The sequence below is a fragment of the Coenobita brevimanus genome, chromosome 40 (genome assembly GCF_032717465.1).
Source record: "Coenobita brevimanus isolate Jiangsu-jjx chromosome 40, ASM3271746v2, whole genome shotgun sequence".
Classification (NCBI taxonomy): domain Eukaryota; kingdom Metazoa; phylum Arthropoda; class Malacostraca; order Decapoda; family Coenobitidae; genus Coenobita; species Coenobita brevimanus.
In genome coordinates, this window is record NC_136993.1 from 60,809,626 (window position 1) to 60,953,804 (window position 144,179).

General features: G+C 41.4%; 1 protein-coding gene across 2 annotated transcripts; it reads right to left on the reverse strand.

Moving 5' to 3' along the window:
• Positions 1 to 19,910: 19,910 nt before the first annotated feature.
• On the reverse strand, positions 19,911 to 85,294 carry LOC145397208 (uncharacterized). 2 transcript variants are annotated; one of them, XM_080270400.1, is made up of 4 exons: positions 85,254 to 85,294; positions 20,702 to 20,801; positions 20,245 to 20,374; positions 19,911 to 20,012 (listed from the first exon to the last, which is right to left on the reverse strand). In XM_080270400.1, the coding sequence occupies exons 1-4, from the start codon at positions 85,282 to 85,284 to the stop codon at positions 19,929 to 19,931; spliced, it is 345 nt and encodes a 114-aa protein (XP_080126526.1). In that variant the 5' UTR covers positions 85,285 to 85,294; the 3' UTR covers positions 19,911 to 19,928. The 2 variants fall into 2 exon arrangements, with proteins under 2 accessions (XP_080126526.1, XP_080126527.1); XM_080270401.1 differs by lacking the exon at positions 85,254 to 85,294 and adding an exon at positions 21,449 to 21,477.
• Positions 85,295 to 144,179: the final 58,885 nt, after the last annotated feature.

Consider the following 144,179-nt stretch of genomic DNA (forward strand, 5'->3'; position numbering starts at 1 on the left):
GACACACCACAGTACGTCAATCAACCCGTGAAGGACAACTCTATCACCACGTGCAACACTACTCACACCTTTCCCATCATGGTTAAAATTAGTGAGTTATATAGTTACTTCATTTATACAATACACAGTAATAGACACAGTGGTAGACAAAACCTTCTACACAAACATTAAATGCGCTGTATAGTTACAACTTAAGAACACATACCTACTTCAGTTATCTGCATAATTCAGTCACTAATTACTTGCACCAACAGTCATCATTATATACTGTATATATTAATTCATTTACTATACAATTCATTTATTATATCGTTCATTTATTCCCAACGAGTGTTACCATGTATACCTACATAAATTACGTGTTTCAGACGACTCTACATTATTACAACCAGTCAAACTGAAGTACTAAGGAAACCAGGAAAAGAAAAAAAAATGACCAACACAAATAACGTTAGCAAGAATGAACACCATCTTCCACACAATCGTGAAGACAAAGATTTCCACACAGTGCTGACACATATGTTGCCCATGACAGGTACAAATGAACAACAAGTGAGTGTATATAATTAATGTTGTATATAGTGTATATATTTTTAAAATAAAATAACAAAATATGGGGCTATATAATTTCATTTTCAATTATATATGTGCAATATAAACTAAACCTTAAAAAAGGATCCCGAATTAGCCAGCAATTATGAAACTTCCAACAACACCGAAAAAGCGCAGACAAACGAAGATAAACAAGCTATAAAAAATCAATATAGTGAAAAATAACTTTACAGTACGATCACATAACAAACAAACGAAAATAGGTGTAACTGTTAATACAAATATCGAACTACAGCATAAACTCCTTTTACAAGTGAAACAAAGAGCAAGTTCTTGTTCTCCACGAGCCACTGACAAGGCTTATCATCACTATCATCGACCGCAGCATGACTGGATTATCGATGTCAGGACCGCAGTTACTACAATATTACTGCAATTACTACAAGTATGTAATGACAAACAATTGCATCATGTTACAGTTGTTACAATTATTAACTACAAACACGATATGTAACAATTACAATACAGTTATGTACAATACAATTATTGTGTAACAATTCATACGTTGACTGCAATGTTACTATAATATTACTACAATGTTAATACAATTATTTTACAGTTGCTACAGTTATATAACAACTGTACGAACGATATGTAACAATAATATTATAATACAAATATGTACAATAACAATACAATTATGTAACAATTCATACAATGTTACTACAATTCTGTATTACCAGAATCATCATACAAGTTAGGTGAAATATTAGACATTACTAATGGGATAACTCCATATGTAATGTAATGACCTACCAGTATTACCATTGCACAATTATATACGTATGTCTGTTATACATACACATTTTACAATATGTTATACAATATTTTATAATCAATTTAACTAACATGCATTTGCTCCATTATGTATACAATTTGTTTAAAATGTATTATGTTTCTAGAATATTATTAGATCAGTACAATATTATCATGAATATTATGTCTATACAATATTATAATCATTATTATGTATTATTAAATTAGAGTGTGTCACTGATAATGCTGTCGGAGGATCGCCAGCTGGCGTGACCAAGCGATGTCAGGACTCAATATTATAATAATACAACTCATAGCATGATAGATAGAGTGTATAATAGATAGGAGCATCAGTCAAGGTGTGGGAATGGAAAGTGTGTGAGCGAGAGTTGACCAAAGGTAATATGTTTGCATCTCCGTAAGGAATGCCAGGCATGCACTGTCACTGGAAGTGCTACATGCACACAGACACACAGGCTTCTCAAACATTCACAGTCATGTGTCTTATACATGTGACACAAAGCTCTCCTAGACAGGGAAGGATGAGTTAGAGAGTCAGAAAGGGGTTGGTGATCGTAGCAAGAGGTTGTAGAGAGTGAGCGGTCTAACGAGAGGTAACAGCGGAACTCTATACTTCACTCGTGTGTGAGAGACTTTGTTAATATTTCCAAGACAAATAAAAATAGCCCTTTACTCATCTTTACCTCTCCTGTCATTACATGAAGAAAGAAACTGAGAATTATCTACTTACAAACCTACTCATGTATAACAACAGCTCATCCACGAGTCCAATGTACTGTATGTATAACGGATCTACAAAAACACATTACAAGAAGGTACGAAGTTCTGTTAAGACTACTACCACTACAAGAACTACTACCACTACTAATATTTTACTACTACTACATCTACTACTACTACTACTACATACTGTCTTCCAACACCATGTCTTTTATTTGTTCTTGTTTCCTTCAAGCGATTATTTCCACCATACCGAGGATGCACTTGGAATGAAGGGGAGAATGACACTCTGCTCTTCATTTTCTGGCTGCGATGCTCCTTTCATGAAAAAGAATTCTTGTAATTTTATTTCCCGTTCTTTCCATATGATTTTATTCAGCTTAGAAGAGACCCCTCGAACATGGTCATTTAGATTTAGATCCATATTTTCATCAGTTAAGGTGGCTATGTTGCATCTGATCAGGCTGGTTAATATCCTTTTATACCATATTTATGCAAAGTATGAGGGTATTAAAATGATTTAAGCAACAAGAAAAGTGGCAGTGACGAATAATGAGCAAAGTAAATCACTTGAGAAAAGATGATATGGAGCTTCCTTGAATGGCCACAATTCAGGCATAATATGGGTAGTAACGTGTAAGAAGCAAAACAGATCACATAGGGAGTGGTGTTAGGGAGGGTCCTTAACCGACAGGGATACGGGTCCTAGGCTTCCTTAACTCTCCCAACCCCATCTTCACATGAGAACATATTTCCTTTCCACTGACGGAATACCCACCACGGTCTCTTAATCTAGTTGAAATTAATAATACACTATTCACAGACTTTACACCAGATCCGAGACAATTTATTTGCCATACATAATTCTTCCAGTGTAATGCTTTTTCTTCTAAGAAAACACACTAATATCATGTACGTATGGCAACAAATGAGCTTGAACAGCATTAATGTGCAATAGAGGTCTGGCATTTGGTATAGTTGACAACCTTGACATAATCACTTGTTTCTTGGTGGCACTGACATGTCAAATATTAGTTGAAGTTACCAAAAAACTGTGATGCATGAACGTCGGAAATTGTAGCTAGGCCTCCACCTCACCCAGAAACTGACCAAGGTTCTTCGGTGACCTGCTGTACCTCATTCCTATGACAATCAATTTCTATTAAATGACAGGCAGATCAGCTAAACTATCCTTTATTGAGGTCCATTGGGTCCCTGGCTAGGGAAGTCAGGGGCCACTACAGGAGCAATAGGTAGAGAAGAATTAAACAATTTTTTGGTAAAAGAAGGGATTCGCTAAAGTTACGCACTATTGGGCTAAATTTAAGTACACTATGGACTTAGAGTGGAACATCTTGCATATGAAAATCCTCAGGGAGATAGTGAATGACTTTATTGGAGTTAGACTGCACAACCTTGCATGAGAAAATCCAGCATTAGAGTGCACCACCTTGCACGTGAAAATTCAGCGTTAAAGTGCACTACTTTCTGTGTAAAAATCCTGCATTAGATTACATCACCTTGTGTGTAAGAATCCTTCGTTTTAGTGCACCGCCTTCACTACCTTGCATGATAAAATCCGTAGGTATGACTGAATGGTCATGTCGTCCTAAGAATGCTTTCACATAAAAAAAAAAAAAAAAAATCGGAAAAACATAATATTATTATAACTTTGCATTATCTTTATTATTGACCAAAGTGGTCTAAAAAAGTAGATGATGTATATTCCAATTTCCACCCAGTCAACACCAGCGTGCCACAAGGATCAGTTCTGGCACCAACTCTATTCCAAGTTCATATTATTGGTCACTTATCTGTCACCCACAGTCCCATCCATTCATATGCAGATGACTCAACACTCCACAGTTCATTCACACTCAATATCCATTTACAAAGTTTTATATCTCTAATTCCTAGTTCAGTACAGCCACCTCCATAAATCAAGACTTATCTAAAATCAGTGAAATGGGACAAAATAACCTTGTTTCATTTAATGCTAGTAAAACCATATATAAATATATATATATATATATATATATATATATATATATATATATATATATATATATATATATATATATATATACCATTGGATCCCAGGGGTGCTGGGCGAGGCATGGCGCTGGGTGGGTACCAAGCGTACCACCCTCCGCCTATCGGCTCATAGTCACAAAGCTCATAGGTCCCTACCCGGGGGTTCCCTACTTTATAAAGACTTGAAAAATCACAGTTCTGTCCAATATTCCGGACACTGGGCTCCAATGAGTTAAAGAAACTGATAGGTTTGCCAGTCATTAACCAATTGGATCCCAGGGGTGCTGGGCAAGGCATGGTGCTGGGTGGGTACTAATCGGTAGAGAGGTGACCTACAGTCCTTACGAACCAAGGTTCAAATCCCGGCTGGGGCAGGGAACAGTTGAAGGATTTGATCTACCTGAAGACCCGCCGACATGTCGTAAAAATAACCCCGCTAATACCAATCCACCAGTCCTGTAGGTGACAGCCCTAGCATGTATTCAATATGGATGGTGGGTGTTAGCCCCGAAGTGGTGACATGTAGAGGTGTATGGTAGGTAGGACTGCTGGGCCTTGATAGCAGGCTGTGAAGCCTATGCCCAGAGTCGGACATATATATATATATATATATATATATATATATATATATATATATATATATATATATATATATATTACAAACAGACAGATATTGCCAGATTCGTATATTACCTTCAATGCTATTAATATTTCTGTCTCTAAAAGTATTGAAATTCTCAGTGTTTCACATCACTGAACCCTCAGCTGGATCTCTCATGTCAGATCAGTTGCTAAAACCGAGTCAAAGAAACTTGGATTATTGTACAGAGTCCGTAACTTCTTCACTGATGTGCAATTAGTTATAATTTATTAGAGTCATGTGCACTCTCAGCATGAATATTGCTCACCCTTGTGGAATGGATGTGGAGAGGGTGCACTAAAACAAGTCATAATTCAGAATAAAGCTGTTGGAATTATTAATAACCCTGCTATTATAAATAAAGTACCTCTCCTACAAGAAAGAAGAAATGTTGCCTCCCTTGCATTATTACACAGATGCTTTTAGGGTAAATGCTCAGATGAAGTTGCGTCCATTGAGCCACCTCTCCATGCCTTCTCTCATGCTACACGTGCATCAAGTAGCTCTCACGACTGGAATGTCACACACCCATATTGCAGAACTGCTGTCTACCAGAATTCTCTTATTCCCCAAACTGCATCTCTCTGAAACTTCCTTCACTGGAGTTGTTTCTCCCCAAACTTCAACCTACAGCTGTTCAACTCCAACTGTTAATGATATTTTATGAATGGAGGACGTCAGTAATCTGGTGTATAGATTATTTTTTTTTTCCTTCCTTTGTTCTGTTATTTAAAAAAAAGTCAGTCATTCTGAAACTTAAATTACTGCCTTTTATTTGGTCGTTTAGCTGATCAGTTATTACCACCCGCGTTGCAAAGTGAGTGGAATGGTAATGTTTTCAGTTATGAGGTTGGCTGGGTGGCTATGTTTGTGTGTGGGTAAACAAGATATGAAGGGCTTGAGTTATCAACATTACATTCGGGGTATGAAATTATGGTCAAACTCTTTGACAGGTTCAAAACTAGGCACTCAGGGATAAGCTCAAAGTCACCAAAAATGGCTGTCAAATGTCAACTTGTTGACCTTTTGTGACCTTGACCTTGACCCTGAGTGCCCATTTTCCAACTCGTCCAAGATTTTGGCCATATCTTGATACCCTGACAGTTTCATGTTGATAGCTCGTGCCGTTCATGAGACATCTGGTTTACCTATACTTAAATCCACTCAGCCAACCTCATAACTGAAAACATTACCAGTCTACTTGCTTATCACCCGCATTGTGACGCGAGCAGAGTGGTAATGTTTTTAGTTGTGAGGCTGGCTGGCTGGCGTGATCTGTGTGTGTTTTACATCATTAAATTGCATAAACTCAGAAATGGAGGTGCAAAATTATGTGCTGAGAAAAACTCATGCTATGCCGGTGGTGAAATCCCATCGCGCGCTGGCTTCTAATCTGAAAATGACATCGTATCACTGAATATCGAATTATTTGTAATTGTTAGATTCCAAATTTATGTTTCTTTTTTCCTGCAAAGTAAGCCACACTCTCTAGGTCAGATAGAAAATATTACTCGGGAATGTGTTTATTTTCATTTCAATATAAAACTTTCAGCACTAATATTGTACTGCTAGATGTTTTAGGGGTTGGCTTCCCGTCCCTCTAATGCCTAGTGTGTAGCTGGGCTTTCTTTCTAGACCGGAGCTTAAACAAATAGGAGGCAGGACACAAAAACCCAAGGCAACAAGCTTACACGTGTGTTACTAAGTTCTACAGTGAAACGGGTAGATGTCACGTATACAGATACTCTGGATAATTACAACTCTTATGCCTAGATATGGGTTATTAGTATTGTGCAGGATACTACTCGGGTCAAGATGAATAGCACTTAGGGCAGAGGTTTATATACTATTAGTGCAGGAAGTCTAAGTTTTATATATTCGTGGAGTGGATGGTACCGTTTCACTCTTGGCAAGTATTACTTTTACACTGGGGTCTGTGTACGGTTTTAGTATTATGCGGTGTTATCAGGTGGTAGCATATTCACTGTAATAGACCCGTATCTCACTGATTGGCCGTGTTCACGGTTGCACTGTCACTTTTATTCACTCCACCACTTTGATATTGTCACTGGTGCTTTTCTCACTGACTTCCTCAATGTGGTTAGTTCACTGCTCTGCCTTCATGTCACTGAGTCACGGACACTGTACTATCACTGTCACTCCTTCCTGGTCTGGGTGTCGTGGCGGTCAGGTACAAGGGTGGCGGAGGTGACACAGCCTCACTACTGACAGGGCTGGGTTCAGCAAGGGGCCCCTGCATCCAGACCCTACGGGATCACGCGCAGGGGCATCCTCTCTCGTCCAGGGCTCCTGGTGGCGAAGTGCCACGCACTTTCAGGGCTGGGTGCGGAAGAACGACCCTCAGGGCTGGGGCCGAACAACTGCCTGAACTTCTCACTCAGGAGCCTGACGGAGGACGAAGATCTCCGGCATCTGGGTGTAGGGAGGTCCCACCTGGAGGTCCTGGGGGCGGTCTGGGGGTCTCGAGGGCTGCAGCCCTCAGTAGTCAGTGGCGCTGTCAGGAAGGGGCTGCAGCACCGGCCTACATTGGAGTCCGTCAGGTGAGTCCTCTCCCGATCCAGCTGCAGGGAGAAGAGGCCAGGGGAAATCATGGGGCCTCTCCAGTACTCCTCTAGGCTGGGGACTTCCTCTGAGTTGTAGGTTGGTGAAAAGGAGTCAGCAACTGACGGAGGAGCAGCTATAGGCCATCTCCTGCCGTAGGGCCCGGCTACTGGCCGTGGCCCTCAAGGAGCGCAGATACAGGCCGTCACTAAGGCCCAGCTACTGGCCGTGGCCTGGGGAAGGGAGCAGCTACCAGCTGACTCAGGGGCACTTTCAGAGCGACTACAGGCCATCTCCTGACGAAGGCGGGAGCGGCTGCAGGCCGTCTCCTGATTTCCCTCAGAGCGACTACAGGCCATCTCCTTCAGGAGGGTTGAGCAGCTACAGGCCGTCTCAGGAAGGGCACCTTCAGAGTGGCTACAGGCCGTCTCAGGAAGGGCACCTTAAAACCGGCTACAGGCCGTCTCCTGACGAAGGTGGGAGCGGCTGCAGGCTGTCTCCTGACGAAGGTAGGAGTCGCTGCAGGCCATCTCCTTCAGGAGGGTTGAGCAGCTACAGGCCGTCTCGGGGAGGGCACCTTCAGAGCAGCTACAGGCTGTCTCCTGACGAAGGCTGGAGCAGCTGCAGGCTGTCTCCTGACGAAGGCTGGAGCAGCTGCAGGCTGTCTCCTGTTTTCCTTCAGAGCTGCTACAGGCCGTCTCCTTCAGGAGGGTTGAGCAGCTACAGGCCATCTCAGAAAGGGCACCTTCAGAGTGGCTACAGACCGTCTCCTGATTTCCCTCAGAGCAGCTACAGGCCATCTCCTTCAAGAGGGTTGAGCGGCTACAAGCCATCTCAGGGATGTTGACAGGAGCTGGAATAACAGCTACACCCCGATGTTGGTTGGGGAAGGCTCCCCCGGAAGGTAGTCTTGCATTCCTGCTATGGTGGCGGCGGGCGAGCTCTGGGTCATAGGGGCGCACGGCCCATGTGGACTTATGCCGTTGTTGCCCTGAGTCCCGGTGCGCTGTCATTGCTCCTCTATGGGCTCCTTCTGGGGGTGTCGAATCGCCCACTGTGGCACTATACTGCATTTTACTAATAATTAATGCAGGGTGATTATTCTGTGTAATATACAGTCATTTTTCATTAACTGTAGCCGAATATTAGTTTACATGCTGGTGAAACATTACAAACTTGTGAATGTGTGTGTGTGTGTGTGTGTGTGTGTGTGTGTGTGTTGAATCTTGAAACCTAACTTAACCTTATATCTGCTGCATGGTGTTTGTATTTGTAGGCACAAATGTTAGAAAAATTTGCCATTGCACAGGAGCATAAAGCGAATGCATATCCTTTGATATTCATATTACAGAAATAGTACGGTGTTGCTGGAGACTGGTAATGATACTGAGAAGAAGACGTGTTGTTTGACTTTGTTGCCAGTGAAGATCGCAAGTCTCCTTCCGACTGCCAGTGCTTCACCCACCTCTGCACAGTGGTGATGCTTGTTCCCATCCTCTCCGCTATCATTCGGAACGACAGCCCGCTCAGCCACAGCAGTATAAACATCTCTCGTTCAGCAATCACGGTTTTTCTATGGGTGCGGCGGTGTAGCATCCCCGTCTGTGTAAACCAAAGCACGTGCACTCGAATTCATTATTGAACAGATGACTCGGACGAAGAACTTATTTGTAAATGCGTACTGTATCAGGGTATCCCGTGGAAAGTGTAAGCTATCAAGCATGAACCAGTTTTCATCAGTCAATTTTGAATGAACTATATTGGTAATGTGACAGGTCATATGAGATTTGCTTCAGGACTATACCTGGTCAAAGGAAGAGTGGTAGCCAAAAGTTTTTCATTCCAAAGCTAGCCAAGTGAGAAAGGAGACTTGGTGTATATAGTGAGAATCATGCCTTTGGAAATTGATGCATTGGAATGGCTCTGTGTGTGTGTGTGTGTGTGTGTGTGTGTGTGTGTGTGTGTGTGTGTGTGTGTGTGTGTGTGTGTGTGTGTGTGTGTGTGTGTGTGTGATCAGTATGAAACAACAGATTGCGAACGAATACAAGCATGTGAAAACACAACTGCCACCACACACTTTTAATGATAGTAGTGGCTTCTGTTTCTAACCTTAGAGTCGATGTAGACGTAGAACGATAGAAACGCGCATCCACCACGATGTTGTGGCTACGAATTTTGAGTGATAAATGCTATATCAGTATGATTCCGACATTGTTATTAGGGAGCTACAGTTCCTGATTACATTATGGTCAAAAAAGTTCCTCATAATTCTCCAGTTCACTCATTAGGACAACAAGAACTGTAATTTCGTAAATGAATTACGTCAGTGTGTAAATGGCAAGGAAATCACCAGACAAAAATCACCTTCTGCAACACGAAAAACTGGTGTAAAAATTAATCACCTTTTTATTTCCAGGTTCTGACAGGGTAAAGTAACGAGGCTCTGCCGAAGGGAATGTTACTTTGGAGGAATCACTCACCAAAATTATTGCTATGCTTACTGCTAAGTCGGAATGAAGGCCGGGGTTAGAGGAAGAGTTAATTGGATAGGAAGTGAATTTCAGGAGAGAGGACGAGTGTCAGACCTTAACTCCACTTGTGTTGACAGCATTTTGTCGGTAAGGAGCATTTACACACAGTTACATAGTAGCGAGTGTGAAAAGGAATGCACTCAAAATCCATTCCCTCAGACTGCAATACACAAACGTTCATTTACAAATATATGTATCTTTTTCAGTTCTAAGTGTAAAGACCCTAGCGTAATGATAGCCAGCCCACTGGTCTCGTGGTAAACCGCGAAATCGTACTGGGGACCATTGTGTTACGGATCAGGGCCCATATTCTCACAGGTTTGAGGAAGCACTTTAACATCTTTAAATAAGCGTATGAATCTTTCGAATATCGTAATATTCTTCATAAATAACGTACCAAAGAATATTATCAAGCCATAACCAAAAGTAAGTCAGTGAGCAAGAGGTATTTGGAAGCTTCTTTAACTGTTAAGAATACAAACCCAGGTTTACTCCACACGAACGTTGCTGTTTCTTAGAAGGATAGTCCCAGATTTCAAGAAATAAGGAATGAATGAGGAGGCCAGGGGAAAAACTAGGTTTAGTACCCTTATATGCCTGTGCAGTATATTGTGGGTCAGGCACAAACACAACATAAACATGACTGACAAGGAAAACACCAAAACCATTCCCCACATTAACCCTTCGCTAGTCAGGTGGGGTGTTTTGGCACCCCATTTTTTTAAAAGCTTATTTCCTAGCCGGTAATTCGAATATTTCTCTCCTTTCCAGTACTCTCCTGATTCTGTGAGGGGAGGGTGCATGTTGATTGGTTTAGTCCTGCCTCTGCCTTAGTGAGAGAGAGGGGCACATTCCCCTCCCCCCTACGGTGTTCAGTCACCCAATCAAACTAACCATGGAGATCACATTGTGATATAGATTGTTTTTTAACTTGTTTTTGCATATTGTTTATCATTATACTGATTTTAAAAATCACAAAATGTATTTTCCTGTGCGTGTTTACCTGACAAATGATATATGAGTCCATTTGTTATATTTTCACTGATATTATAATTTATTGTATTTTAATATTGTAGATTAATAAACACCACCTGCAAGGCATTCAATCTTTTCATTAGTGATTGCAGAGATATGCTGAAGCGGCAGTATGAATATATTTTACATGTTAGTAACCCTACATGTATTTTTGTACTGGGGTGTTGTAACACCCCACCTGACTAACCACGTTTGAGTACCCCACAGCACGAACGAAGGGTTAAGACACGCAACCGGCTCTTTACATCCAGGTTCCTAATCCAGTTACAGATACAAAAGACTAGAATAAAGGCGACTCTGTCTAAAGGTCTCATGGTTCTCAGGGAATCGAACCTGGGACCTCTTTCCTGCCAATGAGAGTGGTTCTGATATCACAACCAACACTTCTCACTGTGTCCATGATATTTCGGTATTATGGTGATGATTCAGGTGAAATCCCTCTCATAATTCTTCCATAATGCCACCAGTAAAAGTAGCTCTTCTCATAAGTGGACCATCATGAGTTGATTGAATTTATTACACAAAAACAGCCCTGGAATAAGTTCCAAATACTTCTAAACTTTTTGTGAGACACTATATATTTTTCGATATTCATTAGTAATGCATAATATAATGACTATACCCATGTTATTCAAATTTGGCCTAAAATTACCCTCTCTCCATCTTGACTCTTCAGACATGGTAAGAGATGAACACAAGAAATCGGCGCGAGTCACAAAGAAGTACTCTGGAAAGAACACAGAGCCGTAATATTGTCTTTTTCGACTTTAGCTTTACGTGAATTAAACTGCAAAAGTACGAAAATCTGGGTTACAGTAAAAAAGAGTATATTGACAGTCCTCTAAGCTACTGTTAGTCAGCTTTGAATTACAAACAATTGTTTGTTCTGAGGAATAAAATTCTCTGTTCTGATGCTTGTATTAATACGCATCTGTAAAAATATGAAAAATTAATAACAAAAACAAATAATATTAAATTGCGCTTCAGATGTCTATCCATGTATTGCTAGAGGACCCAATCCCGCAGAGGGTAGCCACAAATGTATCACCTCCTCGTCGCCTGGTCCCTCGCTATTTCACTGCCTGGCTCCCAGCTCACACCGCTCTCTTTCATATACCTCTCCACTCCATCCCTCCATCTCATCCTTGTCCTCCCCCTCCCTCTACCTCCTTCCACCACATTCAGATACACTCCCCTCGTCAGTCTCTCGCTCTCCATCCCCTCCGCATGGCTAAGACACCTCAATAAGTTTCTGTTAATGCTTTCTATCACATCCACATCCACACCACGACGCTCCTTCACTTCCTCACTTGTTAGTCTGTCTCTATGTGACTCCACATGCTCCTCTTAATTAACTCATTTCCACTGCTCTCACTCTTGACTTGTGTCCCACCAACAAGGTCCAAGCTTCACTTCCATACTTTAGAATTGGTATCACAATACCGTCATTCAGTAACTCTTTCACTTCTATTCTCACTTCCCTGTTTCTTATCACTACTTTCAAGGAACCAGGAACCTTTAGTCCTTATTGTACCCTTTCAAGCACTTCACCCTCTAAACATCCATCCTTAATCATCACACTACCCAAGTACTTAAATGCAACCATATTTTCCATTTCCTCCTCATCCAGCCTCACTGTACATTCACTTCATTTTTCTCGAAGACCATAAGTTTACTCTACCCTACATTCACCGTAAGATTCCGTTCTTACAAACTCTCCCAAACTCATCCACCAAGCCTTGCAGCTCCCCTTCGTCTTCACTTTAAGACACAATATTATCTGCAAACAACAGCACAGGGAGATTCCTAATACTGCCCTCTCTCATTAGGACCGCTCAAACATCTACAGCCCTACATTGTATCTCTTATATAATCCCATGCATATACAGACTGAACAAACATTAAGAGATGACACATCCCTGTATCAATCCAACCTTCAAATAGAAAAATTCACTCGGTTAACTATCCACACACACTGCAGCCTAAGCACCCAAAAATCATACTCCTCACTGCATTCAACAGCTTTCCATCTACTCCATATGTTCTTAATACTTTCCACAATCCTTGTCTATCCACCCTGTCATATGCTTTCTCCAAATCCATGGAGGCTGCATACAACGTCTTTCCGTTCTCTACAAACTTTTCCAATAAAGACCTAAGAAAGAATATCTAATCTACAACACAACATCTTCCCTTCCAAAAAACCTCCTTGTTCTTCTCCAGCTAATTCCTCTGTTATTTCCCTAATTCAGTCAGTATGTATCCTACCACATACCTTTTCTTTTACACTAAGAAGACAAATGCTCCTATGATTACCACACATTTCATTTTCCTATTTTCCTTTGTACAGGGGAATAATTATATCTGAATTCCAATCCTCTGGGACTCTACCTTCCTCCCAGGCCAATCCGAACATCTTCCACATTCAATCTAATACTATCTCTCCCCTATGCTTCAGCATCCAAACGCTCCATCAGTTCCTGGGGCTTTCCCCATTTTGAACGAGATGTACAGTCTCCAGCAAAAATCGAGTGACCAGCTTGATGAGCAGGTTGGTATATGTGGCACCGCCGCAACCCCAGTTCCACCACCCCCCTTCCTCATTCCCATTCATTTTTCTACCTTCCATCCTCCCCACATCCTAGTGCAAGACTCGTATTGTCTCAACCACTCTTCCATCATCCATAATTTTGTCTTGGGAAATAATGGTTTTGTTATGATAACGAATAAAAACACATTACACAGTGCTTTAATCCTTAGTATAGTTTTTTATACAACACAATCTGAATGCAAGGTGATATAGTAATATAATCGTATGCTGGTGAGGTCTGTAATTTATCATTTTGACGGTTGTATCCAGTCAGTGTGAAACATTAAGCGGTCGGAAGCTATAAGTAGATGTTTGTAGTGGTCGGCGGTGTGCCCCTTCCCTTACTCGACGTAATCACTATTACTTTACAAACTCTAGTATAGGTCATTACCATTACTGTAGTTACTACTAATACCCAATGTGTGATAATAGCAAAGTGTTGCTGATAAGTAAAACACGTGATCAATATTATCTTGGTTATTGATGTCTTAATACATGATATCGGATAACGTTGGGCATCAGGAACTTGATGACAGCTTGTCTGGTGGTTAAGCCGAGGCCGTGACGTGGTTGCTGGCATTACCAAAGGTCAGTCAATATTTAGATGCCATTCATTGCAGCTGACAGTATTATAAGTATCAAGGTCAAAATCACACACAGGACAGCCAACAGTAGAGTGACCTGCGTGGTGTGCTGACCCCGCACACACCATACAACCAGGGTCGGATTACAAGGTATAGGCAAATTGGGCAACTGCCTGCAAGGCCACAGCTTGCCACAGGCCATCCAGACTTCCAGAGCAGAATAATTATATGCTTTGGGCGTCCAAATAAGTCCCATCGCCCATCGGGCCATCAAAAAATGCCATTATAGGTCATATCAACATTTCACTGGAAATAACAGAAAAAAAAGATCTGTATGTTGCAGGCCAACCGTCTCCATTGCCTGCCAGGCCACAGCATGGTTAATCCGGCGCTGCATACAACTAACCCCCTCCACCCCTTGCCTCAGCCACTTATAGCCACTCACTCCAGCAAGAGGCTCGCCACCACCTGATAACAATTTCAGGAATATAGCCTTGCCTTATATAGTTATAACTGCAATAGGGTGTAATTTGCGATTCACACGTTTGTAACAGAAGGTATTACGGAGAAGGTAACCAGTAACTAAATTGGATGAATGGATGATCTGCATAGTAACCAAACAAACTTGTCTCGATTGCAGCTTCCGCTAATCGACATTATCGTGCCATACAACAGATAATTCAGTTAATTCGTTTTCAGCGAGAACATTTTCAACAAAGGTGTGACGGATTACAGTTCACACTGGTCAATGTTGCTAATAGCAATGTAATAGACATAGCGGTCAGGTTAACCTTATGATTATTTGCTTTTCAACTTGTGTCCCATGTCTGTTACTACTTTCCTCTATCTCTGTGTGGCCATGGTTTTTCCCATTAACTATCGTCAGCCAAAACGTCAATTGCCACAGAGAGGGAAGGATGTTAAAATGGACAAACTGTTTTGGTTACGCAAATATTTAATAAGGAAGACTAACTGACTACCGGTATATTTAAGAAAATATTTTAAAATGATATGAAACAATGGGTCAGACATTGGATTTATATGATACTGGAATGTCGTGGGTAACTGGGGGAGTGACAAGGTAACCCTGTCAACACCGAGTAGGACCACCCGGCACCTTTTCTAGCGCCCTGTTCCAGTTGCCCTACAATAACATGTGGTATAATGACAATAGTGAATGTTTTACTAGAGATCCGGTGTTTTAGCCTGACTTAACCTGCAGAGTTAAAGGCTACATCCAAACTCTAATGTATTAAAATCCGCTATTGCACTGCATATCTGACAGAATAACATTTAGAAAATAAGGTCTTACTGTGTACTAATCATTAAATGCTTATTTGCCTTATCGTTAAACTATAAATATCAATATTATATTGTACAGTGGACAATATTGTAATGCACACTTCATGGTGATAATAAAGACGTGTTTATGAGCATTGGTGAAACACACACACACACACACACACACACACACACACATTATCCATTCCGGGCAGAGCCGTCGACCCCGGGCCCTTCTCCCTCTCCGCATGCCCCCACCACAACATGTGACAGCCAGCTACACCCCACACACCAATGACTACTACAAACATCTTCTTATAGCTTCCGACTGTTTATTGTTACACACTGACTGGATACAACCGTCAAAATAATAATTACAAACCGCACCAGCATACGAATATACAACTATAACACCCTGCATTCAGATCGTGTTGTATAAATAACTATACTAAGGATTAAAGCTCTGAGTAATGTGTTTTTATTCGTTATCATAACAAAACCATTATTTACCAAGACAAAATTATGGATGATGTAGGAGTGGTTGAGACAATGCGAGTCTTGCACTAGGATGTGGGGAGGGTGGAGGGTAGACGAATGAATGGGAACGAGGGGGGGGGGGTGGAACTGGGGGTGCGGTGGTGCCACATAAACAAACCTGCTCGTCGAGCCGGTCGCTCTATTTTTGCTGGAGACTGTACTTATGCTAAATGATATATCTTGACCACAGACATAATTTATAACTTAAATAATCCACAGATACTCCAAGCCTCATTTGTATTACATAAAAGCTTTTTCATACTAAAGCCACACGAGCGCCACATTAACACCGTCACCCACACCAACACCACACTAACACCGCCAGCCACACCAACACCACACTAACACCGCCAGCCACACCAACACCACACTAACACCGCCAACAACACTAGCGCCACACTAACACCATCAGCCACGCCAGCACCACACTAACACCGGCAGCCACAGTAGCACCACACTAACACTGTCAGCCACACCAGCACCACACTAACACCGGCAGCCACAGTAGCACCACACTAACACTGTCAGCCACACCAGCACCACACTAACACCGGCAGCCACAGTAGCACCACACTAACACTGTCAGCCACACCAGCACCACACTAACACCGTTAGCCACACCAGCAGCACCACACTAACACCATCAGCCACACCAGCACCACACTAACACCGGCAGCCACAGTAGCACCACACTAACACTGTCAGCCACACCAGCACCACACTAACACCGTTAGCCACACCAGCAGACCGCACTCTCAAGACTTACCAGAAGAGAGGCAATGGTCAGGCAGCGGCGGGTGAGGCAGTCGGCCGAGAACAGTGAGGGGGACAGGCCAGAGGCTCAGTATTTATCTGTGTCAGCACACCCACACTCCCCTACCACACAGCCAACACGCAGCAGTCAACAATGGATCAAAGTATATTGCAAAATTTTTCCTTTTCCTAAAAATCATACCTAAAAAAAAAAAAAAATCATTCTATGCTTTTTACATCGTTTTTATACTGATATACTATGCATCAGTGACGTACAAGAGGATAATGGGGCGTATGGTGCGGAACAAATCGCTGAGTATAACTTATTACGAAACCAACAATGTCACCTAGGCCAGTATTCTCATTGATTAAGGGAGCTTCCCAACACCTTCCTAAGCAATTTCTTTTGCCTATTACACTTTCAAATCCTATTCTGTGTTATATAAATCCTTCTAATATCGCTATACTCTGCATAAATTGCGTACAAAAGGATATTAACCAGCCATATCCAAAGATGAATAGTTAAGCAAGACGTGTTACGAAGCCTCCTTACCTGACGAGAATATGGACTCAGGTGACCCTGTTGGCTCAATACGGTAGTTCCTTTTTCATTGCGATTTGTTCCACACCTTACACCTCAGCATAATTTGTACGTCGTTGATGGATAGCATGTCGATTTTGACTGCGATATAACCGGCACAGAGAAGACTTTTGGGAAATAATAAGTCGAATAAATCGCTTAGGAAGAGGCGCTACGGTGCCTCTTGACTTACTACACGACCGTTAAACACCAACAGAAATACTTTTTCCTTATAGATTCAAACAAGCCTTGTACCAGATTGGCCTCCATAAAATGTATGCAGTTAGTAATATTACCTTTACACTATGTATAATGATCAGCTTAAGTTTTGTGTGACTTAAAGACATATTGAATAGCCTAGGATAGCAGTGGGATCAAGCCGTGTCTTAGGTTTTGCAATGTTTGCTGAATATATAAAAAGCTTAAATCTTTGCAAGACTACTTATAAACAAACTGATGCTCGATGAGAGGTTTATACTTGGAGTCATTGTTTCTGTTTGAAGAAGTCATGTTGTTAGAATTCTTTACCGTGATATCTATGTTCTATAACTTCATGACTAATGTATTATATCCTCTCTAGTAGTAGAGTACAGTCTATTACAAATGTTCGTTTGTGTGTGTGTGTGTGTGTGTGTGTGTCTATCTGTCTGTCTGTCTGTCTGTCTGTCTGTCTGTCTGTCTGTCTGTCTTTGTGTGTTCTTAGCTGCCAAATTGTTCTTACCTAATTGTATCTTTACAGGAATGAGTCCAGCTCGTACTGTCTCGTGCATTAAATCATTGTTATCATACATATCCTGAAATTTTTTGAATACTTTTGGCATACACTTCTTCATTCGGTAGTGCATGCCACTGATCAATTGCCCTATTTGGAAACTGAATTTCCTTACGTCTTTATCGCCTTGCTTTTTATGTAGTTTTTGCAGTGTCCTCATGCTGATGCTTCCCCATAGGTTATATATTCATTTATGTCTATCTTCTCTTCCCTTGATATGCATTTATATAGCATAATCATGTCTCCTCTTTTCCTTCTCTCCCGCAGTGTTGGTAGAATCATTTTTTATATATATATATTTCTTTGTAGCTTAGAACCCTTAAGCTTGGTACCCATCTTGTAGCTGCCCTTTGTACTGTTCAATCTTATCTTTTTTTGTGGGGGGGTGGGGGCGGGCGACGGGGGGATGAGGATTCCATACTACTGATGCATATTCCAGGGTTGGTATAATGAATGTTGTTATTACCTTCCTCAACATGTCTTCATATACATATATATATATATATATATATATATATATATATATATATATATATATATATATATATATATATGAATGCTGTTCTCATATTAGCAAGCAATGCATACATGTGTGTGTGTGTGTGTGTGTGTGTGTGTGTGTGTGTGTGTGTGTGTGTGTGTGTGTGTGTGTGTGTGTGTGTGTGTCAACTTTCTGAACCTATTAGTCAGAAATAATAACGGTATATACGATGAATCAACGCAAGAAAACATACAAAATCACTGAAAACATACAAAAGTAGTTACAGTATAACTTTCTTTTTCGCCAGAGCAAAGCAATCATGGTACCAGAGTCTTGAGTCTTCACTATGCGATTACCTTTCACAATTGATTTCTTCCCTCTCCAGACGCTTTCATGCAGCACAGCAAAGGTTTTCCTTGCTGGAGAGGAAAATACATTGAGTTTATAAGGAAATACAGTTCATGCCGATGAAGAATGAGAGACCCACTAGAAGAGTGTATGTGAGTGAAGTGGTTTGGGAGAGGAGGAGGGGAAGATCAGGGATGAGATGGGGGAATGAAGTGTAGAGATATATGAGAGAGGGAATTATTAGCTGGAAGGAGGACAGCCGGATGGCTGAGAACAGGGAGTTTGGGGGGTGATTTGTTTTGTGGTGAACCCTTAGGGGTTTGAGGCGTTTGGCAATAGATAGATAGATAAACAGATAGACAGACATATAGATAGACTGATCCTTGCCCTGTCGAGTCTGTTTTGTAAAGTTTAAGACAGTGTTCGTATGAAAGGGAATATGAAGAATCTCAACTCTCTTTTTCTTTATTAAGGAATGTTTTATCAAATGTTTGTTATTATCAGACGATTTTATTTAGCTTGGAGTATACAGCATTTCGTGTACTAAAGAATTTACAAACAACATCAATAAACATTTTAACCCTTTCAGTTCGGTGACATTTTATGTTTTATTCCTGCTATCACTAGATGATTTAATTCAGCTTCGGGGAGACGTGCCGAAGATAAAGTGGTAAAAGAAGGTCATGTAACCCGCTTCATTTCGAAAAGCTTGTTGTAAGGTCTGCAGCAAGGATGTAATATAAATTTGTTAAATACGATGATATCATTCCTATTTTTCATTTGCCATTTCAAAACGGCTTCCTTCAGTATAGCAGAGTTTCAGAATGTGTCCAGTCCAATTCGAGATCATCATCCTCTCTCAATAAAAGTTTGTTTAATAGCAAAAATGAAATATAAATGACGCCTGTTCTCAAGAAAAAGTTCTTTCCTATGTTTTCTTATAAACTCGATCTCGCAACATTAGTAATTTAGTCTGAAAAATATCTAGTACACAACCTGGTCAGTACTTGCAATGTGAAACCCCAAACGCCGGTGGTTAACTGATTCGACTCTGCCACACCAACAGTCTCACATCCTTCATCACGGACACATTACCGGAGGTGTGAGTAGATGAGCTCGAAGCAGAACACGTGAAAACTAATTGCCAGGCCAGCCACGTAAACCACCAGTGTTCCCTGCAATGTGAGAGAATATACTTTTAGGAAACTGCATCATATTTACTACAAGTATTACCGGGTCACTTAACATATATGAATAGATAGATAGGCAGATAGATAGATACGGAGAGAGAGAGAGAGAGAGAGAGAGAGAGGTTGATGGATTAATACGTTGGTTCGATCCCGACAGATAGATAGATGGATGGATGAGTAGAAAGTATGGCTCACTAAAGCACAGTGAGGAAGTTACCCATATATTGGAGAGGCTGAGTGAGGATCTGACGGCCATGGTTGTGGGTGGGTTGAGGCAGGTGGTCATGTTGGGGGTGTAGCTGTTGATCCAGTGGTCGTAGATACCTGCTTCTCTCACTGTTATGATCCTGCAAACAAACACGTGATTATGAATAAATTACCATAAACCTCTCAAATTATCTTGGCCCAGGTTTTGTCCTTTTGTAGCTTTGCTCACGTAACTACCCCCTCATGACCAGCACAATTCTAGTGATGAGCAACTATTACAATTCCACATTCAAAATACAGAGACGGTAATTTTAGACCAAGTTAAGGCAAAAACAGAATAGCCAGCTGATAGCCTACTCATCCAATTAAACTTATCAAATATTAATTTTGATAAAGCCGAATGATCTTAATCACCTTAGGAATAACTTAGCAGATCATGCAGATAAAACTGATGTATGGTAGCTGACCTGCGGCTGACAGCGTTGATGAGTGGGCTGTCTTTGGGCCCCGTCATGCCAGCCATTGAGTTTAGGAACTTCTCACGTGCTAGGTAGAAGTCACACTTTCCTGTTGACACCAAGAATATAGTTAAATATAGGCAAAATTAGTGCCATGAATACACTATATGACCTTTCCAGTATATCTGTCAGCGGTCTTACGATATGGGAAGTAATATTATCGTAAATCAATGGATGATTAAAAATATATATATAAAATCATGGTCTACAAAGTACAAGCCGGACTGGCGCTGAAACCACCAAACATTGTCTCGGAAAAACGCTGGCTTCAGTTCTTTTATTATAGGGTCCATTTTCTAATTCGCAAATAACAAAGGATCACAAGTATATTTTCAGGTCAAGGTCAACCTGAAGATTGCCTGACGTCTCCCAAAATATAATTAAAATAAAGAACATGCAAATGTTTTATCCTCCGGCAATTAGGTTGAGTAAGATGACCTTTTTTGTCGTTTGTTCTTGATACTGCTGAGCCATTTTTTGCAGTTTAGCTGAGTCCCTAGTTCATTGTGTGGGTGTTCTGAGGTAAAAGACACTCCCATCACCTCTCATAGATTTGTTAGTGTAAGGGCAAATTAATGACACACACACACACACACACACACACACACACACACACACACACACACACACACACACAATTTCACTCTCTCTCTCTCTCTCTCTCTCTCTCTCTCTCTCTCTCTCTCTCTAACTCACCTGTCACTGAAAAGTCCTGTGCCATCATCATCTTCGCCACATCCCCCAAGTTTATTAGGGTGTGGTCCCCCCTCCTCACTTTGACATCCAGGTTCTTCGTCAACTCAGAGGCCGCGAATGTTTGAAATCTACCTTCCTTCTGCAGATCATTTATGTCGCGGAAAACACCACTCTCAGCCGTCTGAAAGAAGGACAATGATTGTCTTAAAGGCTGTATTTATAGCGCCCCCCTATACTAGGCTGAACTGGACTTACTTTAACGTAAAGTGCTCGATCATGTATTTATGTCTTGGAAAGCACCAATATTAACCGTCTGTAAGTAACTGAATGAATGTCTTAAAGTGTAATTTAAATAGCCTTTCTTAATCACCCCAGAACCACACATACTTTGGCAGAAATTCATGAGCATTGTAACTTTATATTATAACTGGAAGAATAACCCGTATAATGTATTCTCGTTGTTGGCATATAGCTTCTCATTGTCCCCTGCAGTAAGTCTGCTATCGAGGAACGGCTTGTCCAGAACGTTACCTATTGATGCGGAGTATGTTTACGTTCCTATGTTTATCATGTTCTGCATGATCAGACAATTTACCTCAGAAGATGTCGAGTCTTGCCTTAGTCACAGCAGGTCCGTAAACTGAGAGAGCCAAGAAATACATTAATGCCCAATGTCTTTATGTGCTACTATACAACGCTTCATGGGATAAATACTAACCTGAACAGTGGAAGCCAAACTAGTTCCTTTCTGCACTAAAAATGTAATAGGATTATCGACCACATCCCTGAGAGACTGTATGGGCATTGGGATGTATCTGACGGCCAGGAGGGACACCAGGTTGCCTGTATAGCTACGTGTCAGCACCACAGTTGTCAGCATCCACACACCCAACACCACACGCTCCCATACCCACCATGTCCTGACAGAGCTGACATCTGAAATAAGCACATGAATTTATTCCAAATTAATTAATTACTGAGTTATTACTTCACTCTGAAAGTTCTCTCATGTAGTATCGTGTTTCGTTACTGTGTTTGCAATCATACTTAATAGGATTATTTTTGCCCCATATATACATCAAAATATTCTTTTGATTACGCTTCCTACGTACATTCTGTAGAGTGCTGGGATTTGTCATGAATGGCAAATAAAGAACCTAATGAAAATTGGTAATACTTGTATGTATATTCTTTGTGATGCAGTTCAGTCGTTAACAATCGGCATCAGACAAACCAACTTGATATGTCATTATTATGTAAGCAAATGATATCCAAGCTTCGGAAGTGCAACTGGAAATGTTTCCTTATGGGTATTCTACTACAAACTTTGTCATCAGTTTTGTCCCGCAACACTACTGAGTAGTAGATATAAATCAAGGCAGGTTTGCAACTCATTAAGGTGCCTTTCAGCACACCGACCAGTTTCTCTGTAATTTTGATCTCAGGACTCCATGCAGTGTGAATAACAGCTCCCAGTAGTACCTACGAAGCCATCCCGAGACTGTTTTCATGATTGAATTCTCTCATTCTCAGTAATATTATTTGGTGGTAGAAACAGTTTCTTAGAATATTTCATTACTGCATGCATATGAATGTAAACCATTATAGTTATTCATGATAAATCTTCTTATCCCTGCCACCACGCGATATCAAAACAAAACAAAATGCTGGGAATGAGATGTTATAATTAAGACACGGAAGTGGTACACCCTGATGCAATAGTGCAAGTAATGAGATATTGTTGTTAAGACTTTATTGCAAGGGACCAGGCGAATGCATCTAGATGCCTTGATCAATAGTGCAATATAACTATACGACCACACATGGTGGAAGGATGGCAATACTATCCTGAAAGTGACGACTTCCACCTTAACATATAGGACAAGCTGGAGGTCTTACCTTGTTGTAACAGCACTCGAACGCAGCTGGATGCCTTCACCATTAGCCCTGTACAATGACAAGTCTGGATTTGTAGACAGGAAGGAAATATAGTCATTACTGCAAGGAACCCCAACAAAGCCGTAAGAAGCGCTCCCCAAACACGAGCACCCAGGGGAAGTAGGAAGCTCCAGGGGTTCACCTCAGGCTTGCCACGACCCACGATCATCCTGTTGTACATAATGTCGACGGGGAAGGTAAAGTCCACTGCCCTGGCTCTCGCAGCAGTGAGGAGGAAGAGGCCAAGGCTGATGTCCACTTCCTGAAACGAACAGTAAATTAGAAATTGAAGTGCAATACTGTCAGGTACCTCCAAATCACACATATCTTCCTATCTACTTTTTTTTTTTATTCGGTCTATGTTGACTGTTTTGTGTCTGGTCATTTTATCTATCTATCAGTCCATCTTTCAGCCTGTCTATGCATCTCATATACCAGTTTAGTTAAGCTGACCTTCAATGAACTTGTTAAATGGCAAAATATAAATAAAATAACACGATTTAATCCACATCCAATACATAACGATGCAAGGCCGTAAAGGGACCTACTTCCCGCATTGACATTCCGATCATGCCGGTCCAGGACCCGTCAGGCTGTTCCACTCCCCACGCTCTGTCAGCGGGAGTCACATAGTCGTATCTGCAAAGTTTGTGACAGGGAACGAGTCTAACACCACTCCAACATTAATATCATAGTTATATACAGCCGTGGTCATAAATAGTCACCTATCCTCCAGTACCCCGTGCCTCAGGCTGCCTCATTTATGCGCAGCAAGTCACAGTGGAGCAAGAGGGTCTGAGAGGGAGGGGCCAGAGAGAGAAGGGAAGGTGGGGGGGGGGGAAGAGTTATGGTGCGGGGGTGGACTGAGGGAGGGCAGGTAGGGGAGGGAAAATGAATGCGAAGTGGTGCTCATACTTTTTGTCTATTTTCTTTCATTCAGGGCATGATATAAAAGAGTTAATATTCGGTAGATAATGATGCACTACACCTTATTACCGGCGTCAGATAAAGTTTTGATAGGTGGTGATATCAAGGGCTGGCTAGTGAGAGAAATATACTGAAGTCACAGATCAAATATTAATGTGGAGCCAGAAATTTCTGTTTATCAGTATATTTTGACTTTGGACGCAGAATGGAGTCTGGATGGCTTTGACTTCCGTAATGTTTAAGAAACGTCCTTTACCCTTACATGTAATTAATTTTGAAACTAATTATCATATGCAACTTGTGACACGGCTGTGTCCACAGTAAATATGATCATCCTCTCGGTATACATTCCCTCTTTATAGCCACCAGCATGTCAACTACTTTATGGCATCTCTATATGAAAAGGCTGTTTAAACTAATTGTGGATAAAAGGTAAACATTTGATGTCTGTGCACATGGGTGGATATAATAACGATATCTCTCATAAAATGTTAGAAGGAAAATGAAACAAAATCCTACCCAAGCTCCCAAAATATATTATCTATGTCAATGTTTAACGACACTGGTAAAGCCAAAGCATCCAAGAAGGGAAGGTGGGTGGGGGGGACTGAGTAATGGTGAAAGGGTGAAGTGAAGGAGGGTAGGTTGGGTAGGTAGGAGAGGGAGAATGCAATGCGAAGTGGTGGTCACATTATTTGTCTGTTTTCTTTCATTCATGGCATGATATACAGGAGTTAATATTCGGTAGATAATGCTGCATTACATCTTGCATAGCGGCGTAAGATAATAATCTTTAGACAGGTGGTAATATCAAGGACTGGCTTGTGAGAGAAATATACTGACGTGATAGATCAAACATCAGTGCAGGGCCATCGAGACTGTGTGGGCCCAGATTGTCAACGTGTGGGAGCCAGAGAACGAGTTGACAGGCCCGCCTCCCCCAGCACACCAAGGAGGAGTGGGAGCTGTTCACACGAAACCAGCAAACCATCGACAACATTGTTTCCTCGGTGCCGTGAGGAATGCAAGAGGTTTTTGTTTGAATTAATTTATTACGCCAAAGGTGTCAATCCAATGTACAATTCATCGACAAATTGACGTTAATAACATCAGAATCAAATAGTCAAAAGTAGTAATAAAAAAAAAGAAGTTAACAGTAACACATTAGAGGATTATGGCAAAGATATGTAGGTACAGTAAATAATGTGAGGCAGGACCAGCCAGCATGGCAGCATCCTCAGCACCCACCAAAACGTGGGTATCGAGCGAGAAGGTCAACCAAGTTGTCGCCCAACAGCAGATACCGACAGATATCCACCAGTGGGCGTCCTTGGGGCAGCAAACCTTCGACTTGAGGGCAGTGCAGACAGTAGTGTTCCAGCGTATTACTGTTGGGGGCGACACAGGAGGCACGAGGTGAAGTGGGGTGCATCCTCCAATGCTGCGACTTGCCACACTGGCCTGTAGCCAAGGCGTAACCTGGCAGCCACCACGTTGTGCCTCCTCACCCTGAGTCCCCGACGACGGTACTTGTAACGGTGGTGGCGGAACGCGTCATGATGTTGGATGGAGACGCTGTTGGCTCTCTGACGGTCTCTGTGATGGCTGATGGAATTGAAGGTATGAGCACGGAACCTGGATAGGTAGCAGGAGAGTGAGGGTGAAGGACCAGCACCTCGGGGAGGTAGTCTACAGGCAGCTTTTGCTAAGTTATCAACATTCTCACTGTGAATAATGCCTGTATGGGAGGGAATCCACAAAAACTTTACTGTCAGTGCATGTTGAAGGACTAGGGCCAAAAAGGGCAATATTCTATGCACAACAATATCTTTCAGTTTAGGGGAGGAAAGAGCCTGAAGGGCAGACTTAGAGTCATAAATCACCAAACCATTAAGACCACGTTGGCAGAGGAGACTGACTGCATCCAGTATGCCACACAACTCACAGTAAGTGGAACTGGTGGGGGCTGGGAGTCTGCAACCCACCCATTCCCCTGGTGGCAGAGCGACACCAGGGGAGAAGACAGCACACCCTGCTGAACCATCTGGCTGAAGGGACCCATCTGTGTAGAAGTGGTTCAGTGTGGGCTCCGAGGACGACGCCATAGCAATAGCCTCCAGCGCCAGCTGCCTTTGTAGAGCAGGCACAGCCGTCTTGGAGGTGGGGGTGTAGTGAACCGATGGGGCGGGAATCATCCACGGTGGGGGACAAGGAAAAACTTCAGCCTCTGGAATGTCGATGTTTAGCCTCTGAATGAGAGAAGAGACAGCCTTAATGAGGAAGAGGTACACGTGGGCGGGGCTGCAAGGCATTTCTAATTATAGTGGAATAGTGGGGGACAACTTGAGGGTAATGGAGACATTCAAGAGTGACACATGTAACTGTTGAATAAATTCTGTCGGTTATGGGTGGCAAATTCAGTTCAGTTTTCATATTGACAATCCTTGTAGACATTGGACAATCCAAAATTACTCTCATTATTTTATTTTGAAACATCTCAAGGGGTTGCAGGGATGACAGGGGAAGCTGAATTATGGCAGAGAGAGGTAATCTATAACAGAACAGATGAAGGTGATATAGATGGTTCTAGCCACAGAAATGGAGATTCCAGTAGTGTTGTTGAAAAGCCACTTGCGGGGAGAGAGTGGCGCTTTTGTAGCCTATGCAAAAGATCCTGAACGATGGGATGAGTGCGCTGTGCCCAAGTGGCGCGGGGAACGGAGACCAGTGCACCCAGGTAGAGGTACTGTCTGCAAAGAGGCACAATGCAGTCACCGACAGTGAACACTGGAAGCAGCCTCCGGTTCTGGAGTGTAAAGATTCTGCTTTTTTCTGTTGATATAATCAAGCCACAGTCATAGGCAGATGTAGAAAAGGAGGTGAGTAGCTGCTGGAGATTGTGTGGGGATGTAGATTGTATACACATGTCGTCAGCATAGCAGGTGATGATGGTACCAGAGATGTCGGGTAACCTTGAGAGTAGTCGATGCATTAAAACATTGAATAAGAAGGGACTAAGAATAGCACCCTGAGGAGTTCCTAAATTGAAGGCTTTTGTAGAGCTGTACGTACCCTTGAAAAGGACCCGGGAGGACGTGTTGATGAGATATCCTCTTACCCACTTCAATAGTCGTCCTCTGATGCCGAAGTTCACCAACTGATCGAGGATAATGTCCATATTGGCAACATCAAAGGCGTCTTCAGATCAATGAAGGCAACCACACTGTTTGGGGAGAGGCGGGAGTATAATTCTAGGAGGCAGTGGTGTGTGCAGCGCTGTGGGAGGAAGCCAAAGAGTCTGTGAGACAACACGGATTCTAGCCTGAACATGAGATGAGTGAGCAATATCCGCTCCATCATCGTGCTGAAACAAGAGGTTAGGGAAACTGGCCTAAACTCGTCTGAGCCAGGCTTGGGGATGGGTACAATGGTGCTGCAGGTCCAAGCGGTAGGCATGTGACCAAGTTTGTAGCAAAGGTTGAACAGGTGAAGTAAAGGGTCACCTGGTACTCGCTGAAGCTGTTGAACAGAGTATGTTATCCCGTCATCCCCTGGAGCAGTCGATTTACCCCAAGCAAGAGCCCGTCACAGTTCATCATGTGATGGGTGTGGTGTCCTCAACATCCTCCTCAAGCAGCGCCTTCATCAACCATAGTGCTCGATGACCTCCAACAGTGCCACTTGAACATGCCCGGGGAGATTGTCTACTTGCGACCGTCTGGCTCACTCATCAATTAAGCTTTGGGCATACACACCAGAGCTGTGGTGGAGGGCAGTGGCGGGCTTCCTTCTTGTTACAGTTCGTATCATCTGCCACATGGTCCCCACACTTGTTTGCTGGTTGATTTTGTCTGTGAAATATTGCCAAGACTCGGTCCTCACACAGCCCTGTATTTGTACTAGTTCATTCCTCAAGGCTTGGTATCGGTGAAGATGGTCAGCAGTACGGTCCACTTGAAAGAGAAGGCCAGCCTCCGATGCTGTCGTCTCTGCTTGCCGGATGCAGCGGTCGAGAGTCCATGAATACACACCCTCTCTGCGATGTATGTGTGGCCTGGAAACATATCTAGAATAGAAATCATATGTTGCAGAAACTAAAGAGGAGTACAATGCCTCAGGTGACACCAGATCAAAAGTACTGAAAAAGGTGGTCATGTAGGCAATGTAGTTAGGACAATACTTAGGAGGAATAGCAATGCGGACATGTGGATGAGTGGGAGGGTGTCTGTTTGGGAGTAAGTACTGGAAGCCGACAGCCACATGATCAGAGAAGAAAGCTGGGATGGAGTTACTCCTGATGTGTGCTGCAACCAGGCCGGCTGTGACGATATGGTCCAGCGTCCCTCCGTGAGAGTGAGTAGCCCCTCCCATGGTCTAGTGAGTAAGATGGTTGTGTTGAATGTATTGTAGAAGGTGGAGCCCATTTCGGTTCATCGTAGACAGGTCTCCCAGGTCTGGATGACGAGCGTTGAAATCCCCCACGTAGAGAATACTTTGGTCTGTTAGAGGAGGAAGGACATCCACACCTAACTTACCGGGGGCACAGTATACGTTGCATACCTGGATGCTGCTGCTGCCCACATTTGCCTCAAACAGCTGTTATGTGGTGTCTGGATCATCAGAGTTGTGGAGAAATCGGTGCTGCAAGGAAGAGTGAATGTAAGTAATGAGACCATTTCATACATGATTAACATAAGAAACATATCCTTTAAGCGTGGGGGGCGTCACGGTGTTGAAGGGGGCCAACAAAAGCTTCTTGAATGAGGACCACTAGAGGATGATGACTGTACACATATGACTGAAGTGAAGCAAGTTTGTCAAATGCCGTAATACCACAAGCATTCCATGACACGTTGTGTAATTGCTCGGCCATATCATTTGATGGGATGTTTCCTTGAAGTGTGTGAACTGGGTGTAGATGAACCTGCCAAACGAACTGGTTTATGAGAAGAGGGTGCTTGGTCACTTACTTCATCACAGCGTGAGGTGAAAATGTCATTTCTTTGTGACGTGACTGAGTCGATCATGGCTTGCTGTGTCTCCATGAGGGTGTTGAGGGTAGCCTCAGTGTTGGCCTGGCTGGCAGCCAAGCTAGCCATGCGGGCCTCAATGTTGTCAAGCCACGATTCAAGGGAGGCACACCTAGTTATAAGCTTGTCTACAGCGGTGCAAAGGTCTAGGACCTGTGGAGGAGATGCAGGAGTAGGTGACGATGACACAGTGATGCGTGGCTGAGGTGGTAGTGGCGGTGGCGAGGTGCGCAACAATGTAGAAGTGGCCTTACGTCTAGCACAACCATGCCAGACACTCACTCCCGGCTGCTGGCAACGAGGGCACCTCCAGTGTTTAGTGACCTCAGGTGGTGGTGAGGGCCTTGAGGTGGGGTCCTCTTCATCCGTGGGTGGGGGTGGTGGGGTGCGGTGGGGGCAGGTGCGGGAGTCATGACCCTCAGAACAAAATGCACACCTTTCCGGGGCTGAGCAGTAGCCGGGTATGTGTCGAATACCCCAGCACTTATAACACAATGGCTTGTCATTATCCAGCTGATGTACCTCACAGGGCGGGAGACACGGCAGGAAACTAAAAGCAAAAGATGATGGTGGTGGGTCCTGGAGAGTCCAAACCACTACTATCCTGTTAACCCCTTAACTGCGGGGTGTCACTTTCGTGATGCTTGGGAGCAGGGGATCATACTGCGGGGCGTCACTTTTGTGACTCTGTGTTATTTGAATATGCCCAGGCTTTCAAGTGGTGGCTTGTATCATCTATCAGTACTGCTATGTCCAACACTAGTCACCACTCCTAATCTCATCTGTACTCCCATCCATTGTTGACAATTTAGCCATTTCTCCCCGTTCTTGACTCCCCTCCCTACCTCCCCTTCATACCCTCTCCTCTCACCTGCCCGGCAGTGCTATGCTAAGTAAATCTTCCCTGGAATTTTCCACTGATTTCATCCATTGAAATAAGCCCTATGCCCTATTCTTATACCAAATAATATATACAAAAAAGAAATAAGGTAAGTGATAGTGCCATACACCTGGAATTGGCTAATTATCACCTGACAACACCTCACGTGCACTCGTTCGCTAATTTTCGCTGTTTATTTCCCCTTGAAATATGCCATATAATCTATTCTCGTAATAAAAATATATATAAGAAAGGAAGGGAGAAGCCTAAGTGATATTTACATTCACCTGGAACTACCTAATTCATTATGTATTGTCTAGATTTCCTGCCAATCATTTCATAGCGTATATATTAGCAGCTGTCACCAAGCTGACATTGGCAGCACTGCACTCCCCCTAGGCGGCTAGGCCACAACACTGTATTCAGTTTACTGTCGTCTTTCAAGGTGAAACCACGTCGGATTCGCGCCTGTCCAATTCTGCCGCTTTTTAGCCCCATGCAAAGGGCCCTGTGACCTCTACCCCCTACTAAACCTCGTGTGGAAAGAGGTAAAGGGCTAAGTGACTCCTGTGGAATGTCAACTGGGTAATTTGTCAATGAAAATGATAGACAGTGACTACGATCTTTCTGGTGAGTAAAACAGTGCAAGTGGAAATGTAAATAATGTGTAAACAGCAAGTGAATGCAATGAATGTAAATATAAGTGAACAGTGGAAAATAGTTTTATAAGTTAATGCAAGTGACAGTGCATAACACAGTGTAAATAAAATAGAAATGTAAATAATGTAAATATAAGAGAATGTAAATAGAAACGTAAATGAGTAGTAATGTAAGAATACGAGTATATATACTAGGAGTAATGAAAGTGAAAGTCACTCTAGCGTGTATGAATACTATGAGTTATGAAAGTGGAAGTGAAGGTGACAGATTCACTCTCAACGCTAGTATACATGACGAGAAAGTGAATGCTAGGTATTTTACTGAAAGAGAAATTGAATGCCTACAGTGACAATAAACTACTGTTACTGAAGGAAACTTATGGATAAAGACTGTAGATATATATAAGTGTTATATAGTAATAGAAATATAAAGTGTGAGTGTTTTTATGAATAATAAATGACAGAACACCAGCGGCGAACGATCACAAGTGGGAAGGTCATACGTGCTCATAATTTTCATTGCATTCAAAGTGTTTTTTTTTGGAGTATGGATTCCAAACTATTTGAGAATCATAGAATAGTGTTTCTAGTGATAATATCAGGCTGTGGTAATCATACTACAGGTTGTCGGGAAGTGTAAAGTGGAGACTTCGTTACCCAACTGCAGAGGTCTCCACAAGTCCTATGGTACTCGACGAAGGCTCAACAAACATCCCAGAAGAAAGCTGAAGGTATGTGCCATAAGCATATGTAATTTTAATAATCTAGAACTAATAACGGATTTTTGGCAAATATTTTTAGAGAGTCTGTCGGAGCGCGAATATGCCCGCGAGACACGCAAGTCAAGAAAAAACAGTCCTGCGGTTTACGGGTTAATGGGCTTACCGTCTTGAAAGAAGCAATGTGCAGAGTAAACACCATCCATTTCCTTACTGAGGGAGGGGTCAACTCCAACGGGGTAATGAGTAACAAGGTAGGTCGGTAGTTTGTGAGGCCTGTCAGGAGAGTCTTGCTGGGTAAGTTTAAGAGCAAGAAAATCACCACGCTCTGCACATTGCACAATGTCCAAACGCTTCCTGGAGACGTATACAAAACGAGAAGTCACTGCTGACATCTTGACCTCAGCCAGGGTGCGCTCAAGGTGGTATGCACGATTCACTTCCGCCAGCCATCGCAACTTGACATCAACCAATGGGTTGCTCTCAAACATGAGTTTGATGTACTCATTCCGGGGTGCGAAGGCTGGAAAGGAGGGAGGAGGGTGTGGAGGCAGTGGCCTGGGAGGGGGTGTGGTGTCACAGTAATCACTGCACTCAAAGTCCATATCTTTCCTCCGCCTTGAGACTTTAGAGATAGGCGATAAATGCTCCCCATTACTGTTGAGAGTCATCTATGGGTCTCTTGGAGGAGGAGGCAGCCTTAGGGACACAGCCGGGAGGTAGTATAGAGGGCGGGTCAGGAAGTACAGGAGTGGTTGATGGCCCCGTTGCAGTTGAATGAGGCAAAAGGGGCCAGTGGTTGTTGGCTGTGTCATCATCCTCATCACTCAGCACAAGGTCCTCCTCCAAATCAGAAAGGGAGGCTGGGCCCGAGTACTCCATAGTGCCTTGTACCCGTCACCAGCACCAGAAGTGAAGGGCAAGGCAAGGCAAGACAAGGTTTGTGCGAGAGGTGATCGGAGCCGTCCATTCGCCACCGTGGCTTGACCCGAACTGGATGCAAGAGGTTATTGAGGCAGTAGGCCACTGGACTATTTACTAAGGCTTTCCTCGTTGCTTTGGCTTTACCAATGTCGGTAAACATTGACATAGATATATTTTCAGAGTTTGGGTAGGATTTTGTTTCATTTTCCTTCTAATATTTTATGAGAGATATCGTTATTATATCCACCCATGTGCACAGACATCAAATTTATTTACCTGTTATGCACAGTTAGTTTAAACAGCCTTTTCATATAGAGATGCCATAAAATAGTTGACATGCTGGTGGCTATAAAGAGGGAATGTATACAGAGAGGATGATCATATTTACTGTGAACACAGCTATGTCACAAGTTCATATGATATTTAGTTTCAAAATTAATTACATGTAAGGGTAAAGGACGTTTCTTAAACATTACGGAAGTCAAAGCCATCCAGACTCCATTCTGCGTCCGAAGTCAAAATATACTGATAAACAGAAATTTCTGGCTCCACATTAATATTCGAACTGTGACGTCAGTATATTTCTCTCACTAGCCAGCCCTTGATATCACCACCTATCAAAACTTTGTTATCTGACGCCGGTAATAAGGTGTAGTGCATCATTATCTACCGAATATTAACTCTTTTATATCATGCCCTGAATGAAAGAAAATAGACAAAAAGTATGAGAACTACTTCGCATTCATTTTCCCTCCCCTACCTGCCCTCCCTCCCCTCCCTCAGTCCACCCCTGCACCATCACTCATCCCCTCCCCACCTTTCCTTCTTCCTCTGGCCCCTTCCTCTCAGACCCTCTTGCTCCACTGTGACCCGCCGCGCGTAAATGAGGCAGCCTGAGGCACGGGGTACGGGAGGATAGGTGATTATTTTTTACCAAGACTGTATATATATATATATATATATATATAAATATATATATATATAAAGAGAGAGAAAGAGAGAGGGAGGGAGAGAGAGTATGTTATGATATGTATTTTTAGGGCAGCTTCCCATCCTAACAACACATAGGGTATAGCTGGGTTCCCTTTCTAGACCGGAGCTTAGACACAGTGTGAGAGGAACAGGCCATAAAGACACAGGGCAACAACCTTACATGTATATTACCAAATTCTAGAGACAGGGAAGGCAAAAGCTGGAACTGGCAGGTATATATTACAGGTATCACGCAGGATGCTGACAGTCTTGGGAAGAGACGGACAGACACTGTACTTAAGTGGAGTTGAGGTTACACTTTGTTCTAGGGCTGCATGTACTTTATGATGATTATACACATGTCCCATGTTACATCTGAATGGAGTTGGGTGGTGGAACAGTGTTTATGTTTGTCTCACATTCAGTAGCGTTAAGGTAGTTAAACACTGTCACTGTGCTCTATACACTGATAGTCCCTTTTACAGCCACCTAATGAGCATGGAAGTCACAGTCACTGTAGGGAGGTGGGGCAAGGGAGCAGGCCAACTGAGCGGGGAGCCGGCGGCTCACAGGGGGTGGCCCAGTGTCGGCTGTGTCCCCTTAGGTGTCCTCTCATCTAGGGGACACGGGACTATTTGTGGGGGCATCGTTCACTAGAACGGGCTATGGTCAGGTGCGGTGAAGGGCCCCGCACTGGAGGGGCTGAGTACAGGGGTTTGGCCCTAGGGACTGAGGCCAAATATCTTCTGTAGGTGCTCCAGCAGGTGCCTGGTGCAGGAAGGCATCGCTTCTCCTCAGGACTGGAGAGGTCGCGCCCCGGGGTACTAGGGGCGACGTGGAGAGCCCATCTGCTGAGGTCTCACTGCCGCTGCTTCGCCGTCAGGGTAGGGCTGTGGCGTCACTGACAACAGGAATTAGACAGGTGCTGGTCTCCCTCTGGTGCTGGCTGGATAGAGTGCAGCCCCGGGGTTAGCAAGTCCTTTCCACCAATCCTCTATCGGAAAGTTCTCCTTCTGGTGGTTGCCTCGGTCTGGGGAGTTGGAGGTGTGACTTACCTTGCCACCGGTGAGGCGGCTCAAACAGGAGCCTTCCTCGGGTCGTGAAGTCACAGGGGACGAGGGGCTTTTGTGACGTCCCCCCCTGAAGTGGCCACCCATCACCAAGGTCCCTTGGGCAATGGGAGAAGGGTGGCTACCGACCGTCCCTTTTCCATCCATGCAGCGATCGGCCATCACCGGGGCCCGACTTCCTGACGGGACCGCAGACAAAGTGTGGCTACCTGCCATCACCTGTCCACGGGTGCGGCTACTGGCCATCGCTGAAGTCCCGTATGAGGGGCAACGTCTAGGCGAGGGGCTGCTACAGGCCGTCCCCTGTCTACTGGTGCGGTTGCCAGCCGTCATTGGTGTCATGCTCATTGAGGCAACTGCAGAAGGAGAGAGGGCGTACCATTCTCTCCCAGCGTGCAGCAACCGGCCATCAAGGGTTCTGCAAGGGGGGGAAAGACTATGAGTGGCTACTGGCAATCTCTTGCAGGTGCAGCTATCAGCCATCACTATTGCACAGTTACAGGCCATTGGTTTTGTTCTGCAGCTACCGGCCTTCACTGGGGTGCTGCCTGGAGCTAGCTTATTAGCTCCACCCTGATCCTGATGAAGGGTGGATCGGTTGAAGGGTAATGCACCTGGACTGAGATGCTCACGCTGGGTGCACTCTGTTGAATAGGGGCGTGTGGCCATATGGGACATATGCCCATATCGCACGGACATCGTGCGCACCCTATCTATCCCTCCATTGTCACATCCTGGGGGTGTTGTGATGCCCTCTGTTGCCACGGCTGCTATTTCATATAGATAGATATATAGATTGATAGACAGATAGATAGATAGGAACATAGACAGATAAATAGATAAAAATAATGACAGTGCAGATGCAAGCGTGAGTCCGTGTGTGTGTGTGTGTGTGTGTGTGTGTGTGTGTGTGTGTGTGTGTGTGTGTGTGTGTGTGTGTGTGTGTGCCAGTGAACTAATGTTACACTTAGGACACTGATTGGCAATTCATGATTTTGAGCTCGACACTAGATTCCTTACACAATAGCCTCTTAGGCAATAGGTAGAGGCACTCAGCAGTCACACACATGATAAGATCATAGGAGGAATGAACACCAAGAAGACGGTGCACTTTCCAAGCAAGAAAACGATGTAAGGAAGCTGAAAAAAAAACTAAGAAACTGACAAAGGATCAAACTGGATAGAAAAGTATATAAGAACAAACACTTCCCAAAGGTGTGGAATCACATTTTCAGTTTGGTTGTCATGGAAATGCTTATTTCACAGATGTCAACATTTAAAATGTCAACATTTAAAAGAAAGAGAACACACATGCCAACACGAAATGAAAGGCACTTTAATTTTCTTTGTTGAAGTTAAAGGTTTCTGAAATAGTTCGACCTGCTGATATGAGGATGTCTTCATGTACAACCATCTATAATATTTACGTATTTCTATTGGAATGAGATAATGGATTCAAGCCATTACTTTAACACACACACACACACACACACACACACACACACACACACACTCAGGCTCACGCCACATTCACGCCCATACTCACACTCAAACTCACAGCACAGATACAGTCACCGTCACACTCACACTCGCTCACACAAACTTGATTGCATGTCAGGTCTCCTACGTGAAGTTCATAGCCTCTGAAACAGTTTCGAGCAATGTGACTCTGGAGTTCATCGTGATGACCCGATTTCCCCCAGGCACATCAGGATCATCGACCACCTTTGTTTTGTACACCGGTGCTGGAACATGGGCCACCAGCAGACGTGGACCTGTTGCCAATCTGAAGGGGAAAACATATATTTTTTGACTGCACATGAGACATTAACCAGTACTGCACTGGACAAAAAAAAAAAATGTTATACCCCTCTCTGCTGGCGGATTTTGTTTTTTTTTGTTTTTTTTTAGGTAAATGGGCTTAATACATCAGTATAAGATCCCTGGCACTAATAAACGTAATCACTAAAGCTGAAAAGTTGGTTGAACTGAGTCAGGTTGGTGCCACTCTACCTCTCAAATTGTCGAGGTTACTGGGAGAGCAGAGTAGCCATGAACTCATGAACAATTACGGATTTTTTTTCTGGCTATATGGGCTTAATGCATCAATATAAGATCCCTGACACTAATGAAAGTAATCACTATCTATCTATCTATCTATATACCTAGGCTGCTTCCCCCAAGGAAAGGGAGGTAGCCGAGACAGGACGACAAACTCCCTATTTACTCATCCATTCAAACACATTCATTCGCATCTTAGTCCCAAGGGGAGAACGGACAGATCCTCACCACACCACACTGCACAAGGGTCAACTGCGCAATCCAATCAGTGACATCCGCAGCAGGGCCCGACAGCAGAGCTGGTTTACCTCTGCCACATCATAACAGACCCATCCCCTTACCCGCACCTGACCTGACTAGCTGATCAGACCAAATCCGGGAGAATATCTCCTCAGGGCTGCGTCATCACTTATTAATTCACAATTTCTCTCCATTTATTTCTGTCACCCCCAGCCACTCTTCCTTGCTCAACAGACATCCCTCTCACATCCAGTTCTCTCTTCACACTGTCCATCCATCCTATTCGTGGTCTTCCTCTCAGCCTTACACCTCTCACATCAGATCTAGTTATCTTTTTCACCAATCGCTCATTATCCATTCTCTCCATATGCCCAAACCATCGCAACACCCTCTGCTCAACTCTACCAGCCATCTCCCGAACAACTCCAGTTCTCCTTCGCACTTCATCATTTCGCACTCCATCCATACGCGTCACTCCACACATACTCCTCAGACACCTCATCTCCATTACATTCAAACTTTTCCTCTCTGCTACACCCATATTCCATGTTTCAGCCCCATATAACGCAGTCGGTACCACAACACCCTCATACAACCTTCTCTTTACATCCATTCTAAGCGAACGACATCTAAACACTTTTTTCATTCCTCCCAGCACCTTTCCTACTTGATTTATTCTAAACTTCACTTCTGCATCTATTCTTCCATCCACAGCAACATGTGACCCTAGATATTTAAAACACTCTACCTCCTCAAGCAACTCGCCATTCAAAGCTATATTCATCCCCCTACCATCTACCAACCTCGCACACTTCATCATTTTACTCTCATTCTCATTTACTTTCAATTTCCTCCTTTCAAACACCCTTCCAAACTCCTCTACCAACTGTCTCAATCTCTCCTCTGAATCAGCCACCAGTGCAGTATCATCTGCAAACAGCAGCTGCTTCAGATTCCACTCTCCACCATCAACATTCACCAGACTCAGACCTCCACCTAAAACTCTTGCATTCACCTCCCTTACAACACCATCCATGTAAATATTAAACAACCAAGGCGACATCACACATCCCTGTCGCAGCCCCACTCTCACAGGAAACCAGTCACTCACAGCATTTCCCACTCTTACACACGCTCTACTATTTACATAAAAACTTTTCACCCCTTTTAGTAACCTACCATCAAGTCCATACAATCTTAAAACAGTCCACAAAGCCTCCCTATCAATTCTATCATACGCTTTCTCTAAATCCATGAATGAAAGTAATCACCAAAGTCAGAAAGTCGGTTGAATTGAGTTAGGTTGGTGCTATGTCATAAAGACTTTGTAGTTACTTGTAGAGAAGTATATTTTAGACTTGTGGTCGAGCGGCTTTTATATCTTGTAGTAGTTTCCCCACCAGATGTCATGTAGTGACGGGAGAGGTAAAGAATAGTATGGGACTATTTTTATTTGTCTTGGAAATATTAAACAGGTATAATAGTATAAGTCCTGGGTAGCTACCTCCCTGTCTCGCTATCTCTCTCTCTCTTCCTGTTCTAAGGCTAATCTCCGTCTCGACCTCTCTCTAGGGTCGCTTGTCTCCTTCTAAACTCTCTTTCCTAAAATCTGGTGTAGTAAGGATGTGTCACGTATGTTCCTCATGGCAACCAGACCTTTCTCACGAGAGGACTGCTGACAGCTAACTGCATCATCTCCTTACTGGCCGCTGTTGTCAGCTTTCCTCCGTGTAAGCATGTTTAGCGCTGCTCGCTTCTCGCAAACACAACACCTTCTCATCATTTGACTTCCTGCTTCTATCTGTCTCTCTATCTATCTATTTATCTATCTATCTATTATGTAGTCCTATATTTGCTCGGCCGCGCGAAAATGGCGTACCATCGACATTTAATAGTTATAATATATTAATACATACTACATACACATTATAATGAACTTAGAAGCTAATTAAGTGAAATACATAATATTGTAAAGTAACATAATTGTATGAATATTGTATACATATATTATTCATAGTAAATAGTGATTATTCAGTAATATTACATTTTAAATAAGTTGAATACATATTGGAATAAATGCATTAAAGTAAATTATTTAACTGTAATACAGTATGTACTTGGGTTATTATAGTGAAATGCATACATGCAAGAATAAAAATAGTTTAAAATTAAGATTATTGTAAGAGTTATTAATATTTCATTCAAAGATAATGGTACTGGTTTGTCATATATGGGTCATTCTTCTTTGTGTTATTATTATTATTATTATTATTATTTTTTTTTTATATATATAATTAATACTATATACAAAATATATACACTTCATTCAGGGTGGTTAACTGTGATGTTAACTCTCCCCCCACTAAACAATGACTCCAAATTAGCAATTCTTGCATGCATTCTGTGCATGGCCAACAGCAATACTGCAACTACAATGCAGATAATTATAAAGACAGAAGGTGCTTGGCTATACACATAATATGGGTTGAACATACTCAAACTCAAATCTTCCCAGGGCTTCATTGTTTCATTGATTAGCTGCATAGTTTCAAACTTAGGTGAAGTCAGCTTAATACTTGTGCTCATGTTTAAGTTCATATCAGGCAGTGGGTGGAAATGTTTGTGTGTATGGTTGATAATGGCGTAGTGATTGATGGTGGAAAAAGTAGACATGGATGGTGTAAATACCGCACAGTAGTCTGGTGCTATGTATAATCCTGAGGCTGATGTATGAGATGGTGGTATATCTGGACAGACTATGTAAACTGATGTGTTATGAGGGAAATAAAAAAACTGCGAGTGTCCAATACGTTGATGGTGTACAAGTTTATCTGGAGCAAAAGTGAAGTTGCAATGATGATGAATATTGTTATTGCTGATGATAGCCATTTCACAAGGGACCGTATCAGTAGGCTGAAACGTGAAAATGTACGCAGGACAAAGATGAACAGCATGTAAGGATAAAGCACTTTCGCTCAATCGTTGACTCACTTGCGAAAGTGACAGTGTCTCGTCTCTTGGAGACCATGATGAGTTCGGTGTCTGTGTTGATGTTGATGATGACTAAAGTGTTGTTGTTTCTATAGGGAAGGGGTGTATTTGGTATACTGTGAACAGGTCTTCCGTGATGAATGGTACATGAACTATCACTGATGTTGGTGTTAGTGTTGCTTCCAAGTACGGGTAATATTGCATAAATTCCCTACTGCGGAACAATGGCTTCAATTTATGTTTATGTATGCCTTGACTAACTATCTGACGTAGCTCATGAACTGGGAGTAAGTCATTTGTGATCTTGCCATCACCAGCATTCAAAATTCCTTGCATAAGTGCCCTGAAATGATCTCTAGTGTTCTCTAATTGTAGTAGAATCGTGTCAATATGTTCTGTGATGATGGAGAAGTGCTGGAAAAGAGTAACGTTGCCCTCCAAGTCATTTATTTTATCTATACTCTCGAGAGCTACGTTTTCTGCTTGTTTCAGATTTTTCACAATTGTTTTCATTGCCGAGTTCTGTCCTATGATGAATTTATCTTGGTATGTTAGTACCTGAGCTATCTTATTAAATTTTTTGTTTATTTCTTTAAGGTCATCCTCTGTAGCCAATCCAAAGATGTTCCCAAGAATTGCGCCGCCCAGATCGAACAAACCGCGCTTTTGGCGAGTACGTGTGATGTTGTTCCTGTCACTCAGCACCTCTGTTCCATAAGATGGGAGATCTTGGATCATGACGAGCATAGTTGACTTCGCCTGTTCTAGTTTCCATTTCGCTAACTTCACCATTTCATCCACTTCCTTGGTGATATGTGATTGTGAAACATAATTCCCTATCTTGAAGTCCAGAGTTCGCATCGGCGTCGCAAGTCTTTCTATATAAGTAGGTAAGTCATACAAGTAATCTAGACTTATTTCAGTACTCATGACGTCCTTGACGATTGTAGTCGTGGCTGTTGGAGCTATGAGGCATCCTTGTCGTACTATATGCTTGGGGTCTAGGTGCACATATACTCTTACTATGTATAGGAGAATCCATAGCATAAGTCCCTTCATCGTAACCTACCGAAAAAAAAAAAATCTATTAATTTCCTATAAAGCTGTGGTTGATGATAGTGATGATGTGCGTTACGGTTGGCTGTTATTTCATTTATAGAAGGAGTTTAAATCGATATTTAATTCTCGTAAATGATGTACTGTAGATTTCATTGGAATAGTTGCACCTATGTTCGATTGTTTGGTATATGACCTTAATTTCTTTTTGTAATCATTGTTGTTTTCTTGCTTGGTTTCTTGAGGTACGTTCACCTGTTCGGTTGTATCCGAGGCTGAATAATTATGTGATAATTCCCTTGAAACTCGTTTTAAATGGTCAATATGAACTTGTTTTTCCTCGCCACTTGAAAGTGACTTAATTAAAACTTTGTTTGCCTTTATGTTAATTACTCTGTATGGGCCCTCAAATTTAGGGGATAATTTATTGTCTCTCGTATGAATGACTCCGTAAACAATGTCTCCTAAGCTGATAGGTGAATCTTTTGCCTTCCTGTTAAATGCCTCCGTCATTTCTTCCTTGGACATCGTTAATTGTTTTTGCACTCTTTTGTGAATGTCCTGGAATTCACGTAAACGGAGTTTAGAGTAATCATCGTAATTGTATATAGGCATGCTGTCACCTTCTAGGAGCTCATATGGTAATTTTTTATCTGTGCCATATATAATGAAATGTGGTGTGTCACCAATGGATTTATTTATAGACCCATTAATGGAGGCCTCTACTCTGGGAATCCAATCATCCCAGCTTGCATAATTTTCACTGAGAATGTGTCGTAGCACATCTAATACCTTTTTATTTTGTCTCTCTACCAACCCATTCGATGCTGGGTGATAGGCCAAAACGTTAACCTTTTAATGTTGTATTGTTTACATATTTCTTGTAAGATCTCAGAATTAAATTCTCCTCCATTATCACTTATTAATACCTTTGGGGTAGTAAAGCGACATATTACATTATCTGTTATTGCCTTTGCTACTGTCTCTGCTGTCTTATCTTTAATTGGAGCTAAAATGACATAACGGGAAAAATGATCCGTTGCTACGAATAAGTATAGGTTATTATTGTATGATAATGGCATCTTGAGTAAATCAACAGCGACAACGTCCCATGGTTGATGTGGTACTGGGTAATTACCCATCAGGTGCAGGTGTGATTGGGTATCCTTTGTGTTTCGTGCACATGATTCGCATCTGTCTATATGATTGTGTATATCTCTTCGTAATGAAGGCCAGTAATATAATAGCTGGGCTTGGTTGAATGTCTTATCCTTTCCAGGGTGTCCTGCATGTGGGCTGTCGTGTATCATTCGTAATACTTGGGGTATCATGTCATTAGGTACTACCAACTGGTTAGTATTTCTTTGGCGTTTTGGTTGTTTAGAGTTAATTTTGTATAATGTATTATTGACCATTGTGAATTGTTCAAGTGGGACATGCAGTTTGGGTAATTGTATGTCATCTCCACTTTCTAACTTGTATATTACTTTTGACCATACTGGGTCAAGTCTTTGTGCCTTTGCGATATCCTCGTGGTTTGGGATATTTCCTTTGAGATCTAACGCCGCGACCTGAATTGTGTTCGGGTTCCTAGATAATCGTCAGCTACTATATTCATTTTACCTTGTATATAATGTATTTGTACACTGTAGTTTTCAACTGTACATTTCCATCTTGCTCTCCTCCCAGAAAGGAGTTTTTCTTTAAACATACCCACCAGTGGTTTATGGTCGGTGAATAAGTGGATTTCGTAACCATATACCAAATCTCGAAACTTTTGTAATGCAAAAATCACTGCAAGTGCCTCTAAGTCTGTAGTGCTATAATTTTTCTCTGCACCTCTTGTCTGTCTGCTGGCAAATGCAATTGGTTGATTCTTTCCTCTTTTATCTTCCTCGCATCAGTACAGCCCTAATCCTTTAACTGATGCGTCTGTACAAATAAGAAATGATTTCGTGTAATTCGGATATGCTAAACAAGGTGCATTTGTTAGTTTAATTTTTAGATTGTTAAATGCCCTTTTTTGTTCTTCTTCCCATTGGAATACAGCATCTTTTTTGAGTAGTTGGAATAGAGGGAAGGCTATATGAGAGAACTGTGGTACGAAGGACCTATAGTACCCAGCCAGACCTAAAAATTGTCTAACTTCGTCAGTCGTAGTGGGTTCAGGAAAATCTCTCACTGCCTGTATTTTGTCATCAGTGGTGTGAATACCATCAGAACTTAATTTGTGGCCTAAGAAATTTATTTCCTTAAAGCAAAATTTGCATTTAGAAAGTTAAATTTTTAATCCAGCATCACTAAGCTTTTTGTAAGAGTAAGTCTAATTTCTGAGATGATCCTTAATACACTTCGTTGCGATAAGAATATCGTCAAGATCCACAACAATTCCTTGTCCTCAACTTCCGGACAATACGTAATTCATAAGACGCTGGAACATGTACCGGGGCTGTCCTCAGTCCCATTGGCATTCTTGTATATTGATAATGGCCTCTGTTTGTTGAAAAGGCAGTGTATTTACGTGACTCCTGAGATACCGGAATCTGATAGTATCCGTTTAGGAGATCGATGGTCGAGAATATATTATTCTCAGGACCAATATTCTGTAGAACATCACTTAGCAATGGCATGGGAAATCTGTCAGGGATTGTGTGATTATTTAGTTTACGGTAATCTACTACCGCACGCATTTCTCCATTTCTCTTGGGCACAAAGAAAGGGGCGTTCACGGAGAAACTGAAGGCTCAATAATTCCAAGCTTTAACATTTCATCGACATACTGATTTGCAAGTGTACGTTGGGAGTGTGGTATGCGATAAGCTGGTACGAAAATTGGTGGTGTTTCTGGGTGCACATTAATCATGTGATTAATCAAGTTAGTACACACAATTGTTCTCCGGGCAATGCTACGGTGTCCCTGTGTGTTTCCAGCATGGTTAACAAATCATATTCTTCGTCAAATTCACCTGAGTGAATTAAATTCTCTTTTATTCTTTCTCTATCCGTAGATTTGATCTCACTTGTTACTCCACCAATATTTATTTCCTTCACAGGGGCGAAACATTTTTCAATATTAACTATGCAAGTTCCCTTCTTCAACTGAACTTCCCCATTCATGTGATTAATAATGAATATCTGAGTTAGCCCTTCGTCGTTCGTATGACATAATGCGTTTTCTACTGACAATCCTTTTACTTTACATAATTCTTCTAAGACAAGAACAGTACTATTCCGTAATTTGCTCTTTATGGTAACCTTCATGTATGAATTAGGTGGTATAACCAAATCATTAGTGAGATGGGCTGGAAAAATTGATAAATCAGTACTGTTAGCTGGGTCACTAATTCTGGAGGATGGGGTTGCTGGTGTAAGTGGATCTATACACTCATCTGTTTGTGTATGTTTGTTAAAGCCTTTAATATTACCAATTCTTTTGGCTCTCTTCTACCAATCGGTGAGGGCTCTGAAAGTATTTCCTCTGTAAATTCATTATCAAAGTCTATTCCATTCATTTGTGGGAGTATAGTTATGTTCTCAGTTCTCATGGATCTTAAGCCCAGTAACATATGAGCTTTAATTGCTAAGTTTTCAACGATATAGAACAATGCAGAGAATGGTCTTGTAGTTTCTGTGAAACTGAGATTTAATCTTATCATACCTTTTACTGTAATCTCTTGACCATCTACTGTGTTTAATTCTAAATCAGCTTCATCCAGAAAAGTTACTTTCTTTTTATTTTTAAGAATTCTATTTAGTTCTTCATGTGTTATTAAGTTCACTGGAGAGCCTGTATCTAAAAATAAGGAAACGTTTTGATCCTCACATACAGCTGGTATCAAGATACACTCATTTCCCAACATGCCTCCTATGTGAAGTTTAACCTTGTTCTTCTTTACGTTTGTTCGTTTTTTGTCATGACTTGGTCTTCCCCGATTTGAACATAGACACAATTTTTCTACTGTTTTGCAATCACTAGTCCAGTGCCCTTGGTATCTATGATGCCTACAGTAAGGACCAAATCCTTGTGTCTTTTGATTATCCTCTTTTGCCTTGATAAAGCATTCATACCTTGTGTGTCCTGGTTTTGCACAGTAATGACACAGAATGGACCTATCCCTTGACTGTGACCTACGAGGTGATTTCCCATAAAAAGTGTTGTTTATGGCGCGAGACCTGCTCGGGCTGCGCGAAAACTTATGAAACTGCCTGTAGGAAGGCGTGTGGGAACGAGGTCTAGGCGTCTTTGTTTGTTTGGGCTGCCTCATTTCAGGTCGCGATCGATTTTGTTCTCTGTTTGGGGTCGGTGTTGATGTTTTCACAGCTGATACTGTCTCAGGTACCCTGATTCTACCAGAATGTGCATGTGTGTCGACCACACCTGCTTTACTGCACTGCATCTCTACCTCGTTCATTAAGTCTAGTAAGCACATTCCCGGGATGTACGCGATTGTTTTGGCGATCTTAAGGGTTCTATCAGGTAATTTACACAAGGCAGCTACATAACCAATGATGTCCACGACGAGGTCTGGGGACATCTTTCCATCATCTGTTATCCACTTAGAATTCTCCAGAGTAGCTAATAGGGTTCTCTTGATTGTGGAGACATCAGCAGTTATTTCACTGAGCACATGGTTTGTAGTGTGCTCCCTTACAAGATCTACAATTTTATGTAATTCTGGAATTATACCTGGCAAGAAGTTCATACCTCCAGAAAATTTCTTCAGAAATTCAGTTTTAAATTCATCATATGTCCTAGCACGATGTAGCTTATCGGAGCGCAATAAATTGCTTGCTGGACATCTTTCCTGGCTTATGCAAGATGAAAAAATAGCAATTTTCTCTTGTTCATCTAGTATGTGGCGCTTGATGAACATTTGTTCGCACTGACTGATTAATGAAATGACATCAATCCGATCCTTGTCTGTGCCAGAGAATTTTGGGGCAGTCTTATCCTCGTGATACACAAAAACGTGAGGTGTGGTTTTTAGATCAGCAGTATTTGGTTCTTGATTCATATTTAATGATTGCTCTGTTAATTCAACTTGTACGAGTTTATCGTTATGTGAGGGAATGGTAGAATATGTATGACCGGACCGGTGAACCCTGTTAAGTATATTGGCATACGTATTCAAGGCAGCCGCAAAGTCGATACTCTCAACGTCTGAAGGGGTTTTCCACTCATCATCCGAAACTCCCGTATTTGTTTCCTTATCTATAACTTGTGGTGTGGGTTGTACAATGGGTGGGCTGTCTCTTAATTGTGAGTCTGATGTTGTGGCAATTTGTGTGTCATCTGGTATTAACGTGGGTGGTGGCGAAAATATTCCTGTCATTAAGATATGATGTTATGAAATACGCCTCTTGTTTATTTATGTCCTAGCAAACTAGATGATTAAATAGGTTGAATATAGCTAATTTTAGCACTGAGAAGAAGTGAGCAAGTATAATTTTACCCACTTGATACAGATCGTAGAGGTGTGTCGATACAAAAGTCGATCTCGGAAGAAAATACAGGTTTGATTGAAGATCTCTTGATAATTCTAGTGGTGTGTTGATGGACGATATTACTCAGGAAACTCCATGGCCTGGTATTTGTAGTGGTTAACGGCTGTCCCAGGCAAACCTCAACATAGAACGTCGAATTTCCAACTTAACTGTGAAAATAAGTGAATATGAGTAGGAGCTATGTGAATAATGAGTAATGAGTAGTGGGTGAGAAGTGCCTGGTGTCAGTCACACGTTGCTTGGCATGGCAGACTCGCTGTGATGTCATCTCAGCACATGGTGACGTCGGCTTCCCACACTGGTAGCTGTGGTGAGTGAATGAGTAGCGATGAGTAACTTGAGTGAAGATGAGTTGTGAGTCGTGTCTCACTCTTCGTTTGTTTGTTCCCTTTATTCTATGTGGAAGTTTTCTCTTCCTTTTCTCTAGTGATTTATTCGTTGTGGGATGAAGACTGCCGCTACTTGTAGGTGCGTGTAGAAGATTATACAGACGACGTAGAGTTGTTAATTGTAGTTGATTGTAGATGGCTGTAGTTGATTGTAGATGGCTGTAGACTTTGTAGAACTGAAGCTAACCTTGTAGTCTCGGTTGCTTTTGTAGAAATTTGCTTTTAATTCGGAGACGATGTCCGCAGATTTGCTGGTTTGTCGTTAAGCTACTTGCAAGGCGTCGAGTGATCTCTTGACCTCTGCATCAGCGTAATGATCTGGGAGACGGAGGGGGCAGGAGCTGATATTGTTGGTTCTTTTCAATCTTGATATTTTGTAAGAATTTAATGTTGATTCGTAGACGAGGTTCGTATCCCACCGCTGCCACCAAATGTCATAAAGACTTTGTAGTTACTTGTAGAGAAGTATATTTTAGACTTGTGGTCGAGCGGCTTTTATATCTTGTAGTAGTTTCCCCACCAGATGTCATGTAGTGACGGGAGAGGTAAAGAATAGTATGGGACTATTTTTATTTGTCTTGGAAATATTAAACAGGTATAATAGTATAAGTCCTGGGTAGCTACCTCCCTGTCTCGCTATCTCTCTCTCTCTTCCTGTTCTAAGGCTAATCTCCGTCTCGACCTCTCTCTAGGGTCGCTTGTCTCCTTCTAAACTCTCTTTCCTAAAATCTGGTGTAGTAAGGATGTGTCACGTATGTTCCTCATGGCAACCAGACCTTTCTCACGAGAGGACTGCTGACAGCTAACTGCATCATCTCCTTACTGGCCGCTGTCGTCAGCTTTCCTCCGTGTAAGCATGTTTAGCGCTGCTTGCTTCTCGCAAACACAACACCTTCTCATCATTTGACTTCCTGCTTCTATCTGTCTCTCTATCTATCTATTTATCTATCTATCTATTATGTAGTCCTATAGCTACTCTACCTCTGAAATCTTCGATGTTACTGAGAAAGCAGAGTGTCTGTGAGCTTGTGAACCGATTTTGGATTTTTTCGTGGGGAAGTGGGCTTAATACACCAATATAAGATCCCTGACTCTAATAAAAGTAATCACCAAAGCCAGAAAGTAGGTTCAATTGAGTGAGGTTGGTCCCACCTGATCTCTGAAATCTTCAAGGTTACAAACAGAGCAGAGCGGCTGTGAGCCGCTGGATAGTCACTTGCCTCTCGGGCTCCTAAATCAGTTTTGTAAGCATAGCAGAGAATTGTCTGAAGTTAGCAAGATACGTTATTACCTTCCATTCACTTTGGTTCCTTGCATGACTTCTCATTGCTGCAGGACGTAGATCTATGTCACCAGCGTTTTTGAAGGGGACTTAGATCTACAGTATGTCACTAGTGTGGTATGGGTTAAAGAGAAGGATCAGTATTTGTCATGTCAAACCAAATGTTTCCAAGTCCTTATCTACCTTTAAAATCCAGTCACCAGTTTGATAAATATGCCTACAGGCTGGTTGCAAGAGCTACTAAGGGAGTCAGATTTTATTAATTTCTCACACAGTTCTGAACTAGTGACCTCCGACTGCACAAATAATTCTTCATAATTGGATTCATATTATTATACACAAGAGTTCTTCCCTACTCCATCTTTTCCACCACTTTGTCTTCCAGTTTGTTAAACACAGTACCAACACATCTCAAAGGCCTTAAAGAAGAAAAAGTCTGCTATATGTCTTTACTGACAGGTGTATGTATAATGGTCATTCCTTAATGATATTAGGTTTAACTGACTAAACCTCCTGGCCCCTTCGTTAAAACACGTTCACAATGGTGGCGTCTATTTGTATTTTATTCTTGCCATCTCTAGGCGGCTCAAAGCACAGAGCGGGTGAGGGATTGTACCGTCATTCATAGATGCTAGAAGATGATGCCTGTGGTATGGAATGGGAACGTTCTCCTTTCTGGAGGCACCCAAATTCCTTAGTAAGATTTAATGTTAGTGGTTTAAGTGTCTTACTTTTTTCCCTTTATCTTATGAAGATATCGACATTTATTCTTTATATTGTCGCCCTTTTCAAGATTATCTGCTACACAAGACCTTGGAAGTTTTGCCACCAGTTATTATTTAAGTTATTTACTTACTCACTCACCCTCATGTGTTTTTATCCTGTTTTGGAGAAAGTTGTTGGGTTCCTCATAGAAGGGTCAGTTATACCTCTTTCACTGGCCTCTTTACAGCAAAGTGGATCCCCTAAACTGAATAAATTTGCTGAAAGGTATAACAAAATAAAGACTTAAGTGTATTGAGAAGGTTTAGTTTGTTACTGAAATAAGCTGATATTAGTTTTTTCTCTAATATAGGTAAAAGCGTAACAGCGAAGAGAACGTGCTCAGTACGCTTACCTGTAGAACTTGTCGGGAAAAAGTGGGAGGAGGAAGGTGGGAGCAAGACCACGTGAGGGAGTCCACCAGGCAACCTTCTGTGGCTGTGAGTCTCCTGAGCTGTAGGGCAACTCCACCAACACGCGGCACCTTTGAAAGTAAAAACAAATAATTAATTCCTTTGCTGTGATGAGGTTCCTTAAGCTGAACAGAACTTTGCCTTCTTAGCTGGAGGGGGGGAGGGAAGGGATGGAACGGATAGTTAAATGAGAGGGATTTTTGAATTAGAGGGATGGCAGTTAAACGGAAAAGAAATGGCGAAGTGAAGGTGATTTGTTTCTGTTCATCCCTTGACATTAAGGTGTCTGGCAATAGAGAAGCAAAAGCTGCAAAAAATAATATATTTTTTATACTTTAGGATAAGAATCTTGATAGTTTTTTACGTTTTGGGTGTGTATATCTTTTCCGTGAGTATTGTTCAATCCTCTCACACTTTGCAGTTAAAGGGTGAACTGAAGACTATATCCTTTACGTATTTCGAATCTATCTTAATATTTTCCTCCATCCCATTCAAGATGTCCATTTAGTATACCGAGTAGACAGATATCAGAAAAGGAATATAGTCAGTAGTGAATAGTTAATCCATACGATGCTGTGGCGTCTTTTATACAGTGTTCTTCCTATAATACGACGATTTTCTTAATCTTAGGAAACCCTATATATGCTGTGTATCACCTAAGCAACCGTTTGGCGATAGTGTGGATATGCTAATGTAATACGTCACGGGATTCAAGAGGTTAACATGGAATGCCCTGCTCGTAGTCCATAACATCTTAGAGTATCCTAGGAACTTTTTACCATCACTCAAAGAATAGCCCACTATGTAAAGCTCCTTCTTGCACGCTTTCCAAATCAACTTAGCCCCAGAGACGCTGTTTAACTCATCTCGTGTTAGCTCCCATGGTCCACAAGTTTCACAAGCATCACAGTTATTAATCATATGTATTCTAATCATATAAAAGTAAAGTAGTGAATCTTCCCTCGTCCTATGAATTTGCCTACTCTTTTCCCACAGGAAGATCGATTGGCTTATGTAGCTATACAATGTGAGAGAATAAACACATAAAATTTGTCCTCTCCCCTAGTAAAAATTCGTTTTTTCCTCTAGGTTCACAGGGAAGTGCATTTAACATTTCGTTAGTCCTGTGGGGTATTCAAACGTGGTTAGCCCGGTGAGGTGTTACAACAGCCCAGTACAAAAATACCTGTACATGTGGTGTTAGTAACATGTCAAATATATTCATACTGCCGCTTCAGCATATCTCTGCAATCACTGATGAAAAGATTGAATGCCTCGTAGGTGGTGTTTATTATTTATAATAATAAAATACAATAAATTATATCAGTAAAAAAAAATAACAAATGGACTCATATCTCATTTGTCATGTAAGCACGCACAGGAAAATACATTTTGTGTTTTTTAAAATCAGTATAATGATAAACAATATGCAAAAATAAGATAAAACCCAATCTGTATCACAATATGATCTAAATGATTAGTTTGATGGGGTGACAGGACACCCCGGGGGGTGGGGGGAAGTGCCCCTCTCTATCGCTACTGCAGAGGCAGGACTAAACAAATCCACATGCTCCCTCCCCTCACTGAATCAGGAGTACGGGAACGGAGAGAAGTATTCGAAATACTGGCTAGGAAATATGAGCTTAAAAAAAAAAGAATGAGATGCCAAAACACCCCACCTGACTAGCGAAGGTTAAGAATTATAAGAAATAAGTCACGGGATCCTTAATGTTGTTCATTATTGTCTTTAATCACGTTCAGTCTTTTCGTTTCATGACACAGGTTGTGATGTTTGGTGCATTTATCTACCCCGATTTGTCACCTGTGTCTTAAGACATGAGGTACATGGAAGCTACGTGTTCTTAATTGTGTTGTTGGTGTGCTCCACCCTGTTTTCCCAACACCGTCATCCCAGTTCGTCGTTCATAATCTTTTCCACTCATACCACTTTTTACCACCCGCGTTGCTAAGTGAGTGGAGTGGTAATGTTCTCACTGGTGAGGTTGACTGACTCTCTTTGTCTGTGTGTGGGTAAACAAGACATCTCATGAACGGCTTGAGCTATCAACATGAAACATTCAGGGTGTCAAGAAATTGCCAAAACCTTGGAGAAGATTGAAAATGGGCACTTGGGGTCAAGGTCAAGGTTATCAAAAGGATGCCAAAGGTCAACTAGTTGACCTTTGGTGACATTCACCTTGACCCCGAGTGCCCATTTTCCAACTTGTCCAAGATTTTGGCAATATCTTGATACCCTGAAAGTTTCATGTTGACAGCTCAAGCCGTTCATGAGATATCTTATTTACCCATACACAAAGCCAGCCAGCCAATCTCACAACTGAAATGAAAACATTACCATTCTGCTCGATTACCATCTGCGTTGCGAAGGGAGTGGAGTGGTAAAGTTTCAGTCGTGAGGTTGGCTAGCTACCTTTCATTGTGTATGTTTTACATCCTGAATTTGCGTCAAATCAGAAATGGACATGCAAACTCATGTTCTGAGGAAAAACTTTCCGGCTGTGCGAGTGGTGAGATCCCATCGTCAGATGACTTCAAGTTTCCAACTCAAAGACCACTCATAACATCGACTTTGGAAGAGAAAACTTAAATTTAACATTCCCAACTTTGGTCTGTATCTTCATATCACTTCCGTCTTTAAAGAGCATACTCGTGCCACTCTAACCACCACCACAACGCTCATGCTAAATCACCACACACCTTTCCATCCAACCCACCCACTTTTCAACCCTGATCATTGATCTGTGCTTTACTGGTTAGCCTACAGCACACATCTTCGCATGATAACCAATAAGTAACTTGCATTTAATTGTCGTGCTTGTGACCCAAGAAGGTAACACGGGTAGAGCGCTAATCAAGTCATATATAATGATTTCTACTTCACAAGTCATTTATTTCTGTGCCTGCTGCATTTAATGATCAGCAGTTCGAGAACCATGCATAAGTATTACACGCAAAATAGTATGTACGACAAAAGACTTACTTCAGACAGGGTTCATTTTTTATGATGATAAGCATGGAGTTGGTCTTTGCCAGGGTGCTGCGCAAGTGTAGGAGGCGACTGAGAGGGAGGAGGGTGAGGACAAGGAACCTCGTCGACCACACCTGGAGGCGGCCCTTGAAAGACCACTCGGCGAAGGTGGCAAGGAAGGCTGGGTCGTCACTCACCACCACCACCGTCATGGATCCTGAGCTTTTCCTTATCTGCAAAAGGACGACATATTTGTATGCAAGTGTGTGTGTACAGATATATATTTACTGACACTCGGAGAGAGAGAGAGAGAGAGAGAGAGAGAGAGAATTATTTTACAAGCATGAGTCTATTCATGTATGAATACAGACGTCAAAGTCCAGTTATGCAGAAAAAAAATGTCAGAAATCTATGCTCTGGATACGTTGCTGAACCACGACCCAGCCCACACAGTTGTATAAAATAGGAAACATCTGAAAGAATAACAAAAAGAAATATTAAGACAGAAGAATTTCAAGGACATTTGGAATGTATGATGTGATGGTGTTGCAGTAATATAACCTGAGAGGTGGTGAAGGGATGACTGGGCAGCTCTGGCATTCACAAAACCAGGTATGAGTATCCATAGACAGAATAAACTCACTGAAGGAGGTAGTTGTCTATGAATCAGGAGAAAAAATATCAGCTATCAAGGACAGCTTATAATTTTATCTGCACTTGATGATGACACTTTTAACTTGAAGTGACTGAATGAGAACAGGGCCTCTTACAGTATGTGATCGACGACGTAAATAGAATTGGAATGACCAGGCATTGATGTAAAGGGCAGCTTTTGTGTTCCTAAGGAATTGACATTGGACTCTAGCTGAACAACTAAAAACAAGTACACAAATTTTTGTAATTTAACCACAAACGTTTTACGGTGGTGACCTAGCTGAAAGAACAGTATGACATTAGTATCTAGTCTTATTTGTTTTTATACAGTACATATATATACATACATGTATCGCAGATGAACCACCATTAAAAGCTGCCATTACAACGGATGTGGCAAGTCAGTCTTATGTCTGTTCTTAAGCTGTTCCCAGTTCGTTCACTCGTTCGTTTATTAAGGCTCCAACACACTTCCCTGCGTCGACCTTGGTCACCTAATGGCGGCTGTCCATGCTGCTCGATCTCTAGCAGTTAATCGTAATAAAAGTTCATAGCAGCAAGTTAACCTACAGCTATTTTATCTGCAAATACACATCTGAGTTGACTCTGGGATACACTTTTAGAATTTTTCATCATTATCCACTGCTATCCCAGGGACTCCTTGTTGCTGTGACAAAGGCAACTGTTATCTGGATGCTAGAGTCTTGATGAGGTTTGCCAGACAGTGCTATAATGTACTAGTGATTTCGGGAGTGGGAAGTCTGGCTGATCAGTCTAGGCAGTGGGGAGTGCGGTGGGGTCTTTGGCGGTGAAAAGGGGGTTTGCTATTTTATCCCCTTCATGAGGCATATGTTGTCAGTGCCAATGAAGTCACTGGGTCTGAAGGGGCTAAATTTGATGTTACCAGTAACTCCTTGTAAAACCTCTTTCAGGAAGTGTGTTATTGTATTTAATGCTGTCTTGTGATGGGCATTCTCAGAGAGCTCAGTTAAACTTATCCATGCAGTTAACTTAGAAAGTGGTCTGGTCTCGACCAAAATGCTACTGAAAGAGTAGAAGCAAGGAAACCTGAGACTGGCCGGTGGGTCTGTGTATTGTTCCTCCTGTTTCATCTTGGGTTAATTTTGTTCCCCCCTCCTTCCACCGTCTTGGACTTCCATCTCACAGACGTCGGTATTGCTTTACGCAAGTGAACCCAGGTGACAAAGCAACATTAATAGACTATTCTGTGTGTCAATGTTTCCATTTTTTATTATTCACTGTTATTTGTGAAGACCCATATCTGATTCCAAATCTGCAGTGAGATTTCATTACCTTACTGACGACGGACGAGAGGCCCACCATTCTCTGCAGTAAAATGTGAATGCTAACTTACAATGACCGCCTGGCTAACCACTTGTGAGAACTGTGCGTGCGTCACGTTAGCGTCCTGACCACTCGCCGCCACTTTGAACACACCCACACCCCATGGCGCTGCCACCTCACTTACACCACTGAACTGTAAAATATTAGAACAGCAATTTCTCATCCTCCATCTCATATCATAATGGACTGTAAATTGGTATTGAAGCACTAAAATACAATAGACCATTATCAAATGCACCTAGAGTATAATAAGAAAATTCGTACCGAGTAATGCTCTGTAATAAAGACAGTGCAATGATCCCGTTCCTTTGCAGCTCCAAGTATCGCATTCAGAACTTCGATTACTAGTCCTTCCTCCTTGGTCGCATCTGGATATTGTTAACAAGAATTACAGAAGTGGTACTGGAAGGCATCAAAATCTAGTGACTGAACAAAAAAGCTATGAAAATAAAATCAGTTAAATATTATATTAGCCTACTGCAAATAGTGCACATTCTGTTAACAGTGTTACACAAAGAAGCACAAACATCCGGTCAGTGTCCCGTACCAACACAAAGCACAATAGTTTTTGACAATTTTGTGCTCTGCGTGGAGCGTTAGTAATTACTTTAAGATAATTAGGCACATAGGCCATACACACCTTATAGTTCAATGTGATGGTCCAACATTAAAAATATAAAGAGAACTAACAGACATGGAGTATATGTAACAGTATGATGACTCTTCGTTCACCAAAAAAAAAAAAAAAAAAAGCCATAAGCGACACAGGGAGAAAGTACCTGAGGAAACTTGCATACCAAAGGCAAAACAAAAATTAAAAATATTTTCCTGCTGTCGTAACATTCAGATAACTATATACAATGACCATGCCTTAGTTGTGTGTTTATTTTCGGGTGCATCATTTTTCTTTTCTTTAGCAAATTAAAGCAAAATTAATGTGGTTCATATAGCATTCCTTCATTACATTATTCACGTCAATCTTATTGAAGGACAACATCTACATTAAGATAATGGTGAAAAAGATATACAATGGCACCAGCATACAAACGGTTATTTAGCCTGCATTTAACAGATTAACCTGCCTTTAAATAGACTAATACCACTAGTACAGAAGTGCATATTATTATCTAAATTAACTCTAGGCCATTACCTACAGTGGGATGCTCATTAGATACTCTGGACAATATTTATGTGTCAACATTGTTAAATCATATAAATTTTTGAAACATCAGTTTATCTCTTAGCCCACTTTCTAAAAGATAGATAATTTCAATTATTTTAGCCATTCATCGTAGTTTTGAGTTTTTAATGAAGAAATTAACTGAGTAATCTGTCCTTGAACAGATTCTGAATAGAACAATACAATTATTAATTGCGAATTTTAATAATTGTCTGATTAACCCTGTTTACAGAGGAAAAGCTTTATTCTTTTTTAATGGGCATATGAGCATTTTTTGTTCGCTGAATCATGAATCTCACAGTACTTGACATGAATGTGTGTGTGTGTGTGTGTGTGTGTGTGTGTGTGTGTGTGTGTGTTTTATTGGTAGTGAAATACCTGTGTGATGGGGTGACCCCGACATCACCACCCTAGGAGGAAACTATAAGGGGGTGATACCCACCCCACAAGGAGATGTCAGAGAGGCTGACTTACGTGATACATCGTCCAGGCTAGAGCGACATATCTATCCCGTGACCCGACACCCCTCTTCCCTGCAGCCAGACCACCCGGCAGTGTACAGGAAAAGTACACTACTCTCCAGCAGAGGGCACACTCACCAAAATTGGGGTGGGACTTTTAATGGCAAGATCCTAAGCAAACCCTCGGATGCTGAGTCCCCTTGATCGGTCTCCTATTTAACAGAGGACTCAGGAGGAGCCTCAAGGGTTGCTATCACCCTATCCCAACGGAAGGAGGGTACGCTACACCGGAGCTGTGGCTTAAGCCGAGAGAGTTTGCCTGACCTATTCCTCCCGACGTCACTGGAACAGGAATCCCTTCCCCGACGGAAAGAGGACACACTCCGCCGGAGCTGTGGCTTAAGCTGAGAGTTCGCCTGACCTCTTCCTCCCGACGTCACTGAGACAGGAATCCTTACCCTGATGGAAGGAGGACACGCTCTACTGGAGCTGTGGCTTAGGCCGAGAGAGTTGGCCCGACCTCTTCCTCCCAACATTACCGGGGCAGGAGTCCCAGGCCCTACAGCATGAGTGCAGGCTCCACCGGAGCCGTGGGTTTTGCCAGGAGAGCCCATCGGGTGCCTACTCCCAGCCGACAGGGCCGGCGGTGTCTGGAGGAGTCTCTCCCGACTCCTTTCACACCCCTGTCTCCCATAGGAGCACAGGCAGTGCCCAACAGGGCTGCCTGGCGGAGGGAACATCCCCCGGACCTCCCCCGCTAACCCCTGACCGGAGTTTCGGCGGGGCCTCACGGCCCTGCCAAGTAGGACGGTCGGCCCTCGGCTGCTCTCCCTCCACTAGTCCCCAAGCTCCTACAGAGGGACACACCTCTTGCCCCGCCCACCCCTCCTGCGGCGAAGCGAGGCACCCCTCTCCCCGCCTTTCTCTTTGAGAGGGTGGGATCTTCTCCCTTACAGGAACCCCACCAAAGACCAGACCGGGCGAGACATTCCCCAGGCCATGCATCCGGTCCTTGCAGCCCCGCCCTCCCCAGGTACTGACGGACTCCGCCAGGACGAGAGGCCACAGTCCAGTCCTGACGGCCTCTTCCCGCAGACGAGACTGCAGTTCCCGGAGACAGCTGGCCTCCCCAGACGCCTGCTGCAGCAGCCGGACCTCCCCCGGCACAGGTGGCTGCAGTTCCTCCCTGACAGCCGCCCCTGCCGGACATGACGGCAGCTCAGCCAGGGCACCGCCCTCCCCCCGGCTGACCCCGGGCCCAGGCCACCCCAGGTCCACCCCCAGAACCCCAATGACGACTAAGGGCCAGCGCCGAGTAGCATGCCTCCTGGCCCTCTTTGGCCCTAGACTAGAGAGCCCTGACTCCAGCCGGGCTATTGTGGCTAGGTAGCTGCCCACCATGCCGCCCACCAACTCTTCTAGGACTAGTGGCAACCACACCAACAACCTACCCCTGTGCTATACCCTGGACGGCCAACCCCCTACGCCCAGCTGTCACCTGAGGTTCTTAGCGTAGGCCCTCTCGCCACCCATGGCCCATGCCCTTTCGCTGCCCATGGCCCATGCCCTCCCCTCCGCCAGGACTATGAGTACGAAGCTCTAAGATTGTGTGTCCTCCCCCCCCCCATGCTAGTGAACCCTACCTCCATGCCCCCCCCTGTGTTGTGTCCCCCAGTGTTCGTACACCCTACCCCAGAGAACTAGCCCCTACTTATCCCCCTGGTGGACCTAGTGTCATTCCCCGTTTGTATGTGATTGTACTCATAACCGTACGTGCGGAGTGTGTGGCCTCCACCCACAGGTCGGCCTTAGACGTGAAAACCTCCCCCAGTGTTGCCCCCTCCCTACAGGACACTATATGCCAGTATAACCCCCCAGCGTACCTCCCCCCCCCAGGCCCCCGATCCCTGTCTTCCTCCCCCTCCCTGTGAACAGACCCACCCTAGACTCACTCAAACCCCCACTTCCCCCTTTGACCAGTACAGGACATCATATATTCTCATCCTGTGTAAATGCGTGCATAACACAGGGTTAGCTAAGATATCGAGTATGTCACGTGGATGTATTGTGCTAGCTAGGAATTCATCTATGTCACGCGACCACCTAGACTTAAGGGCTTGAGTATATATTATCGTCCATGTCACGCGCGTGTCATATTGGGTATACTATACTATATTGTCCGTATGTCCTGAACATAACGTACCTGACATATTTGTGGAATATTGTCTGTGACACTGAGGACATCACTCTATAATGGGAAGGTGTAACTCTGTATACCGGTCAGACTTGCTGACCTAGGTGGAAAGTGATTGTTGTAAAATCTATTTTGAGTCATTATAAGTCCCTTGGTTTTGCTCATAGAACTTGTGTGTGTTTGTCTTTTGGTAATATATACTGTATGTGTGCCCTTTGACCAGTGGTGTTTGTGTTTTCCTTTCTTGCCAGTACTGACCTGGTCGGGAACCTAGGACCTAGAACCGCACCGTACCTGAACCCAAGAAGTTGGGACACAGAATACGCCGCATAACAGGTAGGCATGGCGCAGCTTAACTCCAGAGAGATGATGATGACCATGATGTCTAAGGAAAAGTATTACAGAAAACAGTTTTTCAGCTAACTATGGTGTTCACACAGATAAGTTTCTTAGGAATAACTGTGGTATTATGTTCGTTTGCTGTGAGACTCTCGGTTTCATTGTCTTTTGATGTGGTTGGGAATGCACATTTATGGTGTTTTTTTTATCATTATCGCATATTCAGAAATATTTTTAAGACTTCCACCATGTAACATTTAACATTCAAGTTAAAGAGTCCTTGCTGTTTGGAAGACCACTAATTTTTTATTATCAATATATTTTTAATATGCCATCATTTTGGAAGACTGCATTTCCAGTTTACCATAATATGGAAATTTGGATACTGTATTGCTTAACTCTAAGCCTATATCATTTCCTCTGTTCAAATAATATATTAAAGGCTGAGCCCTATGGAACCACATTGCTGAAGGTCATCCAGGGGGAAAATATAACATAACCGCTTTTCAGTCTCCTCTCTGTTAGCCAGTTTGATAACCAGTTATGCAGTTTACCGGTAGTTTCCGAGCTCATTCCTCAGCCCGTTATTTATTAATACCTTATCAAATAACTTGAAAACTTAGGTATATGTCGTTATGAACACGGGATATGTAGCAGATCACTGAGGCATTACTTCCCCTTCTGAGGTTATGTTGGTTACCCTTAATTAGTCTCAGAGATTCTTGGTGTAACATCCTTGTATCTTTCAATAATGGACTAAGCATTTTTCATGCAACTAACGTGAAACTATCTGGTTTGTGCTATTAAGTCTCAACTTCCCTACCATTTCTGAAAACTGATGAAACATTTTCCAGTTTTCAGTCCTGTGGCACCACCACTTAGTCAAGTGATTGGACAACTTCGGAATGAGATGTTTTACTATAAGTCCACAACAAATGGTTACAACTACAATATTGGTGTAAATTTGTTTAGTCTTCAAGTTTGATATAAAACAATATTCTGCTGTATTTTCCCGTCTGCATTATTTAATTTCCACCTGTGTTCATTCTGTGGTTCTATCTCAGTGATATAATGACTAGCCATGACAGTTAATAATATTAAAAATAACTCACACAGACTATGAATAATATATTCACTATATCCACCGGTTCGTCAATATCTTTAATTAGAAGTTCATATTTCACTCCTATGGTGTTCATAGACGTCGTTTATGTTTATCTGTGACTCAGTGTTCTGTTATTAAGCCTTAATGAGAAAACTTCAAAGACTTTATGTGTTATAGATCAGCATTTTCAAGAATATCATTGTTCTCTGCAGCCAGTATGTAACGATAGAAAAAATTATACCCAGTAACAGGGAGTTATTCTCAGAGATACTACTTCACTGTATAGATTGACAAGGCCTCACCCCCCCCCCCCAATAAATAATGGAACTTGGTGGTGGGATGAGCGTGTAGAAGCTGCAGTTAAGGAGAAAAGAAGGTTTTTCTGGGAATGGAAAATTAATGGTAACAAAGAGCAATACATGGCTGCCAAGCGTAGGGCTAGATAACAGGTAAAAAAAGCATAATCTGAGTTTCAGAGACTTTTACTGGATTTTCTAATTAGTGTGGGAAGGAAGAGTATGAAATTTAAGGCTGTCAATCAGATGAAGAGGGAAATCAGAGATATCACAGGTAAGCAGTGTGCGAAAAATTATGAAAGAAACGTAATGGTGCACAGTGGAGATAATACAGATGCCTGGAGAAAGAATTATAACCGGTTGTTCAGTGAGGAGTTGGGCTGGAATAGGGAAGCTTCGGAGTCTGCAGATCCAGTGTTTGGCCCTTGGCCATTGATTGGTTGATTCTGTTACTGTGAGCTAGGTAATATGAAGGATGCAGGTGGGGAAGGCAGCTGGTGTACCTGGGTTGATTACTAAAAATGCTTAAGGCCTCAGGAGGTATATAAGTGAGGTTTGTTACAGACTTAATAACTATGATTATACATTTGTGGTGTTGACCCAGATGATTGGCTGAAGAGTGTGACTATAAATGTGTACAAGAGGAAGGATGACGGCATGGAAAGACAAAAGTATAGAAGCATAATACTTTTCGAACAGATAATGAAGGTAATTGAGAGAGTTCTAGAAAGTATGATTAGAAAAAGAGTGAATATTGATGGAGGGCAGTTTGGATTTTTGCCATGAAAAAGGACCACTAAAGTCATATTCATTGTTCGACAGCTTCAGTACAAATATATAGGAAAGAAAAGGGATCTGTTGTTTGTTTTTGTTGATGTCCAGGAGGACTTTGACAGAGTCCGTAGGGAGGTGGTGAAGTGGACAATGAGAAAACTTGGAATCGATGAGTAGCTGGTTAGAGTGGTAATAGCTTGTATGCGGGTGCTCACACCCAGGTAGGAGTGAATGTAGATTTGAGTGATGAGTTTCCGTGAATGTTGCTCTGCATTAGGGGTCAGTCTTGAGCCCGTTGTTGTGTATCATGGTGCGTGAAACCCTTTCACGTGACTTCAGAAATGGACTCCCGTGGGAGACATTGTATGCCGATGATTTGGTGTTGATTGCAGAGAATGAAAGGGAGACGGAGGAAAGATTTAGGAAGTGGGGAGACGGTATGGAGCACATGGGCTTGAAAGTTAATGCAAATAAAGTAGAAAGCATTAAGAGAGTGCATACCTTAGCTAATGCCATTGCTATTAAAAAGAATTTGGATCCTTGGAGACGGAATCAGGATCCGGTTTCCCCCCTAAATTTAACAAATTCTTTATTTGTCCATGGCCCACCTTTCCACAAAATTTCATTGAAATTCATTGAGAACTTTTGGAGATATTGCCTAGACAAACAGACAGACAGACAGACAGAAAACATAGGAGAATACACAACCTCCTCAAACTTCGTTTACACAGGTAATAAAGGTGATTGTATCTAGGTGTGGTGGCAGTACTGTCAAATAAGTTGGGTTGTGGCTTTGTGCGGTTTGCCACAAGCGCATGGAAGTAATTCCATCATGTGCACTATTTGTGATAAGTGGGTTCATAAGAGGTGTAGTGGTATTAGTGGCAGACAGCGAGATAATGCTGATTTCATGTGTGTGGTCTGTCAGGGAGAGCTTGTGGAGATTGTCAGGCATGAAGGGATTGATCATGCTGGTGAGTATTCCAAGTATATGGAAGACTTTTATTATTTGGGAGACATATGTGCTAGAGGTAGAGCTGGAGCTAGCTCTGTAGCTAGGGTGAGGAGTGGCTGGAAGAAATCCGGGGAGCTGTTGCCTCTCTGGACAGTGAGAGGGCTCTCTATCCGTGCTAAGGATCTTTGTTTCCGGGATGTGTTAGGAGTATAATGGTCTCTGGTAGTGAGACCTGGACTGTAAAGTAAAAGGATATTCCTAGACTCAAACGTACGGAAATGACAATGACTGGGTGGATGTGCAGTAAGTCCTTGCATGGGAGACCTGGGAAGGGGGGCTAAGTTTATGGTTGAAGAGTTAAGAGGAAAGATGGGATTGGAGTGTATTGATGTTGTGAAGAAGAGAAGCAGATTGAGATGGTTTGGGCATGTGGAGATGATGGAGGAAGATAACTGAGTGGGGAAAGTGAGAAGTGTTAACGTTAGGGGTAGGGTTATTAGAGTTAGACTGAAAAAGGCCTGGGATGAAGTCATTGAGTGCTGACCTCAGGGATAAAGGACTGAACAGTGAGGCTGCCAGACACTGTGCAGCATGGAAAGGCGCCATTAGGTGACCAAGGTCAACGCATGCAAGCATGTTGGAGCCTTAATAAGCGACAAGAAACGAAATGAACTTATTGAATTATGGATGAACATGAAAAACTTCTGAAACAGTGTTTAACAGTTCCGAACCAACCTGGGCCTTCTAACGGATATGGGATAAAATCAGGCAGAAACTTTTGGATCTTCATCATATGACAATATAAATATGTGGGTAACGATTATCATTTAAAGTATTCACAGCACTTTCAAAACACGACCTTATTGCAACGTTGTCGTGCAGTCTTCGTTGTTGTGCCTGAGAATGTAGCCGAATATGCAATACAGTTGTTTTTGATTGTCATGATATATGCATTACCATGCATGACAGTTTAGCGGAAAGTGAAGTAGATTTTTCCAAGTTTAATGATACTGGAATTAATTAGGAAAAAAATCGTCCCATGTAATGGAATGTGTACTTGAGCTAACCTGGATACGGCTGATCACCATCCACAGGCTTTAACGCAGCCATAACAAAAATAAACCAAAGAGCAACTGCTGCTCCCACGGTCATCTGCATTTGCATACTAGTTTCTGGAAAAACATAAAAAGAACATGAGACCTAATAGGATTAATGTTTTCACTACGAGGACTTCTTTTTATTATTATTATTATTATTATTATTATTATTATTATTATTCCTCCAGCTGCCTCTGGATAGCTCTGTAGAAAAACTTCAAAATTATGCAGATTAGACTCTTCCCCCATTAGTCAGGTGGCTTAGCGGCAAATTTTGCCATTATCGTTACACGGCGGATAAAAGCACCGAATTTGGTATGAGGCCTCCTTAAGGTCTAATGATGAGTTTTAGAAGGGGTGCTCTTTGGAAAATTTTTAAAAATATAAATAGATACCCTATACTGAAGGTGGAAAAATGGCATTTTTCTAAGAATATAAAAATCGTGATTAGACGATATTGGTTGAAGATATATAATATTTGATACCACACTTCTGACAGGAAATTTAATTTTACATTTTTTTTTTTTTTTTTTTTGTTCAATGCACTTTTTTTTTATCCGATTCACCTTTTATGAGATAATGAGGTTTTTTGAGTTTTTGAGTTAATTTTTTATTGAATTGTAAAAAAAAACTATATTGGTTAAAGATATAATAAATTTCAAACCACTATTTGAAAGGAAATTAAATTTTCCATCTTTTTTTTTCTTGACACTTTTTTTTTTATCTGATTCACCGTTTATGAGATATTGAGGGCTTTTTTTAGGTGTTGAGTAAATATTTCAAAAAATTTTCCCAGTTTAAAGATTATCGTCATTACAGGCATTACATGGTAAGGAAATTGCATTCTGTACTGTGATATATTATTATTATTATTGAAACATCCATTAAAAATAAATATTTTCACAAAAAATTTACTAGACTAAACTTTTATAAAAGTAACTACAATCATTGTAGGGAAAGAACTTATTTTTTTTTTTTTTTTGTTAATTACGATGTTTATGAAAATTAGCTGAAAACAGTTCAGTATCTCCCACAGCAACTAATAAGCAAATGCCTTCACTATATCCCCCAGTGCCATCAGCCTCTCCTCTTTAGACTGTTGTCCTATTTATCTAATACATTTGCACTTACAAAGTGGTGAACAATCTACATTTGCGTTAACACACTTGCAGACGGAGCAGCCCCCTTTGCAGGAGCATTTGATCAGTTCCCTGCACGATCTGGACACTTCTGGAATAGTCATCCAAACTGGTACCCATGACCCAGATACCTTGGTCCAGGCAAAATCCTGTGGGGAAGGAACCACAAGCTGTGTTTGTCTGCTGGTCGTCCAGATTCCTGTTTGATACACTGTGCAGTGGACATGCTGCAGGAGCGCATCACTGGTGGGTGGCAGTCTGTCCATTGCTCGATTCTTCTGACAAAAGAACCCCCTTCTTGTTTCGTTGACTGTACTCAAAGGGCTGGTTCTGTCATACAGTATGACAGTCAGTCTCTCTAGCTTCTTGAAATGTTCGTCTTCGACATCCAGCAGCTGGAGGGGATGACCAGCGAGATACACAAATGTCTCTGCCACGTCTTCATAAACCTGCCAAGCCTGCCAAACCGACTTCTTACCCTTGCCATTGAAGGCAGAGGTTGTGTCGCAACCTGAAAATGGATGGAACACAGGTAATGCTCGTGATTTTGGCTCACTGAGGCTTGCACAAATGGAGTTTATGTGGTAAAACCTGTAGTTTTTGCCCATACCAAAGGCTACCCATATGTTGACCAAAGAACAAGTTGCAATCAGGTCATGTAATATGCCTGCAAGGATGACTATATCGTCTGTGTCTACAGTACACACTTGAATATTCTTTGCCCCATGCTCCAATGCATGCACTATGTGGACCACTATTCGGGAAAGTGTCAGGCAAGACAAAACTGCCAGGCAATTGGATGGACATCCTTCTTGACCCAACAAACAAGGAGAAGTTGTTTTCCTTTTTGACTGTTAAAATTAAAGAGTTCAACTGGCCACCAGCCAAAGCCATATATGTCACGTCAAGGGAAACTGTGGAGTCTATCAGTGCCAGCATCCCCATCCAACTGCAATCATGAGAAGGCAGACACTCGAATAGTGGTCTATGTAGTGCATGCATTGGAGAATGGAGCAAAGAATACTCAAGTGTGTACTGTAGACACAGACGTTATAGTCATCCTTGCAGGCATATTTCATGACCTGATTGCGACTTGTCCTTTGGTCAACATATGGGTAGCCTTTGGTATGAGCAAAAACTACAGGTTTTACCACATAAACTACCATTTGTGCAAGCCTCAGTGAGCCAAAATCACGAGCATTACCTGTGTTCCATGCATTTTCAGGTTGCAACACAACCTCTGCCTTCAATGGCAAGGGTAAGAAGTCGGTTTGGTGTACTTGGCAAGTTTATGAAGACGTGACAGAAACATTTGTGTATCTCGCTGGTCATCCCCTCCAGCTGCTGGATGTCGAAGACGAACATTTCAAGAAGCTAAAGAGACTGACTGTCATATTGTATGACAGAACCAGCCCTTTGAGTTCAGTCAACGAAACAAGAAGGGGGCTCTTTTGTCAAAAGAATCGAGCAATGGACAGACTGCCACCCACCAGTGATGGGCTCCTGCAGCATGTCCACTGCACAGTGTATCAAGCAGGAATCTGGACGACCAGCAGACAAACACAGCTTGTGGTTCCTTCCCCACAGGATTTTGCCTGGACCAAGGTATCTGGGTCATGAGTACCAGTTTGGATGACTATTCCAGAAGTGTCCAGATCGTGCAGGGAACTGATCAAATGCTCCCGCAAAGGGGGCTGCTCCGTCTGCAAGTGTGTTAACGCAAATGTAGATTGTTCACCACTTTGTAAGTGCAAATGTATTATATAAATAGGACAACAGTCTAAAGAGGAGAGGCTGATGGCACTGGGGGCTATAGTGAAGGCATTTGCTTATTAGTTGCTGTGGGAGATACTGAGCTGATTTCAGCAAGTTTTCATAAACATCATAATTAACAATAAAAAAAAAAAATAAGTTCTTTCCCTACAATGATTGTAGTTACTTTTATAAAAGTTTAGTCTAGTACATTTTTAGTGAAAATATGTATTTTTAATGGATGTTTCAATAATAATAATAAAATATCACAGTACAGAATGCAATTTCCTTACCATTTAATGCCTATAATGATGAAAATCTTTTAAATGGAAAATTTTATGAAATATTTACTCAACAGCTAAAAAAAAAAAACTTAATATCTCGTAAACGGTGGATCAGATAAAAAAAGTGTCACGAAAAAAAAAGATGGAAAATTTTATTTCCTTTCAAACAGTGGTTTCAAATTTAATATATCTTTAACCAATATAGATTTTTTACAATTCAAAAAAATTAACTCAAAAACTCAAAAAAGCTCATTATCTCATAAACGGTGAATCAGATTAAAAAAAAAAGTGCACTGAACAAAAAAGATGTAAAATTAAATTTCCTGTCAGAAGTGTGGTATCAAATATATATCTTCAACCAATATCGTCTAATCACGATTTTTAGTATCTTAGAAAAATGCCATTTTTCCGCCTTGAATATAGGGTATCTATATATATTTTTTAAATTTTCCGGAGGGCACCCCTTCTAAAATTCATCATTAGACCCTAAGGATACCTCATACCAAACTCGGTGCTTTTATCCGCTGTGTAACGAAAATATCGCTAAGCCATCTCACTACATTAACTTTTTAACGATTAGTATCAATCATTAGCTAGAGCAAACTTTAAAAATGACCTCGACTTGATTCAATTGCTGGGGATCCTTATGAACGGAAATTTTCGCTTAATAAACCATCCATTTACTCAGCTAAAAAACACTCATATAAGCGTTGAAAAAATATGAATATCTACTTTGCACTCCATATATGAATTCCTTAAGTTGGAAGAAATTAAAAAAAAACTGAGAGCCTACAAAACCTTTTAATTCATAGAAAATTGAGCAAAAGAAAGCCAGGATCAATATCCATTCGGATCCAGAGTCCTGGAAATACTACGCTAAAAGGTTTGAGTTCATAAGAAGTGGGAACGGGTGAATGACAACAACTGCAGATTTGATAAATTATTTTAAATGAGAGACACCGCCAGAATCATCAACATTATTTGCCAGGCCATTCTATGTGTACCTTTCTCAGATCCAACACACACACACACACACACACACACACACACACACACACACACACACACACACACACACACACACACACACACAAATAATCTATTTACATCCTTTCTTAAACATCCACATATTACAGAGTTTCAGTAACCCTCAGCCAAAGGATTTTTTTTTTTTCAATCTTCCCTCTGGCTGAAAACACATGATTTTTATTGAAATATTCATCAACCCAATTTTTATTAACATTTGCATAGACCTATTAAAGGCAAGGAATTCCGTTGTCTTCACTACCCCTGTCAACAGGTGCTGAAGAGGGCTGCCTTCTCATGGTGACACTGATATTACTGGGTGATGGAGCTCCTCCGTTATACAAACGTCCAACAGCAACTTACCTATCCTCCGAAAGGAAGATGGTAAGCTGCGGGAGGAGGGTAATTTCCGCCTCCAATCTACTGGCTTCACGTTTCAGATGAATCTGGGTCTCCTCCTCCTACGAGTACCGTTACTAGTAGTACAACCATTACCACCACCACCACCACCACCACCTCACAACCATTACCACCACCACCACCACCCCAACAACAACAATAACAACAACTACTACTACTACTACTACAACAACTACTACTACTACTGCTATTACTACTACTGCTGTTACTACTACTACTACTACTACTACTACTGCTGCTGCTGCTGCTGCTGCTGCTGCTGCTATTACTACTATTGCTACTATTACTACTACTCTTACTACAACTACTACTGCTATTACGACTACTACTACAACTACTACTACTACTACTACTAATGCTGCCACTACTATTACACACTCTCAACACCATGTCTTTTGTTTAGTCTCGTTACCTATAAACGATTATCTTCACCCTAAGAGGACGTACTTGGAGTGAACGAGAATGGCACTCTGCTCTTTATATTCTGGCTGCAATGCCCCCTTCATGATATAAAAGTCTTGTAACTCTATTTTCTGTTCTTTCCGTGTGACTTTATTCAGCTTAGTAGATTAAGATTCAGGCCCATATTTTCGTCTGTTAAGGAGGCTCCGGAGCACCTCTTCCTCCGTGATTTATTTTTGGATCAGGCTGGTTAATATCATTTTGTACCATACTTGGGCAGAGTATGGCGGTATTAAAACGATTTAAGCAACAAGAAATATGATATAAACTTGTAATATGCAAAATAAATCGCTTGGGAAAAGGTGATATGGAGCTTCTTTGACCGGCCAGAATGCGGGCCTCATCACATGGGTAGTACCGTATAATAAGCAAAATAAATTGCATGGGATGAGGTGTTAGGGAGCTTCCTTAACCGACAAGAACACGGGCTCTGGTCTTAACTCACCCAACCCTATCTTGACCTTTGAACATATTTCCTTTCCACTGCCATAATAGCCACCACAGTCTCTTACTCTAGATGAAATTAAGAATACACTACTCACAGACTTTACACCAGATTCGAGACAACTTACATCCCACACATACTTCTCCCAGTGTCATGCTGTTTCTTTTAAAGTAACATACTAATATCACGTACAGATGGCATCATAGGAACTAGGGACTGCGACAGTGTGTAATAGAGGTCTGGCATTTGGGACACATGACAACCTTGACATCATCGCATAATTGTTGATGACACTGACTTGTAAATTACTCGATGAAATTACCAAATAACTGTGCTGCATGACCATCGGAAATTGTAGCTAGGCTTCCACTTCACACAGAAACTGTCCAAAGTTCTTATATGGCCAGCTGTACCTCTTTCCCATTACAGTCGTTTCTATTAAATGACTGGCAGATGAGCTAAACAATCCTTTACTGAGATCCGTTGGTTTCCTGGATAGGGAATCAGGGGCCGCTACAGGAACAATAGATACAGGAGAATTAGATAAATGTGGGATTAAAAGAGGGTTAGCTAAAGTTAAGCACTAAATGGGCTAAATTTAAGCACCTTATGGACTTAGAGTGAAACGTCTTTCTTGTGAAAATCCTCAGGTAGATAGTGAATGACGATTGGGTTGCATTAAAGTCCACCACCTTGCATGTGAAAATTCAGCAGTAGACTGCACCACCTTGCACGTGAAAATCCAGCGTTAGAGTGACCCGCCTTGTGTGTAAAGATCCTAGGTTGGAGTACATCACATTATGTGTAAAAAATCCTGTGTTAGAGTAAAAATCCTGCGTATTAGTGCACCACCTTCATTACACTGCGTGTGAATATCTGTAAGTACGACTGAATGTTCGGGTCGTCCTAGAAATGGATTCACACACAAACAGAAAGGAAAAACTAAATTATAGTTTTGAATTAGTCTAATTATCGATCTAAGTGTACTAAGAGTCATTCATTCTAAAACGTCAGCCAGATATTATTGCCTTTTATTTGGTCGTTTAGCTGTTGAGTTTTTACCACCCGCGTTGTGGAGCGAGTGGAGTGGTAATGTTTTCAGTTCTGAGGTTGGTTAGCTGGCATTGTTTGTGTGTGGGTAACCAAGATTTCTCATGAACGGCTTGAGTTATCAAAATGAAACTTTAAGGGTATCAAATTATGACAAAAATCTTGGACAAGTTCGAAAATGGGCACTCGAGGACAAGGTCACCAAAAAGGCTGCCAATGGTCTATGTGACCATTGGTGACCTTGACCTTTACCCTGACAGCCCATTTTCGAACTCGTCCCAGATTTTGGCCATATCTTGATGCTCTGCAAGTTTCTTGTTGGTTGTTCAAGCCGTTCATATCTTGTTTACCCACACACAAAAAAAGCCAGCCAACCCCACAACTGAAAACACTACCAGTCAGCTCGCATACCACCCGTGTTGCGAAGCTAGCCTAGTGGTAATGTTATCAGTTGTGAGGCTGGCTGGCTGGCTTTGTTTGAGTGTGTTTTATATCCTGAATTTGCGTGAAATCAGAAATGGAGGTGCAAAAATATGTCTAGGTAAACTTTGAGGCTACGCAGGAGGTGAGATCCCAGCGTGAGTTGGCTTCTAGTTTTAAAATCAAATCGTATCACTGATTCTAAAATTATTTGTGAGTGTTAGATTCCTCCTTTATGCTTCTTTTTTTCCCGCAAAGTGAGCGGCACTCCCTAGGTCAGATGAAAAATATTACTCGGGAACGTGTTTATTTTCATTCCAATACAAAACTTCCAAGATTAATATAATTAGTACAGGGTCATTATTCTGTGTAATTTACAGTCATTTGTCATTAACTGTTGCCGAATTTTGGTTTAGTTACTGGAGAAACAGTACAAACATGTGACTGTGTGTGTGTGTGTGTGTGTGTGTGTGTGTGTGTGTGTGTGTGTGTGTGTGTGTGTGTGTGTGTGCGTGTTGAAATTTTAAACTTAAGAAAATCTCATCTCTGTCGCATGGTGTTTGTAATTGTAAACACAAATATTAGAAGCATTTGCCATTGCACAGGAACATAAAGCAATGGCATATCCTTCGATATTCTTGTTACAGAAATAGTACGCTGTTGCTGGAGACTGATAATGATACTGAGTAGAAGACGTGTCGTTTGACTTTTTTACCAGTAAAGATCGCAAGTCCCCTTCCGACTGCCAGTGCCTCACCCACCTCCGCACAGTGGTGGCGCTTGTTCTCATCCTCTTCGCTATCATTCGGAACGACAGCCCCATCAGCCACAGCAGTATAAACATCTCTCGTTCAGCAATCACGGTTTTTCTATGTAGCATCCCCGTCTGTGTAAACCAAAGCACGTACACTCGAAATCATAATCGAATAGATGACTCGGATATAAAACTTATATGCAAATGTATAATATATCTGGGTATCCCGTGGAAAGAGTAAGCTGCCAAGCAAAAGCCGAATTTCATCGGTAAATTCTGAGTCATGTATAATGGTACTGTAACAGGTCATATGAGATTTGCTTCAAGACCAAACGTGCTCGAAGGGAGAGTGGTAGTCAAACGTTTCTCATCCCAATGCAGGACAAATGAGAAAGTGTCAGTAGTGAGATCATACATATGGAAACTGATGTATTGGAATGACGATGTGTGTGTGTGTGTGTGTGTGTGTGTGTGTGTGTGTGTGTGTGTGTGTGTGTGTGTGTGTGTGATCAGTATGAAACAACAGAATGCGAACGTATACAAGCATATCAGAACACAAACTACCACTACACACTTTTAATGACAGTCGCAGCTTCCGTTTCTAACCTTAGAGTCGACGTAGACGTAGAATGAATGAAAGACGCATCCACCTCAATGTTGTAGCTACTAATTTCGATTGATAAATTCTAAGTCAATATGAATCCCACATTGGTATTAGGGAGCTACAGTTACTGATTGCCTTATGGGCGAAAATGTTCCTCATAATTCTCCAGATCAGTCATTAGGACAATAAGAATTGTAATTTCGTAAAGGATTAATGTTAATATGGAAATGGTATGCAAAATCACCAGACAAAAATCCCCTACAACAACAGGCAAACAATGGTATAAAAGCTATCTCCTCTTTTTAATTGTAGGTTCTAACAGGGCAAGGTAAAGAGACCCTGCCGAAGACAACGTTACTGAGGAGGAAACACTCACGAAGTTTACTGCTAGTCTTGTCGCAAAGTTGGAAGGAAGGCAGGGGTTAGAGGAAGAGTTAATTGGATAGGAAGTGAATTTCAGGAGAGAGGACGAGTGTCAGACCTTAATTCCACTTGTGTTGACAGCATTTTGTGGGTAAGGAGCATTCACACACAGTTACATACCAGTGTGTGTAACAAGGAAAGTACTCAAAATCCATTCCCCCAGACTACGATACACAAACGTTCCTTGACAAGTTCATGTCTCTTTTTAAGTTCTAAGTGCGAACACCCAAGGGTAAGGAGAGCCAGCCCACTGGTCTCGTGGTAAACAGCAAAATCATACTGGGAACCATTGTGTTACGGACCATCTTTAACTAAGCGTATGAATCTTTGGAATATCGCCATATTCTCCATAAATAACGTACCAAAGGATATTAACTAGCCATAACCAAAAATAAGTAACTAAGGAGAAGGTATTTGGATGCTTCCTTAACTGTTGAGAATAGGAACCCAGGTTTACTCCTGATTACACCACAGTTGCTGTTGCTGAGGACAGCCCCAGAAGCCAAGAAATAAGGAATGAATGAGGAGGCCAGGGGAAGAACTAGGTTTATTATTACCCTTACAAGCGTGTGCAGTACTTTGTGGGTCAGGCACAAACGCAGCCACATAAGCAAAACTGAAGGATAACACCAAAACCTTTCCCCAACCGGCTCTTTACATCCAGGTCCCTAATTCAGCTATAGGTACAACAGACTAGAATAAAGGCGACCCTGTTTTAAGTTCTCGTGATTCTTCGGGAATCGAACCTGGGACCTCTTTCCTGCGATTGAGAGTGGTTCTGATAAACACAACCACCACTCACCACAGTGTCCATGATAATTCGGTACTGTGGTGTTGATTCAGGCGAATGAATCTCTCTCATAATTCTTCCATAATGCCACCAGTTAAAGCAGTTCTCAGTATAATTGGACCGTCATGTGCTGATTGAATTTATTACAAAAAAACATACCTAGAATAAGTTCCAAATTTTTGTAAACTTTTTTGTGAGGCACTATGTACTTTTCGATATTGATTACTAATACGTAATATATTGACTATACCTTTGTTACTCAAATTGGGCCTAAAATTGCCCTCTCTCCATCTTGGTGTTGACACGTAGTAAGAGATAAACACAAGAAATTAGCGCGAGTCACAAAGAAGTACTTTGGAAATAACATAGAGCCGTAACATTGTCTTTTCCGGCTTTTGGGTTACGTGAATTAAACTTCAAAGGTACGAAAATCTAGGTTAGAGTAAAAAGAGCACATTGATAGTTCTCTAAGCTATTGTCAGAGAGCTTTGAATTAGAAACAATTGTCTGTTCTGAGGAATAAAATTCTCTGTTCTGATTCTTGTATTAATACTCAGTTGTTATATATGAAAAATTAATAACAAGAACAAATAATATTAAATTGCTAGTCAGACGACTATCTATTGCCAGACGCCCCAGTCCCGCAAGGGGTGGTCACAAACAAATCGTCTCCATATCGTTCGGTCCCTCGTTATTTCACTGCCCTGCTCCCAGCTCGCACCCCCCTCTCTCATATACCTCTCCACTCCATCCCTCCATCTCATCCTTGGCCTCCCCCTTCCTCTCCCTTCTTCCACCTCACTCACATACACCCTCCTCGTCAGTCTCTCACCCTCCATCCTTTCCACATGGCCAAACCACCTCAATGTGTTTCTCATAAAGCTTTCTATCACATCCACTTCCTCAATTGTCTGTCTGTCCCTCCAACAACGTCCAAGCTTCACTTCCATACTTTAGAGTTGGTATCAAATTACTGTCATGCAGTAACTTTTTTTCACTTCTATGCTTAGTTCCCTGTTTCTTATCAATGCTTTCAAGGAACCGGCAACCTTTCTTCCTTACTGTACCCTTTCAAGCACTTTACCATCTAAACATCCATCCTAACTCATCACACTATCCAAGTACTTAAATGCATTGACATTTTCCATTTCCTCCTCATCCAACCTCACTGTATACCAGAGGTGGGCACCCGGTACACAAGAAGTACCGTCAGTACCGGTACCGGTACCGGTACTTGCCTAAAATTGTAGTGTCACTACCTGTACCGGTACAAAAAAAAGAAGTACCGAGTACCGACTCGGTGCTCTGTACTCGGTACGTGAATATGAATAAAGTAAACTTGCTTAACATTTTTTTTTTTTTTTTTTGTTACCACACTGAGGACCCAGAGACCAGTCTTGTCAGCAGAGCCGGACCCAAGGAGAGATGAAGATGTTGTCAGACAATTGTCACAGTCACATTAACTATGGGGTGACTAAAGCATAAGGTTTTGTGACCATTTAGTCCTTTACTTTCAATACATAGATCGCTAAACTTTAACAAGCCACTGTGATTCACATTCTTATACACCTAGTTTAATGTTTGTCAAAATAAACACAATTTAATGTCTACATCGTGTCATGACATGCATAATAATCTGATTAATAATTACACAGTGCACTTCAATTTTCTTTTCCAGAGTTGCCCTTGAGGAAAATGAGCACTTCAACATGATAGTCACTGAGTTCCGCCCGTTTTGGCTTGAGCACGTCCTTCCCTAATGGAAGCAGACGTTCCACAGTAGCACTGGATGGTTTTGGCGTGTTGTAAGTTACAATTAAGTCTCTGAAAACCTTGCAAAGGAAATCAGTTCTTGTTGATTTTATGTTTCTGGGGTTTTTCCAAAAATTCCTTTACTAGCTTTATCCCAGTCTCCCTTTTCTTCCTCCCTTTTACATAGAGAGGTTCGAAAAACTCTTCCTTGACATCCTGCTCGTCATCATCATTAGTGGTGCTGCTCTCCGCGTTCTCTAGCTTGCTCTCCAGTAGTGACACCATCTTCTTCTCCACCTACCTCATTATCTCTATGTCTTAGGAGGTACCCTCAGATAACCACGCCAACCACGATACCTTGAATTGGGGATGAAAGGCAGCAGCAAGCAGGCAGTCAATGTCCTCGAAACGATGGCCGAACCTGCCTTCCACACCCCCAGTCACTGCATTCACTAGAGGCTAGCACACCATCCGATCGGCACTTTCCTTCGCTTCTTTTAATTTCATGAGGCACATGGCCAGGGTCGGCAGCAGCACTGCCATGTAGGCCTTCTCCTCACTTTTTTTTTTTAATCACACGATGCGTGAATATAGATAAATTAAATGTACCTGTACCGAGTACCGACAAAATATACTTAAAAATGTACCGTTGGTACCAATTTCGGTACATGACGATAAAAGTAGTGTCACTACGGCTACTGGAACTCGAATTGTAACTCGGTAATGTAACTCGGCACCTTTGTACCTCGGTACTGCCCACCTATGCTGTATATTGACTGATTTCGTTTCTCTCGAAGACCAAAACTTTACTCTTCCCTACATTCACCTTTAGATTCCGTTTCTTATACACTCTCCCAAACTCATCCACCAAGCCTTGCAGCTCCCCTTCGTCTTCACTTTACAACATATAATCCGCAAACAACAGTACAGGGAGTTTCCTAACATTGCCCTCTCTCATTAAGGCAACTCGAACATCTACTGCCCTACATTGTATTTCTGTTATAACCCCATCGATATACAGACTGAACAACCATTAAGAGATGGCACATCCCTATTTCAATCCAACCTTTAAACAGAAAAATTCACTCAGGTCACTGTCTACATGCATGGAAGCCTTAGCACCCACATACATACTCTTCACGCATTCAACAACTTCCTATCGCCTCCATATGTTCTTAGTACTTTTCACAATCCATGTCTATCCACCCTGTCATATGCTTTCTCCAAATACGTAAAGGCTGCATAGAACGTCTTTCCCTTCTCTACAAACCTTTAACTAAAAACCTAAGAATGCATATCTGATCTACACAACCTCTTCCCTTCCTAAAAAAACTCCCTGTTCTTCTGCAACTAACTCTTCCGTTATTTCCCCACCTCTGTCAATAACTCTCCTACCATATACTTTTCCTATTACACTAAGAAGACAGTTGCCCTTATGATTACCACACATATTTTTCCTTCTTTGCCTTTGTTCAGGGGAATGATTATATCTGACTTCCAATCCTCTGGGACTCTACCTTCCTACCAGCTCAATCTGCACATCTTCCACATTCATTCTACTACTCAGCATTTAACCACACACGCCATCAATTCATCGGGCTTTCTCCATTTTGATTGGGATGTACTTCTTCTAATTGATATATATTGACTACAAACATAAGTCATAACTTAAATATTCCACAGATACTCCAAGCCATATCTGTATTACACAAAAGCTTTTTCATATTAAAAGCACACCAGCACCACACTAACACCGTCAACCACACCAGCACAACATTAACACCGTCAGCCACACCACCACCACACTAACACCGTCAGCCACACCACCACCACACTAACACTCAGCCACACCACCACCACACTATTACCGTCAGCCACACCACCACCAAACTAACACCGTCAGCCACACCAGCACCACACTAACACCGTCAGCCACACCAGCACCACACTAACACCGTCAGCCACACCAGCACCACACTAACACCGTCAGCCACACCACTACCACACTAACACCGTCAGCCACACCACCACCACACTAACACCGTCAGCCACACCAGCACGGCGCCACACTTTCAAGCCTTACCAGCAGAGAGGCGATGGTCATGAAGCGGCAGGTGAGGCAGTCGGCCGCACAGGGTCAGGCGGCCAGTGAGGGAGACAGGCCAGTGGCTCAGTATTTATTTGTGTCAGCACACCCACACTCCCCTACCACACAGCCAACACGCAACAGGCAACAGCGGATCAATGTATATTGCCAAATTTTTCCTTTTCGTAAAAATTATTCCTTAAAAAAAACATTCTGTGCATTTTACATTTTTTTTTTTTTTTAATTCCTATACTATGCATCAGTGACGTACAAGAGGATAATGGGGTGTAAGATGCGGAACAAATCGCTGAGTGTAACTTATTATGAGAGCAACAATGCCATCTAGGCCAGTACTCTCGTTGGGTAAGGAAGCTTCCTAACACCTCTTCCTAAGCAATTTATTTTGCCTATTACACTTTAAAGCCCTATTCTGTGTTACACAAATCCTTCTAATATCGCCATTCTCTACATAAACAGCGTACAAAAGGATATTAACCAGCCATATCCAAAAATGAATAGTTAAAGAATAGGTGTTAAGAAACCTCCTTACCTGACGAGAATATGGGCCCAGGAGACCCTGTTGGCTCAGTAGTTCCTTCTTCATAGCGATTTGTCCCTCACCTGACACCTCAGCATAATCTTGTACGTCGTTGATGGAAAGCATGTCCATTTTGAAAGCTATATAACTGGCACAGACAAGACTTTTTCGGTATAAGTTGAATAAATCTCTTTGAAAAAGGCGTTACGATGCCTCTTGACTTACTATACCACCCTTAAACAACAACACATATACTCTTTCTTTATTAATTCAATCAAGCTTTGCACAATATTGACCTCTATTTAATGTAGTGAGTAATATTACCCTTATGTATAATTATTATCTTAACTTTTGTATGATTTAAAGACATATTGAATAGCCTAGCCCTAGGAAAACAGAGGGATGAAACCATTTATTCGGATTTGTAATGTTTGCTGAATAGACAAAAAGCTTTAATTTTTGCTACACTAGTTTATAAACAAACTGATGCTTAAATATCTGTTTCATAATTTGTCGACCACTGAATAACATTCTCTCTGGTAGTGCGAGTTCGGTATATTACAAATGTTCGTATTTGTGTGTGTGTGTGTGTGTGTGTGTGTGTGTGTGTGTGTGTGTGTGTGTGTGTGTGTGTGTGTGTGTGTGTGTGTGTGTGTGTGTGTGTGTGTCAATATTCTGAACCTATTTAGTCAGGTAAAATAACATTATATACAATGAACCAACAGAAGAAAACATAAAAAATCATTGAAAATATACACATTGACTGTAGTTACAGTACAGTATGTCTTAAATTTTCGTCAAAGCAAAGCAAGTAAGGGTACCAGAGTGTTTGAGTGTTCAGCATGCGATTACCTTTTACAGTTTATTCTTTCCCTCTCCAGACGCTTTCATGCAGCATCGCAAAGGCTTTCCTTGCTGGAGAGGAAAATACTTTCGGTTTATTAGGAAATACAGTAACATACCGATATTTTTCACTGTATCCTTTGTCTCTATGAAGACAATGAAGAATGAGAGACTGAGTACAAGAGTGTATGCAAGTGAAGTGCTTTGGGAGAGGAGGAGGGGGAGATCAAGGATGAGATGGGGGAATGGAATGTAGTCATTTATGAGAGAGGGGGTTATGAGCTGGAAGGAGGACAGCCGGATGGCAGAGGACATGGAGACTTGGAGGCGATTTCTTTGTGGTCACCCCTTACGGGATTGAGCGACTGGCAATAGATAGATAAATAGATAGATAGATAAATAGATAGACATATAGATCCTTGCTGTGTCGAGTAAGTTTTGTAAAGCTTTAGACACTTCTTGAATGGGAGGGATTATAAAAAATCCCAAGTATCCATTTCTTTATTAAGGAACCTCTTACCGCATTAAATGTTTCTTATTAAAAAAAAAAAAATATTTAACTTAGAATATACAGGATTTCGTGCACTTAAGAGGTTACAAACAACACCGATTAGCTTTCAACTCTTTCAGTCCGGTGACATTGTATTCTGTTATAGTCCTGCTGTCATTAGATGATTTAATGCAGCGTCAGGGAGACGTGCTAAAGATAAAGTGGTGAATCAAGGTCATATCTAACCCACTTAATTTTGAAAAGCTTGTTATAAGCTGAATGAATCGCCTGTAGCAAGGATGAAATATAAATTGTTTAAATACGTTGATACCTTTCTTATTTTGTCTTTGCCATTTCTAGACGGTTTCTTTCAGCTTACAAGTGTTTCAGAATGTATCCAGTCCAACTCGAGATCATCCTTCTCTCACAAAAATTTCATTAACAGCAAAAAATTAAATAAAAATATCGCTTAAATTGATGAAATTGAAGATTTATTTTTCTTTCTTATAAACTCGGTCTAGCAACGTTAGTAATTTAGTCACCAAAACATCTAGTACACAACCTGGTCAGTAACTTGCAATATAAACCCCAAACGCCGGTGGATAACTGATTCGACTCTGCCACACCAACAGCCTCACATCCTTCATCACGGACACATTACCGGAGGTGTGAGTAGATGAGCTCGAAGCAGAACACGTGAAAACTAATTGCCAGGCCAGCCACGTAAACCACCAGTGTTCCCTGCAATGTGAGAGAATATAGTTTTATGAAACCGCATCATATTTAGTACAAGTATTACCAGTTCACTTTAAACAATATATATGAATAACGAGAGAGAGGGAGAGAGAGAGAGAGAGAGAGAGAGAGAGAGAGAGAGAGAGAGAGAGAGAGAGATACATGGATGGATGGATGAATGAAACGACAGATAGTTATATAGATGGATGAATGAGTAGAAAGTATGGCTCACTAAAGCACAGTGAGGAAGTTACCCATATACTGGAGAGGCTGAATGAAGATCTGACGGCCATGGTTGTGGGTGGGTTGAGGCAGGTGGTCATGTTGGGGGTGTAGCTGTTGATCCAGTGGTCGTAGATACCTGCTTCTCTCACTGCTATAATCCTGGAAACACGTGATTATGAATGTGTTACCATAAACTTTTCACCTTAACTTGGCCCAGATTTTCGTCCTTTTGTAGCTTTCTTTACGTAACTATTTCCTGACTAGCATAATCTAGTGATAAGCAACACTTACAATTCCGTTTTCATAATGTAGAGATGGCAATTTTAGGCCAAGTTAAAGTAACAACAGAATAGCTAACTGATAACCTATTCATTCTAATAAACTTTTTAATATTTAATTTTGATATAACCGAATGATCTCAATCACCTCAGGAGTAACTTAGGAGACTAAGCGGATAAAACTGGTGTATGATAGCTGACCTGCGGCTGACAGCGTTGATGAGTGGGCTGTCTTTGGGCCCCGTCATGGCAGCCATTGAGGTTAGGAACTCCTCACGTGCTAGATAGAAATCACACTTTCCTGTTGACACCAAGAAAGAGTTAAATATAGCCAAAATTAGTGACATGAATACGCTATATGACCTTCCTGGTATATCTGTCAACGGTCTTACGATATATGAAGTAAAATTATCGTAAAACACTGGATGATCAAAAAACGTACTCAGGTCAACAGAATACAAGCCGGCCTGACGCTGAAACTACCAGACATTGTCTCAGAATAATACTGCCTGCAGTTCTTTTATTATGGGGTCCATTTTCTTAATCGTAAATAACAAAGGATCACAAGTATATTTCCAGGTCAAACTGAACCTGAAAATTGTCTGACGTCTCGCAGAATACTGTATAATAAAAAGATTAAATGTAAAAGTATTATTGAACGGCAATTAGTTTAAGTAAGATGGCCTTTTTGTCGTTTGTTCTTGACACTACTAAGTCATTCTTTGCATTTTAGGTGAGTCCCTAGTTCATTGTGTGGGTGTTCTGAGGTACAGTCATAAGAAAAACTATCGTTACCCTTCAGAGCTATGCACTATGACACAATGACGAAGTGTTGTGGAATGACGGGACAGGAAAGTATGTACCGCAAACCCGTCAATGTCGGTTATGTGAGACACAGATATTAGAATTTGTGCTAGAGGTAACAGAAGCTAATTAGGTCGTTTGGCCTCTGTGCACAGAGACAATACGTTATATTATCTGGCACCGAATTCATTAAATAGAAATATAACAGAATGGTGTTGAGTCGGCAACACACATGCAGACGGGCAGTGAGTATGTGCATCCATGCCAGACGTATGATAGTAACTCAGCCGTTACAAGCCAATACTAAATTTCAGTGTAATAATGATATGTATTGCTTTCCGCATATAATAAATGCTGAGTAGAAGGAAAATAATAATACGTGTTCAGTTTCATTGCTTTGATATTTTGTATACCCTTCCTGCATCCTAAACAGCCTTTAGACGTCGACGCATGGATGCCACTAACTGAAGCATCCATCTGAAACATTTAACCATCCATCTAAACCAAACAATTGAACTCGTGCACCTATGCTACATTATCAAAAAAAAAAAAACGTCGATGCCTATAGATTTAATACACTTCAAAATAATTTATTTGTTGTATTCTATAGATAATAAGTGTTGAACAGTAGGAAAATAATAAACGTGCCGAGATATATTATTAATCCCCGGCAGGGCGCTCAGGGTAACGCTAACACGTCCTATATATTTCCTCGCCATGTGGCTCATTCTTGCTCATTATTCCAGCTCTTGTAATGGGATTGTGATATGGCAACAAAAGATAGGGGAGGGGCGAACAGCAAGGACCTGCCCACATAGCCCAGCTAACGTTCATTTTGCATCGAACATAACTGGGGGTAACAATAGTTTTTCTTATGACTGTACATGACACTCCCATCATCTCTCATAGATACAGTATGTTAGTGTAAGGGCAAATTAATAATAAAATCACACACACACACACACACACAGAGGGAGTCATCAGAGGTAGACGTCCGACATCGGCGCTCCGTACGGAACCAACACGGCCAGTGGCATTACCTAAATTAGTATCTTTGAATGAGTCAAGCTCTGTACCAGGTTAGACTAAATGATTTTTCAATATTAAAAGGAAAAAAAAAAAAGTTTAAACAAGACTTGTTCAAACAGAAAAAAAGAACCACGAGGAAAAAAATGCGCTGAGTCAGCTTGGTTTGTTTAGACTACAGCAACACGGGGAAAATGTACATACTCTGTAAGTACATACTCTGTTCTTTTAGTATTGCAAAATGGATACATACTTCAGTAAACCAAATTTGGAAAAGAAAAGGGACAAAAGTAAAAAGCAAAATGATGATTTCTACCAAGAACTGGTTGAAGTAGAGACTCACAATAGACTGGTTGAATGTGTACACAAACTGGAAATGGCTTTCAAAAATGAAATTGATGAAATAAAGAAGCAGATGCACTTGCAAAAGGAAGAAATAGAAAAATTAGGAAAGGAAGTCAACATGAAAGACACAACCATAGATGAGCTGACAGTAGAATTGGGTTCACTTAGGAGAAAAATTGGTGAAATGGCAAGTACAGTAGTCAATCACGAGAGTATTACAGAAGAGTTCAAAAATGATACAGAGACAATTAGGCAAGTAAGCAGTCTGATAGACCAGAGCAGTGATATTGAGGAGAAGATAACACAGGTGAATGAAGCTGTGCAAAGCTACAAAAATGATGTGGAAACCACGTATGCTGAAATGGTGAAAGTAAAGAAAGACTTAGAAACAAGGGTGGAGGAAAAAAGCATTAAACAGGAAGTGAAAAGAATAATCCAAAATAATCCAAGGTTAGTCAGAGATTCAGTAGATATAAACAAATCTATAGTAATCACTGGTATAGAAGAGGAAGAAGTAAAAAACAAGATCACAAGAGACAAAAAGGAGATGGCAAATGTAATGAGCTTACTGAAAGAAGTATCAGAGGAAATCCGTAGTAAAGACAGAGGAACACAAAAGGTTAGGGAGATACGAGAGAAGCAAGACAAGACCTCTAAAGGTGACTTTCCAGAGTGTAAACACTGTGGACGAGATACTAAAAAATGCAAAGAATCTTATGGAAAAAGAGGAGATCAAAAATGTATGGATAAAAAGATGCCTAACACAAGAGGAACTGGAATTACTGAAAGAGAAGAGGGAGGAAGCAAAAACAAAAAATGAGGGAAGGTCAGAAGAGGAGAAGAACACATTTTTTTGCAAAGTAATAGGATTGTAGGTACGAAAGTGGTACACAAACAGGAGGGAATAAAAAGGAGGAAGTAGTAGAACCATGTCATGACAAGTATATAAACAAGATGATAAAATTGATGTACTCAAATGTGGATGGAATGGTATCTAAATTACTAGAGATGAATGATTATGTCAGAGAAAATGAACCACAAATAATATGCCTAACTGAAACAAAATGAACACCAAGGATATCCAATGACATACTAAACTTAGAGGAATACAATATATGGAGAAGAGACAGAAATTTAAAAAAAGGAGGAGGAATTATAATATTAACTAAGAAAAATCTAAAAGTCAAGGAAATAAAACAAGATATACCATCACAAGTAGATCTGATTGTTGTAGAGATCGACACATCTGAAGGTAAAGTAATTGTAGCCAATTTGTACATGCCACCCAGATCAAACACATGGGAAAAAGACGAATATGAGGACCTGGCAGAGAGTACAATTCAGAGTATAAGATCATTACTACATAAAATGGAAGAGAAATCGGAAAGAATTATACTAACTGGGGACTTCAATACAAATATAAATTGGAATACTCTAGATATAAATAGCCAAGAAAGCTGTTGGGACCAAAAGCTCCTGGATCTCGTACAAGAGTTTTTCTTAACGCAACATGTGAGGGAAACCACCAAAAAAAGAGGACTTGATGTACCTTCAGTGCTAGATTTAATATTTACTAGGCAAGAAAATGATATTGACAGTTTAATATATCACCCTCCACTCGGGAAAAACGATCGTGCAGTACTAAATTATAACTTCAGGATAGCATGTGACATAGTAAACAGCAATGACAGTTACAAAAAGAGCCTAAACTATAAAAAGGGAAATTATCATGACCTAAAGAAGTATTTCTTAGAAGCTGATTGGGAAAATGAGCTTGGAGGACAAGATTTAAATGCTGTATATAAAAAAATTTGTGAATTTTATGAAATAGGAGTCCAGAAGTACATCCCACAGCACAAAGAAGCAGATAAGAAAATACAGAAATGGTTCAATACAGAATGTAAAAAATCAAAAGAAAGAAGAGATTTGTTGTGGAATAGATACAGAAGAAACAATAGTGAAAGGGCGTATGATAATTACAAACAGGCAAGAAACGACTATACAAGAATAAGAAGGGAAGGCCAAAAACAGCTTGAGGAGGACATAATAAATAAAAGTAGTGATCAATCAAAGCTGTTTTACAGCTATATCAGAAGCAAAACCAAAGTAAAAGATATAATACAATCCACTACGGACGAGGGAATCACTTATACACAAGAGAAAGATATTTGTGAAGCACTAAATAAGAATTTCCAGTTAGTTTTTACAGAAGAAAAAAATTTTGAGAGGGACTATGTGGAACACGCATGTCCACACATACTACCAAATATACAAATAGCGGAAAAAGTAATACAGGAGGATAAGTAGATTAGACAGAGGAAAAGCAAGTGGTCCTGATGAAATTTCATGTTGGGTATTACGAGAATGTGCAAAGGAGTTAAGTAAACCATTATTTTTAATTTTCAAGAAATCCTTGAGTCAAGGTAAACTACCTGATATTTGGAAAAAAGCAAATATTGTCCCCTTATTCAAGAAAGGAAATAGACAAAATCCACTCAACTACCGACCAGTATCACTGACCAGTGTTGTAAGGAAGGTATTAGAAAAACTTATAAGAAAAGCTTGGGTAAATCATCTAGAAGAACACAGTATGATAACAGAAAGACAGTTTGGTTTCAGAAAAGGAAAATCATGTGTTACTAATCTGTTGAGCTACTATGACAGACTAACAAACACAATACAGGATAGGAAGGATGGGTGGACGGTATCTATTTAGATTTCAAGAAAGCTTTTGACACAGTACCACACCAAAGACTTTTATGGAAACTGTACCATCAAGGAGGAATTCGAGGCAAGCTGTTTTGTTGGATGCAAGACTTTCTCATAAAAAGAGAAATGAGGACAGTACCAAGAGGAAACTACTCATCATGGAAAGAAGTGACTAGTGGAGTACCACAGGGTTCAGTGCTGGCACCAATCATGTTTTTAGTGTATATAAATGATGTAAACAGTAACACTGGAAATGAGAGCTATCTGAATATGTTTGCAGATGATGCAAAAATACAAAGGAGAATTACTAACACAGACTCTTGTAAAGAGCTACAAGAAGAATTAAATAAACTTCATGAATGGAGTAGTACATGGCAAATGGAATTCAATGTGGACAAGTGTCATGTAATCAAGTTTGGTAAAAGTGGACAAAGACCTGATTGGGATTATAAGTTAGGAAATAAAACCCTATACACATCAGAAAGAGAGAAAGACCTAGGTGTGATTATCAATAACAGACTATCTCCGGCTGACCACATCAGCGAGAAGGTATGGAACATGTATACACTGCTTGCAAATATGAGAATAGCATTCACATACATAAATGAAGACATGCTAAGAAGGATAATAACATCATTCATTAGACCAACCCTGGAATATGCATCAGTAGTCTGAAGTCCTCATCTCAAAAAGCATATAGACAAGATTGAAAAAGTTCAAAGGGCCGCTACAAGATGGATACCAAGCTTAAGGGACCTAAGCTAAGAAGAAAGACTAAATAAACTGGAACTACCAACACTACAGGAGAGAAGGAAAAGAGGTGACATGATAATGCTATATAAGTGCATATCAGGAAAGGAGAAAATAGACATAAATGATTACTTAACATATGGAGATGCATCAGCAAGAGGACACTGCAAGAAACTGCATAAGAAGAGAGGTGATAAAGACGTAAGGAAATTCAGTTTCCCAAACAGAGCAATTGATCAATGGAATGCACTACCGAATGAAATAGTGTGTGCCAAAACAATTCACAAATTTAAGGATATGTACGATAAATATGGTTTAAGACACTGGACAGTACGAGCTTGACTCATTCCTGTAAAGATACAATTAGGTAAGAACAATTAGGTAAGAATTAGGTAAGAACACTCTCTCTCTCTCTCTCTCTAACCCACCTGTCACTGAAAAGTCCTGTGCCATCATCATTTTGGTCACCTCCTCCACATGCATTATGGCGTGGTCCCCCCTCCTCACTTTCACGTCCAGGTTCTTCTTCAGCTCAGAGGCGTCCAAGGTTTGAAATCTACCTTCCTTCTGCAGATTATTTATGTCGCGGAAAACGCCATTCTCAGCCGTCTGAAAGTAGCAAAATGACTGTCTTAAAGGCTGATTTTCTAGGGCTCACCTATAGCCTAATAGGGTAGAACTGGATATATTTTAACCCTGCTCAAGTAGAGATGGGTCTAAGAGACCCACTTCCCCATCCCATTTTCTAGTTTATTGACTTTAAAAAACCTGGGAGCCCTGTTCTTCTTAGTAGCTTTCTAACTTTGTATATCCATGCAAGGGGTGAGGGAGTTACTTCAAGCTTGCTCACCATTTCCGCAGTATAAGGGTACTTGAGTATAAGTTGGGTGTTTGAGACCCACGTCTACCTGAGGTGGGTGAGATATTTTGTTCTCCCTGACTGCAAATATCATTGCAGTGTCTGGCAGCCCCTCTTCACACCATGAAGCATCTTCCCATACCAAGCTTTGTGACCACTCAAGCAACCATTCAGATTTTTTTTTTTTTTCTTATAGAAGGCCAAAATTTATTTACTGTTTTTTTTTCCTATTTTTCAAATATTTGTTTAAAATATACAAAAGAAAAGAATAGTTCATTGTTTTACATCTTTGCATTGCGGGAGCATTAAATATGTTACTCTGTTTTCAGTATTGAAATAAAGGAAACGTAAAATTTTCCCCGAATTTTTTTATTTTCGGGTGTGAGAGACCCATGTCTACCTGCTATGCAACACACACCGACCTATGCCTGAGCAGGGTAAACATAAAGTACTCGTTCATGTATTTATGTCACGGAAAGGACCAATCTTATCCGTTTGGAAGTAATGGAATGAATGTATTAAAGTGTCATTTACATAGCCTTTCTACGATTACCCAAGAACTAGACATAGTCAAAAATTTCTAGACAGTATGTGTTAATGTTAACCCGAGGGATCTCAACAACTTGTGGATACGTCACCACGTTTTGTCACGGTGACACTCGACAACGTATCTATACTTTTGCAACTGTGAGGTCCATCATTTGTGCATTTTTCAAGATTCAAGGGTGATTTTTTATAAGCATATGTGCGAGACCTTCCTCTACCCAACACCAAGCGGGGATAATGCCTGGCCCCACCTGATCCCCTCTCCCCCCCCCGCACGCCATTTTCTCGGCAACTCACCTGTTAGCAGTGACCTGGCCAGTAAAGACATGTCACACCACGGTCTCTCCAGTGACGAAATTCAAGGCAAGAGTGATTCCTGAGGTTTAGGACAAAGGAAGAAATAAGCCAGGGGAAGAAAGAAGCAGAAGGTGGATGTACGCAACGAACTATCTTGTTCTCGTGATCCTGAACTCGATTCTTCTGAATTCTCTACACTCTGGCTTCGGCTTTCCTGTCATTCTCTGCCCAAATATATCTGTGCTGTTAACTTATCTCCTAATTCTGCTGACTATCAAAAATTCTTTGACTATCTTACTTCCACGATAGAACACATTCTATCCATTTCTCCTTTCTCTGATATCTCCATTCTAGGAGATTTCAATATTCACCACCACCTTTGGCTCTCCTCTCCTTCCACTAATCCACATGGTGAACTAGCCTCCACTTTTTCTATCCTTAATGACCTAGAGCAGCTTGTATAGCACCCTACCAGTATCCCTGACCGCCTTGGAGAGAGCTCCAACATACTTGACCTCTTCCTAACTATTAATCCTTCTGCCTACACTGTTAATCTTTTCTCTCCATTGGGCTCCTCCAATCACAACCTTATTACCTTAATATGTCCTATTGCTCCGGTACGGCCTGTGGACCCTCCAAAGAAAAATCGTCTGTGGCACTTTGGAGCTGCGGATTGGGAGGCCCTCAGGCAGTACTTCTTTGATTTTCCCTGGAATGATTATTGCTTCCATGGCCAGGAGCCATCTGAATGTGCCTTGCACATTATGGAGATTATTCTCTCAGGCATGGAAGCATACATTCCTTTCTCATATCCTCTGACTAATACAAGAAAGACTTGGTTTAATCATGCATGTTCTAATGCTGTCCACAGCAAGGAGAGGGCTATAAAAGGTACTGGAGCCAACCCACCACTGAATCACATCTTTTATACGTTTCTGCCCGGAATTGGGCTAAGTCTGTTCTTCGCTCTACTAAAAATAATTTCATCCATTCTAAATGCTTTCAACTCTCCAACTCGAATTCTTCCCGCTCCTTCTGGCACCTTGCCAAAAACCTTTCTAACAACTTTACCTCATCATCCTTCCCTCCTCTTTTCTACTCTGATGGCTCTGTAGCTACTTCTTCTACTGATAAAGCAGATCTCTTTGCTCAGACTTTCTCCTCCAATTCCACCTTAGACGATTCCGGTGCTGTTTCTCCATCACTTCCCCCCTCTGACTTCCTCATGGCTGACATTAAAATTTCTTCAGCTGATGCATTTTCTGCCATTGCTGGCCTCAATACTAATAAGGCATATGGGCCTGATGGAGTCCCTCCTGTTGTTCTCAAGAACTGTGCTTCTGTGCTTACACCCTGCCTAGGCAAGCTCTTTTGCCTTTGTCTATCAATTTGTACCTCTCCTTCTTGCTGGAAGTTTGCTCTCATTCAGCCAGTCCCAAAGAAAGCTGACAATTCCCAACCCTCTAAGTATCGTCCAATTGCTTTAACATCCTGTATCTCAAAAGTTTTCAAGTCAATTCTTAATAGAAAAATTTTAAAGCCTCTTTCCTGTCACAACCTTCTTTCTCATCGTTAGTATGGGTTCCATCAGGGATGCTCTACTGGCGATCTTCTCACCTACCTTTCATACTCCTGGTCATCCTCATTTAGGGACTTTGGCGAAAGCTTTGCCATTGCACTTGACATCTTTAAGGCTTTCGATCGAGTCTGACATCAATCTTTAATTTCCAAACTGCGCTCTTACGGTTTCTATCCTTCTATCTGTGCCTTCATCTCTAGCTTCCTTTCTGGTCGTTCTGTAGCCGCTGTTGTAGACAGCCATCGTTCTTCTCCTAGATCTGTCAACAATGGTGTTCCTCAGGGCTCTGTCCTATCACCAACTCTCTTCCTTTTATTCATCAATGACCTTCTAAGCTGTACATCTAACCCTATCCACTCTTATGCTGATGACTCCACCCTTCATCTTTCCATTCGGTTCCCGCAACATCCATCTCAGCTGTTACTTCAACAAACAAGGGATGAGGCTGTGAGACACCTAATGTCTGACTTGGCTCGTATCTCTGACTGGGGTAAAAATAATATGGTTGTTTTTAATGCATCAAAGACTCAGTTTGTACACCTATCAACCTGACAAAATATTCCATAGGTATACCCACTGATGTTTAATAATATTCATCTTAATCCTGTATCATCCTTGAACATGCTTGGGGTTTCATTAACTCGGGACATATCTTGGAAAGATCATATTACATCTCTTGTAAAATCTGCTTCCAAGAGATTAGGTGTGCTAAGCCGACTCCATTCCTTCTTTACCCCAGGACAATTGTTGACTCTATACAGAGGTTTTATCCGCCCCTGTATGGAGTACAACTCGCATGTGTGGGAAGGCTCCCCACATACAGCTCTTCTCAATAGAGTAGAGTCAAAGGCTTTTGTCTCATAAACTCTCCTCCTCTTACAGACTCCCTTCAACCTCTGTCTCTTCATCGCACTGTTGCATCTTTATCTCTTTTCTATCGCTACTTCAATTATTACTACTCCTCTGACCTGTCTGCATGCATTCCTCCACCCCTACGACGGATGCATAGCACCCGTCTAGCAGCAAACTCTCATCCCTTTTCTGTCCAACTCTCTAATGCAAGAGTCAACCATTACTCCAGATCCTTCATTTATGCAACAGATCAACTATTGGAACTGACTTCCTCTGTCTGTATTTCCTGCTTTCTATGATCTCCAGTCTTTCAAACGCAGTGTGTCCAGGCATCTCGAAATGATCGGATCTTGAATTTGGCTCTCTCTTGTATTTTGTTTTTCTCTTGGAAGGAACAACAAATTGCGGGCTCGCTGCCTTTGGTTCCTTCTTCCTCGCATTCAAAAAAAAAAAAGTGATGAGGTGGTAACATCGAAAAAGAAGGTGCCATATGTTGATGTTTTTGGTGAGTGAACAATGCTTATATCGCCTATATTATTGTCTGAAAACTAATATATTCTTGTACTACATAAGAATTTGTACCTATCTATCTATCTTTCTATCTATCTATTGCCAGACCCATAATCCCGTAAGGGGTGGCCACTTGACTTTGAGTTACCTATTTTACAGGGAGGGGCACTAACCCTCCACCAACCCACTTGTTGACCAAATAAGTAAATATCTAACTACGTATGAATGGTTTGAAATAGCTACCCCTTCCATAGGAAACGTTTTCTCTGGAGCCTGGCCTAAGAGAACACGATAACAAGGTAAAGGTACTCTTACTTCTACCGTTTTCTAAATTCAACTGAGCACTTTCTCTCTGAATTTTCGATGTTTCTCATAAAAAGAGGACGTTTTAGCCAAAAAAAAAAAAAAAAAAATCAAAATCTGCCGGGATTGAGGGGGGGGGGGAGTCATTGGTGAAAAATCTGCCAGGACGAGCCGGGTTAAAACTGAAAGAATAATCCGTATAATCTGTTCACGTTGTTGGCATATGACTTCTCATTGTTACCTGCAGTAAGTCTGGTACTGAGAAATGGCTTGTGCAGAATATAACCTATTATTTAATTTCCCATGTTTATCTTGGCCTGCAGGATCAGGTCCGTTGACTGTGAGAGCCAAGAAAAACATCAATGTCCGATGACGTTATCTGCTACTATACATACTTTCATGGGATAAATACTAACCTCAATACTCTCAGCCTGACTAGTTCCCTTCCGAACTAAAAATGTAATAGGATTATCGACCACGTCCCTGAGAGACTGTATGGGCATTGGTATATGTCTGACGGCCAGGAGGGACACCAGGTTGCCTGCATAGCTACGTGTCAGCACCACAGTTGTCAGCATCCACACACCGAACACCACACGCTCCCATACCCACCATGTCCTGACAGGACTGACATCTGAAATAAGTACATGAATTTATTCCAAATTACGATATTACTGAGTTATTACTTCACTCTGGTAGTTCTCTCATGTGGTATCGTATTTCCTTACTGTTTTTGTAATCATATTTAACAGGATTGTTTTTGTCTTATATATGCATTCAAATACTCTTTTGCTCTCATACCTTCCTACGTGGCCTTCAGCGACAACATTCCTTAGAGTGCTGGGGTTTGTCATGAATGGTAAATAAACAACCTAATGAAAACGGGTAATATTTGTATGTATTTTTATTGTGATGTACTTCAACCGTTAACTATCAGCATCAGACAAACCTATGTGATAATTATGTCATTATTATTGAAGCAAATGACATCTCATCTTCGGAAGTGCAATTAGAAATTTTTTCTTATCAATGTTTTACTACAAATTTTGTCACCAGTTTTGTCCCACTACACTGCTGAGTAGTAACAATATCTCAAGGCTGGTCTCCAACTCATTAAGGTACTTTGCAGAACAACCTGCAATTTCTTTGTAATTTTGATCTCAGGACTCCATACAGTGTGAAAAACAGTTTGTGGTATAACCTATGAAGCCATCCCAAGAGTGTTTTCAAGAGGGATTTCTCTCATTCTCAGTAATACAATTTGGTGGTAGAAATAGTTGCTTGTTAATAATTCACTGCTGCATACATGTGTGTAAATAATAATTATAGTTCTTCATGATAACTATTCTTATATCTGCCACCACGTGATATCAAAAACAAAAAAATGCCAGGATTGAGATGTTATAATTAAGACACGGAAGTGGTACACCCTGATGCAATAGTGCAAGTAATGAGATAATGTTGTTAAGAATTTATTGCAAGGGACCGAGCAAATGCAACTAGATGCTTTGATCAATACCGGTAGTCTAATATAACTGTATGACCACACATGGTGGTATGATGGCAATACTACCCTAAACGTGACGACATCCACCATAACATAGAGGACAAGCTGGAGGTCTTACCTTGTTGTAACAGCACTCGAATGCAGCTGGATGTCTTCACCATTAGCCCTGTACAATGACAAGCCTGGGTTTGTAGACATGAGGGAAATATTATCATAACTGCAAGGACCCCCAACAATGCCATCAGAAGCGCTCCCCAAACACAAGGACCCAGGGGCAGTAGGAAGCTCCAGGGGTTCACCTCAGGCTTGCCACGACCCACGATCATCCTGTGGAACATAATGTCGACGGGGAAGGTGAAGTCCACTACCTTGGCTCTCGAGGAAGTGATGTCAAAGAGACCAAGGCTAATGTCAACTTCCTGAAATGAAAAGTTAATAAATATCTGAATCGCAATACTGTCAGGTACCTCAAGATCACACATGTCTTCCTATCTACATTTTAAACAGTGTCTGATGACTTTTTATCCGTTTTGTGCCTGGTCGATTAATCTATCTTTCAGCCTGTGCAAGCATCTATAATACCAGTTTAGTCAAGTTGATCTTCAATGAACTGATTAAATGGCAAAATATAAAGAACAATAAAGTGGTTTAATCAACACCTGATACAAGATAATACACGCCTGTAAGTGGACCTACTTCCCGCATTGACATTCCGACCATGCCAGTCCAGGACCCGTCAGGCTGTTCCATTCCCCACGCTCTGTCAGCGGGGGTCACATAGTCATATCTGCAAGGTTAGTGGTAAAAAACGAATTTAACACCACTCCTACTTTAATTTCATATATATATATATATATATATATATATATATAAAGGGGAAGGCCTTGTAGATATACAAGGTACCGTCTCAGACGGCGCGAACCATGGGACCCCGTATAGATATCTAAAGCTCCACCGAATATAACGAATAAGGTGGCACAAAAATTATATCTCACCCGAAACTACTGTATGTAGCAGGGAGGTGAGATTATTTGCCACAATCCTCCCAACCAAACATGAGTTCCATTGCAAATGATTTGACGGGCGTTCCTGTTGGATCATCGTCTACTAAAGGTCCAACCACACTGCCTCCTGTGTTTATGGGCAGTGTGCCACCGAAAGTGAGTAGGCACTGTGTTGGAAAATTAGACTCTTGGATGTTAAACAAACTGAAATCGATGAAGATCTATGTATACAATGTAAGAAGCCTCACAGAAGATTACAAACTTGATAACCTGATGACTGAACTGGAAAACATTAGTTGGGATATTGTAGGTTTGAGTGAGATCCACATTTATGAAGAAAAAGTAATTCAGCTCGAAGACAGCAAACACCTATTTTACTACAAAGGAAAGGAAAATGAAAGAGTTAGTGGTGTAGGATTTCTAATTAACAGAAATTTTGCAGACAACATTGTTAAATTTAGCAATGTGACAGAGCAGCATTTGTTGTCATTAGACTATGCAAAAAATATACCATGAAAGTCATACAAGTATATGCACCAACTTCTCAAAGCCCAGATGAAGAAATAGACACATTCTATGATGACATCTCCCGGATTATGGAAGAAGAAAAGACAACATATACTATACTCATGGGAGACTTCAATGCAAAAATAGGGAAGTCGGATAATGGAGAAGCATGTACAGGAAAATTTGGAGTAGGAGAAAGGAATGAAAGAGGAGAAATGCTGGTAAATTTTGCTGATATGTTTAACATGAGAATAATGAACACATTCTTCCACAAAAGAACAGGAAGAGAATGGACCTGGAGAAGCCCAAATGGAGAAACAAAGAATGAAATCGACTGCATTATAGCAGATAAGAATAACACGATCACAAATGTCACAGTTATCAACAAAGTAAATATAGGTACTGATCATGGAATGGTGGGTTGCACAGCCAGGTTCAGTTTCAGAAATGAAAGAAAGAAGATGATTAACCCGCCACATGCCGGCTATTTTTAGCCCTATGGGTCACCCCAGTGCCGGTCATTTTTCGACCTTTTTTTTTTTTTTGCCTAAATAATAGATTTTGATGTGGAAACAATTATTTTTGCCGTTAAAATGCTGACTGAGGCTCGGAAATGGGTTTTATTCAGTCTGGCACACTCGTATTCAGGTATAGCTGCTCTCTCAGGCTCACTACGTACGTGGGAGAAAGCCATTTTCTATGTAAGGTATACTCAGGTATTTATGCTGGGAAGGTATAGCTATGTTTAGTACACTTTCTGATTACTTATTACTTCAGCATCTATCACAATTTGTGTGTCTTTCTCACTGTGAATGCATTATCTTACACTTACTTGAAGATAGGTACAACCTGACTTCATTACATACAGTCCTGGCACTTACAAGAAGGTATTTACAACTTGATTTAACTGTATAGTCCTTACACTTACAGGAAAATATTTACAACTTACACTTACATGAAAATATTTACAAAATGCCTTCACTATGTACAGCACATGGTGAGGCACACAGGCAGAGTGAGGCAAAGCGAGCATGAAGGGGGAAGCGAGTCAGCGTATGGCCTTGACAGTCTGGGAGATGGTAGAGGAGCATTTACCTTACATGCCTGCCAATTTTTACCTGTGAATCTTGAAAAACGTGGTCACAGTGAAGTTTTTTATTTTAGACCATCTTAAAACGGCACTGGTACTGAGAGGGCAATTATTTCAGACTGTTTTAAAACGGCACTGGTATGGGGTGGGTTAAAGATAAAAAGATATGCCCAATAATAGTAAATGAAAACAAAGCAGCCTCTCAGTTGGAAATAAGGAACAGATTTCAGGCTCTAAGTAATGTTGAATGTGACATTGATGAGCTGAATAACAGACTAACAAAAGTGTTAAGAGAATCAGTGGAGGTAGTAGGAAAACCTAATACAACCAAAGCCAAGAAGTATTCAGAAAAGACACTCGAGCTTATGAAAAAATGAAAGGAAATGAAAGTAAAGGCAAAGAAAGACGAAATAGAACGAGCAGAATTAAATAAGCTGAGCAACAATAGACAAAGAGAAGAAAAAAGAAAGCAAAACATGGATCAGATCAAAGAAACCGTCAAAAATGGAAAAAGTCTGAAACAGGTCCGAAGCAAAATGGCACTAGAAAAACAACAAATGACACCACTGAAAGACAAAAACGGTGAAATCATTAAATGCAGAGATAAGATGGTGAAGTGAGTTGAAGAATTTTACAAAGAGCTGTATGCATCAAAAACAGTAGTACCAATAGCTAACTTTTCGGTTGACACAAGTGAAATACCTGAGGTAACACCAGACGAAGTAAATATTTGTCTTAAAAATATGAAAAGAGGGAAGGCTCCAGGAGAAGATGGAATAGTAACAGATTTACTTTTGGATGCCGGAGTAGAAGTACAAAATAGACTTGCTCACTTATTTACCCATTGCACAAAACAGAAGAAAATTTCCAAAACATGGTGTAATGCAATAGTTATTTTACTCTACAAAAAAGATGACTCAAAAGATCTTAGTGACTATCGACCCATTAGCTTATTATCAGTCATTTACAAACTCTTCACTAAAGTCCTTACGAACAGAATAACAACAATTTTGGAGGAAAACCAACCTCGTGAACAGGCAGGATTCCGAAGCATATATTCGACCGTTGATCATCTACATACAATGAACCAGCTAATTGAGGAAACTATAGAATGTAATAAACCATTGATCTTAGGCTTTGTTGATTACGAAAAGGCTTTCGACTCAGTGGAGCACATAGCAATTATAAATTCATTGTGAGAACAAGGAGTGAATGAGAACATTGTAAACCTGCTCAGAAACATATATAAAGAGGGAACTGCTACAGTTAAATTACATAAGGACTCAGAAAAAATTAAGACTGAGAAGGGCGTGCGTCAGGGAGATACAATTTCACCAAAATTATTTACAGCATGCCTAGAAAGTATTTTCAGAAAGCTAGACTGGGAAAACAAAGGAGTGAACATTGATGGAGAAAAGCTAAACCATTTAAGATTTGCAGATGACATGGTCCTAATCTTAGAAATAGCGGAGGCATTGCAAGAAATGTTAAATGACCTGAACAGAGAAAGTCTGAAAGTAGGACTGAAGATGAACCGAAGTAAAACTAAACTAATGTTTAATCCACAAACACCAAAGAGCGTCATCAGAATAAGCGATGAATTTCTTGAAGAAGTTGAGGAGTACAAATACTTTGGACAAGTGCTAAAATTAACGAAAGATCATGATAGCGAAATAAAAAGACGCATTACAATTGGATGGAAAGCTTTCGGTAAACATAGAGACATTATGAAAAGTAGCTTGCCAGTTTGTATGAAACGAAAAGATAACGAATGTATAATTCCAGCTATGACATATGGTTGTGAGACCTGGAAATTGACAAAATCAATAAAAAATAAATTAATCCGTTTTCAGAGAGCAATGGAGAGGTCAATGTTGGGAATATCTTTAAGAGATAGGAAAAAATCAACTTGGGTGAGAGAGCAGACTACAGTCAAAGATATTGTGGAGGTTATAAAGGAACAGAAATGGAGATGGGCAGGCCATATAGCAAAAATAAGGGATAACCGATGGAGCAAGAGGCTTACTGACTGGACCCCAAGAGAATGTAAGCGTAGCAAAAAAACACCATACAGGAGATGGAGAGATGAGACAGAGAAATTTGCAGGGAAAACGTGGCAAAGCTTGGCTCAGTCAAGGAATTCGTGGAAAAGGTTGGGGGAGGCCTTTGTCCAGCAATGGACTAGTTATGGCTGATGATGATGATGATGATATTTATATATATAAATATATATATATATATATATATATATATATATATATATATATATATATATATATATATATGCAGAGACCACTTCACCGTGAAGATATGTATGCAAACTAACCACAGGAGAAATGAAAGGAGAGACAGTGAGTACTTTCGTATATTACATCTTCAGTCAGAGTGAGACAGAAACCTAAAGGGTAGAGGTCTTTTATGCACACCCGCAGCAGGTAGTGGCACACAGAACAATGGATGACCTGAATTTTTACCTACGGCTTAACTTATGGTCACCTGCAGCAGGGAGTGGATCACAACAAAGGATGACCTGAATCTAAAAATGCACGTGACAAAGGAGGAGGGAGTAGGAGGGGAGGAAAGGGGGGTGGGAGGGAGAGGGAAGGGGGAGGGGAGGAGGGGAAGGGGGAAAGGGAGAGGGGGGAGGGAGGAGGGGATAAATACTGCTGCTTAACTTAAGACCTAGAGGATTAATGCTTGGTGTGTCCCACACAGGTGTGACTACACCACCAGGAGATGACAGGGAACAATCACGTGTTAGTCTGGGGGATACTGCTTTAAAATTAATTCAGTTAATTTATCACACTTAAAATGACCATAGCTCATGTTTACACTCTTTTCTTATGTGCCAGAAATTAGACAAGATTCTGTTACATTTCTTTCATATAAGCTTTTTGATCTTGCTAGAATATTGGAGCCTGTTCAGTCAATTTGGTGATCACTGGATGCTTTGTGCTGAAATAAACCACTACTCTGTTGGGCTGTTCTTACACTGTATTTATGCTGTGAGATTCTAGTTTCCAAATCTTTTCCAGATTGTCCTATGTAAAATTTGTTACAGCTTTTACACGGGATTTTGTAAACGACCCCTGAATTAATGACAGGGCTGTAATTCTTGATGAGGGTTTTTTTGATGGTGTTCTCATATTTGAATACTACTTGTACAATGAGTTTCCTCAGTATGTGAACATCAAGAAAATTTTCATGGAAGGGGAGGACAAGGGTTCTTTGACTATTCTGGCGATCTGGCTTATTAGTTTTCCCTTCAAGGAAACGTTTCTTGGCTGTATTGTGGCACTGAGTTAGTATGCTTTGTGGATATTTTAGCTTCTTTCCAATACTCTGAATCATTTTTAGTTCATCATCTAAAAATTCTGGGTCTGAAATTCAATATGCTCTTAGGTACATGGATATGAACACAGATCTTTTTACATTAATATGATGGTTTGAATAGTAATGAACATATGACATAATATTTGTAGGTTTTCTGTATACCTTAGTCTTCAAAACATTTTGGTCCCTGATAACTTTTACATCCAAAAATGGCAATTCATTATCCATTTCCATCTCACGAGTAAACTTAATTAAATTCGTTAGTTCCATCGATTAAGTTTACTCATGAGATGGAAATGGATAATGAATTATGGTACCATTTTTGGATGTAAAAGTTATCAGGGACCAAAATGTTTGAAGACTAAGGTATACAGAAAACCTACAAATATTATGTCATATGTTCATTACTAGTCAGACCATCATATTAATGTAAAAAGATCTGTGTTCATATCCATGTACCTAAGAGCATATAGAATTTCAGACCCAGAATTTTTCGATGATAAACTAAAAATGATTCAGAGTATTGGAAAGAAGCTAAAATATCCACAAAGCATACTCACTCAGTGCCACAATACAGCCAAGAAACGATTTCTTGAAGGGAAAACTAATAAGCCAGATCGCCAGAACATTCAAAGAACCCTTGTCCTCCCCTTCCATGAAAATTTTCTTGATGTTGTTCACATACTGAGGAAACTCAATGTACAAGTAGTATTCAAATATGAGAACAACATTAAAAAAAACCCTCATCAAGAACAGCCCTGTCATTAATTCAGGAGTTGTTTACAAAATCCCATGTAAAAGCAGTAACAAATTTTACATAGGACAATCTGGAAAAGATTTGGAAACTAGAATCTCACAACATAAATACAGTGTAAGGACAACCCACCAGAGTAATGGTTTATTTCAGTACAAAGCATCCAGTGATCACCATATTGACTGGACAGGCTCCAAGATTCTAGCAAGATCAAAATGTTTAGATGAAAGAAATGTAATAGAATCTTGTCTAATTTCTGGCACATATGAAAAGAATGAAAACATGAGCTATGGTCATTTTAAGTGTGATAAATTGTTAACTGAATTAATTTTAAAGCAGTATCCCCCAGACTAACACGTGATTGTTCCCTGTCATCTCCCGGTGGTGTAGTCACATCTGTGTGGGACACACCAAGCATTAATCCTCTAGGTCTTAAGTTAAGCAGCAGTATTTATCCCCTCCTCCCTCCCCCCTCTCCCCTTCCCCCTTCCCCTCCTCCTCTCCCCCTTTCCCCTCCCTCCCACCCCCCTTTCCTCCCCTCCTACTCCCTCCTCTTTTGTCACGGGGGATTTTTTAGATTCAGGTCATCCTTTGTTGTGTTCCACTCCCTGCTGCAGGTGACCATAAGTTAAGCCGTAGGTAAAAATTCAGGTCATCCATTGTTCTGTGTGCCACTACCTGCTGCGGGTGTGCATAAAAGACCTCTACCCTTTACGTTTCTGTCTCACTCTGTCTGAAGATGTAATATACGAAAGTACTCACTGTCGCTACTTTCATTTCTCCTGTGGTTTATTTGCATATATATATATATATATATATATATATATATATATATATATACTGGGAAAAAGATAACTAGATCTGATGTGAGAGGTGTAAGGCTGAGAGGGAGACCACGAATAGGATGGATGGACAGTGTGAAGAGAGCGCTGGATGGGAGAGGGATGTCTGTTGAGCAAGGAAGAGTGGCTGTGCGTGACAGAAATAAATGGAGAGAAATTGTGAATTAATATGTGATGACGCAGCCCTGAGGGGATATTCTCCCGCATTTGGTCTGATCAGCTAGTCAGGTCAGATGCGAGTAAGGGGATGGGCCTATTATGACATAGCAGGGGTAAATCAGTTCTGCTGTTGGGCCCTGCTGCAGATGTCACTGATTGCACTGCGCAGTTGACCCATGTGTGGTGTGGTGCGGTGAGGATCTGTCCCTTCTCCCCTTTGGGGCTAAGATGCGAATGACTGTGTTTGAATGGATGAGTAAATGGGGAGTGTGTCGTCCTGTCCCAGCTACCTCCCTTTCCATGGGGGAAGCAGCCTGAGTATATAGATAGATAGATATATACTGTATACTGTACATGTATATACATACTCGTGTGTGTGTGTGTGTGTGTGTGTGTGTGTGTGTGAGTGTGGAGAGAGAGAGAGAGAGAGAGAGAGAGAGAGAGAGTTATACAGTTTTATAAATATGATAATATGATGTCATATATATATATATATATATATATATATATATATATATATATATATATATACATATATATATATATAATGACAATGTAGAAGCATGCATGCATGCATGTGTGTGTGTGTGTGTGTGTGTGTGTGTGTGTGTGTGTGTGTGTGTGCTCGCACACTAATGTTAGACAGTAAGGACACTGATTGGCAATTCATGATTTTGAGTTCGACATCAGTTTTCTTGCACAATTGCCTCTTAGGCAACAGGTAAAGGCACTCACCATTCACTCATATAATAAGGTCATAGGAGAAGTGAACACCAAGAAGGTCAATGATTTTTGTAAATGTGTGTCCAGGTACCCATACTTGACACATGTGTCTGGAACATGTACTAGACATTGTCTTGATTAAGTTCGCATGTGTTGTAGAAGCACCATTGATACGTTCATAACTTCGTTTACAAGCATGTTGGTAGCCTTGGCTTGGACGTTTGCTGCAGTGGACATCATGATGTGGATCAAGGACCAGGTGTTATGATTAATAGAACCTTATTAGGTACATTGTGTGTTCTGAGATCTAACAGACTCAGAATACAAACACGACACACTAGACACATAGAACAACATCAGTGACACACTGATGGTGGATCATGCCACTGTCATGAAGAAGATCAATATTTTGATCGGGCAGTTGCGGTGAAAAACAAAGTAAATAAACAGAAAATCATGGCAGGATGCTGACGACCTACACAGGGGCTCATGGTTTGCTTTAAAAGCCAAAGCTTCATGCTGGACAATAATAAACCACGCATTACATTAGATGCTGACAATTTCTTAAAAAAAAAACGCTGAATAAACCACTCTCACATACCTGTGGAACACAAGTCCAGTATCATCATGTATTATAACGCTGATTACACTGTGTCTGTGCCCTCACCAACTACTCCATGATGGGCATACTTAATATTCACCCAGGCGTTTTGTCTTTTGTCCACAAATCACCGTCGAGGCAGTCGCAACAAGCAACAGAATTTTTCCAGTCAAAAAAATGGAAGCACTGCTACAGATATGTGTTTGTGTAGATTGCGTGTCAGCTTCGAACATGCTGAAGCTGTTGCCACGAGATTTGTCATGGAACATTGCTACAGATATGTTTGCAGCATGTTCGGCATCAAGACTCTGGCATGTTGATAAATGTTTGTTTCAGTCCTTCAAACAATCTAGACAGCACGGGTGTTCAAGCAAGAAAACGATGTAAGGAAAGTCAAAAAAAAAAAAACAAGAAAATGACAAAGGATCAAACTGAATGGAGGAAGTATGTAAGAAGAAATTCTTGCCAAAGATGTGGCATCACATATTCAGTTTGGTTGTCATGGGAATGCTTATTTTACAGCTGTATCTGAAACTCCTTTACAGATAAAAATTTAAAAAATGTATGTGCATTTCTTACTTCAAAGGTTTCAGTATGTCAATATCTGTGTTTTTCATTTCAGTGCTTATGTTATTACATAGTTGTACTTTTGTAGTTTCTGCTTAACCCTTTCATGTGCGGATAAGTCAATAAGTTTTCTGTTTCATGATTGCATTGGCTTTTCTCCCCTCTCCCCTGCTCGACGTGCACTAAAAAAATGTGTATTTACGGCTTTTTTCACCACCCAGATATATTATTTTGCCACAAAACCCACATATTCCCATTCGTCAATGTTTGCCCTATACAATAAGCAAAAAAAAAAACACACACACACACTATACATATGTCAGAGCCCTGGAAATAAACATTCGGGAACATAGATCTCACTTCCCAACATCATAAGTCGAATGCTTATTGATGAATCCCTACATGTTAAACGATCATTGGAAAGAGAATTATATTAGCTTTCGAATCATGGAGGTTCCAGTTTGATAGAAGGCAGGGTGTTCGAGTAATAAGCGAAAAAGTAAAACCCATTTCCGACAAACAACAGATTTTTTTTATTTAGGGAACTCTAGCGAAAAACTTTTCTCGTCACTGTTATGGTTCTATTTTATCATCCTGTGCAGAATTTCATTGGCTTTCATCTGAACCAAAACGGTGATCCTAGGCCTCATGATTTTCGAGAAAAATGCAAAAAACTACGGTGTATTTTCCTGCACACTGAACTGCCATCAGCCACGCTCACTTACATTATTTTCCCATAGCGTTCTATCATTTTTAAGCTTCCTAGCTGTTTTCTTTGCTTTGATACCAACAACTATTTTATATAATTCTGTTTTGTTTTTAGTCAACTCAGAAACCAGAAACCACACATGAACACTAAACCTCCTGCTAGCAACTGAAACTGAAGCTGTACTTTTTTCCCTGTCATTTGTGTTGAGGTAAATAACAATATAAATGCATATGTAAATATACTGACATAGAGATCGGTAAATAGATAAAAAAAAAAAAAAGAGTATCATGTACCTCTCCAGTGGCAATGATCTTCCTGCAGGACCAGATACGTTGGGAGGTGAGGAGTTTTGTACTGTGTGTGTGTGTGTGTGTGTATATATATATATATATATATATATATATATATATATATATATATATATATTTATATATACAGTATACATAGATAGATAGATATAGATATAGATATAGATATGTGTGTGTGTGTGTGTGTGTGTGTGTGTGTGTGTGTGTGTGTGTGTGTGTGCGCTCACTCCACTAGTGAAGATATAGCTCAAAATGGTACCGGTCAAAACTATCACCCATGCAAAGCGGCACATCACATACAGGACACATGTTCCTTGCGTCCTTCCTCACCCCCAACTTGAAGCACAAGGTACACCCGAGCCTCTTCTTGTTGGAGATCCTTGCGTGGTGGTGGCCTAGAGTGCGGTCCAACCTCATGTCATTGTCAATCACCCAGCGACACTTGCTTGGATACCCTCGTGCTCTGTGGCCCTCTCATGTAGGAGCTGCAAACCAATGCATGGTTTCTCCCGACGGACCAGCAGCTGGAGGCGGTGGCAGTGCTGGCACCCCTGCAAGCGGTGCTGGTGGCGACAGTGGCACCTGTGATGGGCCTGCCGCAGGTGGTGCTGGTGTTGGTGACGGGGCCCATGGTGGTTGTCCTGCAGGTTGTGCTGGTGCTGGTGGTGGCTGGGCCCATCCTGGTGCTGGTGTCTGAGCCTGCTGGGTGCCATATGTTGCTGGTGCTGGCCACCGGGTAGGTAGGTCTGGGGTGTGGTGGAGTACGTGTCCAGATGCGGGCCAGTCCTTTTCATGGAAGTGCAGAAGATCGAAGATGATCTGACCCACATATTCAAGGAGAGTTAATGTCCTGCGCCTGTACATTTTGTACAAGGCAAACGCATTGAAGAGTGCCATTTGGATGAAGTGGAAGGTGAGCTTCTTCATCCAATTGACAGTTTGCCATTGGATGGGGTAGTACTGGACCACCTGATCGAAATGATCCATCCCACCCATGAACAGTCACCAAACATTCCATCTGGGCCACTCAGCCACGAGAGGTGGGTAACGGGTGCTGGGAACAGTGTATCTGTTTGTTCGTGTGTACATGCTCGAGGAAAATTCGGTTCATTAACTCTCTTCGTCCCTAGTGAACTTCCGTCAGAGTCAGAATTCATCTCATAGATGACTGGATACGGAGTTCGGTGGGGATAAAAATGTCTCAGGAGTACGGAATATTGTGTGCCACAGGTCACGCTGACCAAGGCCAAATAAATCTGACTATATTAGTTTTATAAGGTAGTATATATAATATTATGATATAGATATATACTGTTATATAATTATAAAATAATAATATACATTATACTATACATATTTGCCCTTGGTCTGTGCAACATGTGGCACGTAACATTTCTATGCGACCGTTTCCTGCAACTAGTAGAGCCAGTGGGAGAGCTGCTTAAGGGAGGAGCTTGACATATTGAAGGCCAGGGCAGGCGCTGGACAGGGGGGGCGGTTACGTTATTCATACCGCCAATGATAATAATTGACAAACTAGTTTCTGAGATCCATTAGCATTCTTCTAAATATCTGCATGCTTAACAATACTGAACATTTTACTTTCTATGTTGTTGTTACATTGTTACCATAACATGTTAATGCCCTATATACTGGAATCACTCCAAGCCTTTCTCTCTCACTCTCTTCTTATATCAGTAATTCCATTCCATAGGGTTATCACTTGATACCATTATCAGAATAGGTTGAAGAGGAATGCATTTACCCAACATCTACGTCCAGTTAGAAGTAAGATTACCTGCCATATTCACATCATGAATGACATTGACCAATAAACATTAGGATGATGTTCAGACACTGTAAACGGTTGTTTATTTCCTCGTTGGTAGCACTTCAGGTAGATGTTTTTATGTGTTCTGTGGTGCACCACAAAGAAGTAGGAGGTTAAAATACTGTCACCTCAACAGGCAAAGAGTCTATGCATGCTGTTGTCGGATGTGACTATTAGATCAGCTATGATAATGACTTACCATATCATATTTCATATGGCTATGGTCATTATTAGCACACCTTTATAGTCCATTCATCTAACGAATGACTGAATTACACATTACAAGGAAAATTGATTGTGAGCAGTGCTGCTTTTTTGTGAGGTCATACATTTACATGCTCATCGATTATTCACCAAACAACATTATCTCGCATTATAGCAAGATGAAGACACCACCGCTACAGCACAGTGTTCAAAAGTTTCCAGTCATTTTAAGCACAATTGCTACTGGTTCATGAATTGTTGGGACATAATACATCACCATTGCCTGTGATATTACTTATGTGATTGGTAAATGCAACATAACGAACATGAAATTATCATTACAGGCTGGAACATTGATTTTCTTTTTTTTATCCCACGAACTTAGGCGCTATAACGCCCGTCTTCAAGGTCCAGCATGCGAGGTAATGTGATGTTGGTAAGGGCTTGGTGTTCAATAGGAGAAACCCATCTCTTCTGGCTGGGGTGGAACCACGTCACACAAATCGGCTGGCGGAATTGTATCTACCACATCACCCACAGTACTGTTTCACATATTAAAATATATCAGCTATTAAATGCCGTGTTTACATTGCAAGCACAGTGATCCACGTAATGATTAAGTGATGAGCCATGGGTTTTTCATGTAATAATGAAAAAGAATACGTTTATAAATATGTAATATATGTGAAGATGCGGTCTTTTAGATTATTTTTCTTATTGTTTTAAATACTCGCATTATCCAGTACTTTCAAGAAGTTCCTCTGAAATTCTGTCAGCTAAAAAAAGTCGACTGAATATTGGGATGAACTTTCATGGAAGTTCACTACGGAAGACGAGAGTTGATGATCTGAACTTTCATCGAGCATGTACACACGAACAAACAGATACACTGTTGCCAACATTCGTTACTCACCTCTCATGGCTAGGTGGCCCAGGTGGAAAGTTTGGCGACTGTACCTGTTGTAGTCCTCCACAACGACGGGCTTGTTAACAACCTTCACCACATAGGTTGTCCACCTGTCATTACCCCGCACCTTCCTTTGAACCCTCCTGGGAATGGTGTCGGCAGTGTGGAAGGTGGACACCATGTTCACAATGTGCTTGTCCTTCCACAGCAGGACTAGCACATTGTCCTTGTGCCTGTATGCCATGTCCCCCTCGGGCAGGCTCCTAGCCCTGGTGATGGCCCGCAGCTGGCGTGGTGCTCCTCTAGGCAGCCGTAGTGTCCCACACACGTAAAGGCCTGCAGTGAAGAGTCGTTCACACAGGGGTACAGAATTGTAGTAGTTGTCCATGAACAACTTATAGCCCTGGTCTTCAACGGTTCCATGAGGCCCCACAAGGTGTTCTTGAGAGTCCGCTGCACCCTCGTGTAGACTTGGAGGTTCCAGATGTAGCCCGAGGACAACTCACCCAACATGTACAACTTGATGGATACTTGGTGGGCTTCTGGGGGTTGTACACACGGAAGAGCAGCCGGCCCTTCCACCCCAGAGAGCCCTCATCCAGGCTGAGCTGCTCCTTGGGTTGGTAAACTGACTGGATCCTCTGAAGGAGGTACTCCATGACTGTGCGAATGCAGTTGAGCCGATCTTGGTTGTCTCAGGGTATGGCGAGTGAGTTGAAGGTGTGGAAGTGCTTAAGGATGGTGGTGAAGTGCCTTCCACTCATCGCCCACTGGACCCTAAGGTAGTCATGCTGTTCAGAGCTCCTCCAATAGTGCCTGATGGTCGGCATGTGCATGACCTTCATGAAAAGGTATAACCGCAGGAACTTGGCCATCTCCTCTTCATTGCAGGAGAAGCAGGCATCCAGCTGAGTCCCCAGAAATGTGGTATACTAGTTTGTTCCCATGGTGAGATATGACAACAACTCTCGCATGGAAAAGAGCTGGAAGAACTGCAGGGGTGTTGTTGGAATATCCACCTTGATCCCGGGGGAGCCAGTGAATGGCCCGTGGTTCTGTGTGAACAGGCCACTGCTCCACCCAGGTTCCTCTTCAGCAGCGGTGGCGGTGGTGGCAGCGGGTCAGCCTGTCAACACCCTTCGGCCTGCCCTCCAATCCCTTGGACGTCCCCTGTGTCCAGGCAGTGGACCACGGCGCCCTCGTCTAGGATGAGGACGAGGACGAAACAGAGGGCTCTGGGAACACCAGTCTCCTTGGGCTGGCCGGCGAGGATGTCACCATAGCCTCCTCTGCATGGCAGACTCGGGTGAAGGGGCCATCACAACGAATGATGGACCGGCTTCCGGTGACACTGGCTCACCAAAGGGGGAGAGGGACCTGGAGATTGGAAGCTGACGAAGAGAGTGGTGGGACCAGCAGTCCTAGAGGTGGGGAGGGTTCTCTGGTGGAGCCAGCTGATGATGGTGTGGTCTTCCACAGTGGAAGGCGGCGGGGCAGCTCCACTTGCTGAGCTGATGGTGTCAGCTCAACTTCCTCCACCCCAGAACGGTCACTCTCGATGTCACTTTCCAACTCAGTCTCGTAGAGGATCTTCTGCCACTGGTGTGGTGCCAACCCACGTTTCACCTCTGCAATACTGATGTCGTTGCAAGCCAACTGGAGAATGAATTGCTGTCAAAGGGGACTGGCAGTGGATTGCTGTGCTAGGGGTGTGAGCTGAAATAAAGGAGTCAAAATATTTTATTCACAGCCAGCCAAGAACTTTGCTCGAAATTGGCACAATGCAAGGATACATGATATACGTGTATGTCCTTGAAAAACATCGTCTCCTACACCTGACTAAGTGCACAGGCAGGGGCCACAAGCACGTGGTTCACTCTTTCATTTCCTTTTCACATTAGACATAACAAAATCTATCATTTTTATGATATACACAGTACATTTCACCACTGAAATGTAAAGGCACGTGTTCCGTAGGCCCTTACCTGTGTGCTAAGGTGTAGCAGACAGTGTTTCCCTTACAAGAACACACTCCAGTGTTTATGCTTTTATTTCACATTACACATAACCAAGTTCATCACTGTATGAGGATAACAGTATATTTCACCAATAATATGTAAATGCACGCGTTCCTAACCTTGCATTGCATGTCGCTACCTTTGTGCTAACTCAGGTGTACAACATGCACTCTTTGTTTTGAGCATGTGGGTCAGTCTTTCACGTTATTTTCACATAAAACATAACCAAATCTATCAGTACATGAGATACATAGTATAATTCACCAATAAAATGTAAATGCACGTGTTCCTAAACTCACTTTACATTCTGCTACCTTTGTGTTAACTCAGGTGAAAGTGACATTCTTTTTTTATGAGCATATGGCTCAGGCTTTCACGTTATTTTCATATAAAACATAACCAAATCCATCAATATATGAGATGCACAGTATATTTCACCTATAAAAATGTAAATGCACGTGTTCCGTACCTCGCTTTGCATTTCGCTACCTTTGTGCTAACTCAGGTGTACGAGACGTTCTCTTTCTTATGAGCGCGTTATTTTCACATAAAACATAACCAAAGCTATCAAAATATGAGATACACAGTATATTTCACCAATAAAATGTAAATGCACATTCCCATACCTTGCATTGCACATCACTACCTTTGTGCTAACTGAGGTGTACGGGATGTTCTTTTTCTTATGAGCACGTGGTTCAGTCTTTCGCATTATTTTCACATAAAACATAACTAAATCTATCAATATATGAGAAACACAGTATATTCACCACTACAAGTACATGCACGTCTTCCGTAGGTCAATTACGTGGCCCCTACCTGGGCGGTAAGGAGTAGCAGACAATGATTTTCAGACGATCACATGGTTCACTTTCACTTTCTTTTCACATTACAAATAACCAAATCTATCATTTTATGAGATACACAGTATAGTACACCATCTAAAATTACGTATTTCACATTGCATTTCGCTACCTTTGTGCTAACTCAGGTGTACAAGATGTTCTCTTTCTTACGAGCACGTGGTTCAGTCTTTCACGTTATTTTCACAGAAAACATAATCAAATCTATCACTTTATAAGATACACAGTAAATAAAATATAAATGCATGTGTTCTGTATCTCGTTTTGCATTTTGCTACCTTTGTGCTAACTCAGGTGTACGACACACTACAAGCACATGGTTCAGTCTTTCAATGTCTTTTCACATAAAACATAGCCAAATCTATCAGTATATGAGATACACAGTAAATTACACCATTACAAGTACATGCACATCTTTCGTAGGTCAATTACATGGCCCTTACCTGTGCACCAAGGTGTAGCACATGATATTTCCCTTACCAGAAGACACTGCAGTGTTTATGCTTTTATTTCTCAATACACATAACCAAATCCATCATTTTATGAGAAATACAGTGTATTTCACCACAAAAGTGCATGACCATGCTCTATATGTACCTAAGGTATCGCAGATGATATCTTCTGATGAACACGTGGTGCAGTGTTTACATTCATCCACACAAGCATATGATAAACATAGCAGTGTAACACTCATGCTTTATTTCACACAAAAAGCATATGGAATAAATATAACAATATGATAAAATCAAATATCCCTATAAACCTCCTCTATTTTATTCGCTCCTGACATTGGCGTGCCGTGGCTGTAAGGTGTATGTGACTCATGCACTAGACAATATTTTATCACCTACACTCGTTGCATTATACTCCTATCTATTGCACAATAACACTATCCACCATATATCAGCATAAATCAAGGACTTCATCAACACCTTGGCAAATATTCCGTTCAAGACAACGCCGTGTTAAAAGGCAGTTTCCCAATTCCCCTGCTAAACATTTCACCATGTCCTTGCTCACTAGCTGTTGCACACTATATTCACCTGATTCACTGTCACTATTGTTCAATGGTTGAATGCTCACACTGGGTGCAGGGCAGAGGGAGTGTAGTTGTTGGGACAAGGCAAAAAACAGGGTAGGCCTAGCACAATATTCATTGGGTCAATGGCTGATAACGGCCAGGAATGATTCACAAAAACCTAATTCCGTACTGCAAACACCAAGTCTAATCACAATAGTGCCCAAAAGTAAACACAAGCACTATTGGTATAGTGGAATATGACGCGCACCTGGGACGGGGGTAAATAGAGTAGGATTTAAAGGGTCCACCGCATGCTACCTTCTTCCTTGACAGCCGGTATGGTAGTATTCAACCTGTCCAGGGTGCCACGCATCTCAGGCCCCACAGTTGCCAACTCCTTACATTTGATGAGCGGCGCGGAAACTATGACACCTCCAAAAATGACTCTGATTGTCCAAAAACTTTTTCTCTGGTGAAGGTTTTTATGCTTAACCCGCGCCATCCCGGCGACGTGAATTAACATCCGCACATGATGTGCACTCATGTCCCGGTGACGCAAATTAACACGGCAACATTGCAAGTTGCATAATTTTCACATTTTTCAAAATTTGCGCCTGATTTTTGTTTCGCCCGCCTATGCAAGCCTCACCTACTCGCCGCCAGGTGGATAATCCCCTAGATCCAGATTAACCCCACCAGATCCTGTGATTGTCCACTTACCTGTCAGCAGTCACCCAGGTCAGACATGGCGCGTTGTGGGCTATCAGACGAGGAGATACAAGTCACCCTGGATACCTTTACAGGGGATAGTGATTCCCCACTGGACGACAACACCCTCGATATCAATTACGTGCAGCCTGAGGAGGTTACCAGCAGCAGTGATGAGGAGGTCCCTTCCGCAAGGAAGGTCAAATATATAACATATAGGAGGGTAGGGGATGGCCAGCCTGCACCACGTGCTGCATCTAGGCACCAACACATACCATCAGATGAGGACAACGACGAGGATGAGGAAGCAGTACATGGTGGCGTATTTTCCTTGCTTGGGAAGGAAAAGATATCGCCACGTGGGACTGGGACAGACGTCACATCGCGACTGTTCCACAGGTATGTTCCTTCTATGTGTTCTGTGGCAGGAAGTAGTGGTGTTGGGATGGTTAGGGCAGCAGAAAGTGAAAGTGTTGGGGCGGGAGAGTGCAGACAGATTCGTGAAAGCGAGAGTGGTGAGGGGGAGGCAACACGTCCACGTGGTGTTTGTGTTAGGCGTGGTGTGAGATAGCAGAAGGTGAAAGCACTTGTCTAACATGTAAATGGGTAATATGTTATATTGGAAGTATTATAAAAGGTGAATAATTAGATTTTGAGTTGACAAAATAATGACGGTACCTGAAGTCACGTGGTAGCGCTATTGCTATGCTCATTCTTTTCGTAAAGCATGTACATATATAAAAGCAATTGTATAACATGTAAAGGGGTAATATATTATGTTGGAAGTATAATTACAAGGTGAATAATTAGATTTCGAGTGACCTGAACTCACGTGGTTACGCTATTGCTATTCTCATTCTTTTTGTAAAGCATGTACATCTATAAAAGCATTTGTATAGTTACTGTAAAGTTAGCATGTAAGTTGAAAAATAGTCTAAGTTGAAAGTCACAGAACATACAGTCAGTATGTATATAAGCGCTAGGAAGAATTCTGTTCACGGTGTAAAAGGAGTGGAAAATTCCCCAAGGGCTCTAAATTTAGCCACCAATTATGGGATAAGCTGTCTCCCAGTGTACCACCATCCCACCTCACTCTCTCTCTCTCTCTCTTTATATATATTTATATATATATATATATATATATATATATATATATATATATATATATATTAGAATAAGGCTTACTGTAAATCGTGTACTACTGTGAAAGCAAATCTCTAACATGGAAAAGGCCAGAATGTAATGTGAGAAGTACTATAAAGGGGGAGAAAATAAATTCAGAGGTGAAAAAATAATTACATGATTTTCCTACGTAAATTAGCGCTACTTCTATGCTAATTCTTTTCATAAAGCATGTAAAAGCAATTGTCTAACATGTAAATGGGTAATATGTTATGTTATAAGTAATCAAAAAGGTGAAAAAATAGAATCTGAGTTGAAAAAAGCATGAAAGACCAAGTTGTCACTTGGTAAATAAGCGCTATTCTTATGCTAATTCTTTTCGTAAAGCAAGTACATCTATAAAACTAACTGTATAACATGTAAGTGGGTTATATATTATGTTAAAAGTAATCTAAAAGGTGAAAAAATAGAATCTGAGTTGAAAAAATCATGAAATAAAATGATCTCACGTGGTAAATAAGTGCTACTTTTATGCTAATTCTTGTCATAATGCCTCAAAATATGTACAAACAATTATGTAAAGTTGAAAATGGTATGATGTTATTGTGGAAGTAATATGGAACATGAAAAAATACAATAGCTGATGAAATAACAATGTTTGTTATCCATCGGTGACATAATCGACCGATTTCACTAGGGTCGCACAAGGGTACATACCTTATTTCACATCTTTTTCCACATAAAACCCAATATACTTCTGGTATACATATTTCCAACATATGTATACATGATAATAAACGTATACTGCATCAGTTCAGAGTACCATTGCCACCATAGAAAACGTACGGCGAAAAGACTACTCATAGAGCATGGCAGTACCTGTCAAACTTACGTGCTCCAGGTAAGCCATTTCTGGACCCAAGGGACACCTTTCTTTGTGATTTTCCTTAGTTTCTGACCAAAAGTGAATGTTTGAGCAAAAAAAAAAAAAAAAAAAAAAAGGGCCCCAAAATGCCGGGACTGGAGCAGACCAAAGCTCAGAAAACGTTGGGATTGGGCGGGTTAAATGACAATAAGCGCATCAACAAGTATAGTCACAGTCACACCCACATGACGACGAATGCGTCATTGCGGTCGAAGGGGTTAATAATTTCTGAATAGTATTTCACGTCAACTCTTTGGTGGGAATTACATTAGGAATGATATTGATCATGATGATTACCTGATTCCATGTCAACATTTAAATAAAAGAACACACATGCAGATGCAAAATGTAAAACATTACATTTATTTGTTGAAGTTGAAGGGGTCTGAAACAGTTTGAAATGCTGATATGAGGGTGTTTTCATGTACAACCATCTATATTTATTTACTTCTATAGGAAAGAGATAATGGATTCATGCCATTACTTATAACACACAGACACTCTTACACTCACTCCCACACTCAGGCTCAGGTTCATGCCCACACTCACGTTCATACTCACATTCTAACTCACAGCACAATCACAATCACCGTCACATTCACACTCGCTCACACACACTTGATTGCATGTCAGATCTCCTACGTGAAGTTCATAGCCGCTGAGATAGTTTCGAGCAGTGTGACTGCGGGATTCAAGATGATGACCCGCTTCCCCCCAGGCGCATCAGGGTCGTCGACCTTTGTTTTGAACACCGACCCTGGAACATGAGCCACCAGCAGACGTGGACCCTTTGCCAATCTGAAGGGGAAGATTTAGATTTATGGCTCGACTTCGCAGGGGATATTAACCCAAGATTCCCATCGACGTATGGGTATGTCGCAACATTTTGTCACAGCTCGATCCTTCGACGTACCAGTATGTCGCGCAATTGCAAGGTTCATAATTTGCACAATTTTCAATTTTCGCGCATGATTTTTGGTATGTATACACAGGACATCTTCCTGTACAAGATGCCAGATAGGAACAAAGCCTTAACCCGAATGACCTCCCCCCCCCTGCACGCCATTGTTTCAGCAATTCATCTGTTACCAGTGACCTGGCCAATAAAGACATTCAGGGCCAGAGTGACTCCTCAATTGATGACAATGTGCAGGACAAAGTTTAAGTAGCATTAGAGGAAGAAACAGTAAGAAATGATTATCATGTAATGTCGCCAAAAAAAGGTCAGGTATGTTGATGTGTTAGTGAGTGAAACAATGCTTATACTGCCAATATTACTGCTTGAAAACCAATATACTCTCGTACTTCATATAAATTCGTACCAAATAAATAAATATATACTGTTTATGAGTGGTGTAGAATAGTTACCCTCCCATAGAACTCGTTTTCTTTGAAGCCAGCCTGATAGAAAACCCAGTAAGGTAAGGAATACTGCTACCTGTATCGAGTATTTTAAACCTCAGATGAGCGATTTTTCTATGAATTTTCGATGTTTCTCACCAAAAGTGGAGGTTTGAGCCAATTTTTTTTTTTCCAAAATTGGTCAGGATTATGGGAGGTCAGAGATGGAAAATCGATCTGGACGGGGCGGGTTAAGGAAAAAGATCAATATTCGTCATGTCCGAACAAATGTTGACAATTCCTTATCTACCATAAAAAATCTGTCACCAGTTTGATAAATATCTCTCAGATTTGTACCTATCGGTTACAAGAGTTGTTAAAGAAGTCAGTTTTTAACCCGCCACGTCCCGGAGACGTGAATTCACGTCTTCACATGATGTGCACTCATATCCTGGAGACGTAAATTAACGCGGCAACATTGCAAGGTCCCTAATTTGCACAATTTTCAATTTATTTTGCACAACTTTCAATTTTCGCGAGTGATTTTTGGCACGTATACACGGGACACCTTCCTCTACAAGATGCCAGGCAAGGACAATGCCGTACCCAGCATGACCTCCTCCCCCCTCTGCATGCCCTTTTCTCAGCAATTCACCTGTTATCAGTGACCTGGCCAGTAAAAGTCATGTCATGTCACGGTACTAAATTCAGGGCCAGAGTGATTCCCCAATCGATGACAATGTGGAGGACAAGCATTAGAGAAAGAAACAGTCAGAAATGATGATCAGGTAATGTGGCAAAAAAAGGTCAGGAATGGTGATGAGTTAGTGAGCAAAACAATGCTTATAATGCCTATATTACAGTTTGAAAACCAATATACTCTCATACTACATATAAATTCGTACCAAATAAATAAATACCGTTTATGAGTGGTGTGGAATAGTTATCCTCCCATAGAACTCGATTTCTTTGCAGCCAGCCTGATAGAAAACCCTGTAAGGTAAAGAGGTACTCCTACCTGGATCGAGTATTTTAAACCTCAGGTGAGCGATTTCTCTATGAATTTTCGATGTTTCTCACCAAAAACGGATGTTTGAGCAAAAAAAAAAAAAAAGGTCCAAAAATGTCGGGACCGGGGCATACCACTGCCCAGAAAACGTCGGGATGGGGGGGGGGTTAATATCCTAATATTGCCCTTAGAACCCCTTACCATTTTCTTACATATATAATCTGAACTACTGACCTCCAGCTACACAAAAAATTTCATAATAGGATTTATACTGTAATACACAAGAGTTCTTGGCTATCCCGTCTTTTCCACGACTTTGTTTTCCAGTTCATTGAACGTAGTACCAACACATCTCAAAGGCTTTAAAGAAGAAAAAGTGTGCTAAACTGAAGGAATACGTCTTTAGCGACAATAAGTATAATGGTCATTCCTTAATGATTTTAAGTTTATCTAACTAAACCTCCTGGCCACTTCGATATACCAAGTTCACAATGATGACATCATTTTGTTTTTTACTCTTGCTATCTCCAGGCAGCTCAAAGCACAGAGCGGGTGAGGGATTGTACCATCTTTCGTAGGTGCTTAAGATGATGGCTGTGCTGTGGGAAGAGGAACGTTCTTCTTTGTGGTGGTACCCAAATTCCTTTGTAAGCTTTAATGTTTAGTGGTTTTAGTTTCTTACTTTTACTCCTTTATCTTGTGGTATTATCGACTTTTGTTATTTATATTGTCGCCTTTTTCACAGTTAGGTGCTAAACAAGGCCCTGGTAGTTTTGCCACTAGTTTTTATTCTATATTAGTCATTCACTCATCCCAGTGCCTTTTTATCCTGTTTTGGAGAAATGTGTTGGGTTCCTCGTAGACGGGTCAGTTGTAGCCTTTTCACTGGCCTCTTTACAACAAAGTGGATCGCCTAATGTGAATAAGTTTGCCTGAAGGTATAAAAAAAAAAATAAAGACGTCAGTGTATTGAAAAGGTTGGTTTTGTTAATTAAATCAGCTGATGTTAATTTCTTCTCTAGTTTAGGTAAAATCCTAGTAATGAAGAGAACGCACTCAGTACGCATACCTGTAAAACTTGTCAGGAAAGAGTGGGAGGAGGAAGGTGGGAGGCAGATCCCGTGAGGGAGTCCACCAGGCAACCTTCTGTGGCTGTGAGTCCCCCGAGCTGTAAGGCAGCTCCACAAACACGCTGCACCTTCAAAAGTAAATACAAGTAATTAATTCTTTGGCTGTGGTGAGGTTCTGTAAGCTGAACAGAACTTTGTCTTTTTAGCTGCAGGTGGGGAGGGGATGGAACGGGGTGTGTGCCTTAGAGGGATGGCAGCTAAACGGCAAAGGAAAAGGCGAAGTGGAGGTGATTTGTTTCTGTTCATCCCTTGCAAGATAAGGTGTCTTGTAATAGAGAAACAAAAACTGCAAAAATTAATACATTTTTTTATGCTTTAGGAAAAGAATCTTGATAGTTTTTTTACGTTTTGAGTGTGTAAATCTTTTCTTGAGTACTGTTAAATCTTCTGACACTTTGCAGTTCAAGGGTGAACTGAAGACTATATCCTTTATGCATATTGAATCTGTCATATTATTTTCCTCCACCCCATTCAAGAAGTCCATTTCGTATACCGAGCAGACAGATATTAGAAAACGAACATAGGCAATAATGAACAGTTAATCCATACTACGCTGTGGCGTCTTTTGTATTGTGTTCTTCATGTAATCAGATGATTTGCCTCATGTTAGGAAGCCCTCCAATATGAAATGTATCTCCTAAGCTGGTGGTAATGTGAATATACTACTATAATATATCACGGGATGTAAAAGGTTAGTAAAGTAATGCCCAGTGGCAGTCTTCTTCATGTTAGGAGCCTCTCCAATCTGATGTGTATCTCCTAAACTACCGTCTGTAGGTGACGTGAAAATGCGTCTATAATACGTCACGGGATTCACGAGGTTAACATCGGAATGCCCTGTGATGTAGTACATAACTTATCAGCCTAGCTTAGAAACTTTTTATCACTCAAAGAATAACCGACTTTGCAAAGCTCCTTCTTGCACCTATTCCATATCGTCATAGCACCGGAGACACTATTTAACTATTCTCATGTTAGCTCTCACAATGCACATGTTTCACAAGCATCACAATTATTAATCACGTGTATTCTAATCATATGAAAATAGTCAATGCATTCGCCGACTCTTGTCCCACAGAGAGATCGATTGGCTTATGTGGCTAAACGGTTATGTGAGAGAATAGTTGAAAACACACAAAATTTGTCCTTTCCCCTACTAAAAAGTCGCTATATCCTCTAGGTTCACAGTTAAGTACATTTGAGAAATATAAGAAATATCTCACTGGTTTCTTGATGTCGTTCATTATTGTCTTTAATTATGATCATTCTTTTCTTTTCTTGACACAGGTTGTGATGTTTGGTGCATTCGTTTACAACGATTTGTCACCTGTGTCTTAAGACATGAGGTACATTGAAGCTATGTGTGCTAATTTTTTGTTGTTAGCATGCTCCACCCTGTTTCCCCCAAGACTGTCATCCCAGCTCGCCGTGCATAATCTTTTCCACTCATGCCACTTTATACCACTCGCACTGCGAAGCGAGCAGAGTGGTAAAGTCTTCATTTGAGGGGTTGAGTAACTGGCGTTGTTTGTGTGTAGATGAACAAGATATCTCATGAACGGCTTGAGCGATGAGCATTAAACAGTCAGGGTATCAAGATATGGCTAAAATCTTGGACGATATCGAAAATGGGCACTCGGGATCACCTTGACCCCGAGTGTCCATTTTCCAACTCGTCCAAGATTTTGGCCATATCTTCATACTCTGAGAGGTTCAAATTGACAGCTCAAGGTGTTCATAAGAAATTTATCTATTCACAAAGCCAGCCAGCCAACCTCGCAACTGAAATGAAAACAATACCACTCCCTCGCTTGCAACCCGTGTTATGAAGGGAGTGGAGTGGTAAAGTTATATGTTGTGAGGTTGGCTGGCTGGCTTTGTTTGTGTGTGTTTTACATCATAAATTTGCATCAAATCAGAAATGAAGGTACAAACTTATGTGCCAAGGAAAAACTTTCTGGCTGCTCGGGTGGTGAGATCCCATCCCCAGATGGTTTCTAGTGTCCAAATCAAACACCACTCTTACATCAACGGTGTAAGAGAGAACTTAACTTTAACATTCCCAAAATTAGTCTATATCTTCATATCATTCCCGTCTTTAAAGGCCATACTCGTGCCACTGTAACCACCACCACCACGCTGATGCCGTATCACCAACACCTTTCCAGTCAACTCACCCACTTTTCAACCCTAATCATTGACCTGAGCTTTACTAGCTCACACATCTTCACATGATAGCCAATTAATAACTTGTATTTAATTATTGTGCTTGTGACCCAAGGTGGTAACACGGGTAGAGCTCTTATCAAGTCATATGTGATGCTTTCTGCTATAATATTCATTCATTTCTGAGCCTGCTGCAATTAATGATTTGCAGTTTCAGAAACGTGCATAAGTACTTCACACAAAAGAGTATGAACGACAAAAAACTTACTTTGGAGAGGGATTATTGTTTATGATGATAAGCATGGAGTTGGTCTTTGCCAGGGTGCCGCGTACGTGTAGGAGGCGGTTAAGCAGGAGACGGGTGAGGACGAGGAACTTCGTCGACCACACCAGGAGGCGACCCTTTAAAGACCACTCAGCGAAGGCGGCAAGGAAAGCTGGGTCGTCACTCACCACCACCACCATTATGGATGTTGAGGTTTTCCTTATCTGCAAATGGACGAATTATTCATATGGATATGTGTGTACAAATATATATTTACATATATGCAGAGAGAGAGAGAGAGAGAGAGAGAGAGAGAGAGAGAGACCATTATTTACAAGAATGATTCTATTAATATACAATTACTGACGCCAAAGTCCAGTTATGCAGCAAAAATGTCAGGAATCCATGATCTGGATATATTGCCGAACCACGATCCAGCTCAAACAGTTGTGTAAAATGATAAATATCTGAAAGAATAACAAAAGGACATAAAAAAACAAAAAAAAATTCAAGGACATTTGGAATGTATGATGTGATGGCGTTGCAGTAATACAATTTGACAGGTGGTGAAGGGATGACTGGGCAGCTCTGGCATTCACAAAACCAGGTACGAATATCCATGGACAGAGTAAACTCTCTGAAGGAGGTAGTTGTAGACAAATCAGAAACTGAGAAGAAATATCAGCTATTCAGGACAGTTTTATGCCTCAGATGATAAACCTTATAATTATATCTGATTGTTGGTACTTTTAACTTGAAGTCACTGAATGAGAACAGGGCCTCCTACAATATGTGATCGAGAACATAAATATAATTGGAATGACCAAGCACTGATGTAAAGAGCGACTTTTGTGTGCCCAAGGAAATGCCTTTGGACTCTTGCTAAGAAACTAAAAAAAAAATGTACATAAACAGGCGTAACTTAAGCACAAACTTGCACAGTTGTGACTTAGCTCCAAGAACAGTATGACATCATCATCTAGTCTTATTTGTATTTATACAGTACATATATATAAAGTCATATATCAGAGATTAACCACAATTAGTTCCCAAACAGACAGAGTATAAGATGCCATCACGACGGATGTGACAAGTCAGTTTTATGTCTGTTCTTACGCTATTCCCAGTTCGTTCACTCGTTCGTTTATTAAGGCTCCAACACGCTTGCATGAGTCGGCCTTGTCACCTAATGGCGGCTTTCCATGCTGCTCGATCTCTAGCAGTCATTCCAAACATAAGTTGATAGCAGCAAGTTAACCCACGGCCTGGCTAGTTTGCCCTTAAGTACTTATCTGAGTTGACTCGGGGATACACTCTTAGAATTTTTCGTCATCATCCACTGCTATCCCCGGGAGGCACTGTGGCTGTGACAAAGGCAACTGTCATGTGGATGCTGAAGTCTTGATGAGGTTTGCCGGACAGTGCTATATCGTTATGGTGATTTCGGGAGTGTGAAGTCTGGCTGGTCAGCCTAAGCACTGAGGAGTGCAGTGGGGTCTTTGGTGTTGAAAAGGGGGTTGGCTGCTTTATCCCCCTCATGAGGCACTATGTTGTCAGTGCCAATGAAGTCAGTGGGTTTGAAGGAGCTTTGTTTTATGTTACCAGTAACTCCTTGTAACACCTCTTTCAGGAAGTGTGTTACTGTACTTAATGATGTCTTGTGGTGGTCATTCTCAAAGAGCTCAGTTAAACTTATCCATGTAGTTATCTTAGTGTGGTCTGGTCTCGGCCAAAATGGTACTGAAAGAGTAGAAGCAGGGCAGCTTTTGAGAATTGCCGGTGGGTCTGTTTATTGTGCCTCCTGTTTCTTCTTGGGTTATTTTGTTCACCCCGCCCCCTCTCCTCCTTCCTCCGTGGTGGACTCCCGTCTCACAGACGTCGGTATTTCTTTGCGCAAGCGAACCCAGGTGACAAAGCAACATTAACTGACAGATCCGTGAGTCAGTGTTTCCATTTTTTGTATCCTTCACTCCCATTTCTGACATCTCGTATCTGATTCCAAATCTGCAGCTAGATTTCATTACCTTACTGATGACGGAAGAGTGGCCCATCCTCCTCAGCAGTAAAATGAGAACGTTTACAAAGCCTGCCTGGCTAACCACCTGGGAGAGCTGTGCGTGCGTCACGTTAGCGTCCTGACCACTCGCCGCCACTTTGAACACACCCACACCCCATGGCGCTGCCACCTCACTTACACCGCTGAACTGTAAATTATTAGAACACGGCAATTATTCATTCTCCAGCTCATATTGTAATGGATTGCAAAATCGTATTGAAGCAATAAAACACAATAGACCATTATCAAATGCACCTACAGTATAATTAGAAAATTCGTAGCCTACCGAGTAATTCTCTGTAATAATGACAGTGCAATGATCCCGTTCCTTTGCAGCTCCAAGTATCGCATTCAGAACTTCGATTACTAGTCCTTCCTTCTCAGTCCCATCTGGATATGGTTAACAAGAATTACAGAAGAAGACATAAGAATATGGTGATAAAAAAAAAAAAAACAATGAAAGTAAAAGCAAATATTTACATTAGGTTACTGCAAACAGTGCACATTCTATAAACAGTGTTACACAAGATGCAAGAAGATCACGTCACCGTCCCGTGCCAACCCGAAGGACAATAATGTTAGACAGTTTTATGCTCTGTGTGGACTGTTAGTAATTACGTTAAGAAAATAAGGTACATAGGCCACACAGACCTATATCGTTCAATATGGTTGACCATCATTAAAATATAAAGAGAACTAAAAGACATGGAGTAAACTTGCAGGGCAAGATTGAAAGGAAGACGGAGGAAAGATTTAGGAAATGGAGAAATGGTATGGGGCACATGGGTTAGAAAATAAATGCAGATAAAACTAGAAAGCATTAGAAGAGCGCATACCTCAGCCAATGCAATTGTTATTAAAAAGAATCCGGATCCGTGAAGACTGGATCTGGATCCGGTTTCGCCCCAGAATTTAACAAATTCTTTATTTGTCCATGGCCCACCCTTCGACAAAATTTCATTGAAATTATTGAGAACTTTTGGAGATATCGCCTGGACAAACAGACAGGCAGAAAGACAGAAAACATAGAAGGATACAAAACCTCCAACTTCGTTGATGCAGGTAACAAGGGATGAGGCTATGGCACACCTAATGTCTGACTTGGCTCATATCTCTGACTGGGGTAAAAATAATATGGTTGTCTTTAATGCATCTAAGACTCAGTTCTTATACCTATCAACCCGACAAAATCTTCCACAGGTATACCCACTAATGTTTAATAATATTCAACTTAATCCTGCATCATCCTTGAACATGCTTGGGGTTTCATTTACTCGGGACTTATCTTAGAAAGATCATATTACATCTCTTGTAAAATCTGCTTCCAAGAGATTGGGTGTGCTAAGCCGACTCCGCTCTTTCTTTACCCCTGCACAATTGTTGACTCTATACAGGGGATTTATCCGCCCCTGTGTGGAGTACAACTCTCATGTGTGGGGAGGCTCCCCACATACAGCTCTTCTCAATAGGGTGGAGTCAAAGGCTTTTCGTCTCATTAACTCTCCTCCACTTACTGACTCCCTTCAACCTCTGTTTCTTCGCCGCACTGTTGCATCTTTATCTCTTTTCTATCGCTACTTTAATGGTCACTGCTCCTCTGAACTGTCTGCTTGCATTCCTCCACCTCTACGACGGGCGCGTAGCACCCGTCTGGCAGCAAACTCTCATCCCTTTTCTGTCCAACTCTCTAATGCAAGAGTTAACCGTTACTCCCAGTCTTTCATTTATGCAACAGGTCAGCTCTGGAACTGTCTCCCTCTGTCTGTATTTCCTGCTGCCTATGATCTCCAGGCTTTCAAACGTAGTGTGTCCAGGCATCTCAAAATGATCGGATCTTGAATTTGGCTCTCTATTGTATTTTGTTTTTCTCTTAGAGGGAACTGTTATTGCGGGCTCATGGCCTTTGGTTCCTTCTTCCTCGCATAAAAAAATAAAAAATAAAAATAAACAAAGGTGATGCTATCTAGTTTAAGTGGCAGTACTGTCAAATAAGCTGGGTGGTGGCTATGTGCAGTTTGCCACAAGGGCGTGGGAATCGGCTCCATCTTGTGCACTGTTTGCGATAAGTGGGTGCATAAGGGGTGTAGTGGTATTTTTGGCAGACACCGATATAGTGCTGATTTCATGTATGCGGTCTGTCAGCGAGAGTATGTGGAGATTGTCAGGCATAAAGGAATTGATCATGCTGTTGAGTCTCTTATATATGGAAGAGACATATGTGCTGTGGCTTGAGTGAGGAGTGGTCGGAAGAATTTCAGGGAGCTGTTGCCTCTCCTGACAGTGGGAGGGCTCTCCGTCCTTGCTAAGGGATCATTGTTTGTGACATGTGTTAAGAGTGTAATGGACTATGGTAGTGAGACCTGGGCAGTAAAGGAAGAGGATATTCCCGGCTCAAACGCACGGAAATGACAATGATTAGGAGGATATGCAGTATATCCTTATATGCGAGACCTGGGGAGGCTAGGTGTATGATATGAGTTAAGAGGAAGCATGGGACTGGAGCGTATTGATGCTGTGATGAGGGGAGGTAGATTGAGAAGGTTTGACCACGTGGAGATGATGGGCGAAGAAAATTGAGTGGAGAAAGCAAGAAGTGTTAACGTTAGGGATACGATTGTGAGAGTTACTGAAAAAAAAAAAAAAAAAACTGGGATGAAGTCATTGAGTGTGACCTCAGGGATAAAGGACTGAATAGGGAGGCTGCCAGAGATTGCGCAGCATGGATAGCCACCATTAGGTGACCATGGTCAACGTATGCATGCATGCTGGGGCCTTTTTAAACGAAAAAAAACGAAACGAACTTATTAAATTATGGTTGAACATGAAAAAACGTATGAACTAGTGTTTAGGAGTTCTGAACCAACTTGGCCCCTCTACCTGATGCTGAATAAAATTAGGCAGAAACTTTTGTATCTTCACCATATAATAATATAAGTATGTGGGTAACGTTTTTCGGTTAAGTGTTCACGACACTTTCAAAACACGACCTTAATGCAACATTGTGCTGCAGTATTCAGTGATGTGCATGAGACTTTAAGCAATAATGAACTACATAAGTTTCTAATTGTCATGTTATATGAATTACCATGCATTACAATTTAGCTGAAAGTGAAGTAGATGATTACGAGTTTAGTGACACTGGCATGGATCAGGAAAAAACTCGTCTCATGTACTGCAATGTGTACTTATGCCAACCTGGATACAGCTGATCACCATCCACAGTCTTTAACGCCGCCATAACAAAAATAAACCAAAGAGCAACTGCTGTTGTCACGATCCTCTGTATTTGCATACTGGTTTCTGGAAAAATAAAAATGAATATTAGACGATAAATGGATTAATATTTTCACTACGAGAACTTCTTTCATCAGTATTATAATAGTTGTTGTTGTTGTTATTATTATTATTATTATTATTATTATTATTGTTGTTTTTGTTGTTTTGCTGTTGTTCTTGTTGATGTTGTTGTTGTCGTTGTTGTTTTAGGTAACTCCAGCTACCTTTATATAGCTCTGTAGAAACCCTTCAAAATGATACGGATTAGACTCTTCCACCATTAACTTTTTAACGATTAGTATCAGACATTCGCCAGAGCATACTGAAAAGATGACCTCTGCCTGAATGAACTACTAGAGATACTTATGAACGGAAATTTTCACTTAATAAACCATCCATTTACACGGCAAATTAGTTATATAAGTACAGGAAAAATATGAATATCTTCTTTGCACTTCTTATATGTATTCCTTATTTAAGTAGGAAGAAATAAAAACCTGAGAGCCTGCAAAAGCTTTCCATTCATAGAATATTGAGCAAAAGAAAGCCAGAATCAATATCCGTTCAGATGGAGGGTCATTGAATTATTACCGAGCTGAATAATCATGAGTTCATAGGGAGTGGCAATGGGTGAATGAAGACAACTGCAGATTTGACAGTTTTTTATTTGAGAGGCGCCGTCAGAATCATCCACATCCTGGTCATTCTATGTGTGCTTTTCCCAGATCCAACACACACACACACACACACACACACACACACACACACACACACACACACACAAAATATTCTGTCTAAACACTGTCTCAAACATCCACATATTACATGATTATAATAACCCTCAATCAAAGGACTTTTTATTATGCTCACTGTCTAAAAACACAGGATTATTTTTTACGTTTTCACAGAACCAATCCTTATTTACATTACAGAAACCTATTGAAGTGAAGGAATCCGGTTGTCTCTGCTACCTCTGTCAACAGGTGCTGAAGAGGTGAGCCATCACGTGGTGAGCCATTACTGGGTGATGGAGCTTCATGGTCATAGAAACGTCCAACAGCAACTTCCCTATCCTCTGAACAGAAGATGATAAGCTGCAGAAGGAGGGCAATTTCCGCCTCCAGTCTACCGGCTTCACGTTTCAGAAAATCCTGGGCTTCCCCTTCTGCTGCTGCTGCTGCTGCTGCTGCTGCTCCTCCTCCTCCTCCTCCTCCTCCTCCTCCTACTACTACTACTACTACTACTATTCGCACAACAACAACAACAACTACTACTACTACTGCTGCTGCTGCTGCTGCTGCTGCTACTACTATACTATTATTACTACTATTACTACTACTACTACTACTGATTCATTCACTCATTCATTCATCATCCAATCCTACGTTGCCCCATGAGGAGTGTAGGAGCCCGGGGCTAAGCAAGTTGGTCCTGACATTTAAGATGAGTGACCAGTCTCATCCCTGAGTGGCATTACGTGAGCAATAAATCCCAACCATCCCTTGGATATAAACCTACACAAGCTTAATCCGAATGAGATGCCGTAATTGTCCACTGAACCACCAAGCGCCAAAATTTGGTTATATGGTTACCACATAACGTAGTAAATTGTTTCCTGGTGTACAGGAAACCATTTGGCTTGTCACTCAGTGTAGAGTCACCCACAGGCAGAAGGAGGAGGAAGGAATGAAGGAAAGAAAGACAGAAAAGGGAGTGTAAAGTCACCCATTGGCAGAAGGACTAGGAAAGAATTAAGGAAAGAATGACAGAAGAGGATGGAAGGAATGAAGGATGGAGGAAAAGGCAGACACCCGAGAGCAGCACTTCATCGAGTAAGTGGTTGGTAAGCACCCCCATCTACCAATTCTACTTTATTTTAATCACCTCTTCCAAATCCATTGGCCCCAAGCATGCCAATGGCTGTGGTTAGCAACTATCTACTGTTACTTTTATTACATTATTTTATATTTATTAATATTACAGTGTTAATAAAGACATTAATTGATTGGAGTCACCGGTCTATGCGACTCTCGACCACATTAGCTTCGAAATCCAGAACCGCCAGAGAGACAGGCCTGAGGGCTGATGATCTTGTGTCCCTGCGACATAGAAGTGCAGACCTCACGAGGGAGAATGACAGTCGACATCTCATCCAGGCCATAACAGAATATCGGTTCAAGCGGTTTTTATAACCCAGAAATTACGTTCTCTTTAATAATTCTTATTATTAATAAATTAAATGCTACTGCGTCTAACCCTCGTGGACAACTACATTATCTTGTAAATACATGTAATTACTTGGAAGGTTCCATTTACCTATACTACGTCTGTGCGTTAGATGACGTCACTTGAGGATGAAAAGCCTCATAAAAAAGGAGATGTAGGTTTAATATATTTACATAGATAGAGGGAATATTTGGTTTGGCTTTAGTTTAATTCGAACTAAGATTAATTAGTTAGGTTCGCCCTGTATATATCATGATGTAATTTAAGTGTATTTAGCATTGTAATTAAGTAATAGTTGGCACCTTCAAATCATATGAGGAAGAAAGAAGCTTGCCATTCACTTCACTCTGCTCCTACTGTAGACTTCGTCGAGCTAGCACTTTGTAAATACACACCTCAAGGACGCTTGAATGCCCAGGCAACCTACCTAATAGTCAGGCTCATCGTCATATGCTGTCCTACTCTTTCTAGCTAAGTAACCTTTACGAATTGGCCAGTTCAGTGGGGGGTTAGCTAGGAGATAGGAGAGTAATAAATGGGTGAGTTAAAGTATCAGTTATGGTGCACTTAAACCTAACGGACTTAAGTGAATTTACTTAAGGACAAAATTTTTTTGCCTCGAGTGAGGACCTACGATTTGTTTACCAGAAATTTCTTACATTTTCGGTGTCGTGTGAGGATACCGACTTGTATAAATTAATTTCTGACAAGGGGAGTGATTTGACCGTGGTCCACATGTTGGATTCTTTCTTGATAGTTTTTTTTTTTCTTGCTCATCCCTTTTGTGTAAAGCTTCTAGAGACAGTTCATGATGACATGCTGCCTTGGGGTCAGATATCCTAATGTTGAAAAACGCCCTCTGCCCACGTGTCCAGAAACCTCGAGATCCACTCTTGCGTCATTTGATGTGTTTGCTGTTGTGTGGGTGAAGTGCTCGCTGTCCAGGGGTAGCAGAGCTGACTCAGTCGTAACATCATGGCATACTTCCTGCAGCATTTTGGCACTGAGGTTGCGTACTTCATCGTGTCAGATGCGAACAAAGCCTTCCTTCCTAAAAACCATTGCATGGTTTGCATCAAAAGCAGTACCACAGGCACAGTGTTGAAGTAGGTTCCCTATTGGCCATCCATATCTCAAGGCTATAGCATCAATAAATTCTTGTTTGTTGAAGTGGAAGCCTTTTGCCTTGAGAGGCAGGGTTGTCAGCCAGTTCGATGCCCCAACCTCCTGTTCAGTTTCAACTCTTCTGCACTGGTTTGGTGTTAGATGTTCGGTTATTTGCTGCAGTTGGTCCTTTTGTCTTGCTTCTCGCTCCTTGCTTATCTGTGTCTTTATGTCTTTCTGCCTTTGGTGGTCGATTTCACTCGTCTCAACCTGGGCACAAATCTTCTGTGACAAAGATACAGTGAGCCTGAGTGAATTTCTATGTTCGTAGCTTGCCCCAGCTGCTGGATTTATAATGCCAAGGCCTCCCATCCTGGGTGGTAGTGCTAGAAGGTCCGTCTCTTCTTATATAGAGATATGGCCATTGGTCGGAGATGGAAGGAATGAATCCCTGATAGCATCCTCCAGTGGTTGTAGCAGCAACTCGGTGTCTGGTATGGTCCTCATCACGAAGGTCCACTTGTGCTTTACACCAGACGCAAATGCACTGTATGCTGCATGTTGTTCTGTTTTTGCATGGCTGGATAATACATGAATTTCTTCTACCCATATCGTTACCATATCACTCACATACTGGTTTTTGAATTCCTTAGTTCCAGTCACCAGCACCTAGATGCCTCTGACCTTCCTTAGTCACTATCACGTTTGTGCCTATAAAGGCCTTCTGTGCATCGTAATAGTAAAATGGTTTCAAGATCAAGGTGGACTTACTTGCATTAGGGCAGTAACCTATTTCAGGACCATGAGATGTAAAAAGGTCCCACCATTTCCTCACATCCTCCACCTTGCCAGCACCTGTGAGATCATCTGCATAAGCTACTTGTTTTACTTTGGTGGCCTCGTATTTGATCTGTTGTTACAGCACTGTCAGCCAAGGCGTACATAGCCATGGCAATGGGGTCCCCCTGGGTAGTTCTTTCTGTGGATTGGATTACACCGACATCATGAGCAGCTGTCTTACCCACAATGTAGAGGTCTGCTGGTTCTTTGTAGGTGTTTTCCACATTTTGGGCAAATGCTGGGCATTAAACCCTGATGTTGTGAAGCATTGCCTCCCGGTTGATGGAGTTAAATGCGTTTGAGGCATCAACTAATAATGCTGCCTGACATTCCTCTTCCTCATATATTTTCCTCATGGAGTAAACTGCTACCTCACCTCCTGCCTGCTGGCACACATTTGGAGGATGCCAACTGCCTGCTTCACATCATCTTTCACCACCTCCATGATGCATTTTCCTATAATTTGTCTTAAGACTTCACCCTCCCCGATGGGCAGGATTCTTATCAAGGGGGATTAGTCAGCAAGCCATCAGTGTTTTGATATTGTTGCACTGACCTGAATCCACCTTCCTCACCAGTGAGGCAATGGTGTTACACAGGTCTGTTGCAGCCTCTCCACACTTGATGTTACGGAGGATTCCTCGCCAAGATTTTGCATCCAAGGCTGATGGTCCTGTCCCTCCTTGTGTGTGCATTGCCTTCCTCCACACCATATCTCCAGTTATCCTGTCATACTCGTATATGATTAGATTGGGTGGAGTTCCCGTCAAGCTTTGACTGGGCACTTGCTTGTCGTGCAGTTGGATGTTTTTCTTTTAGTTGTTTCATTGTTTCTTCTGTCAGGTCAAGTTCTCAGTCTGGTGATTAAGCTGACAGAGATCTTGTCACCATCGTGACCATCCCCTGTCTCATCTTGCTGACAAAAATCCTTGCCACATCGTTTGTGTTCTGGTTACTTTTGCCTCGGATGCTTATTCTCATCTGTAAGGCCCTTACTTCCTCACGTAGGTTGTCGATTTCACCTCTACCATGTTTCAACCCGCACTTTGGATGGCCTTAATAATTTTTCCGCATTCCTTGCTCATGGGCGGGTCTTGTTGAGAAAGAGATATGGCATCAGAGCAAGGACCTTAAGAGAGAATGAGGCAATGGGTGAGTTATTATTGTAATTACTGCTGCTGCTGCTGCTACTACTACTACTACTACTACTACTACTACTACTACTAGTAATAATATCATCATTATTATTATTATTATTATTATTATTGTGATTTTATTATGTTCTTTTCACATGATTTTATCCAGATTAGGAGAGACCCCTCAAACTTGATTTAGATTTAGTTCCATATTGTAGTCGGCTAAGGAGGCTCCGGAGCAACTCTTCCTCCGTGATTTATTTTTGGATCAGGCTGGTTACTATCCTTTTGTACCATACCTATGCAGACCATGGCGGTATAAAAATGATTTAAGCAACAAGAAATACGATAGTAACGTATATTAAGGAAAATAGATCCCTTGGGAAAAGGTGATATGGAGCTTCCACCACCTGCCAGAATGGAGTCCTCATCACATAATTAGTAGCGTATAATAAGCAAAATAAATCACATAGGGAGAGGTGTCAGGGACCTTCCTTAACCTAAATCGATACGGGCCCAAGTCCTCCTTAATTCCTCCAACCCCAGTTTGACATCTGAGCATATTCCCTTTCCACTGACGTAATAGCGACAACAGTCTCTTATACTCCAGCTGAAACTAGTAATGCACTGCTGACAGACTTTACAACAGATCCGAGACATTGTACATCCCACACATAATTTCCCTAGTGTCATGCTGTTTCTTTGAACGTAACACACTAATATCATGTACAGATGGAAACGTATGAGCTTGACACAGCATCAGTGTGTAATAGAGGTCTGGAATTTGGTACACTTGTCAACACTGACATCATCACATGTTTGTTGGTGGCACTGACATGTCAAGTATTAGCCGAAATTACCAAATAACTGTGATGCAAGAACTTCGGAAAATGTAGCTAGGTCTTCCTTTAACGTAGAAACTGTCCAAGGTTTTTATGTGGCCAGCTGTACCTCTTGCCTATTTCAATCATTTCTATTAAATGACTGACAGATGAGCTAAACAACCCTTTATTGAGGTCCATTGGGTTCGTGGCTAGGGAAGTCAGGGGCCGCTACAGGAGCAATAGGTACAGAAGATTTAGGTATATGTGGGATTAAAAATGGAATCGCAAAGATACACTATATTGGCAAAATTTTAGCACCTTATAGACTTAGAGTGAAACATCTTTCAAATGAAAATCATCAGGGAGATGGTGAATAACTTTATTGCGTTGCGTTGGAGTGCACCACCTCGCATGTGAAAATACAGTGTTAGAGTGCACCACCTCGCATGTGAAAATACAATGTTACAGTGCACCACCTTGCATGTGAAAATACAGTGTTAGAGTGCACCACCTCGCATGTGAAAATACAATGTTACAGTGCACCACCTTGCATGTGAAAATACAGTGTTAAAGTGCACCACCTCGCATGTGAAAATACAGTGTTAGAGTGCACCACCTTGCATGTGAAAATACAGTATTAAAGTGCACCACCTTGCATGTGAAAATACAGTGTTAGAGTGCACCACCTTGCATGTGAAAATACAGTATTAAAGTGCACCACCTCGCATGTGAAAATACAGTGTTAGAGTGCACCACCTTGCATGTGAAAATACAGTATTAAAGTGCACCACCTTGCATGTGAAAATACATTGTTAAAATACACCACCTCGCATGTGAAAATCCAGGGTTTGAATGCACCACCTTATGTGTAAAAATCCTGCATTAGAGTACACCACCTTATGTGTAAAAATCCTGCATCAGAGTACATCACTTTATGTGTAAATATCCTGCGTTAGAGTACACCTTCACTACTTTGCATGTAAACTGGGGGAGGCGGTGGCTCAATCGGTAGAGAGGTGGCCTGCGGTCCTACAGGACCCAGATTCAATCCCCGCTGGGTCAGGGAACAGTTTAAGGATTTGAATTTCATGTAAAGCAGGCTTTAACGATCTACCAGAAGACCCGCCGACATGTCGTGTTAATACCCCCACTAATATCAATACACCAGTCCTGTATGAGACAGCCCTGCCATGTATTCAATATGGACGGTGGGTGTTAGTGCTGAAGTGGTGACATGTAGAGGTGTATGATATGTAGGAGGACTACTGGGCCTTGGGAGCAGGCTGTGAAGCCTATGCCTAGAGCCGAGCACATAAAAAAAAAGTACCTAAATGATCAGGTCGTCCAAGGAATGCCAACAAGAAATATGGGAAAAACAAAATTATAACTTCGTATTATCCTTATTATCGATATAATTGTACTAAAAGTCAGCCATTCTAAAACATCAGCCAGAAATTATTGCCTGTAATTTGGTCATTTAGCTGATCAGTTATTGTCTGGGTTGTGGAGCGAGTGGAGTGGTAGTGTATTCAGTTGTGAGGTTGGCTGGCTAGCTTTGTTTGTGTGTGAGTAAACAAGATATCTCATGAACGTCTTGAACCATTAACATGAAGCTTTCAGGGTATCGATATATGGACAAAATCTTAGAGAAGTTCGAAAATGGACACTCGGTGTCAAGGTCACCAAAATGGCTTCCAAAAGTCAACTAGTCAACCTTTAGTGACCTTGAGCTTGACCATGAGGGCCCATTTTCGATCTCGTCCAAGATTTTGGACATATCTTAATACATTGAAAGTTTCATGCTGGCAGCTCAAGCCGTTCATGAAATATCGTCTTTACGCACACACAAAGCCAGCCAGCCATCCTCGCAAATGAGATGAAAACAATACCACTCTGCTCGCTTACCACCCGCGTTGCGAAGTGATCGAGTGGTTATGTTATCAGTTGTGAAGTTGGTTGGCTGGCGTGGTTTGTGTGTGTTTTACATCCTGAATTTGCGTCAAATCAGAAATGAAGGTGCAAAATGATGTGCCAGGGAACAACTTTCAGGCTACGTGGGTCGTGAGATCCCATCGGAAGATTGCTTCTAGTTTGAAAATCAAACCGCATCACAGAATCTAAATTTATTTGTAAATTATAGATTCCTACTTCATGTTCTTTTTTTTCCGGGAAAGAAAGGCAGAATCTCTACGACAGATAAAAAATACTGTATAATTTCATTTCGGTAATTAATGCAGGGTTATGATACTATTTAATATAGTCATTTGTAATTAACTGTAGCCGAATATTACGGTAGTTTAGTTACTGGTGAAATGTTACAAACTTCTGAATTTGTGTGTGTGTGTGTGTGTGTGTGTGTGTGTGTGTGTGTGTGTGTGTCTGTGTTGCAACTTGAAACATAACTTAACCTTATCGGTCGCATAGTGTTCGTAATTGTAAGCACAAGTATAAGAAACAATTGCCATTGCACAGGAACACAAAGTAAAAGTATAGCCTTCGATATTCATATTCCACAATAATACGGTGTTGCTGGAGACTGATAATGATACTGAATGGAAGACGTGTTGTTTGACTTCGTTGCCAATGAAGATCGCAAGTCCCCTTCCGACTGCCAGTGCCTCACCCACCTCCGCACAGTGGTGACGCTTGTTCCCATGCTTCTCGCTATCATTTGGAACGACAGCCCGCTCAGCCACAGCAGTATAAACATCTCTCGTTCAGCAATCACGGTTTTTCTATGGGTGCGGCGGTGTAACATCCCCGTCTGTGTAAACCAAAGCACGTGCACTCGAAATAATTATCGAATAGATGACTCGGATGTAAAACTTATTTGCAGAAATATAATATATCAGGGCATCCCGTGGAAAGTATAAGCTATCAAGCATAAACCAGCTATCATCAGTCACTTTTGAGTGAAGTATAATGGTACTGTAATAGGTCATATGAGATTTGCTTCAGGATCAAACCTGCTCGAAGGGAGAGTGGTAGCCATAAATTTCTTATTCCAACGCAGAAGTGAGAAAGGATACTTGGTATCTGTAGTGAGAATCATACATTTGGAAACTGATGTATTGGAATAGCTGTGTGTGTGTGTGTGTGTGTGTGTGTGTGTGTGTGTGTGTGTGTGATCAGCATGAAACAACAGAGTGTAAAAGCATACAACCATATGAAAACACAAACTACCACTACACATTTCAATGACAGACACGACCTATGTTTCTAGCCTTAGAGTCGATGGAGACGTAGAACGAGAGAAACACGCATCCTCCTCGCGTTTGTAGCTACTAATTTTCAGTGATAAATGCTATATCAGCATGAAACCGACATCGCTATTAGTGAGCTACAGCTACTTATTTCCTTATGGGCAAAAATGTTCCCATAATTCTCCATTTCATTCATTAGCACAACAAGAACCGTAATGTTGTAAAAGATTAATGTTACTGTTGAAATGGCAAGGAAATCATTATACAAACATCCCCTTCTACAACACGCAAACACTGGTATACAAACTAGAGCCTTTTTTTTTTTTTTTAGTAGGTTCTAACAGGGCAAAGTAAAGAGATAACGCCGAAGAGAATGTTACTGTGGAAACGTTCACCAATATTATTGTTAAACTTGCCGCTAATTTAGAAGGAAGGCCGGGGTTAGAGGAAGAGTTGATTCGATAGGAAGTGAATTTCAGAAGAGGACGAGTATCAGACCTTAACTCCACCTGTGCTGACAGCATTTTGTGGGTATGGAGCACTGACACACAGTTACATACTAGTGCGTGTGAAAAAGAAAGCACTAAAAAACCATTCCTTCAAACTACGATGCACACACGTTCCTTTACAATCCATGTATCTTTTTCAGTTCTAAGTGCAAACAGCCCACGGAAAGGAGAGCCTTCCCACAGGTCTCGTGGTCAACCGCGAAATGGTACTGGGGACCATTGTGTTACGGTGCAAGGAACATATCACAGGATTGAGGAACACTTTATTATCTTTAACTAAGCATATGAATCTTTCGAATATCGTCATATTCTCCATAAATAACATACCAAAGGATATTACCTAGCCATAACCAAAAATAAGGCACTATAAAAGGAAGAGGTATTTAGAAGCTTCCTTAACTATTGAGAATACGAACCCACATTTACTGCTGATTACACCACCGTAGTTGTTTCTGAGATGGATAGCCCCAGAAGCCAAAAATGAAGGCATGAATGACGAGGCCAGGGGAAGAACTAGGTTTATTATTACCCTTACATGCCTGTGCAGTATTTTGTGGGTCAGGCATAAACACAGCCACAGAAGTAAGACTGACAAGGAAAGCACCAAAACCTTTTCCCATAATAAGGTGTACTGTCACCTCTGCGATCCAGACTTTACATGCTCAAAAGGGGCAAAAAACAAGTCACTGTTGATGACCACTGTGTGCTGGAACGGTCAGGAACTCAGATTGATGGAGACTCTCTTCCATTAGCGGCCTCTTCGGTTACGTTTATTACATTTCAAGTGGCCAAGTTAAGAGTGGTAGCATGCCAAAATGATGGGGCCAGTCTCCAACTAGGCCAAACCAAGCCCAACCTTCGCAGTTTCCCAAAATGCTTCTAAGTCTTCACATTAACAACAACTAGGTAAGCTCTATACCACCAGTTCTCAAGGGTTATACAAACAATAAAGTTCGAGTGGGAGGGAATGTGTATTAACAAGACCAAAAGGTAGAAATCTTCCCCAGCTACTTGCTTTACAGATGAAACCTGAATCAGTTGGCACGTTGTTCAAAGGAAAATATATGGTCCGATTATCAAATCCACAAAACTTAGCTCTTCTGTCCCGGTCCAATGTGTTTCTTCATAATCGTCCCTCTGAGCACAAATTTCAATGGTCCAGTCCTATGCCACTCCCGACCTTAACTTCCACACTGGGACCTTGACTCACTGGGACTTCGACCTCCATGCCTGGACTTGGACTCACTGGTACTTAGACCTCCACACTTGGACTTGGACTCATTCACTGGTACCTCGACCTCCGCACTTGGACCCGCTAGAAATTAATATGTAGGGGAGGTGAGCAGGAACACAGGACTCGCTTCTCCAAAGGCTAATGGCGTCACCGCTACACACCTCCTGAGAAACGACAACACAAATCTACCCGAGTCTGTTCTTAATTTCGTCACTATTATCACTCGTGGAATATCACTATTCGCGCTTCAACATACCAAACATTAATATCAAATTACAGAATTCCTTGGAGGGGGGGGGATGACTACTACTACTACTATTCGCACAAATCAACAACAACTACTACTACTGCTGCTGCTGCTGCTACTGCTACTACTATACTATTATTACTACTATTACTACTACTACTACTACTGATTCATTCACTCATTCATCATCCAATCCTACGTTGCCCCATGAGGAGTGTAGGAGCCCGGGGAAAAGCAAGTTGGTCCTGACATTTAAGATGAGTGACCAGTCTCACTCATCCCTGAGTGGCATTACGTGAGCAATAAATCCCAACCACCCCTTGGATATAAACCTACACAGGCTTAATCCGAATGAGATGCCGTAATTGTCCACTGAACCACCAAGTGCCAAAATTTGGTTATATGGTTACCACATAACGTAGTAAAATGTTTCCTGGTGTACAGGAAACCATTTGGCTTGTCACTCAGTGTAGAGTCACCCACAGGCAGAAGGAGGAGGAAGGAATGAAGGAAAGAAAGACAGAAAAGGGAGTGTAAAGTCACCCATTGGCAGAAGGACTAGGAAAGAATTAAGGAAAGAATGACAGAAGAGGATGGAAGGAATGAAGGATGGAGGAAAGGGCAGACACCCGAGAGCAGCACTTCATCGAGTAAGTGGATGGTAAGCACCCCCATCTACCAATTCTACTTTATTTTAATCACCTCTTCCAAATCCATTGGCCCCAAGCATGCCAATGGCTGTGGTTAGCAACTATCTACTGTTACTTTTATTACATTATTTTATATTTATTAATATTACAGTGTTAATAAAGACATTAATTGATTGGAGTCACCGGTCTATGCGACTCTCGACCACATTAGCTTCGAAATCCAGAACCGCCAGAGAGACAGGCCTGAGGGCTGATGATCTTGTGCCCCTGCGACATAGAAGTGCAGACCTCACGAGGGAGAATGACAGTCGACATCTCATCCAGGCCATAACAGAATATCGGTTCAAGCGATTTTTATAACCCAGAAATTACGTTCTCTTTAATAATTCTTATTATTAATAAATTAAATGCTACTGCGTCTAACCCTCGTGGACAACTACATTATCTTGTAAATACATGTAATTACTTGGAAGGTTCCATTTACCTATACTGCGTCTGTGCGTTAGATGACGTCACTTGAGGATGAAAAGCCTCATAAAAAAGGAGATGTAGGTCTAATATATTGCGAAGTGAGCGAGTGGTAATGATATCAGTTGTGAAGTTGGTTGGCTGGCGTGGTTTGTGTGTGTTTTACATCCTGAATTTGCGTCAAATCAGAAATGAAGGTGCAAAATGATGTGCCAGGGAACAACTTTCAGGCTACGTGGGTCGTGAGATCCCATCGGAAGATTGCTTCTAGTTTGAAAATCAAACCGCATCACAGAATCTAAATTTATTTGTAAATTATAGATTCCTACTTCATGTTCTTTTTTTTCCGGGAAAGAAAGGCAGAATCTCTACGACAGATAAAAAATACTGTATAATTTCATTTCGGTAATTAATGCAGGGTTATGATACTATTTAATATAGTCATTTGTAATTAACTGTAGCCGAATATTACGGTAGTTTAGTTACTGGTGAAATGTTACAAACTTCTGAATTTGTGTGTGTGTGTGTGTGTGTGTGTGTGTGTGTGTGTGTGTGTTGCAACTTGAAACATAACTTAACCTTATCGGTCGCATAGTGTTCGTAATTGTAACCACAAGTATAAGAAACATTTGCCATTGCACAGGAACACAAAGTAAAAGTATAGCCTTCGATATTCATATTCCACAATAATACGGTGTTGCTGGAGACTGATAATGATACTGAATGGAAGACGTGTTGTTTGACTTTGTTGCCAATGAAGATCGCAAGTCCCCTTCCGACTGCCAGTGCCTCACCCACCTCCGCACAGTGGTGATGCTTGTTCCCATGCTTCTCGCTATCATTTGGAACGACAGCCCGCTCAGCCACAGCAGTATAAACATCTCTCGTTCAGCAATCACGGTTTTTCTATGGGTGCGGCGGTGTAACATCCCCGTCTGTGTAAACCAAAGCACGTGCACTCGAAATAATTATCGAATAGATGACTCGGATGTAAAACTTATTTGCAGAAATATAATATATCAGGGCATCCCGTGGAAAGTATAAGCTATCAAGCATAAGCCAGCTATCATCAGTCACTTTTGAGTGAAGTATAATGGTACTGTAATAGGCATATGAGATTTGCTTCAGGATCAAATCTGCTCGAAGGGAGAGTGGTAGCCATAAATTTCTTATTCCAACGCAGAAGTGAGAAAGGATACTTGGTATCTGTAGTGAGAATCATACATTTGGAAATTGATGTATTGGAATGGCTGTGTGTGTGTGTGTGTGTGTGTGTGTGTGTGTGATCAGCATGAAACAACAGAGTGCAAAAGCATACAACCATATGAAAACACAAACTACCACTACACATTTCGATGACAGACGCGACCTATGTTTCTAGCCTTAGAGTCGATGGAGACGTAGAACGAGAGAAACACGCATCCTCCTCGCGTTTGTAGCTACTAATTTTCAGTGATAAATGCTATATCAGCATGAAACCGACATCGCTATTAGTGAGCTACAGCTACTGATTGCCTTATGGGCAAAAATGTTCCCATAATCCTCCATTTCATTCATTAGCACAACAAGAACCGTAATGTTGTAAAAGATTAATGTTACTGTTGAAATGGCAAGGAAATCATTATACAAACATCCCCTTCTACAACACGCAAACACTGGTATACAAACTAGAGCCTTTTTTTTTTTTTTTAGTAGGTTCTAACAGGGCAAAGTAAAGAGATAACGCCGAAGAGAATGTTACTGTGGAAACGTTCACCAATATTATTGTTAAACTTGCCGCTAATTTAGAAGGAAGGCCGGGGTTAGAGGAAGAGCTGATTCGATAGGAAGTGAATTTCAGAAGAGGACGAGTATCAGACCTTAACTCCACCTGTGTTGACAGCATTTTGTGGGTATGGAGCACTGACACACAGTTACATACTAGTGCGTGTGAAAAAGAAAGCACTAAAAAACCATTCCTTCAAACTACGATGCACACACGTTCCTTTACAATCCATGTATCTTTTTCAGTTCTAAGTGCAAACAGCCCACGGAAAGGAGAGCCTTCCCACTGGTCTCGTGGTCAACCGCGAATTGGTACTGGGGACCATTGTGTTACGGTGCAAGGAACATATCACAGGATTGAGGAACACTTTATTATCTTTAACTAAGCGTATGAATCTTTCGAATATCGTCATATTCTCCATAAATAACATACCAAAGGATATTACCTAGCCATAACCAAAAATAAGTCATTATAAAAGGAAGAGGTTTTTAGAAGCTTCCTTAACTATTGAGAATACGAACCCACATTTACTGCTGATTACACCACCGTAGTTGTTTCTGAGATGGATAGCCCCAGAAGCCAAAAATGAAGGCATGAATGACGAGGCCAGGGGAAGAACTAAGTTTATTATTACCCTTACATGCCTGTGCAGTATTTTGTGGGTCAGGCATAAACACAGTCACATAAGTAAGACTGACAAGGAAAGCACCAAAACCTTTTCCCATAATAAGGTGTACTGTCACCTCTGCAATCCAGACTTTACATGGTCAAAAGGGGCAAAAAACAAGTCACTGTTGATGACCACTGTGTGCTGGAACGGTCAGGAACTCAGATGATTGGAGACTCTCTCCCATTAGCGGCCTCTTCGGTTACGTTTATTACATTTCAAGTGGCCAAGTTAAGAGTGGTAGCATGCCAAAATGATGGGGCCAATCTCCAACTAGGCCAACCCAAGCCCAACCTTCGCAGTTTCCCAAAATGCTTCTAAGTCTTCACATTAACAACAACTAGGTAAGCTCTATACCACCAGTTCTCAAGGGTTATACAAACAATAAAGCTCGAGTGGGAGGGAATGTGTATTAACAAGACCAAAAGGTAGAAATCTTCCCCAGCTACTTGCTTTACAGATGAAACCTGAATCAGCTGGCACGTTGTTCAAAGGAAAATATATGGTCCGATTATCAAATCCACAAAACTTAGCTCTTCTGTCCCGGTCCAATGTGTTTCTTCATAATCGTCCCTCTGAGCACAAATTTCAATGGTCCAGTCCTCTGCCACTCCCGACCTTAACTTCCACACTGGGACCTTGACTCACTGGGACTTCGACCTCCATGCCTGGACTTGGACTCACTGGTACTTAGACCTCCACACTTGGACTTGGACTCATTCACTGGTACCTCGACCTTCGCACTTGGACCCGCTATAAATTAATATGTAGGGGAGGTGAGCAGGAACACAGGACTCGCTTCTCCAAAGGCTAATGGCGTCACCGCTACACACCTCCTGAGAAACGACAACACGAATCTACCCGAGTCTGTTCTTAATTTCGTCACTATTATCACTCGTGGAATATCACTATTCGCGCTTCAACAAACCAAACATTAATATCAAATTACTTACGGAATTCCTTGGAGGGGGGGGGAGGATGACGACAGTACCAACCATCTCCAGTCTTTCAAGCGCAGTGTGTCCAGGCATCTCCAAATGATCGGATCTTGAATTTGGCTCTCTATTGTATTTTGTTTTTCTCTTGGAGGGAACTGTTACTGCGGGCTCATGGCCTTTGGTTCCTTCTTCCTCGCATAAAAAAAAATAAATAAATAAAAAATCTGCCACTTATCACGGCCGGTGAGCGAGTGAGACACGCTAAAACTGCGTGGTGCAAGAGGGAGTGGGGGATGACGGCGTACGCAATTTAAGATCTTTATTATTACAGACTCGAGATAGACTCAGTGTGATGTCTTTCCCCTTACAATCGATTACTCAAAAAAAAACTACATTCTCTAGTTACAATAATTACTCAACAACACCTCTCTCTTTATACCCTTACATCGAAAAATAATGAAAATCATCGTGCTTTACGTCACTTTGCCCACGCATACATTTTGCTGGATCACGTGACCAAAGGCACATGTTCCCATCTCCTCGAGATTTTATATTATAAAGAGACTTAATACTAGTAAATTACGGTAGGAAAAAAAGGTGACTTAGCAACTAGGTAATTACTCTATGTTCTGGTCACGACCGCATGGTAACAGCCAAGCCTCGGCCACTCTCTCTCACTTAACCGAACTTTTGGTCATGTAAAATAAACTAGATACAACTCATTATCACTTCCGGGCCCTACAAAGGCACGCAACCGGCGCTTTACATCCAGGTCCCTAGTTCAGTTATAGATACAGCAGACTAGAATAATGGCGACCCAGACTAAATGTCTCGTGGTTCTCCGGGAATCGAACATGGGACCTGTTTCCTGCGAATGAGTAAGGTTCTGATATCACAACCACCACTCACCAGTGTCCATGATAATTCTAAATTATGGTGATGATTCAGGCGAAGAAATTTCTCTCATAATTCTTCCATAATATCACCAGTAAAAGTAGTTCTCCGTATAATTGGACCATCATGTGATGATTGAATTTATTACACAAAAATAGCCCTAGAATAAGTTCCAAATGTTTTTTAAAGTTTTTTGTGAGGCATTATATATTTTTCGATATTGATTACTAATACATAATATATTGACTATACCTTTGTTATTCAAACTTGGCCTAAAACTACCCTCTCTCCATCTTCACTGCTGAGATGTAGTAAGAGATAACACATGAAATCAGCGCGGGTCACAAAATAAGTACTTTGGAAAGAACGTAGAGCCGTAAAATTTTCTTTTTCGACTTTTGGGTTACGTGAATTAAACTTCAAAGGTACGAAAATCTAGGTCAGAGTAAAAAGAGCACATTGATAATCCTCTAAGCTATTGTCACAGAGCTTTGAATTAGAAACAATTGTTGTTCTGAGGAATAAAATTCTCTGTTCTGATACTTGTATTAATATTCAGCTGTTAATATATGAAAAATTAATAACAAGAACAAATATTATTAAATTGACATTCATATGTCTGTCTATTGCCAGACGCCCCAATCCCACAAGGGGTGGCCACAAACAAATCGCCTCCATGTCGTCCGGTAACTCTCTGTTTCACTGCCCTGCTCCCGGCTTATACCCCCCTCTCTCATATACCTCTCCACTCCATCCCTCCATCTCATCCTTGGCCTCCCCCTCCCTCTCCCCCCCTCCACCTCACTCACATACATTCTCCTCGTCAATCTCTCACTCTCCATCCTCTCCACATGGCCAAACAACCCCAGAGTGTTTCTCCTAACACTTTCTATCACATCCACATTCATACCACAACGCTCCTTCACTTCCTTATTTGTCAGTCTGTCTTTCCATGTGACTCCACATGATCCTCTCAAATAACTCATTTCCACTCCTCTCACTCTCGACTTTTGTCCGTCCAACAAGGTCCTAGCGTCACTTCCATACATTACAGTTGGTATCAAAATACTGTCATGTATTAACTTTTTCACTTCCATGCTCACTTCCGTGTTTCTAATCACTACTTTCATGGAACCAACAACTTTTCTTCCTTACTCTACCCTTTTAAGCACTTCATCCTCTAAACTTCCATCCATATTCATCACACTACCCAAGTACTTAAATGCACTCACATTTTCCATTTCCTCCTCATCCAAACTCACTGTACATTCACTGACTTCATTTCTCTCGAAGACCATAACTTTACTCTTCCCTACATTCACCTTTAGATTCCGTTTCTTATACACTCTCCCAAACTCATCCACCAAGCCTTGCAGCTCCCCTTCGTCTTCACTTTACAACACCATATAATCTGCAAACAACAGTACAGGGAGTTTCCTAACATTGCCCTCTCTCATTAGGGCTGCTCGAACATCCACTGCTCTACCTTATATCTCTTTTATAATCCCATCCATATACAGACTGAACAACCATTAAGAGATGGCACATCCCTGTTTCAATCCAACCTTCAAACATAAAAAATCACTCAGCTCACTAACCACACGCACGGAAGCCTTAGCACCCACATACATACTCTTCCCAGCCTTCAGCAACTTCCCATCTGCTCCACATATTTGTGCTCTCCATAATCCTTATCTATCCACCGTATCATATGCTTTCTCCAAATCCACGAAGGCTGCATACAACGTCTTTCCCTTCTCTACAAATCTTTAACTAAAGATCTAAGAATGAATATCTGAGCTACACAACCCATTCCTTCCTGAAAACCTCCCTGTGCTTCTCCAATTAACTCCTCTGTTATTTCCGTAGCTCTGTCAACAACTATCGTACCACATAGTTTTCCTATTACACAAAGAAGACAAATGCCCGTATGATTACCACACATTTCTTTTCTCTTTTCCTTTGTACAGGAGAATAATTATACCTGACTTCCAATCCTCCGGGACCTTCCTCCCAAGCCAATCTGAACATCTTCCACATTCATTCTACTACTCAGCATTAAATCACACACTTCATAAATTCCTGAGGCTTTCTACATTTTGACTGAGAAGTACTCATCCATAATAATATATCTTGACCACAAACTTAATTCTTAACTTAAATATTCCACACATTCTCCAAGCCATAATTGTATTACATAAAAGATTTTTTATACTAAAGCCACACCAGCACCACACTAAAACCGTCAGCCACACCACCACCACACTAACACCGTCAGCCACACCACCACCACACAAATACCGTCAGCCACACCACCACCACACAAACACCGTCAGCCACACCACCACCACAATAACACCGTCAGCCACACCAGCACCACACTAACACCGTCAGCCACACCAGCACGGCACCACACTCTCAAGACTTACCAGCAGAGAGGCGATGGTCAGGTAGCGGCAGGTGAGGCAATTGGCCGCGCAGGGTCAGGCGGTTAGTGAGGGGGACAGCTCAGAGGCTCAGTATTTATCTGTGTCAGCACACCCACACTCCCCTACCACACAGCCAACATGCAGCAGTCAACAATGGATCACTATATTGCAAAATGTTTCGTTTTCCTAAAAATCATACCTTAATAAAAAACATTCTGTACTTTTTAAATCATTTTTATATCGATATTCTGTGCATCAGTGACGTACAAGAGGATAATGGGGTGTAAGGTGCGGAACGAGCTGCTGAGTATAACTTATTACGAAATCAACAATGTCATCTAGGCCAGTATTCTCGTCGGGTAAGGGAGTTTCCTAATACCTCTTCCTAAACAATATATTTTGCCTATTACACTTTACAGCCCTATTCTGTGTTACATAAATCCTTCTAATATCGCCATACTCTGCATAAACAGCGTACAAAAGGATATTAACCAGCCATATCCAAAAATGAATAGTTAAGGAAGATGTGTTGCGAAGCCTCCTTACCTGACGAGAATATCGGCCCAGGTGACCCTGTTTGCTCAGTAGTTCCTTTTACATAGCAGTTTGTTCCTCACCTGACACCTCAGCATAATCTTGTACGTCGTTGATGGAAAGCATGTCGATTTTGTAAGCGATATAAACAGTAGAGAGAAGACTTTGGGGTGTAATAAGTAAAATAAATTGCTTATTAATAGGTGCTGCGATGTATCTTAACGTACTACACGACCATTAAACACCAACACAAATACTCTTTCCTTAACAATTCAAACAATCCTGGTACCAAATGGGCCTCCTTATAATGTAATCAATTAGTACAGTAATAATACCTTTATATATAATGATTAACTTAAGTTTTGTATGACTTTAAGACATTTTGAATAGCCTAAGAAAACACTGGGATCAAGCCGTGTATTCAGTTTGCAATGTTTATTGAATTAGAAACAACTTAAATCCTTGTTAGACTGCTTCATAAATAAAATTGATGCTTGATGAGAGGCTTATATTTGAAGTCACTGTTTTGGTTTGAAGTCAACTTGCCAAAACTCTTTACCTTGATATTTGTGTTCTATAACTTGACGACTAATGTTAAATATCCTCTCTGGTAGTCCGAGTACAGTATATTACAAATGTTCGTGTGTGTGTGTGTGTGTGTGTGTGTGTGTGTGTGTGTGTGTGTGTGTGTGTGTGTGTGTGTGTTTTGCATTTCTGAACCAATTAGCTAGAAAAAATAACAACGAATCAACACAAGGAAATGTACAAAATCATTGAAATATTTCAAAAGTAGTTACTGTATAACTGTATTTTTCAGCAGAGCAAAGCAAGTGAGGGTACCAGAGTACTTGAGTATTTTTGTATGCGATTATCTTTCACAGTTTATTCTTTCCCTCTCCAGACGCTTTCATGCAGGATAGCCAAAGCTTCCCTTGCTGGAAAGGAAAATACTTTCGGTATAAAAGGAAATACAGCGACATACCGGTATTTTTCACTGTATCCTTTGTCTATGTCGGGGAAATGAAGAATGAGAGACACAATTGAAGAAAGAATGTGAGTAAAGTGGTTTGGGAGAGGAGGAGGGGGAGATCAGGGATGAGATGGGAGAATGGAGTGTAGAGATATATGAGAGAGGAGGTTATGAACTGGAGGGAGGAGATCCAGGTGGAGAAAGAGAAGGTGGGAGATGATTTGTTTGTGGTCATCTCTTACGGGATTGAGGCGTCTGGCAATACTGTAGATAAATAGACAGATAGTTAGACAGATAGACAGACATATACTGTAGATATATAAATCCTTGCTCTGTCGAGTCTGTTTTGTAAAGGTGAAGACAGTTCTCGTATGGAAGGGATTATAAAGAATCTCAAGTCTCCTTTTCTTTATTAAGGAATGTTTTATTAAATGTTTGTTATTTTTTTACGATTTTATTTACCTTAATATATACAGCATTTCGTGTACTATAGAGGACACAAACAACATCCATTAGCTTTAGAAGTCTTTCAGTCTGGTGACATTTTATTCAGTTTTATTCCAGCCATCACTAGACGATTTAATTCAGCATCGGGAAGACGTGCCGAAGATAATGTGGTAAATGAAGGTCGTATGTAAAGGCTTCATTTCGAAAAGTTTCTTGTAAGGTGAATGAATCGTCTGCATGAAGGATGTAATATAAATTGGTTAAATACGTTGCTATCTTTCCTATTTTGTCTTTGCCATTTGAGGACGGCTTCCTTCAGCTTATAAGAGTTGCAGAATGTATCCAATCCAATTCGAGATCATCCCCCACTCTCAATA

What these genes read in the sequence shown, in the direction of transcription:
- LOC145397208 (XM_080270400.1), bottom strand. Translation starts at nt 85,284, where the DNA reads ATGATGATGGCACAGGACTTTTCAGTGACAG. An exon ending in ACAGGACTTTTCAGTGACAG is followed by an intron (nt 20,802 to 85,253) that starts GTGGGTTAGAGA and finishes TGGTGTCAACAG; the next exon opens with GAAAGTGTGACTTCTACCTA. An exon ending in ATCAACGCTGTCAGCCGCAG is followed by an intron (nt 20,375 to 20,701) that starts GTCAGCTACCAT and finishes GTTTGTTTGCAG; the next exon opens with GATCATAACAGTGAGAGAAG.